This window comes from Heterodontus francisci, chromosome 45 (assembly GCF_036365525.1).
Source record: "Heterodontus francisci isolate sHetFra1 chromosome 45, sHetFra1.hap1, whole genome shotgun sequence".
Classification (NCBI taxonomy): domain Eukaryota; kingdom Metazoa; phylum Chordata; class Chondrichthyes; order Heterodontiformes; family Heterodontidae; genus Heterodontus; species Heterodontus francisci.
Window position 1 is genome coordinate 7,011,463 of NC_090415.1, and position 144,179 is coordinate 7,155,641.

Consider the following 144,179-nt stretch of genomic DNA (forward strand, 5'->3'; position numbering starts at 1 on the left):
GACAGGGAGGGAAGGACAGATGGAGGGATAGAGGGATAGCGAGATAGACAGCAATAGAAGGAGAGAGAGGGAGTGACAGAGAGACAAAGAGAGAGGGAGAGACAGAGAGAGAAACAGAGGCAAAGGCAGTTGGAGAGACAGAGAGAGAGAGAAGCAGAGATGGACGGCGAGAGAGGGAGTGACAAAGAGGGAAAGACAGATGGAAAGACAGAGAGAGAGAGACAGAGAAAGAAGGAGAGAGAGGGAGAGACAGGAAGGGAAAGACAGATCGAGGGACAGAGTGAGAGACAGAGAGAGAAGGAGAGAGATGGAGTGACGGAGGGAAGGACAGATGGAGGGATAGAGAGAGAAACAGAGAGAGAAGAACAGAGAGGGAGTGACAGAGGGAATGACAGATGGAGAGACAGAGAGAGAGAGGCAGAGGTGGACGGAGAGAGAGGGAGTGACAGGGAGGGAAAGACAGATGGAGGAACAGAGAGAGAGACAGAGATGGAAGGAGAGAGAGGGAGTGACAGGGAGGTAAAGACAGATGGAAAGACAGAGAGAGAGAGACGGAGATAGAAGGAGAGAGAGGGAGAGACAGAGAGGGAAAGGCAGATGGAGAGACAGAGAGAGAGAGAGGCAGAGATGGAAGGAGAGAGAGGGAGAGACAGAGAAGGAAAGACAGAAGGAGGGACATAGAGAGAGACAGAGATAGAAGGAGAGATAGAGTGTGTCAGGGAGGGAAAAACAGATGGGGAGACAGAGAGAGAGAGAGAGATAGAAGGAGAGAGAGGGAGAGACAGGGAGGGAAGGACCGACGGAGGGATCGAGAGAGAGAGACAGAGATGGAAGGAGAGAAAGGGAGTGATCGGGAGGGAAAGACAGATGGAGAGACAGAGAGAAAGAGAGAGATAGAAGGAGAGAGAATGGAGAGACAGAGAGGGAAAGACAGATGGAGAGACAAAGTGAGAGACAGAGAGAGAAGGAGAGAGATGGAGTGACAGGGAGGGAAGGACAGATGGAGGGATAGAGAGAGAGACAGAGATAGAAGGAGAGAGAGGGAGAGATAGAGGGAAAGACAGATGGAGGGACAGAGAGAGAGACAGAGAGAGAGGGAGAGACAGAGAGAAGGAGAAAGGGAGTGACAGAGAGGCAAAGACAGATGGAGGGACAGAGAGACAGACAGAGATAGAAGGAGAGAAATGGAGAAACAGACAGGGAAAGACTGATGGAGGGACAGAGAGAGAGACAGAGAGAAGCAGAGACAGAGATAGAAGGACAGAGACAGAGAGAGAGACAGAGTGAAGCAGATAGAAGAACAGAGACAGAGAGGGAAAGACAAATGGAGGAACAGAGAGAGAGACAGAGAGAGAGAGACAGAGATAGACGGACAGGGAGGGCAGGACAGATGGAGGGACAGACAGAGAGACAGAGATAGAAGGAGAGAAATGGAGAAACAGACAGGGAAAGACTGATGGAGGGACAGAGAGAGAGACAGAGTGAAGCAGAGACAGAGATAGAAGGACAGAGACAGAGAGGGAAAGACAAATGGAGGAACAGAGAGAGAGACAGAGAGAGAGAGACAGAGATAGACGGACAGGGAGGGCAGGACAGATGGAGGGACAGACAGAGAGACAGTGATAGAAGGAGAGAAATGGAGAAACAGACAGGGAAAGACTGATGGAGGGACAGAGAGAGAGACAGAGTGAAGCAGATAGAAGGACAGAGACAGAGAGGGAAAGACAAATGGAGGAACAGAGAGAGAGACTGAGAGAGAGAGACAGAGATAGAAGGACAGGGAGGGCAGGACAGATGGAGGGACAGACAGAGAGACAGAGATAGAAGGAGAGAAATGGAGAAACAGACAGGGAAAGACTGATGGAGGGACAGAGAGAGAGACAGAGTGAAGCAGATAGAAGGACAGAGACAGAGAGGGAAAGACAAATGGAGGAACAGAGAGAGAGACTGAGAGAGAGAGACAGAGATAGAAGGACAGGGAGGGCAGGACAGATGGAGGGACAGACAGAGAGACAGAGAGAGAGAGACAGAGATAGAAGGAGAGAGAGGGAAGGACAGATGGAGGGACAGAGTGAGGGACAGAGAGAGAAGGAGAGAGATGGAGTGACAGGGATGGTCGGATAGATGGAGGGATAGAGCGACAGAGACAGAGATAGAAGGACAGAGAGGGAGAGACAGAGAGGGAGGCAGAGACAGGGAGAGAAGGAGAGAGAGGGAGAGACAGAAAGGGAAAGGCTGTTGGAGAGACAGAGAGAGCGAGACAGAGGGAGAGGCAGAGACAGAGATAGAAGGAGAGAGAGGGAGTGTCAGGGGGTGGGGAAGGCAGATGAAGAGACAGAGAGAGAGAGACAGAGAGAGAAGGAGAGAGAGGGAGCGACAAGGAGGGAAAGACAGATGGAGAGACAGAGATCGAGACAAAGAGAGAAGGAGAGAGATGGAGTGACAGGGAGGGAAGGATAGATGGAGGGATAGAACGAGAGAGAGAGATAGAAGGAGAGAGAGGGAGTGACAGGGAGGGAAAGACAGATGGAGGGACAGAGTGAGAGACAGAGAGAGAAGGAGAGAGATGGAGTGACAGGGAGGGAAGGACAGATGGAGGGATAGAGAGAGAGTGGCAGAGATAGAAGGAGAGAGAGGGAGTGATCCGGGGGAGACTGATGGAGAGATGGAGAGAGAGAGAGAGAAAGAGAGAGAAGGAAAGAGTGGGAGCGACATAGATCGAAAGAGAGATGGAGTGACAGAGATGGACGGAGAGAGAGCGAGTGACAGGGAGGGAAAGACAGATGGAGAGACAGAGAGAGATAGGAGAGAGAGGGAAAGACAGATGGAGATTCAGAGATAGAAGGAGAGAGAGGGAGTGACAGAGAGGGAAAGACAGAGAAAGAAGGAGAGAGTGGGACAGAGAGGGAGGGTTAAAGAAAGAAGGAAAAATGTTTGAAACCATTGCTATCCTGGGAGTGAGGGAGGAAGGGAGAGATGGTGTCATAGAGACACAGACAGAGTTATGGACAGAGGCAGAGAAAGAGAGGGAGAGAGGGAGAGAGAGAGAGATAGAATTAGAGAGAGACGGTGACAGGGAGGGAATGACAGATGGAGGGACAGAGAGAGAGAAGGAGAGAGAGGGAGAGACAGAGAGAAGGAGAGAGGGAGTGACAGAGAGGGAAAGACAGATGGAGGGACAGTGAGAGAGACAGAGATACAGAGTGAGGGAAAGGCAGAGATGGTGTGAGAGAGACACAGTAGAGTCATGGACAGAGGCACAGAGAGAGAGAGAGTAACAGAGAGAGAGACAGACAGACTGAAAGAGAGAAAGAGAGAGATAGAGACACAGAGAGAGAAACAGAGAGAGAGGGAGCGGCAGTGAGAGAGAGAGAGACAGAGACAATGATAGCGAAAGACAACGAGAGCGAGAGATGGGGAGAGAGAGATAGAGGGGGAGAGAGAGATAGAGGGGGTAAAGAGAGATAGAGGGGGTATAGAGAGATAGACGTGGAGAGAGAGAGAGGGGGGGAGAGAGAGAGAGAGGGGGGAGAGAGAGAGAGGGGGGGAGAGAGAGAGAGAGGGAGAGAGAGAGAGAGGGAGAGAGAGGGAGTGTGAGGGGGAGAGGGAGATAGAGGGGTGAGACAGATAGAGGGGGGAGAGTGAGATAGAGGGGAGAGAGTGAGATAGAGGGGGGAGAATGAGATAGAGGGGGGGAGAATGAGATAGAGGGGGAGAGTGAGATAGAGGGGGAGAGTGAGATAGAGGGGGTGTGTGAGATAGAGGGGGTGTGTGAGATAGAGGGGGTGTGTGAGATAGAGGGGAAGAGGGAGATAGAGGGGAAGAGGGAGATAGAGGGGAAGAGGGAGATAGAGGGGGTGTGTGAGATAGAGGGGGTGTGTGAGATAGAGGGGGAGAGTGAGAGAGGGGAAGAGTGAGAGAGGGGAAGAGTGAGAGAGGGGAAGAGTGAGATCGAGGGGAAGAGTGAGATCGAGGGGATGTGTGAGCGGGGGAGAGAGAGCGGAGAGGGAGAGAGAGCGGGAGATAGAGGGGGATTGGGAGATAGAGGGGGAGAGGGAGATAGAGGGTGGAGACGGAGATAGAGGGGGAGAGATGGATGGGGTAGAGGGTGGTGAACCTGTGGAATTCTCTACCGCAGAAGGCAGTGGAGGCCAAGTCATTAAATATATTCATGGAGGAGAGAGATATATTTCTAAATGTCAAAGGGATCAAGGGGTATGGGGAGAAAGTGGGAACAGGGTACTGAATTAGACCATCGGTCATGATCTTTATTGAATGACGGAGCAGGCCCAAAGGGCCGAATGGCCTACTCCTGCTCCTATTTTCTATGTTTCTATGAGAGAGGAGGATTGACAGAGGGAGAGAGAGGGAGAGGAGAAACAGAGAGACAAGGAGAGATAGAGATGGAGCGAGGTGACCCTGATATTCTCTCTCTCTCTCTCCCACACACATCCAGACACACACAGACACATACATAAAGGGACAGACACACACACACACACACACACAGACAGAGACACACACACACACACACACACACACAGACACACACAGACAGATTTTACAATCCACACTGATGTCAGTAAAAATGACCAACAGAACCTCAGTAACAATCCCCAGTGTCTGCCCAGTCCTGTAGAGAGACAGAGAGAGAGAGATAGGGCAGTGACAGAGAAAGACAGTGAAAGAGGGCGGCACAGTGGCGCAGTGGTTAGCACCGCAGCCTCACAGCTCCAGGGACCTGGGTTCAATTCTGGGTCCTGCCTGTGTGGAGTTTGCAAGTTCTCCCTGTGTCTGCGTGGGTTTTCTCCGGGTGCTCCGGTTTCGTCCCACAAGCCAAAAGACTTGCAGGTTGGTAGGTAAATTGGCCATTATAAATTGTCACTAGTATAGGTAGGTGGTCGGGAAATACAGGGGACAGGTGGGGATGTTTGGTAGGAATATGGGATGAGTGTAGGATGAGTATAAATGGGTGGTTGATGGTCGGCACAGACTCGGTGGGCCGAAGGGCCTGTTTCAGTGCTGTATATCTAATCTAAAACAGCTTGTAGGAGAAACTTTACATTTCTTTGTGTTCCACAGATTTTATTAAAAGTTGAAAGGGACTGGACACTGGAAAAGCTGTCAACACACAACAACAACACTGAGAGACTTTAGATGTGAGGGAAGGGGAGACACACTTTAAAATCCACACTGATGTCAGTAAAAATCCCCAAACACAACCTCAGTAACAATCCCCATTATCTGCCCAGTCCTGTATTGTGGGTATATGTCAAATATGTTCACACAAAGACAAACAGGGTGGGACTCCCAAATCTAGAGCCCCTTGGATGTCAAGGATCAAACCGGGTACGATAAGGCACAAGAGGGAAGCTGATGTCAGATACCGAGAGCTCAATACAACAGAAAGCTGAGATGAGTGTAGAAAGTACAAGGGTGAAATTAAAAATCAAATTAGGAGAGCAAAGAAATGGCCGGAAAATAATATTACCATTAAATCAAAGAAATCACAAAGATGTTTTATAAATACATGAAGAGCAAGAGGATAAATAAGGATAGAGTATTAGGGACCAAAAAGGGAATGTGTGTATGGAGGTGGGAGATGTGGGCATGGTTCTTAATGAATACTTTGTCTCCCTCTTTATAAAAGAGGGGGAACGATGCAGATATTGTAGTTAAAGAGGAGGAGTGTGAAATATTGGATGGGATAAACAGAGTGAGAGGGAAATATTAAGGTGTTTGGCAACTTTCAAAGTGGATAAATGGTCAGGCCTGGATGCATTGGAACCAGTTCAGAGAAGGTTCACTCGGCTGATTCCTGGGATGAAGGGGTTGTCTTATGAGGAATGGTTGAACAGGTTGGGCCTATACTCATTGGAGTTTAGAAGAATGAGAGGTGATCTTATTGAAACATACTAAATACTTAAAGGGATAGACAGGTTAGATGCAGGTAAGATGTCTCCTTTGGTTCGGGAGTCGAGAACCAGGGGACACAATTTCAAAATCAGGGGGAAGCCACTGAGGTCAGAGATGGGGAGAAATGTCTTTGCTCAGAGGGTTGTGAATCTTTGGAATTCTCTACTCCAGTGGGATGTGGAAACTCAGTCTGGGAAAAAGGCATTGAAGTGGATGATCAGCCATGATCGTATTGAATGGCAGAGCAGGCTCGATGGGCTGAATGGCCTACTCCTGTTCCTATGTTCCCAAGCTGCTGAAATAGTTTCTCCCAAACTACCCCATCAGTTCCCCTTAATATCTCAACATCTTTGAACAAATCACCTTGATCCTCCTAAATTCCAGGCAATAAATCCCTAGTTTGTGTAATATCACCTCGTAATTTAACCCTTGGAGTCCAGTTATCATTCTGGTAAATCTACACTGCACTCAAATGGACATGGACCCCCCAAAGTCTCTTTCAACCTCCAGTGTTTCTATCTTTTCACCATTTATAAAGTACTCTGTTCTGGACTTTTTTACTGACATTGAAATCTAACTACCACAGTTTTGCCCATTTATTTAAGATATTAATATCTCTTTGTAATTTGATGCTTCCAGCTACACTGCTTACAATGCTGCCTATTTTTGTGTCATTGGTAAACTTGGGTATGTTGCATTCTACCACATCATCTTAAATCATTAATAAATACAGCAAAACTGAGACACACACGGGCTTTGCACTAGTAGACAGGAGTGAATCATTCCAATCTCGAGGCTTTTTAACTCCAGATTTATGTTTTTTTAAAGAAAAAATAGAATTCAAATTCACAACAGCCCTGTGTGGGATTTGAACTCCTGCTTTTTCAATCATCAGCTCAGGCCTTCAAATTAAAACCCATAAAAAGAGATTCATTTTCCTACTGCTGTTGTCTGACGGTCTCAGGTTTTGTATATTGTTCCCTTCGCCTCTTCTTCCATGTGTTTGAAGACTTTGAAGTTTGTCAGACATTGGTAAACTACCTCATGTGGTGTTGTGTAAATACCTTCAATTCTGTGGATCTGCAAGGGACACAATTCAAATTCTCACCTTATTGCATCAACTAAAACCTGCAGGTCCATTCAAACAACTCTATTTCCTGTCTCTGCAAAGACAGCTCACACTTCCACAATGCAGGAATGTCTGAATGGAAACAGCTTTTGACACATTTCCAAACATGTTTGCTAACACTTTTCAGGATGAAGCTAAATTCAACTTAGAGATTGCAAGCCCCAAATTGAATCTTTTAGATGTAAAAAGTGACACAAATGAAATCCCAGATCTCTCTGTCCCTGCACCCATTTTAACATTGTACCATTTAGTTTATATCGCTTCTCCTCAGCCTTCCTTCCAAAATGCATCATTTGACATTTCTCAGCATTGAAGTTAACCTGCTATGTGTCTGACCATTTCACCAGACTGCCTCTATCCTCCTGAAGTCTACTCCTATTCCCTTGGTGGTGTAATGTTGAAGTTATGCCCTGTAAACCCAAGTCCAAGTCATTAATATATATCAAAAAGATCAGTGATCCTAATCCAAACCCCTGGGGAATACCACTGTACCACAATGTACACTGTATACAGTCAGTACAAAAGCAGGGAGGTTATGCTGAACATTTATAAAGCTCTAGTTAGGCCCCAACTGGAGAACTGTGTCCAGTTCTGGTCACCAGACTTTAGGAAGGATGTGAGGTTCCTTGAGAGGGTGCAGAGATTTACCAGAATGGTTTCAGAGATGGGGGATTTTAGCTACAAGGTTCGGTTGGAAAAGCTGGGTTTGATCTCCTGAGAACAAAGGAGATTGAGGGGAGATTGAATAGAAGTGTATAAGATTATGTCAGTCAAAGATACCGCCCTCCAGTCTGAAACAACCATTCACCAGTACTCTCTGTGTCCTGTCCCTTAGCCAATGTTGTATCCACTCTGTCCCTGTCCCGTTCATTCCATCAGCATTCCTTTCGTGAACTAGTCAGTTATGAGGCAGCATTCTGACCTCCCATTGAGGAAATTGTTCCCAGAGCACAGAAAAACACACACAGACAGGCAATGACCATCTGTAACAAGAGAGAATCCAACCACCTCCCCATGGCATTCAAAGCATTATCCCATCGCTGAATCCCCCAGCATCAACATCCTAGGGAGACATTGACCAGGAACTGAGCTGAAGTAATCACATCAGTACTGTGGCTACAAGTGACTCACCCCCCTGACTCCCCAAAGCCTTTCAACCACCTACAAGACACAAGTCAGGTGTGTGATGGTATCTCTCCACTTGTCTGGATGTGTGTAACATCTACAACACTCCAGAGGCTCGACACCATCCAGGACAAAGCACTCCACCTGATTGGTACCCCATCCACCACTTTAAACTTTGATCAGATCACCCCTTACCCTTCTAAATTCCAGGGATACAGAGTAAAGCTCCGTCTACACTGTCCCTTCAAATGCTGCCAAGCTATTAGTTAGCTATTGAGTAAATCTCTGTCTTCTCTGTTCTATAAAACACTCCCAGGGAAGGTACAGTGTGGGGTTAGATACAGAGTAAAGCTGCCTCTATATATGCCTCTCTTTCTGCTCCTCCATCCAGATGGAGAGAGTAACAGTGAGAAAGACAGGGATAGATATAGAGAGGGAAGAACAGGGAGAGGGAAGGATAGCAATGGGGAGATTACCAGAGAGAAAGAGGACGAGATTGGGATGGAGAGTGTCGGTCAGTGTTCCCGCAAAGCTGTGTGCAGCATCCTGGAAGGTATGACACAGTGAGAGATTGAAATTAAGAGGGTACAGAGGGGGATAGAGAGAGAAATAAACAAGGAGAAGGTAGCAGAGAGGGGAACTAGTGATTGAGTGAGTAAGAGAGAGGGGAAGACGGAGATGGAGAGAGATTACCATTAAGAGTAGCTCTCCACTTCTCTCTCCATGCATATCTCCCCCTTTCTCACTGTTACCCTCTCTCCATCTATATTTCTCCCTCTCTCCTGGTGTTTCACACTCTCCACCTATTTCTTGTACCTCTATGTACACAGGATTACATCAAACTATGATAACATTTGTCATTTGCACTTTTGATCTAACCTAACAACATGACTGTCTCCAACATTCTCTCTGTGTCTGTGAACAGTGGGACCTTGGAGTGAATGTTCACTGATTCCTGAGGCTGACAGGACAGGTGGATAAGCTGGTTAGGAAGGGATAAGGGAGACTTTCATTTCCCGACCAGCGGAAATGATCTCTCAGTGTCCACCCTATCCAGTCCCTTTAGAATCTGATATGTTTCAATGAGATCACCTCTCATTCTTCTAAACTCCAGAGAATACAGGTCCTATTTACTCAGCCTCTCATCATAGGACAATGGCAGAGAAGCTAAACAAATACTCTCTGTCTGTCTTTATGTTCTCTCTCATGCTCTGTAATCTTCCTTGAATCATTGAACACTGCAGTTTGTGGATCATTTCACTGTTTGCTGTTGAGCTGATGAAATTGTTTGATTGGCAGTGATAATATTTTTGGACCATTGTATTGAGTCCAATGGGTTGCAACTAGGATTACTGGGTGATTTCTCTCTGCAACTTTTAATCTTTAATCAAGCTTTTCTGGGCATTAACCTGCAATCTGTTTTTATATGTCTGACTCCACTCATTCTCCCAGGGATAAAGTTACTTTTGTCTGGTTGTGCACCCAATTAAATGACTGTTTGACATGGCGAGACTTTCTTTACTGTGAACGTGTGCTGATGTCTCTCTCTCTCTCTCACACACACACACACTATCTGCCTCTCTCTCTACCCAAAAATATCCCGGACTTTCCCTCTCTCTCTGACGGACACTCTATCTCTCATTCATTTTTCACACTTTCTGTACACCCTGTGTCTGCTCTTTTCCTCTAATTTTTCATTTTCCTTCCCACTCTCTCTCGCCATCTCTCTCTCTCTCTCTTCTGCTCTGTTACTCTCTCCTCACCTTTATCTTTCCATTTATCAGTTTCCTCACTCTCAAACTCTACCTCTCCCTCACTCTCCACCTTCCTTTCTCTTGGATCTCTCTTCACATCTCTCTATCACTCTGTCTCCATCTCTGTCCAATTGAGGAGATTCTCCCTCCATTTCTCACCATCTCTTGCTCTCTCACTCTCTCCCTCTCACCTATTTTCTCTCAGTCTCTCCATCTCTCTATCACTCTGTCTCCATCTCAGTCCAATTGAGGAGATTCTCCCTCCATTTCTCACCATCTCTTGCTCTCTCACTCTCTCCCTCTCACCTATTTTCTCTCAGTCTCTCCATCTTTCTATCACTCTCTCTCCATCTCTGTCCAATTGAGGAGATTCTCCCTCCATTTCTCTTGCTCTCTCACTCTCTCCCTCTCACCTATTTTCTCTCAGTCTCTCCATCACTCTCTCTCCATCTCTGTCCAATTGAGGAGATTCTCCCTACATTTCTCACCATCTCTTGCTCTCTCACTCTCTCCCTCTCACCTATTTTCTCTCAGTCTCTCCATCTCTCTATCACTCTCTCTCCATCTCTGTCCAATTGAGGAGATTCTCCCTCCATTTCTCACCATCTCTTGCTCTCTCACTCTCTCCCTCTCACCTATTTTCTCTCAGTCTCTCCATCACTCTCTCTCCATCTCTGTCCAATTGAGGAGATTCTCCCTCCATTTCTCACCATCTCTTGCTCTCTCACTCTCTCCCTCTCACCTATTTTCTCTCAGTCTCTCCATCTCTCTATCACTCTGTCTCCATCTCTGTCCAATTGAGGAGATTCTCCCTCCATTTCTCACCATCTCTTGCTCTCTCCCACTCACCTATTTTCTCTCAGTCTCTCCATCTCTCTATCACTCTCTCTCCATCTCTGTCCAATTGAGGAGATTCTCCCTCCATTTCTCTCCATCTCTTGCTCTCTCACTCTCTCCCTCTCACCTATTTTCTCTCGGTCTCTCCATCTCTCTATGATTCTTTCAAGCTCAGTTCTTCCTCTCTCTCTCCCCATCACTCTCTCTTTTCTATTTACCTCTCTTTTACTTGCTCTCCAACTCTCTTGCTCTTTCTGTCCATGTTGGGTCCCTTTAAGAGTTTGGGACAGTTCTGGTGGTGCAGGGTCCCTTTAAGAGTCTGGTGCTGACTCCCCCTCGCCCACCCCAGGGGCGGGGTTACAAGCCGCCCAAACCGCGGCTGCGCGGAGACAAGAGGCAGCTTTTGACCCCTTGACCTCCAGACACGTGGGGCGAGGCAGCCAATGAGACCTCACTGACGCCCTGGCGGGAGGGAGGTGTCATCAGCCGCCATGTTTGCGTGACGTCACCCGCCGGCCGCTTATTTCCGCAAACAGCAGCTGAAAGGAAAAGGAGAAGCGGCTTCAGCTGTCGATCTCAATGGAGGAAAGTTGAACGTCTGAGCCAGGGGGAGAATATAAAAAAGCGGCATTTAACGCTCTTGTGGGGATGCGCATGTGCGGAGCATCCTCCCAGAGTGCAGCGCGGCCTGTACCGCAGAAAGGGGCCTTTCCAACCCGCGGGGCATTGTGGGAGCCGCAGGACGCCATTGCCCCCTCATTAACTCAGTCAAAATTAACTCATTCCCTCTCAGCTCTCTCTCCCTCCTTTTCATATTGCAGGCTGAAATGGGGCTTTGTTGGCATCCATCACACCATCCCGGGTGTGATCAGATACTCTGTCCCTTCGTAAACGATTTCCCGTCCCTCCATCAGCTTGTGATTGTTATTGGCTTTTCTCCTCCTGAAATGGTTGCTGAATTTGTTGGTCTTTTTCTCCTGGCTTCATAACTAACCCCCTCTCCCTCTGTCTCTCTCCTCGTGTCAGAGATAGCAGGAGGGAGAGATAGAGAGAGGAAGACAGAGAACAACCCCAGCTTCTCCAATCTATCCACGCAACTCAAGTCCCTCATCCTGGAACCTTGCTCGTGAATCTTTTCTGCATCCTCTCTAATGCCTCCCCATCCTTCCTAAAGTACGGTGTCCAGAATTGGACACAATACTAGATGAGGATGAAGCAGTGTTTTATAAAGCTTCATCATAACCTCCTTGCTTTTATACTCTCAGCCTCCAGTTACAAAGCCTAGGATCCCATATGCCTTTTAATCACTTTCTTAACTAGCTCTGCCACCTTCAATTTGTGCACAGACATCCCCAGGTCTCTCTGTTCCTGCACCCACTTCCTTCTGTTCTTAGGTTCCCGTGACAGAGAGGGACAGAAGGACAGGGAGGTCCAGAAATAATGAGGGGGAGAGAGAGCAAACAAACAGAAAACACATATGGGAACACCACCACCTGCAAGTTTCCCTTCCAGTCTCACACCATCCTGACTTGGAACTATATCACCGTTCCTTCACTGTCACTAGGTCAAAATCCTGGATCTCACTTCCTAACAGCACTGTGGGTGTACCTACCCCACATGGACTGCTGCGGTTCAAGAAGGTTCAACGGCAATTGGTGATGGGCAATAAAATGCTGGCATAGCCAGTAATGAACACATCCAACAAATGAATAAAAAATAATAACAATTTGGCACCAAGTCACTAAAGGAGATATTGAACTGGACACAAGAACACAAGACGTAGGAGCAGGAGTAGGCCATTCAGCCCCTCGAGCCTGCCCTGCCATTCAATAAGATCATGACTGATCTGTCCCAACACTCAACTCCTCTTTCAGGCCTGCTCTGCAGAACCCTCGACTCCCTGAGAGGGTTGAGAACAAATATTTTCCCACAAAGACAAACAGGGTGAGACTCCCAAATCTAGAGCCCCTTAGATAGCAAGAATCAAACCAGGTAGAATAAGGCACAAAAGGGAAGCTTATGCCAGATACCGAGAGCTCAATACCACAGAAAGCCGAGAGGAGTGAAGAAAGTGCAGGGGTGAAATTAAAAAGAAAATTAGGAAAGCAAAAAGATAGTTGGAAAATAATATTACCAAGTAAAATCAAGGAAAGCACAAAGATGTTTTATAAATACATGAAGAGCAAGAGGATAACTAAGGATAGAGTATTAGGGACCAAAAAGGGAATGTGTGTATGGAGGTGGGAGATGTGGGCATGGTTCTTAATGAATACTTTGTATCCGTCTTTATAAAAGAGGGGGAACTATGCAGACATTGTAGTTAAAGAGGAGGAGTGTGAAATATTGGATGGGATAAACAGAGTGAGAGGGAAATATTAAGGTGTTTAGCATCTTTGAAAGTGAATAAATGGTCAGGCCTGGATGCATTGGAATCAGTTCAGAGAAGGTTCACTCGGCTGATTCCTGGGATGAAGGGGTTATCTTATGAGGAATAGTTGAACAGGTTGGGCCTATACTCATTGGAGTTTAGAAGAATGAGAGGTGATCTTATTGAAACATACAAGATTCTGAGGGGACTTGACAGGGCGGAAGTTGGGAGGATGTTTCCCTTGTGGAGGAGTCTTGAACTAGGGGGCACCGTTTAAAAATAAAGGGTCTGCCATTTAAGACTGAGCTAAGGAAGACTTCTTTCTCCCAGAGGTTGGTTCGGCTTTGGAATTCTCTTCCCCAGAGAGCAGTGGAGGTTGGGTCAATGAATTTACAAGGGAGTCAAGGGTTATGGGGGGCAGGCAGGAAAATGGAGTTAAAGTCACTATCAGATCAATCATGATCATATTGACTGACAGAACAGGCTCAAGAGGGTGAATGGCCTACTCCTGCTCCTATTTCTTCGGATCTAGTGTATAAATTGGAGGGTTTGCTCTCCACTTTTTAAACCATTTTTATAGCAGAGACAGGTCCATGTGTAATATAAACAGAGACAGGGTCTAGTGCAGACCTAACTAGTGCATTGATAACTGAGACTAGTGTAAAAGGTATCAAGGATACAGAATTCTAAATATACATTCAGGGGAAGTATTTTAGGTCAGTACGTAGCAAGGTCAACAAGAGATGGGTCAGTTTGACACTTAGTTTTAGGGAATGAAGCTGGGCCGGTGGAAGGTGATTTAGAAAAGGTGGACTGGAAAACGCTACTTGAAGGTAAATCAGTGTCAGAGCAGTGAGATTGAATCATTTCATCCTGGAGGATTTATTATTCCAGAGTTATTTTTTATTTTCAGAGAAATTCAAATTCACAAGAGCCCAATGTGGGATTTGAACTCCGGCTTTTTCAGTCATTACCTCAGGCTTTCAGATTACAAACTGTAAAAGACATTCACCTTCCTCCTGTTGTGACCTGACTGTCTCAGCTTTTGTGTATTGTCTCCAATCTTGTTCTTTCATGTGTCTGAAGACTTTGATGTTATTCAGACATTGGTAAACCACTTCATTCTCTCAGGTCATCGGGCTTAAATACCTTCAGGGACACAATCCACAATCTAATTCACACCCTATTCAAGCAACCAAAATCTTCAACTCCATTCAGACACCCCGATATCCTGTCCCTGCACAGATAACTGACAGTTCCACAATGCAGAAATGTCTGAATGAGAAACCACATTTACCTGACACAATCCAAGCTCCAAATTGAATCATTAAGATATCGAAAATACCACAGAAATGTGACTTGTTCCTTGTAACAGTGAGACTGAAACATTTCAGGGTACTATCCAACCAAGAAGGATTCCGAGAAAAGTCAGGATCAGGATTGAAAGAGAGAGAGTAAAAAGGGGGGAGTGAGAGAGGGGGTGGAGAGAGAGAGAGAGAGAGACACTGTCAGCTCCTGGATGGGGAAGGATTCTCTGTTCCTTCACCCATTTTAACATTGTACCATTTAGTTTAGACAGAGAGACATAGTCTGACAGGGTGACTGACAGAGAAAGAAGGACATTTAACATCGGATATTGGAAGAGGAGGATGCAATTTAACCCCACAACTCTGTTCCTGCATTCAATGAGATCTTGGCTGATCTGTGATCAAACTTACACCATATATCCTGCCTTTGCCCCTTATCTCTTAATACCTTTGGTTAACAAGAATCTATCAATCACAGGTTTAAAAATTAACCAATAAGCCAGCATGAAATTTCCACAAACAGTATCATGAGGGTGTGATGGCTCCCACAGTGGAATAGCTTGCTGAATATTTAAAATAGAGCCAGAGAGAGAGAGACAGAGATAGGAGAGAGAGGGAGAGACAGAGAGGGAAAGACAGATGGAGGAACAGAGAGAGAGACAGAGATGGAAGGAGAGAGAGGGTGGGCAAGACAGATGGAGGGACAGAGAGAGAGAGATACAGGGATAGAAGGAGAGAGAGGGAGAGACAGAGAGGGAAAGACAGATGGAGGGATAGAGAGAGAGAGATACAGGGATAGGAGGAGAGAGAGGGAGAGGCAGAGAGGGAAAGACAGATGGAGAGAGAGAGAGAGAGAGAGTGCCAGAGATGGAAGGAGAGAGAGGGAGAGACAGGGAGGGAAGGACAGATGGAGGGATAGAGAGAGAAGGAGAGAGATGGAGTGACAGGGAGGGAAGGACAGATGGAGGGATAGAGACAGAGAGAGGCAGAGACAGAGAGAAAAGGAGAGAGTGGGAGAGACACAGAGGGAAAGGCAGTTGGAGAGACAGAGAGATAGACAGAGAGAGAAGGAGAGAGAGGGAGTGTCTGGGAGGACAGAACTGGACACAATACTAGTTGAGGATGAAGCAGTGTTTTATAAAGCTTCATCATAACCTCCTTGCTTTTATACTCTAAGCCTCTATTTACAAAGCCTAGGATCCCAAATGCCTTTTAACCACTTTCTCAACTAGCTCTGCCACCTTCAATTTGTGCACAGACATCCCCAGGTCTCTCTGTTCCTGCACCCACTTCCTTCTGTTCTTAGGTTCTCATAACACAGAGGGACAGGAGGACAGGGAGGTCTAGAAAGAAGGAGGGGGAGAGAGAGCAAACAAACAGGAAACACGTATGGGAACACCACCACCTGCAAGTTTCCCTTAAGTCACAAACCATCCTGACTTGGAACTATATCGCTGCTCCTTCACTGTGACTGGGTCAAAATCCTGGATCTCCCTTCCTAACAGCACTGTGGGTGTACCTACCCCACATGGACTGCAGCGGTTCAAGAAGGAGGCTCAACACCACCTTCTCAAGGGCAATTGTGAATGGGCAATAAATGCTGTCCTGGCCACTAACACACACATCCAACAAATGAATCAAGAAAATAAAAATTTGACACCGAGTCACTTCAGGAGATATTAGACCAGATGACCAAAAACTTGGTCAGAGGTTGGTTTGAGGGAGAATCCTCAAAGAGGAAAGAGAGTTAGTGAGATGGAGAGGTTTGGGAAAGGAATTCCAGAGTTAGGGCCTTGGCAGCTTGAAGGCACGGCCACCAGTGGTGGAACGATTCAAATTGGGGATGTTCAAGAGGCCAGAATTAGAGGATGGCAGATATTGGTGGATTGTGGAGCTGGAGGAGATTGCAGAGATAGGGAGGGGTTATTTGTGGAAGACAATTCCAAAATTCCACCATCCTTTGTGTGTAGAAGTGTTAATAAATTTCACCCTTGAAAGGGTCTTCGACTAATGTTCGATTTTTCGACTGTGCCCCTAGTCAGAGACTCCTCCAACCAGTGAGAAGAGTTTCTCTCTATCTACCCCATCAGTTTCCAGTATTGTCTTGTAAACTTTAATCAATTCACCCAGCACAGTGGCGCAGTGGTTAGCACCGCAGCCTCACAGCTCCAGCGACCCGGGTTCAATTCTGGGTACTGCCTGTGTGGAGTTTGCAAGTTCTCCCTGTGTCTGCGTGGGTTTCCTCCGGGTGCTCCGGTTTCCTTCCACATGCCAAAGACTTGCAGGTTGATCGGTAAATTGGCCATTAGCAATTGCCCCTAGTATAGGTAGGTGGTAGGGAAATATGGGGACAGGTGGGGATGCGGTAGGAATATGGAATTAGTGTAGGATTAGTAGAAATGGGTGGTTGATGGTCGGCACAGACCCGGTGGGCCGAAGGGCCTGTTTCAGTGCTGAATCTCTAAATTAAACTAAACTAAACACCCCTGACACTTCAAAATTCCAGGGATACAGAGTAAAGCTCCGTCTGAACTGTCCCTTCAAATGCTGCCAAGCCAAGTACAGAATGGAGTTATCTACAGAGCAAATCTCTGTCCTCTCTGTTCTATAAAACACTCGCAGGACAGGTACAGTGTGGGGTTAGATACCGAGTAAAGCTGCCTCTGTATATGCCTCTCTTTCTCCTCCTCCATCCAGATGGAGAGAGTAACAGTGAGAAAGACAGGGATAGATATAGAGAGGGAATAACAGAGAGAGGGAAGGATCGCAATGGGGAGAGATTACCAGAGAGGAAGAGATTGGGATGGAGAGTGTCGGTCAGTGTCCCTGCAAAGCTGTGTGCAGCAGCCTGGAAGGTGCCACGCAGGTCCTGTTCCCTGATAAATAACACACGTCTTCGAAGATTCTTAAAAATTTAAAGGGACTGCACGTGGGACAAAAAAAACTTGCCGTGCACAACAACTAAATTTTCTGGGAACATTGGAGCCAGCTGTAGCTCAGTGGGTAATAATCCTGCCTCTGAGTTATACGTTTGTGGGTTCAGGTCTGAACACAAAATCTAGACTGATGTCACCCAACAGAAAATCAGAACAGACCAGCGAGACACAGAAAAGGAAACTTGTGTTGAATTTGTGAGCCTCGCTTTCTGTAATGTTTTAGTGTTTGGTCAGAATGTTGACCCGGTCAAATTTTGCCCCTGTGGCATGAGAGTTATCTGAATAGAGATTATAACATCTTATTACAACATGAAGGTACCGTGCGCACTGAGTATAACAACATTTGCAGCGTCCCATCATGTAAAATACTTTACTGGGTGCGGGATCAGGGTTTGATATTTCCAAAACACTGAGGGAAACTCGAACTTTTAATCAGCCCTGGGAGGAAAGTAAACCTGGAGACTTTCAAACAGTAATCAATGTCAGATTTGATCAATTATTAGGGATTCATCAATTTAGTATACAAAGCAGACAGAATGTGCCGTTAAAGAGCGGGATATGGGTTTCCTACCAGCCTGCAGAAGGAAGTGCACCCTCTGCAGTTGTGGTATCACCAAAAGCAGCCAAATTAAAATAGCAAATTGATGTATGTGGAGTTTTACTGAGGTTCTGAGAGAGGAGAGAGAAACAGGCATAGACACAGACAGCCAGACACACACCCACACACAGAGAACCACACACACAGAGAAACACACATGCACACAGAGAAACACACACACAGAACCACACACACACACAGACCGACATGCACAGACACACAGAGACCGACATGCACAGACACACACACAAACAGACTGCCCAAGGGACAGAGAGTGACAGAAGAATATTTCAATTTCTATAATATTTCAATTTCAGTTTCTATAAGATCCCCCCTCATTCTTCTGAATTCCAATGAATATAATCCCAATCTACTCAGTCTCTCCTCATAAGCCAACCCCCTCAACTCTGGAATCAACCTAGTGAACCTCCTCTGCACCCTCTCCAGTGCCAGTACATCCTTTCTCAAGTAAGGAGACCAAAACTGCACACAGTACTCCAGGTGCGGCCTCACCAGTACCTTATACAGCTGCAACATAACCTCTCTGCTTTTAAACTCAATCCCTTTAGCAATGAAGGACAAAATTCCATTTGCCTTCCTAATTACTTGCTGTACCTGCAGACCAACCTTTTGCGATTCATGCACAAGGACACCCAGGTCCCTCTGCATAGCAGCATGCTGCAACTTTTTACCATTCAAGTAATAATCCTTTTTACTGTTACTCCTACCGAAATGAATAACTTCACATTTATTAACATTGTATTCCATCTGCCAGACCTTTGCCCACTCACTCAATGTATCTATGTTCCTCTGCAAAGTTTCACAGTCATCTGCACACTTTGCTCTGCCACTCATCTTAGTGTCATCTGCAAACTTTAACAGCCTACACGTGGTCCCCAACTCCAAATCATCGATATAAATTGTAAATAATTGGGGTCCCAACACCGATCCCTGAGGCACACCACTAGTGACTGATTGCCAACCAGAAGAGCACTCATTTATCCCCACTCTCTGCTTCCTGTTAGTCAACCAGAGAGGGAAAGGCAGTTGGAGAGACAGAGAGAGAGAGAGACGCAGAGATGGAAGGAGAGAGATGGAGTGACAGGGAGGGAAAGACAGATGGAGGGACAGAGTGAGAGACAGAGAGAGGAGAGAGATGGAGTGACAGGGAGGGAAGGACAGATGGAGGGACAGAGAGGGAGAGACAGAGATCGAAGGAGAGAGAGGGAGTGACAGGGAGGGAAAGACAGATGGAGGGACAGAGAGGGAGAGACAGAGATCGAAGGAGAGACAGGGAGTGATAGGGAGGGAAAGACAGATGGAGGGACAGAGAGGGAGAGACAGAGATCGAAGGAGAGAGAGGGAGTGACAGGGAGGGAAAGACAGATGGAGGGACAGAGAGAGAGAGAGACAGAGATAGAAGGAGAGAGAGGGGGAGTGACAGGGAGGGAAAGACAGATGGAGGGACAGAGTGAGAGACAGAGAGAAAAGGAGAGAGATTCAGTGACATAGATGGAAGGACAGATGGAGGGATAGAGAGAGGGACACAGAGATACAAGGTCAGAGAGGGAGTGACAGAGCGGGAAAGACAGATGGAGGGTCAGGGAGAGAGAGACAGAGAGAGAAGGAGAGAGAGGGAGTGACACGGAGGGAAAGACAGATGGAAAGAGAGAGAGAGATAGACAGAGATAGAAGGAGAGAGAGGGAGAGACAGCAAGGGAAAGACAGATGGAGGGACGGAGAGAGAGACAGAGAGAGAAGGAGAGAGAGGGAGTGTCAGGGAGGGAAAGACAGATGGAGGGACAGAGAGAGAGAGACAGAGAGAGAAGGAGAGAGATGGAATGACAGGGAGTGAAGGACAGATGGAGGGATAGAGAGAGAGACAGAGACAGAGATAGAAGGAGAGAATGGAGTTACATAGAGGGAAGGACAGATGGAGGGATAAAGAGAGAGACATAGAGAGAAGGAGAGAGAGGGAGAGACAGAGAGGGAAAGACTGATGGAGAGACAGAGAGAGAGAGACAGAGATAGAAGGAGAGAGAGGGAGAGACAGAGAGGGAAAGACTGATGGAGAGACAGAGAGAGAGAGAGAGAAAGAAGGAGAGAGAGGGAGAGACAGAGAGGGAAAGGCAGTTGGAGAGACAGAGAGACAGGCAGAGATGGAAGGAGAGAGAGGGTGTGACAGGGAGGGAAAGACAGATGGAAAGAGAGAGAGAGAGAGAGACAGAGGTAGAAGGAGAGAGAGGGAGAGACAGAGAGGGAAAGACAGATGGAGGGACAGAGAGAGAGAGGGACAGAGAAAGAAGGAGAGAGAGGGAGAGACAGAGAGGGAAAGGCAGTTGGAGAGACAGAGAGAGAGGCAGAGATGGAAGGAGAGAGAGGGAGAGACAGAGAGGGAAAGACAGATGGAAAGAGAGAGAGAGACAGCGTGGGAAAGACACATGGAGGGGCAGAGAGTGAGACAGAGAGAGAAGGAGAGAGAGGGAATAACGGAGTGAAGGACAGATGGAGGGACAGAGAGAGAGACAGAGAGAGAGGCAGAGACAGAGATAGAAGGAGAGAATGGAGTGACATAGAGGGAAGGACAGATGGAGGGATAAAGAGAGAGACATAGAGAGAAGGAGAGAGAGGGAGAGACAGACAGGGAAAGACAGATGGAGGGACAGAGAGAGAGACAGAGAAAGAAGGAGAGAGAGGGAGAGACAGAGAGGGAAAGGCAGTTGGAGAGACAGAGAGAGAGGCAGAGATGAAAGAAGAGAGAGGGTGTGACAGGGAGGGAAAGACAGATGGAAAGAGAGAGAGAGAGAGAGACAGAGGTAGAAGGAGAGAGAGGGAGAGACAGAGAGGGAAAGACAGATGGAGGGACAGAGAGAGAGAGAGACAGAGAAAGAAGGAGAGAGAGGGAGAGACAGAGAGGGAAAGGCAGTTGGAAAGAGAGAGAGAGAGAGACAGCGTGGGAAAGACACATGGAGGGGCAGAGAGTGAGACAGAGAGAGAAGGAGAGAGAGGGAGTGTCAGGGAGGGAAAGACAGATGGAGGGACAGAGAGAGAGAGAGAGACAGGGAGAGAGATGGAGTGACAGGGACTGAAGGAAAGATGGAGGGATAGAGAGAGAGACAGAGAGAGGCAGAGACAGAGATCAAAGGAGAGAGATCGAGTGACGGGGAGTGAGGTGGGGGGTAGACAGATGTAGGGACAGAGAGAGAGAGGCAGAGATGGAAGGAGAGACAGGGAGTGACAGAGAGAGAAAGGCAGATGGAGGGATAGAGAGAGAGACAGAGAGAGAGAGACAGAGACCGAGATAGAAGGAGAGAGATGGAGTGACGGTGTGGGGGAGGGGGGTGGGTAGTCAGCTTGCTGACTATTTAAAATGGAGGCTATTCCTTCTGGATCATCAAAAGTGTCCGCCTGGGCCCCAACTTCATCTCCATTTCTCCCCCTCCCGATGTTTTCTTTCTCTCCATCCATATCTCAAATAAGTTTGTGTGCACAGCAGTGAAGGATTACATCAAATTAATATATCTTACATTATCCTCTTCATCCACCTCAACAATCTCTCTCTCTCCAAGTTTGTCCCTCTCTACAGCTCTCTCTATGCCTTCATATCGAACCCTCCCTCCCTCTGTCTCTCTCCTAGTGTCAGTGATAGCAGAGAGAGAGACAGAGATAGAAGAAGAGAGAGGGAGTGACAGAAAGGGAAAGACAGATGGAGGGACAGAGAGAGAGACAGAGAGAGAGGCAGAGAGAGAGGCAGAGAGAGAGGCAGAGAGAGAGGCAGAGAGAGAGATAGAAGGAGAGAGAGGGAGTGACTGGGGGGCGGGGGGGAGACAGCTGGAGGGACAGAGAGAGAGAGAGAGAAGGAGAGAGAGGGACAGACAGAGAGAAGGAGAGAGGGAGTGACAGAGAGGGCAAGAGAAATGGAGGAACAGAGAGAGAAACAGAGATAGAAGGAAAGAGAGGGAGTGACAGAGAGGGAAAGACAGATGGAGGGACAGAGGGAGAGACAGAGAGAGAGGCAGAGACAGAGAGAGAAGGAGAGAGAGGGAGATACCGAGAGGGAAAGACTGATAGAGAGACAGAGAGAGAGACAGAGATAGAAGGAGAGAGAGGGAGAGGCAGAGAGGGAAAGTCAGATGGAGGGACAGAGAGAGAGACAGAGAGACAGGCAGAGACAGAGATAGACGGAGAAAGACGGAGAGACAGAGAGGGAAAGACAGCTGGAGGGACAGAGAGAGAGACAGAGAGAGAGGCAGAGAGAGAGATAGAAGGAGAGGGAGGGAGTAAGGGGTGGGTGAGGACAGATGGAGAGACAGAGAGAGAGAGAAGGAGAGACAGAGAGGGAAAGACAGATGGTGAGACAGACAGAGAGAGAGGCAGAGTTGGAAGGAGAGAGATGGAGTGACAGGGAGGTCGGACAGATGGAGGGATAGAGAGAGAGACAGAGAAAGAAGGAGAGAGAGGGAGTGACAGAGAGGGAAAGACAGATGGAGGACAGCGAGAGAGAGAGGCAGTGATACAGATAGAAGGAGAGAGAGGGAGTGTCAGGGAGGGAAAGACAGATGTAGGGACAGAGAGACAGAGAGACAGAGATAGAAGGAGAGAGAGGGAGTGTCAGGGAGGGAAAGACAGATGGAGGGACAGAGAGATAGAGAGACAGAGATAGAAGCAGAGAGAGGGAGTGACAGGGAGGGAAAGACAGATGGAGAGACAGAGATCTCTCCCGATGTTTCTGTCTCCATACCTAGCTCTTAAATGTTTGTGAAGGATTACATCAAATTAATTTCTCTTACATTCTCCCTTTCAATCGACCCCGCAATCTCTCTCTCTCCAACCTTGTCCCTCTCCACAACACTCTCTCTGTCTGCATATCTAACCCTCTCTCCCTCTGTCTCTCTCCTCGTGTCAGAGATAGCAGGAGGGAGAGACAGAGAGAGGAAGACAGAGAGAGAATGTTGAAGGAACTGTACTCTATTCCTAAGCTGTGCTGAAGCTGCTCTGGGAGTGTTTGATGGGCTACATTAATCGGCCATGTACAGTCCTGTATCAGGCTGTGAAGAAGCACAGTTTGCTCAGTGTACAACGGGTCAAAGGGGACGATTCACTCCTGTCTGCTACTGGGAAGAGAGACTGACCTTAACATCAAGGCAGCGTTTGACCGAGTGTGACATCGAGGAGTCCGAGTAAAACTGAAGTCAGTGGGAATCTGCTGGTTGGACTCATACCGAGCACAAAGGAAGATGGTTGTGGTTGTTGGAGGTCAATCATCGTAGTCTCAGGACATCACTGCAGGAGTTCCTCAGGTTAGTGTCCTCGGCCCATCCATCTTCAGCTGCTTCCTCAATGACCTGCCCTCCATCGTAAGGTCAGAAGTAGGGATGTTCACTGTTGATTGCACAGTGTTCAGTTCCATTCGCACCTCCTCAGATAATGAAATCCCAGCAGGAAGTGCTGGAAATACTGAGCAGGTCAGGCAGCATCTGTGGAGAGAGAAACAGAGTTAGTGATTCAGCTCGATGCTTTCCAGATTTCCAGCATCCACAGTATTTTGCCTCAGATAATGAAGCAATCCAGAGCCACATGCACCGAGACCCGGACAACATTCAGGTTTGGGCCGACCAGTGACAAGTAACACTCACGTCACACAAGTGCCAGACAATGACCATCTGCATCAAGAGAGAATCCAACCACCTCCCCTTGGCATTCAAGGCATTATCCCATCGCTGAATCCCCCAGCGTCAACATCCTGGGGAAACATTGACATCAAACTTAACTGAAGGAAACAAATCAATAGTTTCTTCACCATCTCTCTGGGACAGAGAGACACAGATAAAGAATGTGAGTAAGCTTTGACAGAACCTCAGTAAATTGTTCCAACCATTGTTAATGATAGAAATCAAGGATTATATTAGAGCAAAGGAAGAGGCAGAGAATGTTAGCCCCTTTATAACTATATCCTTTAGTTTAGATTGCCTCTCCTCCTTCTTCCTACCTGTGGAGGTGGGAGATGTGGGCATGGTTCTTAATGAATTCTCTGTGTCCGTCTTTACAAAAGAGTGGGAACGATACAGAGATTGTAGTTAAAGAGGAGGAGTGTGAAATATTGGATGGGATAAACAGAGTGAGAGGGGAAATATGAAGGTGTTTGGCAGCTTTGAAAGTGGATAAATGGTCAGGCCTGGATGCATTGGAATCAGTTCAGAGAAGGTTCACTCGGCTGATTCCTGGGATGAAGGGGTTATCTTTGAGGAATGGTGGAACAGGTTGGGCCTATACTCATTGGAGTTCAGAAGAATGAGAGGTGATCTTATTGAAACATACAAGATTCTGAGGGGACTTTACAGGGCGGATGCTGGGAGGATGTTCCCCTTGTGGGGAAGTCTAGAACTAGGGAGCAGGTACACTGTGGGGATTGATACAGAGTAAAGCTGCCTCTGTATATGCCTCTCTTTCTCCTCCTCCATCCAGATGGAGAGAGTAACAGTGAGAAAGAACAGGGATAGATATGGAGAATAAGAGAGAGAGGGAAGGATTGCAATGGGGAGAGAGTACCAGAGAGAAAGAGGAAGAGATTGGGATGGAGAGTGTTGGTCAATGTTCCTGCAAATCTGCGTGCAGCAGCCTCAAAGGTCCCACGCAGATCCTGTTCCACAATAAATAGCACACGTCTTCAAAGATTCTTCAAAGATTTCAAGGGACAGCTCACGTTAAAAAAACTGGGCACGCACAACATCTAAATTTTCACGGGAACATTGGAGCCAACTGCGGAATACATGTTTCTTACCAGCCTGCATAAGGAAGTGCAACCTCTGCAGATGCGGTGAAACCAAAAGCAGCTGACTTCAAATGGCAAACTGATGTATGTGGAGCTTTACAAAGGGTCTGAGAGAGGAGAGAGAAACAGACATAGACACACACACACAGAAACACACACACAGACAGAAACACACACACAGACAGAAACACACACACAGACAGAAACACACACACAAACACACACACACACACAGAAACACACACAGAAACACACAGACACAGAAACACACAGACACAGAAACACACACACAGAAACACACAGACACAGAAACACACACACAGAAACACACACACAGAAACACACACACAGAAACACACACACAGAAACACACACACACACACACAGAAACACACACACATAGACAGAAACACACACACACAGACAGAAACACACACACACAGAAACACACACACAGAAACAGAGTGACTCAGGGACAGAGAGCGAAAGAAGAATATTTCAATTTTCAAAAGGCATTTGATGAGATCAACCTTCGATTTAAAAATGACAATTGATTTTGCATCAATGTTTGCGTGCAGAAGACACGTTCCAAACTACTACCACCTTTAGCCTGGAGTGGCGGATTTTTACTCAGAGGGTTGTGAATCTTTGGAATTCTCTACCCCAGTGGGCTGTGGAAGCTCAGTCTGGGAAAAAGGCATTGAAGTGGATGATCAGCCATGATCGTATTGAATGGCGGAGCAGGCTCGATGGGCTGAATGGCCTACTCCTGTTCCTATGTTCCCAAGCTGCTGAAATAGTTTCTCCCAAACTACCCCATCAGTTCCCCTTAATATCTCTACATCTTGGAACAAATTACCTTGATCCTCCTAAATTCCAGGCAATAAATCCCTAGTTTGTGCAATATCACCTCGTAATTTAACCCTTGGAGTCCAGTTATCATTCTGGTAAATCTACACTGCACTCAAATGGACATGGACCCCCCAAAGTCTCTTTCAACCTCCAGTGTTTCTAGCTTTACACCATTTATAAAGTACTCTGTTCTAGTCTTTTTTTGCTGACATTGAAATCTAACGACCACAGTTTTGTCCATTTATTTAAGATATTAATATCTCTTTGCAACGTTCTGCTTCCAGCTACACTGCTTACAATGCTGCCTATTTTTGTGCCATTGGTAAACTTGGGTATGTTGCATTCTACCTCATCATCTTAAATCATTAATAAATACAGCAAAACTGAGACACACACAGGCTTTGCACTAGTAGACAGGAGTGAATCATTTCAACCTAGAGGCTTTTTAACTCCAGATTTATGTTTTTTGAAAGAAAATATAGAATTCAAATTCACAACAGCCCTGTGTGGGATTTGAACTCCTGCTTTTTCAATCATCAGCTCAGGCCTTCAAATTAAAACCCATAAAAAGAGATTCATTTTCCTACTGCTGTTTTCTGACTGACTGAGGTTTTGTATATTGTTCCCTTCTCCTCTTCTTCCATGTGTTTGAAGTCTTTGAAGTTTGTCAGACATTGGTAAACTACTTCATGTGGTGTTGTGTAAATACCTTCAATTCTGTGTATCTGGAAGGGACACAATTCAAATTCTCACCTTATTGCATCAACTAAAACCTGCAGGTCCATTCAAACAACTCTATTTCCTGTCTCTGCAAAGACAGCTCACACTTCCACAATGCAGGAATGTCTGAATGGAAACAGCTTTTGACACATTTCCCAACATGTTTGCTAACACTTTTCAGGATGAAGCTCAATTCAACTTAGAGATTGCAAGCCCCAAATTGAATCTTTTAGATGTAAAAAGTGACACAAATGAAATCCCAGTTCTCTCTGTCCCTGCACCCATTTTAACATTGTACCATTTAGTTTATATCGCTTCTCCTCAGTCTTCCTTCCAAAATGCATCATTTGACATTTCTCAGCATTGAAGTTAACCTGCTATGTGTCTGACCATTTCACCAGACTGCCTCTATCCTCCTGAAGTCTACTCCTATTCCCTTCACTGTTTATTACATTGCAAATGGCACAATGTTGAAGTTATTCCCTGTAAACCCAAGTCTAAGTCATTCATATATCAATAAGATCAGTGGTCCTAATCAAAACCCCTTGGGAATACCACAATTTACACTGTATACAGTGAGTACAAAAGCCGAGAGGGTGTGCTGAACATTTATAAAGCTCTGGTCAGGTAACAGAGAGGGAGAGACTGGGATTCAGAGGGTAACGGAGAGGGAGAGACTGGGACTCAGAGGGTAACAGAGAGGGAGAGACTGGGATTCAGAGGGTAACGGAGAGGGAGAGACTGGGATTCAGAGGGTAACAGAGAGGGAGAGACTGGGATTCAGAGGGTAAGAGAGAGGGAGAGACTGGGATTCAGAGGGTAACAGAGAGGGAGAGACTGGGACTCAGAGGGTAACAGAGAGGGAGAGACTGGGACTCAGAGGGTAACAGAGAGGGAGAGACTGGGATTCAGAGGGTAACGGAGAGGGAGAGACTGGGATTCAGACGGTAACGGAGAGGGAGAGACTGGGACTCAGAGGGTAACAGAGAGGGAGAGTCTGGGATTCAGAGGGTAAGAGAGAGGGAGAGTCTGGGATTCACAGGGTAACAGAGAGGGAGAGTCTGGGATTCAGAGGGAAACATAGAGGGAGAGACTGGGATTCAGAGGGTAACAGAGAGGGAGACTGGGATTCAGAGGGTAACAGAGAGGGAGAGTCTGGGATTCAGAGGGAAACAGAGAGGGAGAGACTGGGATTCAGATGGTAACAGAGAGGGAGAGTCTGGGATTCAGAGGGAAACAGAGAGGGAGAGACTGGGATTCAGATGGTAACAGAGAGGGAGAGTCTGGGATTCACAGGGTAACAGAGAGGGAGAGACTGGGATTCAGAGGGTAACAGAGAGGGAGAGTCTGGGACTCAGAGGGTAAGAGAGAGGGAGAGACTGGGATTCACAGGGCAACAGAGAGGGAGAGTCTGGGATTCAGAGGGAAACATGGAGGGAGAGACTGGGATTCAGAGAGTAACAGAGGGGGAGAGAATGGGATTCAGAAGGTAACGGAGAGGGAGAGACTGGGATTCAGAGGGTAAAGGTGACGGAGAGACTGGGATTCAGAGGGTAACAGAGAGGGAGAGACTGGGATTCAGAGGGTAACAGAGAGGGAGAGACTGATATTCAGAGTGTAACAGAGAGGGAGAGTCTGGGATTCAGAGGGTAACAGAGAGGGAGAGACTGGGATTCAGAGGGTAACAGAGAGGGAGAGACTGGGATTCAGAGGGTAACAGAGAGGGAGAGACTGGAATTCAGAGAGTAACAGAGGGAAAAATAGAGTTGGCGAGGGCAACATAGAAATTTTAAGGCACTGAAAGCGGCCACTTGGCCCATTCTCTCTGTGCCAGCCGAAAAACGATCAACCTATTCTCATCCCACCTTCCAGCATTTGGTCCGAGCACTGCAGCTTACCGCACTTGAGGTGCCTATCCAGACTCCTTCTGAATGAGTTGAGGGTCTCTGCCTCAACTACCCTTTCAGGCAGTGAGTTCCAGACCATCGCGACCCTCTGGGTGAAAAAGATTTTCCTCAACTCCCCTCTAATTTTTCGACCAATCACTTTAAATCTATGCCCCCTCGTCACTGACCTTTCTGCTATGGTTCTCTGCCCTTCACCTCCACTCTATCCAGGACCCTCAATATTTTGTACATTTCAATCAGATCTCCCCTCAGCCTTCTCTGTTCCAAGGACAACAACCCCTGCCTATCCTCATAGCTACAATTCTCCAGTCCTGGCAACATCCTAGAAAATGGGAGAGAGACAAAGTCCCGTGTTCATAACACATGGATAAAGAGGTTAATCATCTGAGCTGTAACTCTGAGACAGAGACAGAGAGGGAGGGAGAGAGGGAGAAAGAGAGAGAGAGGGGGAGGGGGAGGGAGAGAGGGAGGGAGAGATGGTGTGGGGGAGACACAAACTGAGACGTGGACAGAGGCAGTGAAAGAGAGAGAGAGGCAGAGAGAGAGAGGCAGAGAGAGAGAGAGGCAGAGAGAGAGAGGCAGAGAGAGAGAGGCAGAGAGAGAGATAGAGAGAGACAGAGAGAGAGGGAGCGATGGTGTGAGGGAGGCACAAATTGAGACATGGACAGAGGTTGAGAAAGAGAGAGAGGGAGAGATAGAGAGAGAGAGCTGGGGGAGAGACAGATAGAGAGTGAGAGAGGCACAGAGAGAGAAGGAGACACAGAGAGGCAGACATAGAGAGGCAGACAGAGAGCTAGAGAGAGACAGAGAGAGAGGGAGAGATGGTGTGAGGGAGGCACAAATTGAGACATGGACAGAGGTAGAGAGAGAGAGGGAGCGATAGAGCGAGAGAGAGAAAAAGACAGAGAGGGAGAGATAGCGAGAGAGAGACGGGGGTAAGACAGATAGCGAGGTACAGAGGCAGTGTGAGAGAGGCAGATTAGAAGGTAGCAAATGGAACCCCACTATTTACAAAATGAAGGAGAGAGAAAATGGGGAACTAAAGACCTGTTCGTCTAACATCAGTCATAGGGAAAATGTTCGAATCTATAATAAAGGATGTGATAACAGGACACTTAAAGAGAGATTGCAGGGGGTGGGGGGAGAGAGAAATGGGGGGAGAGAGAAATGGGGGGGAGTGAGATGGGGGAGAGTGCGTGAGTGAGACGGAGCAAAGGAGAGAGATACTAGGTTAGGTGGGACAATAAGCTGTGAGGAGAACACAAATAGATTACAAAGAGAGATGGTTTGGGATAGACAGCGATAAATGTCCCAGTGTTGTGGTAACATAAAATGGCCACTGAAAATGAACCTAAAATGGCTGACTGATGTGTGTGGATTTCCACAGATGAGAGGAGAGAGAGAGAGACAGACAGACAGACAGAAAGAGAGACAAAGAGGGAGACAGAGACCAAGATACAGAGAGTGATAGCAGGATATTTGTCGTAGGACAGAGGAAGAGGAGGAGGCCATTTGGCCCCTCAACCCTGTTCTGTCATTCAATGAGCTCATGGCTGATGTGTGATCTAACTCCATGTACCTATCTTTGTCCCTTAATACCTTTGGTTAACAAGAATCTATCAAACTCAGATTTAAAAATTAACAAGTGTCTCAGCATCAATTGCTGATTGTGGAAGAGAGTTTCAAACTGATACCACACCTGGTGTGTTGAAGTGTTTCTTCATTTCACTCCTGAAAGGTTTTTAGACGAGGTTTATATTTTTAGACTATGCCCCCATGTTCTAGACTCTGCAGCCAGTGGGAATTGTTACTCTCTGTCCACCCTATCAGTTTCCCTTATTATCTTGAAAACAATCATCAAATCACACCTGAGCCTTCAAAATTCCAGGGATACAGAGTAAATCTCCAGCTACACTGTCCCATTAAATATTCCCAAGCCAAGCACAATGTTGGGTTTGACACAGAGTAAATTTCCCTCTGCGCTGTCCCATCACACACTCCCAGGGCAGGAACATCATGGGGTGGATACAGAGTGAATCTCACTCTACACTGTCCGATAGAGACAGAGAGAGAGAGAGACAGAAAAAGAGAAACAGAGAGACATGGACTGACAGGGTGACTAAAAGAGATAGAAGGATACTTCACAGGGGATATTGGAAGAGGAAGATGCAATTCAACCACACAGCCCTGTTCCGGCATCAAATGAGATCTTGGCTGAGCTGTGATGTAACTTACACCATATATCCTGCCTTTGCCCCTTATCTCTTAATACCTTTGGTTAACAAGAATCTATCATTCTCAGATTTAAAAATTTACAAGTGTCTCAGCATCAATTGCTGATTGTGGAAGAGAGTTTCAAACTGATACCACACCTGGTGTGTTGAAGTGTTTCTTCATTTCACTCCTGAAAGGTTTTGAGACTACGTTTCGATTTTTAGACTCGGTCCACAAGTTCCTGACTCCGCAGCCAGTGGGAATAGTTACTCTCTGTCTACCCTATCAGAGTCTCCTTGTCTGAACTGCCCCATCGAACAATCTCAGAGAAGGTACAGCACGGATTAGATACAGAGTACAGTTCAGTTTAAACATTCCCTGGAGTGTCGGATTAACCCGGGTCACTCACTGTGCCCGGCTCAGCCTCAAGACTCACCTGCCTCAGTCACTGAGACGCTCCTGTATCACTTGCCTTAATGTAAGCAGATGCCGGGTTTGGGAGCAGGACAGGCACACGGGATTAGGACGACTGCTCATGTGGAGGATAAGCATCAGTAATCCCTCAGAGAATCAGAACAGACCAGCGAGACTCAGAAAAGGAAACTTGTGTTGAATTTGTGAGTCTTGCATTGTGGAATACTTTAGTATTTGGTGAGAATGTTGAACCAGTGACATTTTGCCCCAGTGGGATGAATAGACACTATATGACTTTATTACAACAGTAAGGTACCGTGTGTACTGTAAATATGGACTGAAATAACAATGTAACTGATCAATTTTCAGCTGAATACTATGACTACAGTTATACCTGCTATCCTGTTATATATGTGCTGCTATACCTGCTATATGTGAGAATGTACATACGACACGATGGGATGAAGTCAAAGTGGCCACTCTTTATATTTTAAGACTATCCCAAGTTCCTGACTCCGCAGCCAGTGGGAATATTTACTCTCAGTCCACCCTATCAGTTTCCCTTATTATTTTGTAAACCTTCATCAAATCACCCCAGAACCTTCAAAATTCCAGGGATACAGAGTAAATCTCCAGCTACACTGTCCCATTAAATATTCCCAAGCCAAGCACAATGTTGGGTTTGACACAGAGTAAATTTCCCTCTACACTGTCCCATCACACACTCCCAGGGCAGGAACATCATGGGGTGGATACAGAGTGAATCTCACTCCACACTGTCCGATAGAGACAGAGAGAGAGAGAAACAGAGAGACATATACTGACAGGGTGACTGTCAGAGAAAGAAGGATATTTAACAGGGGATATTGGAAGAGGAGGATGCAATTTAACACCAAAACTCTGTTCCTGCATTCAATGAGATCATGGCTGATCTGTGATCAAACTTACACCATATATCCTGCCTTTGCCCCTTATCTCTTTAACCTTTGGTTAACAAGATTCTATCAATCACAGGTTTAAAAATTAACCAATAAGCCAGCATGAAATTTCCACAAACAGTCTCATGAGGGTGTGATGGCTCCCACAGTGGAATAGCTTGCTGAATATTTAAAATAGAGACAGAGAGAGAGACAGAGATAGGAGAAAGAGGGAGAGACAGAGAGGGAAAGACAGATGGAGGAACATAGAGAGAGACAGAGATGGAAGGAGAGAGAGGGAGGGCAAGACAGATGGAGGGACAGAGAGAGAGAGATACAGGGATAGAAGGAGAGAGGGGGCAAGACAGAGAGGGAAAGACAGATGGTGGGATAGAGAGAGAGAGATACAGGGATAGAAGGAGAGAGAGGGAGAGGCAGAGAGGGAAAGACAGATGGAGGGATAGAGAGAGAAGGAGAGAGATGGAGTGACAGGGAGGGAAGGACAGATGGAGGGATAGAGACAGAGAGAGGCAGAGACAGAGAGAAAAGGAGAGAGTGGGAGAGACAAAGAGGGAAAGGCAGTTGGAGAGACAGAGAGATAGACAGAGAGAGAAGGAGAGAGAGGGAGTGACAGGGAGGGAAGGACAGATGGAAAGACAGAGAGTGAGAGACAGAGAGAGAAGGAGAGAGAGGGAGTGCCTGGGAGGAAAAGACAGATGGAGGGACAGAGTGAGAGACAGAGAGAGAAGGAGAGAGAGGGAGTGACAGGGAGGGAATGACAGATCGAGGGACAGAGTGAGAGACAGAGAGAGAAGGAGAGAGAGGGAGTGACGGAGGGAAGGACAGATGGAGGGATAGAGAGAGAAACAGAGAGAGAAAGACAGAGAGGGAGTGACAGAGAGGGAAAGGCAGTTGGAGAGACAGAGAGAGAGAGGCAGAGGTGGAAGGAGAGAGAGGGAGTCACAGGGAGGGAAAGACAGATGGAGGAACAGAGAGAGAGACAGAGAGTGAAGGAGAGAGATGGAATGACGGAGGGAAGGACAGATGGAGGGATAGAGAGAGAAACAGAGAGAGAAAGACAGAGAGGGAGTGACAGAGAGGGAAAGACAGTTGGAGAGACAGAGAGAGAGAGGCAGAGGTGGAAGGAGAGAGAGAGAGTGATGGGTGGGGAGACTGATGGAGAGACAGAGAGAGAGAGAGACAGAGAGAGAAGGAGAGAGTGGGAGTGACAGAGATGGAAAGACAGATGGAGAGACAGAGAGAGAAAGAGGCAGAGATGGGAGAAGAGAGAGGGAGCGACAGAGAGATTTCATAAAAATCTCTCAAACTCAGATTTAAAAATTAACAAGTGTCTCAGCATCAATTGCTGATTGTGGAAGAGAGTTTCAAACTGATACCACACCTGGTGTGTTGAAGTGTTTCTTCATTTCACTCCTGAAAGGTTTTTAGACTAGGTTTATATTTTTAGACTATGCCCCCATGTTCTAGACTCTGCAGCCAGTGGGAATTATTACTCTCTGTCCACCCTATCAGTTTCCCTTATTATCTTGAAAACAATCATCAAATCACACCTGAGCCTTCAAAATTCCAGGGATACACAGTAAATCTCCAGCTACACTGTCCCATTAAACATTCCCAAGCCAAGCACAATGTTGGGTTTGACACAGAGTAAATTTCCCTCTACACTGTCCCATCACACACTCCCAGGGCAGGAACATCATGGGGTGGATACAGAGTGAATCTCACTCTACACTGTCCGATAGAGACAGAGAGAGAGAGAGAGACAGAAAAAGAGAAACAGAGAGACATAGACTGACAGGGTGACTAAAAGAGATGGAAGGATACTTCACAGGGGATACTGGAAGAGGAAGATGCAATTCAACCCCACAACCCTGTTCCGGCATCCAATGTGATCTTGGCTGATCTGTGATGTAACTTACACCATATATCCTGCCTTTGCCCCTTATCTCTTAATACCTTTGGTTAACAAGAATCTATCAATCACAGACAGATTTAAAAATTAACCAATAAGCCAGCAAGAAATTTGCAGAACCAATGTCATGAGGGTATGATGGCTCCCACAGTGGAATAGCATGCTGGATGTTTAAAATGGAGGCTGTTCCTTCTGGATCATCAAACGTACCTGCCTGGGCCGCAACTTCATCTACATTTCCCCCTCTCCCGATGTTTTTTTATCTCCATATCTATCTCTTATATGTTTGTGTACACAGCAGTGAAGGATTACATCAAATTAATATATCTTACATTATCCTTTTCATCCACCGCAACGACCTCTCTCTCTCCAACTTAGTCCCTCTCTACAGCACTCTCTCTGCCTTCATATCTAACCCTCTCTCCCTCTGTCTCTCTCCTAATGTCAGAGATCGCAGGAGGGAGAGACAGCGAGAGAATGTTGAATGAACTGTACTCTGTTCCTAAGCTGTGCTGAACCTGCTCTGGGAGTGTTTGATGGGCTACATTAATCGGCCGTGTACAGTCCTGTATCAGGCTGTGAAGAAGCACAGCTTGTTCAGTATACAACGGGTCAAAGGGAACGATTCACTCCTGTCTGCTACTGGGAAGAGAGACTGACCTTAACATCAAGGCAGCGTTTGACCGAGTGTGACATCGAGGAGCCTGAGTAAAACTGAAGTCAGTGGGAATCCGCTGGTTGGAGTCATACAGAGCACAAAGGAAGATGGTTGTGGTTGTTGGAGGTCAATCATCTCAGTCCCAGGACATCACTGCAGGAGTTTATCAGGGTAGTGTCCAAGGCTCAACCATCTTCAGCTGAGATCCCAGGAGAGAATGCTGGAAATACTGAGCAGGTCAAGCAGCATCTGTGGAGAGAGAAACAGAGTTCGTGATTCAGCTCGATGCTTTCCAGATTTCCAACATCCACAGTATTTTGCCTCAGATAATGAAGCAATCCAGAGCCACATGCACCAAGACCCAGACAACATTCAGGTTTGGGCCGACAAGTGGGAAGTAACATTCACGTCACACAAGTGCCAGGCAATGACCATCTGCAACATGAGAGAATCCAAACACCTCCCCTTGGCATTCAAAGCATTATCCCATCGCTGAATCCCCCAGCGTCAACATCCTGGGCAAACATTGACATCAAACTTAACTGAACGAAACACATCAATAGTTTCTTCACCCAGTGGCTGGTGGATGTCTGGAACTCACTGCCTGAAAGGATTAGTATAAAATGGGTGGTTGATGGCCGGCACAGACTGGGCGGGCCGAAGGGCCTGTATAAGTGCTGTATCTCTCTATGACTCTAAAGGATGGTAGAGGCAGAAACCCTCATCACATTTAAAACAATCTCTTGGCTATTCACTTCTCCATGTTTAAAATAGGTAAGGAATAACTCTCCTCGTCTGCACTGCCCCATCGAACAATCTCAGAGAAGGTACAGCACGGGTTAGATACAGAGTAAAGCTCAGTTTAAACTGTCCCTGGAGTGTCGGATTAACCCGGGTCACTCACTGTCCCCGGCTCAGCCTCAAGACTCACCTGCCTCAGTCACTGAGACGCTCCTGTATCACTTGCCTTAATGTAAGCGGATGCCGGGTTTGGGAGCAGGACAGGCACACGGGATTAGGACGACTGCTCATGTGGAGGATAAGCATCAGTAATCCCTCAGAGAATCAGAACAGACCTGCGAGACTCAGAAAAGGAAACTTGTGTTGAATTTGAGAGTCTTGCATTGTGGAATGCTTTAGTATTTGGTGAGAATGTTGAGCCAGTGACATTTTGCCCCAGTGGGATGAATAGACACTATATGACTTTATCACAACAGTAAGGTACCGTGTGTACTGTAAATATGGACTGAAATAACAATGTAACTGATCAATTTTCAGCTGAATTTTATGACTACAGTTATACCTGCTATCCTGTTATATATGTGCTGCTATACCTGCTATATGTGAGAATGTACATACGACACGATGGGATGAAGTCAAAGTGGCCACTCTTTATATTTTTAGACTATGCCCCAAGTTCCTGACTTCACAGCCAGTGGGAATATTTACTCTCAGTCCACCCTATCAGTTTCCCTTGTTATTTTGTAAACCTTTATCAATTCACCCCATAACCTTCCGGGTGAAAAATCTTTTCCTCAAATCCCCTCTAAACCTCCTGCCCCTTACCTTCAATCTATGCCCCCTGGTTATTGCCCTCCGATAAGGGAAAAAGTTTCTTCCTATCTAACCTATCAATGCCCCTCATAATTTTGTACACCTCAATCAGGTCCCTCCTCAGCCTTCTCTGCTCTAAGGAAAACAACTCCAGCCTTTTCAGTCTGTCTTCATAGCTGAAATGCTCCAGCCCACGCAACATCCTGGTGAATCTCCTCTGCATCCTCTCCAGTGCAATCACATCCTTCCTATAGTGTGGTGCCCAGAACTGTACACAGTGCTCCAGCTGTGGCCTAACCAGTGTTTTATACAGCTCCATCATAACCTCCCTGTTCTTATATTCTATGCCTCAACTAATAAAGGCAAGTATCCCATATACCTTCCTAACCACCTTGTCTTCCTGCGCTGCAGCCTTCAGTGATCTATGGACAAGTACACCAAGATCCCTCTGACACTCTGTACTTCCTATGATCCTACCATTCATTGGATATTCCCTAGCCTTGTTAGTCCTTCCAAAATTCTATGTAACCTAACCTATGTATAATCTTTAATCTTGCAGTGCATGTGTAATGTTTAATTTCTGAAAGCCAGACAGAGTAAAGCTTAACGGACTCCAAAAAACTCCAGACTTTTGGCATTTATTACCTTATCGGGTCAAATCTGTCATTAAGTTGGACTCGACTTGTGAATAATTCTTTTTAAATTGTTTTTCCGACAGTACGAGTGTAAATCGATTTGCAGCATCCCATCATATAATATACACTCCTGTCTATATTGTCTGAATACAGACATAAAATAGCCACAAATTTTGCTATTTATTTCGGGGCAGACAGGTGAAGTGTTTATTTTGTCTGTGATTTAACTCAGCCCCCAATGATAACCAACATGGTGGGAGAGAGTGATAGACAGAGAGAGAGGAACAGAGGTAGAGTAACAGAGAGATAGGGAGAGATAGAAATGGAGAGAGAACAGAGAGATAGTGAGGGATAGAGACAGAAGCAGAGAGATAGAAAGTGCCAGGAGACCCTGAGACACTTTAGAAGCAGGGGGACGGGGAGACAGGCTGTGTGGAGACCCTGGGGTAACGTTACAGATAGACAGGGTAGATGTAGGTAAGATGTTTCTCCTGGTTGGGGAGTCGAGAACCAGGGGACACAATTTCAAAATAAGGGGGAAGCCTCTTGGGACAGAGATGAGGAGAAATGTCATTACTCAGAGGGTTGTGAATCTTAGGAATTCTCTATCCCAGAGGGCTGTGGAAGCTCAGTCATTGAGTATGTTTAAAGCAGAGATTGACAGATTGCTGAATTCCAATGACATAAAGGGATATGAGGATAGTCTGGGAAAAACACATTGAAGTGGATGATCAGCCATGATAGTATTGAATGGCGGAGCAGGCTCGATGGGCTGAATGGCCTACTCCTGTTCCGATATTCCAAAGCTGCCGAAATAGTTTCTCACAAACTACCCCATCAGTTCCCCTTAATATCTCAACAACTTTGATCAAATCACCTTGATCCTCCTAAATCCCAGGGAATAAATCCCCAGTTTGTGTAATATCACCTCGTAATTTAACCCTTGGAGTCCAGTTATCATTCTGGTAAATCTACACTGCACTCAAATGGACACAAACTCCTCAAGTCTCTTTGAACCTCCAGTGTTTCTATCTTTTCACCATTTATAAAGTACTCTGTTCTAGTCTTTTTTTGCTGACATTGAAATCGAACTACCACAGATTTGCCCATTTATTTAAGATATTAATATCTCTTTGTAATTTGATGCTTCCAGCTACACTGCTTACAATGCTGCCTATTTTTGTGTCATTGGCAAACTTGGGTATGTTGCATTCTACCACATCATCTTAAATCGTTAATAAATACAGCAAAACTGAGACACACACGGGCTTTGCACTAGTAGACAGGAGTGAATCATTCCATCCTCAATCTATTTTAATTCCAGATTTATGTTTTTGTTTCGTAAAAAGAGAATTCAAATTCACAACAGCCCTGTGTGGGATTTCAACTCCTACTTTTTCAATCATCAGCTCAGGCCTTCAAATTAAAACCCATAAAAAGAGATTCATTTTCCTCCTGCTGTTGTCTGACTGACTGAGGTTTTGTATATTGTTCCCTTCTCCTCTTCTTCCATGTGTTTGAAGTCTTTGAAGTTTGTCAGACATTGGTAAACTACTTCATGTGGTGTTCTGTAAATACCTTAAATTCTGTGTATCTGCAAGGGACACAATTCAAATTCTCACCTTATTGCATCAACTAAAACCTGCAGGTCCATTCAAACAACTCTATTTCCTGTCTCTGCAAAGACAGCTCACACTTCCACAATGCAGGAATGTCTGAATGGAAACAGCTTTTGACACATTTCCCAACACGTTTGCTGACACTTTTCAGGATGAAGCTCAATTCAACTGACAAGACTCGAAGCCCCAAATTGAATCTTTCAGATATAAAAACTGACGCAGATCTCTCCAGATTCCCGATCTCTCTGAACCAGCACCCATTTTAACATTGTACTATTTAGTTTATATCGCTTCTCCTCAGCCTTCCTTCCTAAATGCATCATTTGACATTTCTCAGCATTGAAGTTAACCTGCCATGTGTCTGACCATTTCACCAGACTGCCTCTATCCTCCTGAACCCCACACTGTACCTGCCCTGACAGTGTTTTATAGAACAGAGAAGACAGAGATTTACTACTACTATTCCCTTCTCTGTTTATTACATTGCAGATGGTGTAATGTTGAAGTTATGCCCTGTAAACCCAAGTCCAAGTCATTAATATATATCAAAAAGATCAGTGGTCCTAATCCAAACCCCTGGTGAATACCACTGTACCACAATGTACACTGTATACAGTCAGTACAAAAGCAGGGAGGTTATGCTGAACATTTATAAAGCTCTATTTCGGCCCCAACTGGAGAATTGTGTCCAGTTCTGGTCACCACACTTTAGGAAGGATGTGAGGTTCCTTGAGAGGGTGCAGAGATTTACCAGAATGGTTTCAGAGATGGGGGATTTTAGCTACAAGGTTAGGTTGGAAAAGCTGGGTTTGATCTCCTTAGAACAAAGTAGATAGAGGGGAGATTGAATAGAAGTGTATAAGATTATGTCAGTCAAAGAGACCACCCTCCGGTCTGAAACAACCATTCACCACTACTCTCTGTGTCCTGTCCCTTAGCCAATGTTGTATCCACTCTGTCCCTGTCCCGTTCATTCCATCAGCATTCCTTTCGTGAACTGGTCAGTGATGAGGCAGCATTATGACCTCCCATTGAGGAAATTGGTCCCAGAGCACAGAAAAACACACACAGACAGGCACTGACCATCTGTAACAAGAGAGAATCCAACCATCTCCCCATGGCATTCAAAGCATTATCCCATCGCTGAATCCCCCAGCATCAACATCCTAGGGAGACATTGACCAGGAACTGAGCTGAAGTAATCACATCAGTACTGTGGCTACAAGTGACTCACCCCCCTGACTCCCCAAAGCCTTTCAACCACCTACAAGACACAAGTCAGGTGTGTGATGGTATCTCTCCACTTGCCTGGATGAGTGTAACATCTACAACACTCCAGAGGCTCGACACCATCCAGGACAAAGCAGTCCACCTGATTGGTACCCCATCCACCACTTTAAACTTTGATCAGATCACCCCTTACCCTTCTAAATTCCAGGGATACAGAGTAAAGCTCCGTCTACACTGTCCCATCAAATGCTGCCAAGCTATTAGTTAGCTATTGAGTAAATCTCTGTCTTCTCTGTTCTATAAAACACTCCCAGGGAAGGTACAGAGTGGGGTTAGATACAGAGTAAAGCTGCCTCTATATATGCCTCGCTTTCTCCTCCTCCATCCAGATGGAGAGAGTAACAGTGAGAAAGACAGGGATAGATATAGAGAGGGAAGAACAGGGAGAGGGAAGGATAGCAATGGGGAGAGATTACCAGAGAGAAAGAGGACGAGATCGGGATGGAGAGTGTCGGTCAGCATTCCCGCAAAGCTGTGTGCAGCATCCTGGAAGGTATGACACAGTGAGAGATTGAAATTAAGAGGGTACAGAGAGAGAAATAAACAAGGAGAGAGTAGCAGAGAGGGGAACTAGTGATTGATTGAGTGAGTAAGAGAGAGGGGAAGACGGAGATGGAGAGAGATTACCAGTAAGAGTAGCTCTCCACTTCTCTCTCCATGCATATCTCTCCCTTTCTCACTGTTACCCTCTCTCCATCTATATTCCTCCCTCTCTCCTGGTGTTTCACACTCTACACCTATTTCTTGTACCTCTATGTACACAGGATTACATCAAACTATGAGAACATTTGTCATTTGCACTTTTGATCTAACCTAACAACATGACTGTCTCCAACATTATCTCTGTGTCTGTGAACAGCGGGACCTTGGAGTGAATGTTCACTGATTCCTGAGGCTGACAGGACAGGTGGATAAGCTGGTTAGGAAGGGATAAGGGAGACTTTCATTTCCCGACCAGCGGAAATAATCTCTCAGTATCCACCCTATCCAGTCCCTTTAGAATCTGATATGTTTCAATGAGATCACCTCTCATTCTTCTAAACTGCAGAGAATACAGGTCCTATTTACTCAGCCTCTCATCATCGGACAATGGCAGAGAAGCTAAACAAATACTCTCTGTCTGTCTTTATGTTCTCTCTCATGCTCTGTAATCTTCCTTGAATCATTGAACACTGCAGTTTGTGGATCATTTCACTGTTTGCTGTTGAGCTGATGAAATTGTTTGATTGGCAGTGATAATATTTTTGGACCATTGTATTGAGTCCAATGGGTTGCAACTAGGATTACTGGGTGATTTCTCTCTGCAACTTTTAATCTTTAATCAAGCTTATCTGGGCATTAACCTGCAATCTGTTTTTATATGTCTGACTCCACTCATTCTCCCGAGGATAAAGTTACTTTTGTCTGGTTGTGCACCCAATTAAATGACTGTTTGACATGGCGAGACTTTCTTTACTGTGAACGTGTGCTGATGTCTCTCTCTCTCTCTCACACACACACACTATCTGCCTCTCTCTCTGCCCACATATATCCCGGACTTTACCTCTCTCTCTGACGGACACTCTATCTCTCATTCATTTTTCACACTTTCTGTACACCCTGTGTCTGCTCTTTTCCTCGAATTTCTCATTTTCCATCCCACTCTCTCTCTCCATCTCTCTCTCTCTCTCTTCTGCTCTGTTACTCTCTCCTCACCTTTATCTTTCCATTTATCTGTTTCCTCACCCTCAAACTCTACCTCTCCCTCACTCTCCACCTTCCTTTCTCTTTGATCTCTCTTCACATCTCTCCATCACTCTCTCTCCATCTCTGTCCAATTGAGGAGATTCTCCCTCCATTTCTCACCATCTCTTGCTCTCTCACTCTCTCCCTCTCACCTATTTTCTCTCAGTCTCTCCATCACTCTCTCTCCATCTCTGTCCAATTGAGGAGATTCTCCCTCCATTTCTCACCATCTCTTGCTCTCTCACTCTCTCCCTCTCACCTATTTTCTCTCAGTCTCTCCATCTCTCTATCACTCTCTCTCCATCTCTGTCCAATTGAGGAGATTCTCCCTCCATTTCTCACCATCTCTTGCTCTCTCACTCTCTCCCTCTCACCTATTTTCTCTCAGTCTCTCCATCACTCTCTCTCCATCTCTGTCCAATTGAGGAGATTCTCCCTCCATTTCTCACCATCTCTTGCTCTCTCACTCTCTCCCTCTCATCTATTTTCTCTCAGTCTCTCCATCTCTCTATCACTCTCTCTCCATCTCTGTCCAATTGAGGAGATTCTCCCTCCATTTCTCACCATCTCTTGCTCTCTCACTCTCTCCCTCTCACCTATTTTCTCTCAGTCTCTCCATCACTCTCTCTCCATCTCTGTCCAATTGAGGAGATTCTCCCTCCATTTCTCACCATCTCTTGCTCTCTCACTCTCTCCCTCTCATCTATTTTCTCTCAGTCTCTCCATCTCTCTATCACTCTCTCTCCATCTCTGTCCAATTGAGGAGATTCTCCCTCCATTTCTCACCATCTCTTGCTCTCTCACTCTCTCCCTCTCATCTATTTTCTCTCAGTCTCTCCATCTCTCTATCACTCTCTCTCCATCTCTGTCCAATTGAGGAGATTCTCCCTCCATTTCTCACCATCTCTTGCTCTCTCACTCTCTCCCTCTCACCTATTTTCTCTCAGTCTCTCCATCACTCTCTCTCCATCTCTGTCCAATTGAGGAGATTCTCCCTCCATTTCTCACCATCTCTTGCTCTCTCACTCTCTCCCTCTCATCTATTTTCTCTCAGTCTCTCCATCTCTCTATCACTCTCTCTCCATCTCTGTCCAATTGAGGAGATTCTCCCTCCATTTCTCTTGCTCTCTCACTCTCTCCCTCTCACCTATTTTCTCTCAGTCTCTCCATCTCTCTATCACTCTCTCTCCATCTCTGTCCAATTGAGGAGATTCTCCCTCCATTTCTCACCATCTCTTGCTCTCTCACTCTCTCCCTCTCACCTATTTTCTCTCAGTCTCTCCATCACTCTCTCTCCATCTCTGTCCAATTGAGGAGATTCTCCCTCCATTTCTCACCATCTCTTGCTCTCTCACTCTCTCCCTCTCATCTATTTTCTCTCAGTCTCTCCATCTCTCTATCACTCTCTCTCCATCTCTGTCCAATTGAGGAGATTCTCCCTCCATTTCTCACCATCTCTTGCTCTCTCGCTCTCTCCCTCTCACCTATTTTCTCTCGGTCTCTCCATCTCTCTATCACTCTCTCTCCATCTCTGTCCAATTGAGGAGATTCTCCCTCCATTTCTCTTGCTCTCTCACTCTCTCCCTCTCACCTATTTTCTCTCGGACTCTCCATCTCTCTATGATTCTTTCAAGCTCAGTTCTTCCTCTCTCTCTCCCCATAACTCTCTCTTTTCTATTTCCCTCTATTTTACTTGCTCTCCAACTCTCTTGCTCTTTCTGTCCATGTTGGGTCCCTTTAAGAGTTTGGGACAGTTCTGGTGGTGCAGGGTCCCTTTAAGAGTCTGGTGCTGACCCCCTCCCCCACCCCAGGGGCGGGGTTACAAGTCGCCTAAACCGCGGCTGCGCGGAGGCAAGAGGCAGCTTTTGACCCCTTGACCTACAGACACGTGGGGCGAGGCAGCCAATGAGACCTCACTGACGCCCTGGCGGGAGGGAGGTGTCATCAGCCGCCATGTTTGCGTGACGTCTCCCGCCGGCCGCTTATTTCCGCAAACAGCAGCTGAAAGGAAAAGGAGAAGCGGCTTCAGCTGTCGATCTCAATGGAGGAAAGTTGAACGTCTGAGCCGGGGGACAATATAAAAAAGCGGCGGTTAACGCTCTTGTGGAGATGCGCATGTGCGGAGCATCCTCCCAGAGTGCAGCGCGGCCTGTACCGCAGAAAGGGGCCTTTCCCACCCGCGGGGCATTGTGGGAACCGCAGGACGCCATTGCCCCCTCATTAACTCAGTCAAAATTAACTCATTCCCTCTCAGCTCTCTCTCCCTCCTTTTCATATTGCAGGCTGAAATGGGGCTTTGTTGGCATCCATTACACCATCCCGGGTGTGATCAGATACTCTGTCCCTTCGTAAACGATTTCCCGTCCCTCCATCAGCTTGTGATTGTTATTGGCTTTTCTCCTACTGAAATGGTTGCTGAATTTGTTGGTCTTTTTCTCCTGGCTTCAGAGCTAACCCTCTCTCCCTCTGTCTCTCTCCTCGTGTCAGAGATAGCAGGAGGGAGAGATAGAGAGGAAGACAGAGAACAACCCCAGCTTCTCCAATCTATCCACGCAACTCAAGTCCCTCATCCTGGAACCTTGCTCGTGAATCTTTTCTGCATCCTCTCTAATGCCTCCACATCCTACCTAAAGCACGGTGTCCAGAATTGGACACAATACTAGATGAGGATGAAGCAGTGTTTTATAAAGCTTCATAACCTCCTTGCTTTTATACTCTAAGCCTCTATTTACAAAGCCTAGGATCCCATACGCCTTTTAACCACTTTCTCAACTAGCTCTGCCACCATCAATTTGTGCACAGACATCCCCAGGTCTCTCTGTTCCTGCACCCACTTCCTTCTGTTCTCAAGTTCCCATGACAGAGAGGGACAGGAGGACAGGGAGGTCTAGAAATAATGAGGGGGAGAGAGAGCAAACAAACAGGAAACACATATGGGAACACCACCACCTGCAAGTTTCCCTTCCAGTCTCACACCATCCTGACTTGGAACTATATCACCATTCCTTCACTGTCACGAGGTCAAAATCCTGGATCACACTTCCTAACAGCACTGTGGGTGTACCTACCCCACATGGACTGCAGCGGTTCAAGAAGCTTCAACGGCAATTGGTGATGGGCAATAAAATGCTGGCATAGCCAGTAATGCACACATCCAACAAATGAATAAAAAATAATAACAATTTGGCACCAAGTCACTAAAGGAGATATTGAACTGGACACAAGAACACAAGAAGTAGGAGCAGGAGTAGGCCATTCAGCCCCTCGAGCCTGCCCTGCCATTCAATAAGATCATGACTGATCTGTCCCAACACTCAACTCCTCTTTCAGGCCTGCTCTGCAGAACCCTCGACTCCCTGAGAGGGTTGAGAACAAATATTTTCCCACAAAGACAAACAGGGTGAGACTCCCAAATCTGGAGCCCCTTAGATAGCAAGAATCAAACCAGGTAGAATAAGGCACAAAAGGGAAGCTTACGCCAGATACCGAGAGCTCAATAACACAGAAAGCCGAGAGGAGTGAAGAAAGTGCAGGGGTGAAATTAAAAATCAAATTAGGAAAGCAAAAAGATAGTCAGAAAATAATATTACCAAGTAAAATCAAGGAAAGCACAAAGATGTTTTATAAATACATGAAGAGCAAGAGGAGAACTAAGGATAGAGTATTCGGGACCAAAAAGGGAATGTGTGTATGGAGGTGGGAGATGTGGGCACGGTTCTTAATGAATACTTTGTATCCGTCTTTATAAAAGAGGGGGAACTATGCAGACATTGTAGTTAAAGAGGAGGAGTGTGAAATATTGGATGGGATAAACACGGTGAGAGGGAAATATTAAGGTGTTTAGCATCTTTGAAAGTGAATAAATGGTCAGGCCTGGATGCATTGGAATCAGTTCAGAGAAGGCTCACTCGGCTGATTCCTGGGATGAAGGGGTTATCTTATGAGGAATAGTTGAACAGGTTGGGCCTATACTCATTGGAGTTCAGAAGAATGAGAGGTGATCTTATTGAAACATACAAGATTCTGAGGGGACTTGACAGGGCGGATGTTGGGAGGATGTTTCCCTTGTGGAGGAGTCTTGAACTAGGGGGCACCGTTTAAAAATAAAGGGTCTGCCATTTAAGACTGAGCTAAGGAAGACTTCTTTCTCCCAGAGGTTGGTTAGGCTTTGGAATTCTCTTCCCCAGAGAGCAGTGGAGGTTGGGTCAATGAATTTACAAGGGAGTCAAGGGTTATGGGGGGCAGGCAGGAAAATGGAGTTAAAGTCACTATCAGATCAATCATGATCATATTGACTGACAGAACAGGCTCAAGAGGCTGAATGGCCTACTCCTGCTCCTATTTCTTCGGATCTAGTGTATAAATTGGAGGGTTTGCTCTCCACTTTTTAAACCATTTTTATAGCAGAGACAGGTCCATGTGTAATATAAACAGAGACAGGGTCTAGTGCAGACCTAACTAGTGCATTGATAACTGAGACTAGTGTAAAAGGTATCAAGGATACAGAATTCTAAATATACATTCAGGGGAAGTTTTTTCGGCCAGTACGTAGCAAGGTCAACAAGAGATGGGTCAGTTTGACACTTAGTTTTAGGGAATGAAGCTGGGCCGGTGGAAGGTGATTTAGAAAAGGTGGACTGGAAAACGCTACTTGAAGGTAAATCAGTGTCAGAGCAGTGAGATTGAATCATTTCATCCTGGAGGATTTATTATTCCAGAGTTATTTTTTATTTTCAGAGAAATTCAAATTGACAAGAGCCCAATGTGGGATTTGAACTCCGACTTTTTCAGTCATTAGCTCAGGCTTTCAGATTACAAACTGTAAAAGACATTCACCTTCCTCCTGTTGTGACCTGACTGTCTCAGCTTTTGTGTATTGTCCCCAATCTTGTTCTTTCATGTGTCTGAAGACTTTGATGTTATTCAGACATTGGTAAACCACTTCATTCTCTCAGGTCATCGGCTCAAATACCTTCAGGGACACAATCCACAATCTAATTCACACCCTATTCAAGCAACCAAAATCTTCAACTCCATTCAGACACCCCGATATCCTGTCCTTGCACAGATAACTGACAGTTCCACAATGCAGAAATGTCTGAATGAGAAACCACATTTACCTGACACAATCCAAGCTCCAAATTGAATCATTAAGATATCGAAAATACCACAGAAATGTGACTTGTTCCTTGTAACAGTGAGACTGAAACATTTCAGGGTACTATTCAACCAAGAAGGATTCCGAGAAAAGTCAGGATCAGGATTGAAAGAGAAAGAGAGAGAGGAAAAAGCGGGGAGTGAGAGAGGGGGTAGAGAGAGAGAGAGAGAGAGAGAGAGACACGGTCAGCTCCTGGATGGGGAAGGATTCTCTGTTCCTTCACCCATTTTAACATTGTACCATTTAGTTTAGACAGAGAGACATAGACTGACAGGGTGACTGACAGAGAAAGAAGGATATTTAACATCGGATATTGGATGTAATTTAACCCCACAACCCTGTTCCGGCATTCAATGAGATCAGGGCTGATCTGTGATCTATCTTACACCATATATCCTGCCTTTGCCCCTTATCTCTTACTATCTTTGCTTAACAAGAATCTATCAATCACAGGTTTAAAAATTAACCAATAATCCAGCATGAAATTTCCACAAACAATATCATGAGGGTGTGATGGCTCCTACAGTGGAATAGCTCACTGGATGTTTAAAATGGAGGCTATTTCCTCTGGATCATCAAAAGTATCTGCCTGGGCCCCAACTTCATCTACATTTCCCCCTCTCCCGATGTTTTTTTCTCTCCATATCTATCTCTTATATGTTTGTGTACACAGCAGTGAAGGATTACATCAAATTAATATATCTTACATTATCCTTTTCATCCACCTCAACAATCTCTCTCTCTCTCCAACTTTGTCCCTCTCTACAGCCCTCTCTCTGCCTTCATAACTAACCCTGCCTCCCTCTGTCTCTCTCCTAATGTCAGAGATAGCAGGAGGGAGAGACAGAGAGAGAATGTTGAAGGAACTGTACTCTGTTCCTAAGCTGTGCTGAACCTGCTCTGGGAGTGTTTGATGGGCTACATTAATCGGCCGTGTACAGTCCTGTATCAGGCTGTGAAGAAGCACAGCTTGTTCAGTGTACAACGGGTCAAAGGGAACGATTCACTCCTGTCTGCTACTGGGAAGAGAGACTGACCTGAACATCAAAGCAGCGTTTGACCCAGTGTGACATCGAGGAGCCCGAGTAAAACTGAAGTCAGTGGGAATCGGGGGAAATCTCTCCACTGGTTGGAATCATACCGAGCACAAAGGAAGATGGTTTTGGTTGTTGGAAGTCAATCATCTCAGTCCCAGGCCTTCACTGCAGGAGTTTATCAGGGTAGTGTCCTCAGCCCAGCCATCTTCAACTGAGATCCCAGCAGAAAGTGCTTTAAATACTGAGCAGGTCAAGCAGCATCTGTGGAGAGAGAAACAGAGTTAGTGATTCAGCTCGATGCTTTCCAGATTTCCAGCATTCACAGTATTTTGCCTCAGATAATGAAGCAATCCAGAGCCACAGACCCAGACAACATTCAGGTTTGGGCCGACCAGTGGCAAGTAACATTCACGTCACACAAGTGCCAGGCAATGACCATCTGCAACAAGAGAGAATCCAACCAACTCCCCTTGGCATTCAAAGCATTATCCCATCACTGAATCCCCCAGCGTCAACATCCTGGGGAAACATTGACATCAAACTAAACTGAGCGAAACACATCAATAGTTTCTTCACCCAGTGGCTGGTGGGTGTCTGGAACTCACTGCCTGAAAGGATGGTAGAGGCAGAAACCCTCATCACATTTTAAACAATCTCTTGGATATTCACTTCTCCATGTTTAAAATGGGTAAGGAATAACTCTCCTCGTCTACACTGCCTCATCGCACACTCTCAGAGAAGGTACAGCATATCTTCGATACAGAGTAAAGCTCCGTTTAAACATTCCCTGGAGTGTCGGATTAACCCGGCTGTGCCCGGCTCAGCCTCAAGACTCACCTGCCTCAGTCACTGAGACGCTCCTGTATCACTTGCCTTAATGTAAGTAGATGCTGGGTTTGGGAGCGGGACAGGCACACAGGATTAGGACGACTGCTCATGTGGAGGATAAGCATCAGTAATCCCTCAGAGAATCAGAACAGACCAGCGAGACTCAGAAAAGGAAACTTGTGTTGAATTTGAGAGTCTTGCATTGTGGAATGCTTTAGTATTTGGTGAGAATGTTGAACCAGTGACATTTTGCCCCAGTGGGATGAATAGACACTATATGACTTGATTACAACAGTAAGGTACCGTGTGTACTGTAAATATGGACTGAAATAACAATGTAACTGATCAATTTTCAGCTGAATTTTATGACTACAGTTATACCTGCTATCCTGTGAGAATGTACATAAGACACGATGGGATGAAGTCAAAGTGGCCACTGTTGAATTTGCTCGCTTGATCTTTGTGGGAACACAAGGGTTAAGTAAGTTAAAAATATCAAATGGTCAATTCGCTTGTTTAAGTAATCACTGAACAGAAATGGGTCTGGAATGTCCTATGTGCTGCATTCCTACTCCTACATCTACTCTGTCAGGACCCCTCATGATTTTGAACACCTCTATCAAATCTCATCTCAAGTTTCTCTTCTCTATGGAGAACAACACCAGTTTCTCCAATCTATCCAGGTAACTGAAGTCCCTCATCCCTGGAACCTTGCTCGTGAGTCTTTTCTGCATCCTCTCTAAAGCCCCCACATCCTTCCGAAAGTACGGTGTCCAGAATTGGACACAATACTAGTTGAGGATGAAGCAGTGTTTTATAAAGCTTCATCATAACCTCCTTGCTTTTATACTCTAAGCCTCTATTTACAAAGCCTAGGATCCCATATGCCTTTTAATCACTTTCTCAACTAGCTCTGCCACCTTCAATTTGTGCACACACATCCCCAGGTCTCTCTGTTCCTGCACCCACTTCCTTCTGTTCTTCGGTTCTCATAACACAGAGGGACAGGAGGACAGGGAGGTCTAGAAAGAAGGAGGGGGAGAGAGAGCAAACAAACAGGAAACACGTATGGGAACACCACCACCTGCAAGTTTCCCTTAAGTCACACACCATCCTGACTTGGAACTATATCGCTGCTCCTTCACTGTGACTGGGTCAAAATCCTGGATCTCCCTTCCTAACAGCACTGTGGGTGTACCTACCCCACATGGACTGCAGCGGTTCAAGAAGGAGGCTCAACACCACCTTCTCAAGGGCAATTGTGAATGGGCAATAAATGCTGTCCTGGCCACTAACGCACACATCCAACAAATGAATCAAGAAAATAAAAATTTGACACTGAGTCACTTCAGGAGATATTAGACCAGATGACCAAAAACTTGGTCAGAGGTTGGTTTGAGGGAGAATCCTCAAAGAGGAAAGAGAGTTAGTGAGACGGTGAGGTTTGGGAAAGGAATTCCAGAGTTAGGGCCTTGGCAGCTTGAAGGCACGGCCACCAATGGTGGAACGATTCAAATTGGGGATGTTCAAGAGGCCAGAATTAGAGGATGGCAGATATTGGTGGATTGTGGAGCTGGAGGTGATTGCAGAGATAGGGAGGGGTCATTTGTGGAAGACAATTCCAAAATTCCACCATCCTTTGTGTGTAGAAGTGTTAATAAATTTCACCCTTGAAAGGGTCTTCGACTAATGTTCGATTTTTCGACTGTGCCCCTAGTCAGAGACTCCTCCAACCAGTGAGAAGAGTTTCTCTCTATCTACCCCATCAGTTTCCAGTATTGTCTTGTAAACTTTGATCAATTCACCCAGCACAGTGGCGCAGTGGTTAGCACCGCAGCCTCACAGCTCCAGCGACCCGGGTTCAATTCTGGGTACTGCCTGTGTGGAGTTTGCAAGTTCTCCCTGTGTCTGCGTGGGTTTCCTCCGGGTGCTCCGGTTTCCTCCCACATGCCAAAGACTTGCAGGTTGATCGGTAAATTGGCCATTAGCAATTGCCCCTTGTATAGTTAGGTGGTGGGGAAATATGGGGACAGGTGGGGATGTGGTAGGAATATGGAATTAGTGTAGGATTAGTATTAATGGGTGGTTGATGGTCGGCACAGACTCGGTGGGCCGAAGGGCCTGCTTCAGTGCTGAATCTCTAAACTAAACTAAACACCCCTTACACTTCAAAATTCCAGGGATACAGAGTAAAGCTCCGTCTAAACTGTCCCTTCAAATGCTGCCAAGCCAAGTACAGAATGGAGTTATCTACAGAGCAAATCTCTGTCCTCTCTGTTCTATAAAACACTCGCAGGACAGGTACAGTGTGGGGTTAGATACCGAGTAAAGCTGCCTCTATATATGCCTCTCTTTCTCCTCCTCCATCCAGATGGAGAGAGTAACAGTGAGAAAGACAGGGATAGATATAGAGAGAGAATAACAGACAGAGGGAAGGATAGCAATGGGGAGAGATTACCAGAGAGGAAGAGATTGGGATGGAGAGTGTCGGTCAGTGTTCCTGCAAAGCTGTGTGCAGCAGCCTGGAAGGTACCACGCAGGTCCTGTTCCGTGATAAATAACACACGTCTTCGAAGATTCTTAAAAATATAAAGGGACTGCACGTGGGACAAAAAAAACTTGCCGTGCACAACAACTAAATTTTCTGGGAACATTGGAGCCAGCTGTAGCTCAGTGGGTAATAATCCTGCCTCTGAGTTATACGTTTGTGGGTTCAGGTCTGAACACAAAATCTAGACTGATGTCACCCAACAGAAAATTAGAACAGACCAGCGAGACACAGAAAAGGAAACTTGTGTTGAATTTGTGAGCCTCGCTTTCTGTAATGTTTTAGTGTTTGGTCAGAATGTTGACCCAGTGAAATTTTGCCCCTGTGGCATGAGAGTTATCTGAATAGAGATTATAACATCTTATTACAACATGAAGGTACCGTGCGCACTGAGTATAACAACATTTGCAGCGTCCCATCATGTAAAATACTTTACTGGGTGTGGGATCAGGGTTTGATATTTCCAAAACACTGAGGGAAACTCGAACTTTTAATCAGCCCTGGGAGGAAAGTAAACCTGGAGACTTTCAAACAGTAATCAATGTCAGATTTGATCAATTATTAGGGATTAATCAATTTAGTATACAAAGCAGACAGAATGTGCCGTTAAAGAGCGGGATATGGGTTTCCTACCAGCCTGCAGAAGGAAGTGCACCCTCTGCAGTTGTGGTATCACCAAAAGCAGCCAAATTAAAATAGCAAATTGATGTATGTGGAGTTTTACTGAGGTTCTGAGAGAGGAGAGAGAAACAGGCATAGACACAGACAGCCAGACACACACCCACACACAGAGAAACACACATGCACACAGAGAACCACACACACAGAGAACCACACACACACACAGAGAACCACACACACAGAGAACCACACATGCACACAGAGAAACACACACACAGAACCACACACACACACAGACCGACATGCACAGACACACAGAGACCGACATGCACAGACACACACACAAACAGACTGCCCAAGGGACAGAGAGTGACAGAAGAATATTTCAATTTCTATAATATTTCAATTTCAGTTTCTATAAGATCCCCCCTCATTCTTCTGAACTCCAATGAATATAATCCCAATCTACTCAGTCTCTCCTCATAAGCCAACCCCCTCAACTCTGGAATCAACCTAGTGAACCTCCTCTGCACCCTCTCCAGTGCCAGTACATCCTTTCTCAAGTAAGGAGACCAAAACTGCACACAGTACTCCAGGTGCGGCCTCACCAGTACCTTATACAGCTGCAACATAACCTCTCTGCTTTTAAACTCAATCCCTTTAGCAATGAAGGACAAAATTCCATTTGCCTTCCTAATTACTTGCTGTACCTGCAGACCAACCTTTTGCGATTCATGCACAAGGACACCCAGGTCCCTCTGCATAGCAGCATGCTGCAACTTTTTACCATTCAAGTAATAATCCTTTTTACTGTTACTCCTACCGAAATGAATAACTTCACATTTATTAACATTGTATTCCATCTGCCAGACCTTTGCCCACTCACTCAATGTATCTATGTTCCTCTGCAAAGTTTCACAGTCATCTGCACACTTTGATCTGCCACTCATCTTAGTGTCATCTGCAAACTTTAACAACCTACACGTGGTCCCCAACTCCAAATCATCGATATAAATTGTAAATAATTGTGGTCCCAACACCGATCCCTGAGGCACACCACTAGTGACTGATTGCCAGCTAGAATAGCACTCATTTATCCCCACTCTCTGCTTCCTGTTAGTCAACCAGAGAGGGAAAGGCAGTTGGAGAGACAGAGAGAGAGAGAGACGCAGAGATGGAAGGAGAGAGATGGAGTGACAGGGAGGGAAAGACAGATGGAGAGACAGAGAGAGAGAGAGACGCAGAGATGGAAGGAGAGAGATGCAGTGACAGGGAGGGAAAGACAGATGGAAAGACAGCGAGAGAGACAGAGATAGAAGGAGAGAGAGGGAGTGACAGGGAGGGAAAGACAGATGGAAAGACTGAGAGAGAGAGAGGCAGAGATGGAATTAGAGAGAGGGAGGGATAGGGAGGGAAAGACAGATGGAGAGACAGAGAGAGAGAGAGATAGAAGGAGAGAGAGGGAGAGACAGAGAGGGAAAGACAGATGGAGGGACAGAGGGAGTGGCAGAGACAGAGATAGAAAGAGAGAGAGGGAGAGTTAGGGAGGGAAAGACAGATGGAGGGACAAAGTGAGAGACAGAGAGAGCAGGAGAGAGATGGAGTGACAGGGAGGGAAAGACAGATGGAGGGACAGAGAGGGGGAAGAGAGATAGAGGGGGAGAGAGAGAGATTGAGGGGGAGAGAGAGAGATAGAGCGGGGAGAGAGAGATAGAGTGGGGAGAGAGAGATAGAGGGGTAGAGAGAGATAGTGGGGGGAGAGAGAGATAATGGTGGGAGAGAGAGATAGAGGGGGGAGAGAGAGAGAGAGGTGGGGAGAGAGAGATAGAGAGGGCAGAGAGAGATGGAGGGGGGAGAGAGAGCTGGAGGGGGGAGAGAGAGCTGGAGGGGGGAGAGAGAGCTGGACGGGGGAGAGAGAGATAGACGGGTTAGAGAGAGATAGAGGGGTTAGAGAGAGATAGAGGGGGGAGAGAGAGATAGAGCTCGGAGAGAGAGATACAGCTCGGAGAGAGAGATAGTGGGGGGAGAGAGAGATAGTGGGGGGAGAGAGAGACAGTGGGGGGAGAGAGAGACAGTGGGGGGAGAGAGAAACAGGGGGCAGAGAGCGATAGAGAGTTGAGAGAGACAGAGGGGGTAGAGAGAGATAGAGGGGGGAGAGGGAGATAGAGGGGGGATAGGGAGATAGAGTGGGGAGAGGGAGATAGAGGTTGAGAGGGAGATAGAGGGGGGAGAGGGAGATAGAGGGGGGATAGGGAGATAGAGGGGGGATAGGGAGATAGAGTGGGGAGAGGGACATAGAGGGGAAGAGGGAGATAGAGGGGGAGAGGGAGATAGAGGGGGAGAGGGAGATAGAGGGGGTTGAGGGAGATAGAGGGGGTTGAGGGAGATAGAGGGGGTTGAGGGAGATAGAGGGGGTTGAGGGAGATAGAGGGGGTTGAGGGAGATAGAGGTGAAGAGGGAGATAGAGGTGAAGAGGGAGATAGAGGGGGAGATAACAAACTTGGAGGAGATGTAAACAGTGTTGATGACATCAATCGACTACAACAGGACATCGATAGGTGAGCAGAATGGGCAGACAAGTGGCAGAAGGAATTTAATACAGGGAAATGTGAGATGGGCAGAAAGGATAGGGAGAGGGAATACAGACATAATGGCCCAGTTCTAGGGAGTGTGCAGGGACAGAGAGACCTGGGGATACATGTACATACATCTTTGAAGGTGGCAGGACATATTGAGAAAGTAGTCAGCAAAGCATATGGGATCTTGGGCTTCATAAATAGAGATTTTGAGTACAAAAGCATGAAGGTTATGCTGTATGTTTATAAACCTCTGGTTAGGCCACGACCAGAACACTGCATCCAATTCTGGTGACCACACTTTAGGAAGGATGTGAGAGTCCTTTGTAGGGAGCAGAGGGGATGGTGGATCCAGGGATGGGGGATTTTAGCAAAGTGGACTGGAAACAGCTACTTGAAGGTCAATCAGTGTCAGAGCAGTGACAGTTACTGAGGGTTGATATCAAATATGTTCACACAAAGACAAACAGGGTGGTACTCCCAAATCTAGAGCCCCTTGGATGTCAAGGATCAAACCGGGTACGATAAGGCACAAGAGGGAAGCTGATGTCAGATACCGAGAGCTCAATACAACAGAAAGCTGAGAGGAGTGTAGAAAGTACAAGGGTGAAATTAAAAAGCAAATTAGGAGAGCAAAGAAATGGCCGGAAAATAATATTACCATTAAAAGCAAAGAAATCACAAAGATGTTTTATAAATAAATGAAGAGCAAGAGGATAAATAAGGATAGAGTATTAGGGACCAAAAAGGGAATGTGTGTGTGGAGGTGGGAGATGTGGGCATGGTTCTTAATGAATACTTTGTCTCCCTCTTTATAAACGAGGGGGAACGATGCAGATATTGTAGTTAAAGAGGAGGAGTGTGAAATATTGGAGGGATAAACAGAGTGAGAGGGAAATATTAAGGTGTTTGGCAACTTTGAAAGTGGATAAATGGTCAGGCCTGGATGCATTGGAACCAGTTCAGAGAAGGTTCACTCGGCTGATTCCTGGGATGAAGAGGTTGTCTTATGAGGAATGGTTGAACAGGTTGGGCCTATACTCATTGGACTTTAGAAGAATGAGAGGTGATCTTATTGAAACATACTAAATACTTAAAGGGATAGACAGGTTAGATGCAGGTAAGATGTCTCCTTTGGTTCGGGAGTCTAGAACCAGGGGACACAATTTCAAAATCAGGGGGAAGCCACTGAGGTCAGAGATGGGGAGAAATGTCTTTGCTCAGAGGGTTGTGAATCTTTGGAATTCTCTGCTCCAGTGGGCTGTGGAAGCTCAGTCTGGGAAAAAGACATTGAAGTGGATGATCAGCCATGATCGTATTGAATGGCAGAGCAGGCTCGATGGGCTGAATGGCCTACTCCTGTTCCTATGTTCCCAAGCTGCTGAAATAGTTTCTCCCAAACTATGCCATCAGTTCCCCTTAATATCTCTACATCTTTGAACAAATCACCTTGATCCTCCTAAATTCCAGGCAATAAATCCCCAGTTTGTGTCATATCACCTCGTAATTTAACCCTTGGAGTCCAGTTATCATTCTGGTAAATCTACACTGCACTCAAATGGACATGGACCCCCCAAAGTCTCTTTGAACCTCCAGTGTTTCTATCTTTTCACCATTTATAAAGTACTCTGTTCTAGTCTTTTCTTGCTGACATTGAAATCTAACTACCACAGTTTTGCCCATTTATTTAAGATATTAATATCTCTTTGTAATTTGATGCTTCCAGCTACACTGCTTACAATGCTGCCTATTTTTGTGTCATTGGTAAACTTGGGTATGTTGCATTCTACCACATCATCTTAAATCATTAATAAATACAGCAAAACTGAGACACACACGGGCTTTGCACTAGTAGACAGGAGTGAATCATTCCAACCAAGAGGCTTTTTAATTCCAGATTTATGTTTTTTGAAAGAAAAAATAGAATTCAAATTCACAACTGCCCTGTGTGGGATTTGAACTCCTGCTTTTTCAATCATCAGATCAGGCCTTCAAATTAAAACCCATAAAAAGAGATTCATTTTCCTACTGCTGTTGTCTGACGGTCTCAGGTTTTGTATATTGTTCCCTTCGCCTCTTCTTGCATGTGTTTGAAGTCTTTGAAGTTTGTCAGACATTGGTAAACTACTTCATGTGGTGTTGTGTAAATACCTTCAATTCTGTGTATCTGCAAGGGACACAATTCAAATTCTCACCTTATTGCATCAACTAAAACCTGCAGGTCCATTCAAACAACTCTATTTCCTGTCTCTGCAAAGACAGCTCACACTTCCACAATGCAGGAATGTCTGAATGGAAACAGCTTTTGACACATTTCCAAACATGTTTGCTAACACATTTCAGGATGAAGCTAAATTCAATTTAGAGATTGCAAGCCCCAAATTGAATCTTTTAGATGTAAAAAGTGACACAAATGAAATTCCAGTTCTCTCTGTCCCTGCACCCATTTTAACATTGTACCATTTAGTTTATATCGCTTCTCCTCAGCCTTCCTTCCAAAATGCATCATTTTACATTTCTCAGCATTGAAGTGAACCTGCTATGTGTCTGACCATTTCACCAGACTGCCTCTATCCTCCTGAAGTCTACTCCTATTCCCTTCACTGTTTATTACATTGCAAATGGCACAATGTTGAAGTTATTCCCTGTATACCCAAGTCTAAGTCATTCATATATCAATAAGATCAGTGGTCCTAATCAAAACCCCTGGGGAATACCACAATTTACACTGTATACAGTGAGTACAAAAGCCGAGAGGGTGCGCTGAACATTTATAAAGCTCTGGTCAGGTAACAGAGAGGGAGAGACTGGGATTCAGAGGGTAACGGAGAGGGAGAGACTGGGATTCAGAGGGTAACAGAGAGGGAGAGACTGGGATTCAGAGGGTAACGGAGAGGGAGAGACTGGGGTCTCAGAGGGTAACATAGAGGGAGAGACTGGGATTCAGAGGGTAACAGAGAGGGAGAGACTGGGATTCAGAGGGTAAGAGAGAGGGAGAGACTGGGATTCAGAGGGTAACGGAGAGGGAGAGACTGGGATTCAGAGGGTAACGGAGAGGGAGAGACTGGGATTCAGAGGGTAAGAGAGAGGGAGAGACTGGGATTCAGAGGGTAACGGAGAGGGAGAGACTGGGACTCAGAGGGTAACATAGAGGGAGAGACTGGGATTCAGAGGGTAACATAAAGGGAGAGACTGGGACTCAGAGGGTAAGAGAGAGGGAGAGAGTGGGACTCAGAGGGTAACGGAGAGGAAGAGACTGGGATTCAGAGGGTAACAGAGAGGGAGAGACTGGGACTCAGAGGGCAAGAGAGAGGGAGAGACTGGGATTCAGAGGGTAACGGAGAGGGAGAGTCTGGGATTCAGAGGGTAACGGAGAGGGAGAGACTGGGATTCAGAGGGTAACGGAGAGGGAGAGACTGGGATTCAGAGGGTAACGGAGAGGGAGAGACTGGGATTCAGAGGGTAACAGAGAGGGAGAGACTGGGATTCAGATGGTAACAGAGAGGGAGAGACTGGGATTCAGAGGGTAACGGAGAGGGAGAGACTGGGATTCAGAGGGTAACGGAGAGGGAGAGACTGGGATTCAGAGGGTAACTGAGAGGGAGAGACAGGGATTCAGAGGGTAACAGAGAGGGAGAGACTGGGACTCAGAGGGTAACGGAGAGGGAGAGACTGGGATTCAGAGGGTAAGAGAGAGGGAGAGTCTGGGATTCAGAGGGTAACAGAGAGAGAGAGACTGGGATTCAGAGGGTAACAGAGAGGGAGAGACTGGGATTCAGAGGGTAACAGAGAGGGAGAGACTGGGATTCAGAGGGTAACAGAGAGGGAGAGACTGGGACTCAGAGGGTAAGAGAGAGGGAGAGACTGGGACTCAGAGGGTAAGAGAGAGGGAGAGACTGGGATTCAGAGAGTAACAGAGAGGGAGAGACTGGGATTCAGAGAGTAACAGAGGGAAAAATAGAGTTGGTGAGGGCAACATAGAAATTTTAAGGCACAGAAAGCGGCCACTTGGCCCATCCTCTCTGTGCCAGCCGAAAAACGATCAACCTATTCTAATCCCACCTTCCAGCATTTGGTCCGAGCACTGCAGCTTACCGCACCTGAGGTGCCTATCCAGACTCCTTCTGACTGAGTTGAGGGTCTCTGCCTCAACTACCCTTTCAGGCAGTGAGTTCCAGACCATCGCGACCCTCTGGGTGAAAAAGATTTTCCTCAATTCACCTCTAATTTTTCTACCAATCACTTTAAATCTATGCCCCCTCGTCACTGACCTTTCTGCTATGGTTCTCTGCCCTTCACCTCCACTCTATCCAGGACCCTCAACATTTTGTACATTTCAATCAGATCTCCCCTCAGCCTTCTCTGTTCCAAGGACAACAACCCCTGCCTATCCTCATAGCTACAATTCTCCAGTCCTGGCAACATCCTAGAAAATGGGAGAGAGACAAAGTCCCGTGTTCATAACACATGGATAAAGAGGTTAATCATCTGAGCTGTAACTCTGAGACAGAGACAGAGAGGGAGGGAGAGATGGAGAAAGAGAGAGAGAGAGGGAGAGAGAAGGGAGGGAGAGAGGGAGGGAGAGAGGGAGGGAGAGATGGTGTGGGGGAGACACAAACTGAGACGTGGACAGAAGCAGCGAAAGAGAGAGAGGGAGAGACAGAGAGAGAGAGACAGAGAGAGAGAGGCAGAGAGAGAGAGGCAGAGAGAGAGAGAGGCAGAGAGAGGGAAGCAGAGAGAAGGAGGCAGAGAGAGGGAGAGAGAGACAGAGAGAGAGGGAGCGATGGTGTGAGGGAGGCACAAATTGAGACATGGACAGAGGTTGAGAAAGAGAGAGAGGGAGAGACACAGAGAGAGAGCTGGGGGAGAGACAGATAGAGAGTGAGAGAGGCACAGAGAGAGAAGGAGACACAGAGAGGCAGACATAGAGAGGCAGACAGAGAGCTAGAGAGAGACAGAGAGAGAGGGAGAGATGGTGTGAGGGAGGCACAAATTGAGACGTGGACAGAGGTAGAGAGAGAGAGGGAGAGATAGAGCGAGAGAGAGGGGGGAAAGACAGATAGCGAGGGACAGAGGCAGTGTGAGAGAGGCAGAGTGAGAGAGGCAGATTAGAAGGTAGCAAATGTAACCCCACTATTTACAAAAGGAAGGAGAGAGAAAATGGGGAACTAAAGACCTGTTCGTCTAACATCAGTCATAGGGAAAATGTTCGAATCTGTAAGAAAGGATGTGATAACAGGACACTTAAAGAGAGATTGCGGGGGGTGGGGGGAGAGAGAAATGGGGGGAGAGAGAAATGGGGGGGGAGAGAGAGGGGGGAGAGTGCGTGAGTGAGACGGAGCAAAGGAGAGAGATACTAGGTTAGGTGGGACAATAAGCTGTGAGCAGAACACAAATAGACTACAAAGAGAGATGGTTTGGGATAGACAGCGATAAATGTCCCAGTGTTGTGGTAACATAAAATGGCCACTGAAAATGAACCTAAAATGGCTGACTGATGTGTGTGGATTTCCACAGATGAGAGGAGAGAGAGAGAGACAGACAGACAGACAGAAAGAGAGACAAAGAGGGAGACAGAGACCAAGACACAGAGAGTGATAGCAGGATATTTGTCGTAGGACAGAGGAAGAGGAGGAGGCCATTTGGCCCCTCAACCCTGTTCTGTCATTCAATGAGCTCATAGCTGATGTGTGATCTAACTCCATGTACCTATCTTTGTCCCTTAATACCTTTGGTTAACAAAAATCTATCAAACTCAGATTTAAAAATTAACAAGTGTCTCAGCATCAATTGCTGATTGTGGAAGAGAGTTTCAAACTGATACCACACCTGGTGTGTTGAAGTGTTTCTTCATTTCACTCCTGAAAGGTTTTTAGACGAGGTTTATATTTTTAGACTATGCCCCCATGTTCTAGACTCTGCAGCCAGTGGGAATTGTTACTCTCTGTCCACCCTATCAGTTTCCCTTATTATCTTGAAAACAATCATCAAATCACACCTGAGCCTTCAAAATTCCAGGGATACAGAGTAAATCTCCAGCTACACTGTCCCATTAAATATTCCCAAGCCAAACACAATGTTGGGTTTGACACAGAGTAAATTTCCCTCTACACTGTCCCATCACACACTCCCAGGGCAGGAACATCATGGGGTGGATACAGAGTGAATCTCACTCTACACTGTCTGATAGAGACAGAGAGAGAGACAGAAAGAGAGAAACAGAGAGACATGGACTGACAGGGTGACTAAAAGAGATAGAAGGATACTTCACAGGGGATATTGGAAGAGGAAGATGCAATTCAACCACACAGCCCTGTTCCGGCATCAAATGAGATCTTGGCTGATCTGTGATGTAACTTACACCATATATCCTGCCTTTGCCCCTTATCTCTTAATACCTTTGGTTAACAAGAATCTATCAATCACAGATTTAAAAAGTAACCAATATGCCAGCAAGAAATTTGCGCAACCAATATCATGAGGGTGCGATGGCTCCCACAGTGGAATAGCTTGCTGGATGTTTAAAATGGAGACTGTTCCTTCTGGATCATCAAACGTATCTGTCTGGGCCCCAACTTCAACTACATTTCCCCATCTCCCGATGTTTTTTTCTCTCCATATCTAACTCTTATATGTTTGTGTACACAGCAGTGAAGGATTACATCAAATTAATATATCTTACATTATCCTTTTCATCCACCTCAACAATCTCTCTCTCTCCAATTTTGTCCCTCTCTACAGCCCTCTCTCTGCCTTCATATCTAACCCTCTCTCCCTCTGTCTCTCTCCTAATGTCAGAGATAGCAGGAGGGAGAGACAGAGAGAGAATGTTGAAGGAACTGTACTCTGTTCCTAAGCTGTGCTGAACCTGCTCTGGGAGTGTTTGATGGGCTACATTAATCGGCCGTGTACAGTCCTGTATCAGGCTGTGAAAAAGCACAGCTTGTTCAGTGTACAACGGGTCAAAGGGAACGATTCACTCCTGTCTGCTACTGGGAAGAGAGACTGACCTTAACATCAAGGCAGCGTTTGACCGAGTGTGACATCGAGGAACCCGAGTAAAACTGAAGTCAGTGGGAATCCGCTGGTTGGACTCATACCGAGCACAAAGGAAGATGGTTGTGGTTGTTGGAGGTCAATCATCTCAGTCCCAGGACATCACTGCAGGAGTTCCTCAGGGTAGTGTCCGAGGCTCAACCATCTTCAGCTGAGATCCCAGGAGAGAATGCTGGAAATACTGAGCAGGTCAAGCAGCATCTGTGGAGAGAGAAACAGAGTTAGTGATTCAGCTCGATGCTTTCCAGATTTCCAGCATCCACAGTATTTTGCCTCAGATAATGAAGCAATCCAGAGCCACATGCACCAAGACCCGGACAACATTCAGGTTTGGGCCGACCAGTGACAAGTAACATTCACGTCACACAAGTGCCAGGCAATGACCATCTGCAACAAGAGAGAATCCAACCACCTCCCCTTGGCATTCAAAGCATTATCCCATCGCTGAATCCCCCAGCGTCAACATCCTGGGCAAACATTGACATCAAACTTAACAGAACGAAACAAATCAATAGTTTCTTCACCCAGTGGCTGGTGGATGTCTGGAACTCACTGCCTGAAAGGATTAGTATAAAATGGGTGGTTGATGGCCGGCACAGACTGTGCGGGCCGAAGGGCCTGTATAAGTGCTGTATCTCTCTATGACTCTAAAGGATGGCAGAGGCAGAAACCCTCATCACATTTAAAACAATCTCTTGGATATTCACTTCTCTATATTTAAAATGGGTAAGGAATAATTCTCCTCGTCTACACTGCCCCATCAAATACTCTCAGAGAAGGTACAGCACGGATTAGATACAGAGTACAGTTCAGTTTAAACTGTCCCTGGAGTGTCGGATTAACCCGGGTCACTCACTGTGCCCGGCTCAGCCTCAAGACTCACCTGCCTCAGTCACTGAGACGCTCCTGTATCACTTGCCTTAAAGTAAGCGGATGCCAGGTTTGGGAGCAGGACAGGCACACGGGATTAGGACGACTGCTCATGTGGAGGATAAGCATCAGTAATCCCTCAGAGAATCAGAACAGACCAGCGAGACTCAGAAAAGGAAACTTGTGTTGAATTTGTGAGTCTTGCATTGTGGAATGCTTTAGTATTTGGTGAGAATGTTGAACCAGTGACATTTTGCCCCAGTGGGATGAATAGACACTATATGACTTGATTACAACAGTAAGGTACCGTGTGTACTGTAAATATGGACTGAAATAACAATGTAACTGATCAATTTTCAGCTGAATACTATGACTACAGTTCTACCTGCTATCCTGTTATATATGTGCTGCTATACCTGCTATATGTGAGAATGTACATACGACACGATGGGATGAAGTCAAAGTGGCCACTCTTTATATTTTTAGACTATGCCCCAAATTCCTGACTCCGCAGCCAGTGGGAATATTTACTCTCAGTCCACCCTATCAGTTTCCCTTATTATTTTATAAACTTTCATCAAATCACCCCATAACCTTCTAAATTCCAGGGATACAGAGTAAATCTCCAGCTACACTGTCCCATTAAATATTCCCAAGCCAAGCACAATGTTGGGTTTGACACAGAGTAAATTTCCCTCTACACTGTCCCATCACACACTCCCAGGGCAGGAACATCATGGGGTGGATACAGAGTGAATCTCACTCTACACTGTCCGATAGAGACAGAGAGAGAGACAGAAAGAGAGAAACAGAGAGACATCGACTGACAGGGTGACTGACAGAGAAAGAAGGATATTTAACCGGGGATATTGGAAGAGGAGGATGCAATTTAACTCCACAACTCTGTTCCTGCATTCAATGAGATCATGGCTGATCTGTGATCAAACTTACTCCATATATCCTGCCTTTGCCCCTTATCTCTTAATACCTTTGGTTAACAAGAATCTATCAATCACAGGTTTAAAAATTAACCAATAAGCCAGCATGAAATTTCCACAAACAGTATCATGAGGGTGTGATGGCTCCCACAGTGGAATAGCTTGCTGAATATTTAAAATAGAGACAGAGAGAGAGACAGAAATAGGAGAGAGAGGGAGAGACAGAGAGGGAAAGACAGATGGAGGAACATAGAGAGAGACAGAGATGGAAGGAGAGAGAGGGAGGGCAAGACAGATGGAGGGACAGAGAGAGAGAGATACAGGGATAGAAGGAGACAGAGGGAGAGACAGAGAGGGAAAGACAGATAGTGGGATAGAGAGAGAGAGATACAGGGATAGAAGGAGACAGAGGGAGAGACAGGGAGGGAAAGACAGATAGTGGGATAGAGAGAGAGAGATACAGGGATAGAAGGAGAGAGAGGGAGAGGCAGAGAGGGAAAGACAGATACAGAGAGAGAGAGAGAGAGTGGCAGAGATGGAAGGAGAGAAAGGGAGAGACTGGGAGGGAAGGACAGATGGAGGGACAGAGAGGGAAGGAGAGAGATGGAGTGACAGGGAGGGAAGGACAGATGGAGGGATAGAGACAGAGAGAGGCAGAGACAGAGAGAGTAGAAGAGAGAGGGAGAGACAGGGAGGGAAAGACAGATGGAGGGACAGAGAGAGACACAGAGACGGAAGGAGAGGGAGGGAGAGACAGAGAGGGAAAGACAGATGGAGGGAAACAGTGAGAGACAGAGAGAGAAGGAGAGAGATGGAGTGACAGGGAGGGAAGGTCAGATGGAGGGATAGAGAGAGAGAGAGGGAGAGAGAGGGAGTGACGGGGGTGGCAAGACAGATGGAGGGACAGAGAGAGAGAGAAGGAGAGAGAGGGAGAGACAGAGAGAAGGAGAGAGGGAGTGACAGAGAGGGAAAGACCGATGGAGGTACAGAGAGTGAGACAGAAAGAGTGGCAGAGACAGAGAGAGAAGGAGAGAGAGGGAGTGTCAGAGAGGGAAAGACATATTTGCAGACAGAGATAGAAGGAAGGAGAGGCAGCGACAGAGAGGGAAAGACAGATGGAGGGACAAAGTGAGAGATGGAGAGAGAAGGAGAGAGATGGAGTGACAGGGAGGGAAGGTCAGATGGAGGGATAGAGAGAGAGAGAAGGAGAGAGAGGGAGAGAAAGAGAGAAGGAGAGAGGGAGTGACAGAGAGGGAAAGACCGATGGAGGGACAGAGAGAGAGACAGAGAGAGAAGGCGAGAGAGGGTGTGGCAGAGAGGGGAAGACAGATGGAAGGACAGAGTGAGAGATAAAAAGGAGAGAGATGGAGTGACAGGGAGGGAAGGACAGATGGAGGGATAAAGAGAGGCAGAGACAGAGAGAGAAGGAGAGAATGGGAGAGACAGAGAGGGAAAGGCAGTTGGAGAGACAGAGAGTGAGAGAGGCAGCGATGGAAGGAGAGAGAGGGAGTGACAGGAAGGGAAAGACTGATGGAAAGACAGAGAGCGAGAGAGACAGAGATAGAAGGAGAGTGTGGAGAGAAAGAGAGGGAAAGACAGATGGAGGGAAAGACAGAGAGAGACAGGGAGAGAGATGGAGCTACAGGGAGGGAAGGACAGATGGAGGGACAGACAGAGAGAGACAGGGAGAGAGATGGAGTTACAGGGAGGGAAGGACAGATGGAGGGACAGAGAGAGAGACAGAGAGAGAGGCAGAGAGAGAAGGAGAGAGAGGGAGAGACAGAGAGGGAAAGACAGATGGAGGGACAGAGAGAGAGAGACAGAGAGAGAGACAGAGAGAGAAGGAGACAGATGGAGAGACAGAGAGGGAAAGGCAGATGGAGAGGCAGAGATAGAAGGAGAGAGAGGGAGAGACAGAGAAGGAAAGACAGATGGAGGGACAGAGAGAGAGACAGAGAGAGGGCGGGAGTGACAGAGATAGAAGGAGTGAGACGGAGAGACAGAGAGGGAAAGACAGATGGAGGGACAGAGAGAGAGACAGAGAGAGTGGCAGAGACAGAGAGAGAAGGAGAGAGAGGGAGTGTTAGGAAGGGAAAGCCAGATGGAGGGACAAAGTGAGAGACAGAGAGAGGAGAGAGATGTAGTGACAGGGAGGGAAGGAAAGATGGAGGGACAGAGAGAGCGAGACAGAGATCGAAGGAGAGAGGAGGAGTGACAGAGAGGGAAAGACAGATGAAGGGACAGAGTGAAAGACAGAGAGAGTGTCAGAGACAGAGATAGTTGGAGAGAGAGGGAGTGACAGAGAGGGAAAGACAAATGAAGGGAAAGAGCGAGTGGCAGAGAGAGTGGCAGAGACAGAGAGAGCTGGAGCGAGAGGAAGTGATGGGGGGCGGAAGACAGATGGAGGGACAGAGTGAGAGAGGAGAGAGAGGGAGAGATAGAGAGAAGGAGAGAGGGAGTGACAGAGAGGGAAAGACCGATGGAGTGACAGAGAGAGAGACAGAGAGAAGGAGAGAGATGGAGTGACAGGGAGGGAAGGGCAGATGGAGGGATAGAGAGAGACAAAGAGAGAGAGAGAAGGAGAGAGTGGGAGAGACAGAGAGGGAAAGGCAGTTGGAGAGACAGAGAGAGAGGCAACGATGGAAGGAGAGAGAGGGAGTGACAGAGAGGGAAAGACAGATGGAGCGACAGGCAGAGAAAGACAGGGAGAGAGATGGAGTTACAGGGAGGGAAGGACAGATGGAGGGATAGAGAGAGAGAGACAGAGATAGGAGAGTGAGGGAGTGACAGAGATGGAAAGACAGACAGAGGGACAGACAGAGAGACAGAGACAGAGATAGAAGGAGAGAGAGGGAGTGACGGGGGGGAAAGACAGATGGAGGGACAGAGAGAGAGACAGAGATAGAAGGAGAGACAGGGAGTGACAGAGAGTGAAAGACAGATGGAGGGACAGAGATCGAAGGAGAGTGTGGGAGAGACAGAGGAGGAAAGACAGATGGAGGGACAGAGAGGGAGACAGAGAGAGTGGCAGAGACAGAGAGAGAAGGAGAGAGAGGGAGTGTCAGGAAGGGAAAGCCAGATGGAGGGACAAAGTGAGAGACAGAGAGAGCAGGAGAGAGATGGAGTGGCAGGGAGGGAAGGAAAGATGGAGGGACAGAGAGAGAGACAGAGAGAGTGGCAGAGACAGAGATAGTTGGAGAGAGAGGGAGTGACAGAGAGGGAAAGACAGATGGAGGGACAGAGAGAGAGACAGAGAGAGAGACAGAGAGAGAGACAGAGAGAGTGGGAGAGATGGTGTAAGGGAGGCACAAATGGAGTAATGGAAAGAGACAGAGAGAGAGAGAGGTAGGCAGAGACAGAGAATGAGAGAGATGTGGAGAGAGCCATGGACAGAGGGTGAGAAAGAGAGATAGGGAGAGACAAAGTAAAAGAAGGAGAGAGAGAGAGAGAGAGAGAGAGATGGAGAGGCAGAGAGAGGGAGAGACAGAGAGAGAAAGCAGATACAGAGAGGGAGAGGGAGAGACAGAGAGGAAGAGGGAGATACAGAGAGAGAGGGAGAGACAGAGTGAGTGGAAGAGATGGTGTAAGGGAGGCACAAATGGAGTCATGGAAAGAGACAGAGAGAGAGAGAGAGAGATGTAAACAGAGTCATGGACAGAGGGTGAGAAAGAGAGATAGGGCGAGAAAAAGTCAAAGAAGGAGAGAGAGAGAGATGGCGAGGCAGAGAGAGGGAGAGACAGAGAGAGGGAGGGCGAGATGGTGTGAGAGAGACAGAGGCATGGACAGAGGCAGAGAGAGAGAGAGGGAGAGACACTGAGAGACAGAGAGAGCCAGAGAGAGAGAAAGAAACAGAGAGGGAGGGAGAGAGAGACAGAGAGGGAGAGACTGGGATTCAGAGGGTAACAAAGAGGGAGAGACTGGGATTCAGAGTGTAACAGAGAGGGAGAGAATGGGATTCAGAGGGTAACAGAGAGGGAGAGACTGGGATTCAGAGGGTAACGGAGAGGGAGAGACTGTGATTCAGAGGGTAACGGAGAGGGAGAGACTGTGATTCAGAGGGTAACGGAGAGGGAGAGACTGTGATTCAGAGGGTAACGGAGAGGGAGAGACTGGGATTCAGAAGGTAACAGAGGGAGAAGTAGAGATGAAGATTGAAGATGGGAGAAAGACAAAGTCCAGTGTTTGTAACACATGGATAAAGAGGAACAGAGAGGTGAGACAGGGCTTGAGAGAGTAAAAGACAGAGGAAGGAGAGATAGAGATGGAGAGATTACCAGGAACATAAATCTCCACAGTCTCTTCATGCTGATCACTCCTTTTCTCTGGATGTGGCAGGATTGCAGAGCTTAGATCTGATCCGTTGGTTATGGGATCGCTTAGCTCTGTCTATCGCATGCTGCTTACGCAGTTTGGCACGCAGATAGTCCTGGGTTGTAGCTTCACCAGGTAGACACCTCATTTTGAGGTATGCCTGGTGCTGCTCCTGGCATGCCCTCCTGCACACTTCACTGAACCGGGGTTGGTCTCCTGGCTTGATGGTAATGGTAGAGTGGGGGATATGCCGGGCCATGAGGTTACAGATTGTGTTTCTTTCTGTCTGTCTGTCTATCTCTCGTTCCCTCCTCTCTCAGAACATCAGTCAGCCATTTTAGGTTTGTTCACGGTGGCCATTTTATGTTACAGCAGCACTGGGACATTTATTTCAGAGACTGACTCCTCACTAATGCAAGGTTAGTGCTTTAACCGTGACAGAGAAACGGGCCCTGGGGTTCAGTTGAATGTAGCTTCTCATCCCGAAAAGTGTGAGCAAACGTGTTTTTCAAATCAATTCCGCAACAACCTCAACAGGAGGAAAAACACCAACAAATGCAACAACAACCTCAACATGAGAAAAAACACCAACAAATGCAACAACAACCTCAACATGAGAAAAAAAACACCAACAAATGCAACAACAACCTCAACAGGAGGAAAAACACCAACAAATGCAACAACAACCTCAACATGAGAAAAAACACCAACAAATGCAACAACCACCTCAACAGGAGAAAAAAACACCAACAAATGCAACAACAACCTCAACATGAGAAAAAACACCAACAAATGCAACAACCACCTCAACAGGAGAAAAAACACCAACAAATGCAACAACAACCTCAACAGGAGAAAAAAACACCAACAAATGCAACATTTCAGCAGGAAAAGAACAGCTTCCCGAGGACTAAAAAAACCTAACAAATACAACAACTTCAGTCGGAGAAAAGCCACTAACAAATTCAACATCATCAGAAGGGGAAAACACACCGATAAATAGGGCAGTGGCACAAGCTGTTGGAGGGACAGGAAATGGTTTACGAAGGGACAGAGTATCTGATCACACCCGGGATGGTGGAATTGAGTATTTATTAAATGGTAAGAGATTAGAAAGCGTAGATGTACAAAGCGACCTGGGTGTCCCCGTCAATAAGTCACTGAAAACTAACATGCAGGTGCAGAATGCAATTCAGAAGGCTAATGGGATGTTAGTCTTTATCACAAGAGGATTTGAGTACAGGAGTAGTGAAGTCTTGCTTCAATCACATAGAACCTTGGTTAGACCACACCTGGAGTACTGTGTGCAGTTTTGGTCCCCTTACCTTCGGAAGGATATTATTGCCAGAGAGGGAGTGCAATGAAGGTTCACCAGACTTGTTCCCGGGATGACGGGACTGTCCTATGGTGAGAGATTGGGGAAACTGAGACACAGAGAGAGAGATAGAGACAGGGAGAGGCAGAGAGACAGAGGCAGAGAGAGAGAAATGGTGTGAGAGAGACACAAACAGAGTCATGGACAGAGAGAGAGAGGAGCGACAGAGAGAGAGAGCAACAGACAGAGAGACACAAAGAGAGAGAGAAACAGAGAGAGAGAGACAGGAAGAGGTAGAGAGAGAGAGGGAGCAATATTTTTGCTCAGAGGGTTGTGAATCTTTGGAATACTCTACTCCAGTGGGCTGTGGAAGCTCAGTCTGGGAAAAAGGCATTGAAGTGGATGATCAGCCATGATCGTATTGAATGGCGGAACAGGCTCGATGGGCTGAATGGCCTACTCCTGTTCCTATGTTCCCAAGCTGCTGAAATAGTTTCTCCCAAACTATGCCATCAGTTCCCCTTAATATCTCTACATCTTTGAACAAATTACCTTGATCCTCCTAAATTCCAGGCAATAAATCCCTAGTTTGTGTAATATCACCTCGTAATTTAACCCTTGGAGTCCAGTTATCATTCTGGTAAATCTACACTGCACTCAAATGGACATGGACCCCCCAAAGTCTCTTTCAAACTCCAGTGTTTCTATCTTTTCACCATTTATAAAGTACTCTGTTCTGGTCTTTTTTACTGACATTGAAATCTAACTACCACAGTTTTACCCATTTATTTAAGATATTAATACCTCTTTGTAATTTGATGCTTCCAGCTACACTGCTTACAATGCTGCCTATTTTTGTGTCATTGGTAAACTTGGGTATGTTGCATTCTGCCACATCATCTTAAATCATTAATAAATACAGCAAAACTGAGACACACACGGGCTTTGCACTCGTAGACAGGAGTGAATCATTCCAACCAAGAGGATTTTTAACTCCAGACTTACGTATTTTTAAAGAAAAAATAGAATTCAAATTCACAACAGCCCTGTGTGGGATTTGAACTCCTGCTTTTTCAATCATCAGCTCAGGCCTTCAAATTAAAACCCATAAAAAGAGATTCATTTTCCTACTGCTGATGTCTGACTGACTGAGGTTTTGTATATTGTTCCCTTCGCCTCTTCTTCCATGTGTTTGAAGTCTTTGAAGTTTGTCAGACATTGGTAAACTACTTCATGTGGTGTTGTGTAAATACCTTCAATTCTGTGTATCTGGAAGGGACACAATTCAAATTCTCACCTTATTGCATCAACTAAAACCTGCAGGTCCATTCAAACAACTCTATTTCCTGTCTCTGCAAAGACAGTTCACACTTCCACAATGCAGGAATGTCTGAATGGAAACAGCCTTTGACACATTTCCCAACATGTTTGCTAACACTTTTCAGGATGAAGCTCAATTCAACTTAGAGATTTCAACCCCCAAATTGAATCTTTCAGATTTAAAAAGTGACACAAATGAAATCCCAGTTCTCTCTGTCCCTGCACCCATTTTAACATTGGACCATTTAGTTTATATCGCTTCTCCTCAGCCTTCCTTCCAAAATGCATCATTTGACATTTCTCAGCATTGAAGTTAACCTGCTATGTGTCTGACCATTTCACCAGACTGCCTCTATCCTCCTGAAGTCTACTCCTATTCCCTTCACTGTTTATTACATTGCAAATGGCACAATGTTGAAGTTATGCCCTGTAAACCCAAGTCTAAGTCATTCATATATCAATAAGATCAGTGGTCCTAATCAAAACCCCTGGGGAATACCACAATTTACACTGTATACAGTGAGTACAAAAGCCGAGAGGGTGTGCTGAACATTTATAAAGCTCTGGTCAGGTAACAGAGAGGGAGAGACTGGGATTCAGAGGGTAACGGAGAGGGAGAGACTGGGACTCAGAGGGTAAGAGAGAGGGAGAGTCTGGGATTCAGAGTGTAACAGAGAGGGAGAGACTGGGATTCACAGGGTAACAGAGAGGGTGTGTCTGGGTTTCAAAGGGAAACAGAGAGGGAGAGACTGGGATTCAAAGGGTAACAGAGAGGGAGAGACTGGGATTCAGAGGTTAACAGAGAGGGAGAGACTGGGATTCAGAGGTTAACAGAGAGGGAGAGACTGGAATTCAGAGAGTAACAGAGAGGGAGAGACTGGGATTCAGAGAGTAACAGAGGGAAAAATAGAGTTGGCGAGGGCAACATAGAAATTTTAAGGCACAGAAAGTGGCCACTTGGCCCATTCTCTCTGTGCCAGCCGAAAAACGATCAACCTATTCTCATCCCACCTTCCAGCATTTGGTCCGAGCACTGCAGTTTACCGCACTTGAGGTGCCTATCCAGACTCCTTCTGAATGAGTTGAGGGTCTCTGCCTCAACTACCCTTTCAGGCAGTGAGTTCCAGACCATCGCGACTCTCTGGGTGAAAAAGATTTTCCTCAACTCCCCTCTAATTTTTCGACCAATCACTTTAAATCTATGCCCCCTCGTCACTGACCTTTCTGCTATGGTTCTCTGCCCTTCACCTCCACTCCAACCAGGACCCTCAAAATTTTGTACATTTCAATCAGATCTCCCCTCAGCCTTCTCTGTTCCAAGGACAACAACCCCTGCCTATCCTCATAGCTTCAATTCTCCAGTCCTGGCAACATCCTAGAAAATGGGAGAGAGACAAAGTCCCGTGTTCATAACACATGGATAAAGAGGTTAATCATCTGAGCTGTAACTCTGAGACAGAGACAGAGAGGGAGAAAGAGAGAGAGAGAGGGTGAGAGAGAGGGAGGGAGTGAGGGAGGGAGAGATGGTGTGGGGGAGACACAAACTGAGACGTGGACAGAGGCAGCGAGAGAGAGAGAGGGAGAGATAGAGAGGGAGAGGCAGAAGAGAGAGAGGCAGAGAGAGAGAGAGGCAGAGAGAGAGATAGAGAGAGACAGAGAGAGAGGGAGCGATGGTGTGAGGGAGGCAAAAATTGAGACATGGACAAAGGTTGAGAAAGAGAGAGAGGGAGAGACAGAGAGAGAGAGCTGGGGGAGAGACAGATAGAGAGTGAGAGAGGCACAGAGAGAGAAGGAGACACAGAGAGGCAAACATAGAGAGGCAGACAGAGAGCTAGAGAGAGACAGAGAGAGAGGGAGAGATGGTGTGAGGGAGGCACAAATTGAGACATGGACAGAGATAGAGAGAGAGAGGAAGCGATAGAGCGAGAGAGAGAAAAAGACAGAGAGGGAGAGATTGCGAGAGAGAGAGGGGGGTAAGACAGATAGCGAGGGACAGAGGCAGTGTGAGAGAGGCAGAGTGAGAGAGGCAGATTAGAAGGTAGCAAATGTAACCCCACTATTTACAAAAGGAAGGAGAGAGAAAATGGGGAACTAAAGACCTGTTCGTCTAACATCAGTCATAGGGAAAATGCTCGAATCTATAATAAAGGATGTGATAACAGGACACTTAAAGAGAGATTGCAGGGGGTGGGGGGAGAGAGAAATGGGGGGAGAGAGAAATGGGGGGGGGAGAGAGATGGGGGAGAGTGTGTGAGTGAGACGGAGCAAAGGAGAGAGATACTAGGTTAGGTGGGACAATAAGCTGTGAGGAGAACACAAATAGACTACAAAGAGAGATGGTTTGGGATAGACAGCGATAAATGTCCCAGTGTTGTGGTAACATAAAATGGCCACTGAAAATGAACCTAAAATGGCTGACTGATGTGTGTGGATTGCCACAGATGAGAGGAGAGAGAGAGAGACATACTGACAGACAGACAGAAAGAGAGACAAAGAGGGAGACAGAGACCAAGACACAGAGAGTGATCGCAGGATATTTGTCGTAGGACAGAGGAAGAGGAGGAGGCCATTTGGCCCCTCAACCCTCTTCTGTCATTCAATGAGCTCATGGCTGATGTGTGATCTAACTCCATGTACCTATCTTTGTCCCTGAATACCTTTGGTTAACAAAAATCTATCAAACTCAGATTTAAAAATTAACAAGTGTCTCAGCATCAATTGCTGATTGTGGAAGAGAGTTTCAAACTGATACCACACCTGGTGTGTTGAAGTGTTTCTTCATTTCACTCCTGAAAGGTTTTTAGACTAGGTTTATATTTTTAGACTATGCCCCCATGTTCTAGACTCTGCAGCCAGTGGGAATTGTTACTCTCTGTCCACCCTATCAGTTTCCCTTATTATCTTGAAAACAATCATCAAATCACACCTGAGCCTTCAAAATTCCAGGGATACAGAGTAAATCTCCAGCTACACTGTCCCATTAAATATTCCCAAGCCAAGCACAATGTTGGGTTTGACACAGAGTAAATTTCCCTCTACACTGTCCCATCACACACTCCCAGGGCAGGAACATCATGGGGTGGATACAGAGTGAATCTCACTCTACACTGTCCGATAGAGACAGAGAGAGAGAGAGAGACAGAAAAAGAGAAACAGAGAGACATGGACTGACAGGGTGACTGACAGAGAAAGAAGGATACTTCACAGGGGATATTGGAAGAGGAAGATGCAATTCAACCGCACAGCCCTGTTCCGGCATCAAATGAGATCTTGGCTGATCTGTGATGTAACTTACACCATATATCCTGCCTTTGCCCCATATCTCTTAATACCTTTGGTTAACAAGAATCTATCAATCACAGATTTAAAAATTAACCAATAAACCAGCATGAAATTTGTACAACCAATATCATTGTGCGGGTATTTCTGTGTGTGTGTGTGTGTGTGTGTGTCTATGTCTGTTTGGGTGTGATGGCTCCCACAGTGGAATAGCTTGCTGGATGTTTAAAATGGAGGCTATTCCTTCTGGATCATCAAAAGTATCTGCCTGGGCCCCAACTTTGTCTGCATTTCCCCCTCTCCCGATGTTTTTTTTCTCTCCATATCTATCTCTTATATGTTTGTGTACACAGCAGTGAAGGATTACATCAAATTAATATATCTTACATTATCCTTTTCATCCACCTCAACAACCTCTCTCTTTCCAGCTTTGTCCCTCTCCAGAGCCCTCTCTCTGCCTTCATATCTAACCCTCTCTCCCTCTGTCTCTCTCCTAATGTCAGAGATAGCAGGAGGGAGAGACAGAGAGAGAATGTTGAAGGAACTGTACTCTGTTCCTAAGCTGTGCTGAACCTGCTCTGGGAGTGTTTGATGGGCTACATTAATGGGCCGTGTACAGTCCTGTATCAGGCTGTGAAGAAGCACAGCTTGTTCAGTATACAACGGGTCAAAGGGAACGATTCACTCCTGTCTGCTACTGGGAAGAGAGACTGACCTTAACATCAAGGCAGCGTTTGACCGAGTGTGACATCGAGGAGGCGGAGTAAAACTGAAGTCAGTAGGAATCGGGGGAAATCTCTCCACTGGTTGGAATCATACCGAGCACAAAGGAAGATGGTTTTGGTTGTTGGAAGTCAATCATCTCAGTCCCAGGCCTTCACTGCAGGAGTTTATCAGGGTAGTGTCCTCAGCCCAGCCATCTTCAGCTGAGATCCCAGCAGAAAGTGCTTTAAATACTGAGCAGGTCAGGCAGCATCTGTGGAGAGAGAAACAGAGTTAGTGATTCAGCTCGATGCTTTCCAGATTTCCAGCATCCACAGTATTTTGCCTCAGATAATGAAGCAATCCAGAGCCACATGCACCAAGACCCGGACAACATTCAGGTTTGGGCCGACCAGTGACAAGTAACATTCACGTCACACAAGTGCCAGACAATGACCATCTGCAACAAGAGAGAATCCAACCACCTCCCCTTGGCATTCAAAGCATTATCCCATCACTGAATCCCCCAGCGTCAACATCCTGGGGAAACATTGACATCAAGCTTAACTGAACGAAACACATCAATAGTTTCTTCACCCAGTGGCTGGTGGGTGTCTGGAACTCACTGCCTGAAAGGGTGGTAGAGGCAGAAACCCTCATCACATTTAAAACAATCTCTTGGATATTCACTTCTCTATATTTAAAATGGGTAAGGAATAACTCTCCTCGTCTGCACTGCCCCATCGAACACTCTCAGAGAAGGTACAGCATGGCTCAGATACAGAGTAAAGCTCCGTTTAAACTGTCCCTGGAGTGTCGGATTAACCCGGGTCACTCACTGTGCCCGGCTCAGCCTCAAGACTCACCTGCCTCAGTCACTGAGACGCTCCTGTATCACTTGCCTTAATGTAAGCGGATGCTGGGTTTGGGAGCAGGACAGGCACACGGGATTAGGACGACTGCTCATGTGGAGGATAAACATCAGTAATCCCTCAGAGAATCAGAACAGACCAGCGAGACTCAGAAAAGGAAACTTGTGTTGAATTTGTGAGTCTTGCATTGTGGAATGCTTTAGTATTTGGTGAGAATGTTGAGCCAGTGACATTTTGCCCCAGTGGGATGAATAGACACTATATGACTTGATTACAACAGTCAGGTACCGTGTGTACTGTAAATATGGACTGAAATAACAATGTAACTGATCAATTTTCAGCTGAATACTATGACTACAGTTCTACCTGCTATCCTGTTATATATGTGCTGCTATACCTGCTATATGTGAGAATGTACATACGACACGATGGGATGAAGTCAAAGTGGCCACTCTTTATATTTTCAGACTATGCCCCAAGTTCCTGACTCCGCAGCCAGTGGGAATATTTACTCTCAGTCCACCCTATCAGTTTCCCTTATTATTTTGTAAACCTTCATCAAATCACCCCAGAACCTTCTAAATTCCAGGGATACAGAGTAAAGCTCCAGCTACACTGTCCCATTAAACATTTCCAAGCCAAGCACAATGTTGGGTTTGACACAGAGTAAATTTCCCTCTACGCTGTCCCATCACACACTCCCAGGGCAGGAACATCATGGGGTGGATACAGAGTGAATCTCACTCTACACTGTCCGATAGAGACAGACAGAGAGAAACAGAGAAACATGGACTGACAGGGTGACTGACAGAGAAAGAAGGATATTTAACAGGGGATATTGGAAGAGGAGGATGTAATTTAATTCCACAACTCTGTTCCTGCATTCAATGAGATCATGGCTGATCTGTGATCAATCTTACACCATATATCCTGCCTTTGCCCCTTATCTCTTTAACCTTTGGTTAACAAGATTCTATCAATCACAGGTTTAAAAATTAACCAATAAGCCAGCATGAAATTTCCACAAACAGTATCATGAGGGTGTGATGGCTCCCACAGTGGAATAGCTTGCTGAATATTTAAAATTGAGACAGAGAGAGAGAGAGACAGAGATAGGAGAGATAGGGAGAGACAGAGAGGGAAAGACAGATGGAGGAACAGAGTGACAGAGATGGAAGGAGAGAGAGGGAGAGACAGGGAGGGAAAGACAGATGGAGGGATAGAGAGAGAGAGATACAGTGATAGAAGGAGAGAGAGGGAGAGGCAGAGAGGGAAAGACAGATGGAGAGAGAGAGAGAGAGAGTGGCAGAGATGGAAGGAGAGAGAGGGAGAGACAGGGAGGGACGGACAGATGGAGGGATAGAGAGAGATGGAGTGACAGGGAGGGAAGGACAGATGGAGGGATAGAGACAGAGAGAGGCAGAGACAGAGAGAAAAGGAGAGAGTGGGAGATACACAGAGGGAAAGGCAGTTGGAAAGACAACGAGTGAGAGACAGAGAGAGAGAAGGAGAGAGAGGGAGTGTCTGGGAGGAAAAGACAGATGGAGGGACAGAGTGAGAGACAGAGAGAGAAGGAGAGAGAGGGAGTGACAGGGAGGGAAAGACAGATCGAGGGACAGAGTGAGAGACAGAGAGAGAAGGAGAGAGATGGAGTGACGGAGGGAAGGACAGATGGAGGGATAGAGAGAGAAACAGAGAGAGAAAGACAGAGAGGGAGTGACAGAGAGGGAAAGACAGATGGAGAGAGAGAGAGAGAGAGGCAGAGGTGGAAGGAGAGAGAGGGAGTGACAGAGAGGGAAAGACAGATGGAGGGACAGGGAGAGAGACAGAGAGAGAGGCAGAGACAGAGAGAGTAGAAGAGAGAGGGAGTGACAGGGAGGGAAAGACAGATGGAAAGACAGAGAGAGACACAGAGACAGAAGGAGAGAGAGGGAGAGACAGAGAGGGAAAGACAGATGGATGGACAGAGAGAGAGACAGAGAGAGAGAGAGTAGAAGAGAGAGGGAGTGTCAGGGAGGGAAAGACAGATGGAGGGATAGAGGGATAGAGAGAGAGACAGAGAGAGATGGAGAGAGAGGGTGTGACAGAGACACAGAGAGAGAGGCAGAGACGGAGAGAGAAGGGGAGAGTGGGAGAGAAACAGAGGCAAAGGCAGTTGGAGAGACAGAGAGAGAGAAGCAGAGATCGAAGGAGAGAGAGGGAGTGACAAGGAGGGAAAGACAGATGGAAAGACAGAGAGAGGGAGAGACAGAGAAAGAAGGAGAGAGAGGGAGAGACAGAGAGGGAAAGACAGATGGAGGAACAGAGAGAGAGACAGAAATGGAGGAGAGAGAGGGAGGGAAAGGGAGGGAAAGACAGATGGAGAGACAGAGAGAAAGAGAGAGATAGAAGGAGAGAGAGGGAGAGACAGGGAGGGAAGGACCGACGGAGGGATCGAGAGAGAGAGACAGAGATAGAAGGAGAGAGAGGGAGAGGCAGAGAGGGAAAGACAGATGGAGAGACATAGAGAGAGAGGCAGAGATGGAAGGAGAGAAAAGGAGTGATAAGGAGGGAAAGACAGATGGAGAGACAGAGAGAAAGAGAGAGAGAGGAGAGACAGGGAGGGAAGGACAGATGGAGGGATAGAGGGATAGAGAGAGAGACAGCAATAGAAGGAGAGAGAGGGAGTGACAGAGAGACAAAGAGAGAGGGAGAGACAGAGAGAGAAGGAGGGAGTGGGAGAGAAACAGAGGCAAAGGCAGTTGGAGAGACAGAGAGAGAGAGAAGCAGAAATGGAAGGAGAGAGAGGGAGTGACAAGGAGGGAAAGACTAATGGAAAGACAGAGAGAGAGACAGGGAGAGAAGGAGAGAGTGGGAGTGTCAGGGAGGGAAAGACAGATGGAGGAACAGAGACAGAGAGACAGAGATAGAAGGAGAGAGATGGAGAGACAGGGAGGGAAGGACAGATGGAGGGATAGAGGGATAGAGAGAGCAACAGAGATAGAAGGACAGAGAGGGAGTGTCAGGGAGGGAAAGACAGATGGAGGGACAGAGAGAGAGACAGAAATAGAAGGAGAGAGATGGAGAGACAGGGAGGGATAGAGGGATAGCGAGATAGACAGCAATAGAAGGAGAGAGAGAGAGTGACAGAGAGACAAAGAGAGAGGGAGAGACAGAGAGAGAAGGAGGGAGTGGGAGAGAAACAGAGGCAAAGGCAGTTGGAGAGACAGAGAGAGAGAGAAGCAGAGATGGACGGCGAGAGAGGGAGTGACAAGGAAGGAAAGACAGATGGAAAGACAGAGAGAGAGAGACAGAGAAAGAAGGAGAGAGAGGGAGAGACAGGAAGGGAAAGACAGATCGAGGGACAGAGTGAGAGACAGAGAGAGAAGAACAGAGAGGGAGTGACAGAGGGAATGACAGATGGAGAGACAGAGAGAGAGGCAGAGGTGGACGGAGAGAGAGGGAGTGACAGGGAGGGAAAGACAGATGGAGGAACAGAGAGAGAGACAGAGATGGAAGGAGAGAGAGGGAGTGACAGGGAGGGAAAGACAGATGGAAAGACAGAGAGAGAGAGACGGAGATAGAAGGAGAGAGAGGGAGAGACAGAGAGGGAAAGGCAGATGGAGAGACAGAGAGAGAGAGGCAGAGATGGAAGGAGAGAGAGGGAGAGACAGAGAAGGAAAGACAGAAGGAGGGACATAGAGAGAGACAGAGATAGAAGGAGAGAGAGAGTGTGTCAGGGAGGGAAAGACAGATGGAGAGACAGAGAGAGAGAGAGAGATAGAAGGAGAGAGAGGGAGAGACAGGGAGGGAAGGACCGACGGAGGGATCGAGAGAGAGAGACAGAGATAGAAGGAGAGAGAGGGAGAGGCAGAGAGGGAAAGACAGATGGAGAGACAGAGAGAGAGAGGCAGAGATGGAAGGAGAGAAAGGGAGAGACAGAGAGGGAAAGACAGATGGAGAGACAAAGTGAGAGACAGAGAGAGAAGGAGAGAGAGGGAGAGATAGAGGGAAAGACAGATGGAGGGACAGAGAGAGAGACAGAGAGAGAGGGAGAGACAGAGAGTAGGAGAAAGGGAGTGACAGAGAGGGAAAGACAGATGGAGGGACAGAGAGAGAGACAGAGATAGAAGGAGCGAAATGGAGAAACAGAGGGAAAGACTGATGGAGGGACTGAGAGAGAGACAGAGAGAAGCAGAGACAGAGATAGAAGAACAGAGACAGAGATGGAAAGACAAATGGAGGGACAGAGAGAGAGACAGATATAGGAGAGAAATGGAGAAACAGACAGGGAAAGACTGATGGAGGGACAGAGAGAGAGACAGAGTGAAGCAGATAGAAGGACAGAGACAGAGGGGGAAAGACAAATGGAGGAACAGAGAGAGAGACAGAGAGAGAGAGACAGAGATAGAAGGACAGGGAGGGCAAGACAGATGGAGGGACAGACAGAGAGACAGTGATAGAAGGAGAGAAATGGAGAAACAGACAGGGAAAAACTGATGGAGGGACAGAGAGAGAGACAGAGTGAAGCAGATAGAAGGACAGAGACAGAGAGGGAAAGACAAATGGAGGAACAGAGAGAGAGACTGAGAGAGAGAGACAGAGATAGAAGGACAGGGAGGGCAGGACAGATGGAGGGACAGACAGAGAGAGAGAGACAGAGATAGAAGGAGAGAGAGGGAAGGACAGATGGAGGGACAGAGTGAGGGACAGAGAGAGAAGGAGAGAGATGGAGTGACAGGGAGTGACAGGGAGGGTCGGATAGATGGAGGGATAGAGCGACAGAGACAGAGATAGAAGGACAGAGAGGGAGAGACAGAGAGGGAGGCAGAGACAGGGAAAGAAGGAGAGAGAGGGAGAGACAGAAAGGGAAAGGCTGTTGGAGAGACAGAGAGAGCGAGACAGAGTGAGACGCAGAGACAGAGATAGAAGGCGAGAGAGGAAGTGACAGGGAGGGAAGGACAGATGGAGGGATAGAACGAGAGAGAGAGATAGAAGGAGAGAGAGGGAATGACAAGGAGGGAAAGACAGATGGAAAGAGAGAGAGACAGAGATGGAAGGAGAGAGATGGTGAGACAGTGAGGGAAAGACAGATGGAGGGATAGAGGGATAGCGAGATAGACAGCAATAGAAGGAGAGAGAGGGAGTGACAGAGAGAGAAGGAGGGAGTGGGAGAGAAACAGAGGCAAAGGCAGTTGGAGAGACAGAGAGAGAGAGAAGCAGAGATGTACGGCGAGAGAGGGAGTGACAAGGAGGGAAAGACAGATGGAAAGACAGAGAGAGAGAGACAGAGAAAGAAGGAGAGAGAGGGAGGGACAGGAAGGGAACGACAGATCGAGGGACAGAGTGAGAGACAGAGAGAGAAGAACAGAGAGGGAGTGACAGAGGGAATGACAGATGGAGAGACAGAGATAGAAGGAGAGAGAGGGAGGGACAGAGAGGGAAAGACAGATGGAGGGACAAAGTGAGAGACAGAGAGAGAAGGAGAGAGATGGAGTGACAGGGAGGGAAGGTCAGATGGAGGGATGGAGAGAGAGAGACGGAGAGAGAGGGAGTGACGGGGGGAAGACAGATGGAGGGACAGAGAGAGAGAGAAGGAGAGAGAGGGAGAGACAGAGAGAAGGAGAGAGGTAGTGACAGAGAGGGAAAGACCGATGGAGGGACAGACAGAGACACAGAAAGAGTGGCAGAGACAGAGAAAGGAGGAGAGATTGGGAGTGTCAGAGAGGGAAAGACAGATGGAGGGACAGACAGAGAGAGACAGGGAGAGAGATGGAGTTACGGGGAGGGAAGGACAGATGGAGGGATAGAGAGAGAGACAGAGAGAGAGGCAGAGAGAGAAGGAGAGAGAGGGAGAGACAGAGAGGGAAAGACAGAGAGGGAAAGACAGAGAGGGAAAGACAGATGGAGAGGCAGAGATCGAAGGAGAGAGAGACAGAGATAGGAGAGTGAGGGAGTGACAGAGAGGGAAAGGCAGATGGAGGGACAGAGAGAGAGACAGATAGAGAGGCAGAGAGAGAGAGACACACACAGATAGAAGGAGACAGACGGAGAGACAGAGAGAGAGGCAGAGACAGAGAGAGAAGGAGAGAGAGGGAGAGACAGAAAGGGAACGACAGATGGAGAGACAGACAGAGAAGGAGAGAGAGGGAGAGACAGAGAGAGAGGCAGAGACAGAGAGAGAAGGAGAGAGAGGGAGGGACCGAAAGGGAAAGACAGATGGAGAGACAGAGAGAGAGATACACACAGATAGAAGGAGAGAGAGGGAGAGACAGAGAGGAAAAGGCAGATGGAGGGGCAGAGAGAGAGAAATTAAGAGAGAGAGATAGAAGGAGAAAGACATAGAGACAGAGAGGGAAAGACAGAAGGAGGGACAGAGAGAGAGACAGAGAGAGTGGCAGAGACAGAGATAGAAGGAGAGAGAGGGAGTGTCAGGGGGAGAGGGTGGAGACGGAGATAGAGGGTGGAGACGGAGATAGAGGGGGGAGAGGGAGATAGAGGGGGGAGAGGGAGATAGGGTGGGAGAGGGAGATAGGGTGGGAGAGGGAGATAGGGTGGGAGAGGGAGATAGAGGTGGGAGAGGGAGATAGAGGTGGGAGAGGGAGATAGAGGGGGGAGAGGGAGATAGAGGGGGGAGAGGGAGATAGAGGGGGGAGAGGGAGTTAGAGTGGGAGAGGGAGATAGAGTGGGAGAGGGAGATAGAGGGGGAGAGGGAGATAGAGTGGGGTGAGGGAGAGAGAGCGGGAGCCGGAGATAGAGGGGGATTGGGAGATAGAGGGTGGAGACGGAGATAGAGGGGGAGAGATGGATGGGGTAGAGGGTGGTGAACCTGTGGAATTCTCTACCGCAGAAGGCAGTGGAGGCCAAGTCATTAAATATATTCATGGAGGAGAGAGATATATTTCTTAATGTCAAAGGGATCAAGGGGTATGGGGAGAAAGTGGGAACAGGGTACTGAATTAGACCATCGATCATGATTTTTATTGAATGATGGAGCAGGCCCAAAGGGCCGAATGGCCTGCTCCTGCTCCTATTTTCTATGTTTCTATGAGAGAGGCGGATTGACAGAGGGAGAGAGAAGAAGAAACAGAGAGAGAAGGAGAGATAGAGATGGAGCGAGGTGACCCTGATATTCTCTCTCTCTCACACACACACGTCCAGACACACACAGACACATACAGAAAGGGACAGACAGAGACACACAGACAGACACACACACACACACACACACACACACACACAGACAAATTTTACAATCCACACTGATTAGATTAGATTAGAGAAACAGCACTGAAACAGGCCCTTCGGCCCACCGAGTCTGTGCCGAACATCAACCACCCATTTATACTAATCTTACACTAATCCCATATTCCTACCAAACATCCCCACCTGTTCCTATATTTCCCTACCACCTACACTAGTGACAATTTATAATGGCCAATTTACCTATCAACCTGCAAGTCTTTTGGCTTGTGGGAGGAAACCGGAGCACCCGGAGAAAACCCACGCAGACACAGGGAGAACTTGCAAACTCCACACAGGCAGTACCAGGAATCGAACCCGGATCCCTGGAGCTGTGAGGCTGCGGTGCTAACCACTGCGCCACTGTGCCGCCCTCTGTCAGTAAAAATGACCAACAGAACCTCAGTAACAATCCCCAGTGTCTGCCCAGTCCTGAGAGAGACAGAGAGAGAGATAGGGCAGTGACAGAGAAAGACAGTGAAAGAGGGAGGACAAAACAGCTTGTAGGAGAAACTTTACATTTATTTGTGTTCCACAGATTTTATTAAAAGTTGAAAGGGACTGGACACTGGAAAAGCTGTCAACACACAACAACAACACTGAGAGACTTTAGATGTGAGGGAAGGGGAGACACACTTTAAAATCCACACTGATGTCAGTAAAAATCCCCAAACACAACCTCAGTAACAATCCCCATTATCTGCCCAGTCCTGTATTGTGGGTATATGTCAAATATGTTCACACAAAGACAAACAGGGTGGTACTCCAAAATCTAGAGCTCCTTGGATGTCAAGGATCAAACCGGGTACGATAAGGCACAAGAGGGAAGCTTATGTCGGATACCAAGAGCTCAATACAACAGAAAGCTGAGAGGAGTGTAGAAAGTACAAGGGTGAAATTAAAAATCAAATTAGGAGAGCAAAGAAATGGCCGGAAAATAATATTACCATTGAATCAAAGAAATCACAAAGATGTTTTATAAATAAATGAAGAGCAAGAGGATAAATAAGGATAGAGTATTAGGGACCAAAAAGGGAATGTGTGTATGGAGGTGGGAGATGTGGGCATGGTTCTTAATGAATACTTTGTCTCCCTCTTTATAAAAGAGGGGGAACGATGCAGATATTGTAGTTAAAGAGGAGGAGTGTGAAATATTGGATGGGATAAACAGAGTGAGAGGGAAATATTAAGGTGTTTGGCAACTTTGAAAGTGGATAAATGGTCAGGCCTGGATGCATTGGAACCAGTTCAGAGAAGGTTCACTCGGCTGATTCCTGGGATGAAGGGGTTGTCTTATGAGGAATGGTTGAACAGGTTGGGCCTATACTCATTGGACTTTAGAAGAATGAGAGGTGATCTTATTGAAACATACTAAATACTTAAAGGGATAGACAGGTTAGATGCAGGTAAGATGTCTCCTTTGGTTCGGGGGTCTAGAACCAGGGGACACAATTTCAAAATCAGGGGGAAGCCACTGAGGTCAGAGATGGGGAGAAATGTCTTTGCTCAGAGGGTTGTGAATCTTTGGAATTCTCTACCCCAGTGGGCTGTGGAAGCTCAGTCTGGGAAAAAGGCATTGAAGTGGATGATCAGCCATGATCGTATTGAATGGCAGAGCAGGCTCGATGGGCTGAATGGCCTACTCCTGTTCCTATGTTCCCAAGCTGCTGAAATAGTTTCTCCCAAACTATGCCATCAGTTCCCCTTAATATCTCTACATCTTTGAACAAATCACCTTGATCCTCCTAAATTCCAGGCAATAAATCCCCAGTTTGTGTAATATCACCTCGTAATTTAACCCTTGGAGTCCAGTTATCATTCTGGTAAATCTACACTGCACTCAAATGGACATGGACCCCCCAAAGTCTCTTTGAACCTCCAGTGTTTCTATCTTTTCACCATTTATAAAGTACTCTGTTCTAGTCTTTTCTTGCTGACATTGAAATCTAACTACCACAGTTTTGCCCATTTATTTAAGATATTAATATCTCTTTGTAATTTGATGCTTCCAGCTACACTGCTTACAATGCTGCCTATTTTTGTGTCATTGGTAAACTTGGGTATATTGCATTCTACCACATCATCTTAAATCATTAATAAATACAGCAAAACTGAGACACACACGGGCTTTGCACTAGTAGACAGGAGTGAATCATTCCAACCAAGAGGCTTTTTAATTCCAGATTTATGTTTTTTGAAAGAAAAAATAGAATTCAAATTCACAACCGCCCTGTGTGGGATTTGAACTCCTGCTTTTTCAATCATCAGATCAGGCCTTCAAATTAAAACCCATAAAAAGAGATTCATTTTACTACTGCTGATGTCTGACTGTCTCAGGTTTTGTATATTGTTCCCTTCTCCTCTTCTTCCATGTGTTTGAAGTCTTTGAAGTTTGTCAGACATTGGTAAACTACTTCATGTGGTGTTGTGTAAATACCTTCAATTCTGTGTATCTGGAAGGGACACAATTCAAATTCTCACCTTATTGTATCAACCAAAACCTGCAGGTCCATTCAAACAACTCTATTTCCTGTCTCTGCAAAGACAGCTCACACTTCCACAATGCAGGAATGTCTGAATGGAAACAGCTTTTGACACATTTCCCAACACGTTTGCCAACACTTTTCAGGATGAAGCTCAATTCAACTGACAAGACTCGAAGCCCCAAATTGAATCTTTCAGATATAAAAACTGACGCAGATCTCTCCAGATTCCCGATCTCTCTGAACCAGCACCCATCTTAACATTGTACTATTTAGTTTATATCGCTTCTCCTCAGCCTTCCTTCCTAAATGCATCATTTGACATTTCTCAGCATTGAAGTTAACCTGCCATGTGTCTGACCATTTCCCCAGACTGCCTCTATCCTCCTGAACCCCACACTGTACCTGCCCTGACAGTGTTTTATAGAACAGAGAAGACAGAGATTTACTACTACTATTCCCTTCTCTGTTTATTACATTGCAGATGGTGTAATGTTGAAGTTATGCCCTGTAAAACCCAAGTCCAAGTCATTAACATATATCAAAAAGATCAGTGGTCCTAATCCAAACCCCTGGGGAATACCACTGTACCACAATGTACACTGTATACAGTCAGTACAAAAGCAGGGAGGTTATGCTGAACATTTATAAAGCTCTATTTCGGCCCCAACTGGAGAACTGTGTCCAGTTCTGGTCACCAGACTTTAGGAAGGATGTGAGGTTCCTTGAGAGGGTGCAGAGATTTACCAGAATGGTTTCAGAGATGGGGGATTTTAGCTACAAGGTTAGGTTGGAAAAGCTGGGTTTGGTCTCCTTAGAACAAAGTAGATAGAGGGGAGATTGAATAGAAGTGTATAAGATTATGTCAGTCAAAGATACCGCCCTCCAGTCTGAAGCAACCATTCACCACTACTCTCTGTGTCCTGTCCCTTAGCCAATGTTGTATCCACTCTGTCCCTGTCCCGTTCATTCCATCAGCATTCCTTTCGTGAACTAGTCAGTTATGAGGCAGCATTATGACCTCCCAATGAGGAAATTGGTCCCAGAGCACAGAAAAACAAACACAGACAGGCAATGACCATCTGTAACAAGAGAGAATCCAACCACCTCCCCATGGCATTCAAAGCATTATCCCATCGCTGAATCCCCCAGCATCAACATCCTAGGGAGACATTGACCAGGAACTGAGCTGAAGTAATCACATCAGTACTGTGGCTACAAGTGACTCACCCCCTGACTCCCCAAAGCCTTTCAACCACCTACAAGACACAGGTCAGGTGTGTGATGGTATCTCTCCACTTGCCTGGATGTGTGTAACATCTACAACACTCCAGAGGCTCGACACCATCCAGGACAAAGCAGTCCACCTGATTGGTACCCCATCCACCACTTTAAACTTTGATCAGATCACCCCTTACCCTTCTAAATTCCAGGGATACAGAGTAAAGCTCCGTCTACACTGTCCCATCAAATGCTGCCAAGCTATTAGTTAGCTATTGAGTAAATCTCTGTCTTCACTCTTCTAGAAAACACTCCCAGGGAAGGTACAGTGTGGGGTTAGATACAGAGTAAAGCTGCCTCTATATATGCCTCGCTTTCTCCTCCTCCATCCTGATGGAGAGAGTAACAGTGAGAAAGACAGGGATAGATATAGAGAGGGAAGAACAGGGAGAGGGAAGGATAGCAATGGGGAGAGATTACCAGAGAGAAAGAGGACGAGATTGGGATGGAGAGTGTCGGTCAGTGTACCCGCAAAGCTGTGTGCAGCATCCTGGAAGGTATGACACAGTGAGAGATTGAAATTAAGAGGGTACAGAGAGAGAAATGAACAAGGAGAGAGTAGCAGAGAGGGGAACTAGTGATTGATTGAGTGAGTAAGAGAGAGGGGAAGACGGAGATGGAGAGAGATTACCAGTAAGAGTAGCTCTCCACTTCTCTCTCCATGCATATCTCTCCCTTTCTCACTGTTACCCTCTCTCCATCTATATTCCTCCCTCTCTCCTGGTGTTTCACACTCTACACCTATTTCTTTTACCTCTGTGTACACAGAATTACATCAAACTATGATAACATTTGTCATTTGCACTTTTGATCTAACCTCACAACATGACTGTCTCCAACATTATCTCTGTGACTGTGAACAGCGGGACCTTGGAGTGAATGTTCACTGATTCCTGAGGCTGACAGGACAGGTGGATAAGCTGGTTAGGAAGGGATAAGGGAGACTTTCATTTCCCGACCAGTGGAAATAATCTCTCAGTGTCCACCCTATCCAGTCCCTTTAGAATCTGATATGTTTCAATGAGATCACCTCTCATTCTTCTAAACTCCAGAGAATACAGGTCCTCTTTACTCAGCCTCTCATCATAGGACAATGGCAGAGAAGCTAAACAAATACTCTCTGTCTGTCTTTATGTTCTCTCTCATGCTCTGTAATCTTCCTTGAATCATTGAACACTGCAGTTTGTGGATCATTTCACTGTTTGCTGTTGAGCTGATGAAATTGTTTGATTGGCAGTGATAATATTTTTGGACCATTGTATTGAGTCCAATGGGTTGCAACTAGGATTACTGGGTGATTTCTCTCTGCAACTTTTAATCTTTAATCAAGCTTATCTGGGCATTAACCTGCAATCTGTTTTTATATGTCTGACTCCACTCATTCTCCCGGGGATAAAGTTACTTTTGTCTGGTTGTGCACCCAATTAAATGACTGTTTGACATGGCGAGACTTTCTTTACTGTGAACGTGTGCTGATGTCTCTCTCTCTCTCTCTCACACACACACACTATCTGCCTCTCTCTCTACCCACAAATATCCCGGACTTTCCCTCTCTCTCTGACGGACACTCTATCTCTCATTCATTTTTCACACTTTCTGTACACCCGGTGTCTGCTCTTTCCCTCTAATTTCTCATTTTCCTTCCCACTCTCTCTCTCCATCTCTCTCTCTCTCTCTTCTGCTCTGTTACTCTCTCCTCACCTTTATCTTTCCATTTATCTGTTTCCTCACTCTCAAACTCTACCTCTCCCTCACTCTCCACCTTCCTTTCTCTTTGATCTCTCTTCACATCTCTCTATCACTCTCTCTCCATCTCTGTCCAATTGAGGAGATTCTCCCTCCATTTCTCACCATCTCTTGCTCTCTCACTCTCTCCCTCTCACCTATTTTCTCTCAGTCTCTCCATCTCTCTATCACTCTCTCTCCATCTCTGTCCAAATGAGGAGATTCTCCCTCCATTTCTCTCCATCTCTTGCTCTCTCACTCTCTCCCTCTCACCTATTTTCTCTCAGTCTCTCCATCTCTCTGTCACTCTCTCTCCATCTCTGTCCAATTGAGGAGATTCTCCCTCCATTTCTCACCATCTCTTGCTCTCTCACTCTCTCCCTCTCACCTATTTTCTCTCAGTCTCTCCATCTCTCCATGATTCTTTCAAGCTCAGTTCTTCCTCTCTCTCTCTCCCCATCACTCTCTCTTTTCTATTTCCCTCTTTTACTTGCTCTCCAACTCTCTTGCTCTTTCTGTCCATGTTGGGTCCCTTTAAGAGTTTGGGACAGTTCTGGTGGTGCAGGGTCCCTTTAAGAGTCTGGTGCTGACCCCCCCTCCCCCACCCCAGGGGCGGGGTTACAAGTCGCCCAAAGCGCGGCTGCGCGGAGGCAAGAGGCAGCTTTTGACCCCTTGACCTCCAGACACGTGGGGCGAGGCAGCCAATGAGACCTCACTGACGCCCTGGCGGGAGGGGGGTGTCATCAGCCGCCATGTTTGCGCGACGTCACCCGCCGGCCGCTTATTTCCGCAAACAGCAGCTGAAAGGAAAAGGAGAAGCGGCTTCAGCTGTCGATCTCAATGGAGGAAAGTTGAACGTCTGAGCCGGGGGACAATATAAAAAAGCGGCGGTTCACGCTCTTGTGGGGATGCGCATGTGCGAAGCATCCTCCCAGAGTGCAGCGCGGCCTGTACCGCAGATAGGGGCCGTTCCCACCCGCGGGGCATTGTGGGAGCCGCAGGACGCCATTGCCCCCTCATTAACTCAGTCAAAATTAACTCATTCCCTCTCAGCTCTCTCTCCCTCCTTTTCATATTGCAGGCTGAAATGGGGCTTTGTTGGCATCCATTACACCATCCCGGGTGTGATCAGATGCTCTGTCCCTTCGTAAATGATTTCCCGTCCCTCCAACAGCTTGTGATTAGATTAGATTAGATTAGAGATACAGCACTGAAACAGGCCCTTCGGCCCACCGAGTCTGTGCCGAACATCAACCACCCATTTATACTAATCCTACACTAATCCCATATTCCTACCAAACATCCCCACCTGTCCCTATATTTCCCTACCACCTACCTATACTAGTGACACTTTATAATGGCCAATTTACCTATCAACCTGCAAGTCTTTTGGCTTGTGGGAGGAAACCGGAGCACCCGGAGAAAACCCACGCAGACACAGGGAGAACTTGCAAACTCCACACAGGCAGTACCCGGAATCGAACCCGGGTTCCTGGAGCTGTGAGGCTGCGGTGCTAACCACTGTGCCACTGTGCCGCCCTGTGCCACTGTGCCACTGTGCCCCCCGTTATTGGCTTTTCTCCTACTGAAATGGTTGCTGAATCTGTTGGTCTTTTTCTACTCGCTTCATAACTCTCTCCCAGTGTCAGAGATAGCAGGAGGGAGAGATAGAGAGAGGAAGAAAGATACAGAGAACAACACCAGTTTCTCCAATCTATCCACACAACTGAAGTCCCTCATCCTGGAACCTTGCTCGTGAATCTTTTCTGCATCCTCTCTAATGCCTCCACATCCTACCTAAAGCACGGTGTCCAGAATTGGACACAATACTAGATGAGGATGAAGCAGTGTTTTATAAAGCTTCATCATAACCTCCTTGCTTTTATACTCTAAGCCTCTATTTACAAAGCCTAGGATCCCATCTGCCTTTTAACCACTTTCTCAACTAGCTCTGCCACCATCAATTTGTGCACAGACATCCCCAGGTCTCTCTGTTCCTGCACCCACTTCCTTCTGTTCTTAGGTTCCCATGACAGAGAGAGACAGGAGGACAGGGAGGTCTAGAAATAATGAGGGGGAGAGAGAGCAAACAAACAGGAAACACATATGGGAACACCACCACCTGCAAGTTTCCATTCCAGTCTCACACCATCCTGACTTGGAACTATATCACCATTCCTTCACTGTCACTAGGTCAAAATCCTGGATCTCCCTTCCTAACAGCACTGTGGGTGTACCTCCCCCACATGGACTGCAGCAGTTCAAGAAGGTTCAACGGCAATTGGTGATGGGCAATAAAATGCTGGCATTGCCAGTAATGAACACATCCAACAAATGAATAAAAAATAATAACAATTTGGCACCAAGTCACTAAAGGAGATATTGAACTGGACACAAGAACACAAGAAGTAGGAGCAGGAGTAGGCCATTCAGCCCCACGAGCCTGCCCTGCCATTCAATAAGATCATGACTGATCTGTCCCAACACTCAACTCCTCTTTCAGGCCTGCTCTGCAGAACCCTCGACTCCCTGAGAGGGTTGAGAACAAATATTTTCCCACAAAGACAAACAGGGTGAGACTCCCAAATCTAGAGCCCCTTAGATAGCAAGAATCAAACCAGGTAGAATAAGGCACAAAAGGGAAGCTTATGCCAGATACTGAGAGCTCAATCCCACAGAAAGCTGAGAGGAGTGAAGAAAGTGCAGGGGTGAAATTAAAAATCAAATTAGGAAAGCAAAAAGATAGTCGGAAAATAATATTACCAAGTAAAATCAAGGAAAGCACAAAGATGTTTTATAAATACATGAAGAGCAAGAGGATAAATAAGGATAGAGTATTCGGGACCAAAAAGGGAATGTGTGTATGGAGGTGGGAGATGTGGGCATGGTTCTTAATGAATTCTCTGTGTCCGTCTTTATAAAAGAGGGGCAGACATTGTAGTTAAAGAGGAGGAGTGTGAAATATTGGATGGGATAAACAGGGTGCGAGGGAAATATTAAGGTGTTTAGCATCTTTGAAAGTGAATAAATGGTCAGGCCTGGATGCATTGGAATCAGTTCAGAGAAGGTTCACTAGGCTGAATCCTGGGATGAAGGGGTTATCTTATGAGGAATAGTTGAACAGGTTGGGCCTATACTCATTGGAGTTTAGAAGAATGAGAGGTGATCTTATTGAAACGTACAAGATTCTGAGGGGACTTGACAGGGCGGATGTTGGGAGGATGTTTCCCTTGTGGAGGAGTCTTGAACTAGGGGGCACCGTTGAAAAATAAAGGGTCTGCCATTAAAGACTGAGCTAAGGAAGACTTCTTTCTCCCAGAGGTTGGTTAGGCTTTGGAATTCTCTTCCCCAGAGAGCAGTGGAGGTTGGGTCAATGAATTTACAAGGGAGTCAAGGGTTATGGGGGGCAGGCAGGAAAATGGAGTTAAAGTCACTATCAGATCAATCATGATCATATTGACTGACAGAACAGGCTCAAGAGGCTGAATGGCCTACTCCTGCTCCTATTTCTTCGGATCTAGTGTATAAATTGGAGGGTTTGCTCTCCACTTTTTAAACCATTTTTATAGCAGAGACAGGTCCATGTGTAATATAAACAGAGACAGGGTCTAGTGCAGACCTAACTAGTGCATTGATAACTGAGACTAGTGTAAAAGGTATCAAGGATACAGAATTCTAAATATACATTCAGGGGAAGTTTTTTCGGCCAGTACGTAGCAAGGTCAACAAGAGATGGGTCAGTTTGACACTTAGTTTTAGGGAATGAAGCTGGGCCGGTGGAAGGCGATTTAGAAAAGGTGGACTGGAAAACGCTACTTGAAGGTAAATCAGTGTCAGAGCAGTGAGATTGAATCATTTCATCCTGGAGGATTTATTATTCCAGAGTTATTTTTTATTTTCAGAGAAATTCAAATTGACAAGAGCCCAATGTGGGATTTGAACTCCGACTTTTTCAGTCATTAGCTCAGGCTATCAGATTACAAACTGTAAAAGACATTCACCTTCCTCCTGTTGTGACCTGACTGTCTCAGCTTTTGTGTATTGTCTCCAATCTTATTCTTTCATGTGTCTGAAGACTTTGATGTTATTCAGACATTGGTAAACCACTTCATTCTCTCAGGACATCGGCTTAAATACCTTCAGGGACACAATCCACAATCTAATTCACACCCTATTCAAGCAACCAAAATCTTCAACTCCATTCAGACACCCCGATATCCTGTCCCTGCACAGGTAACTGACAGTTCCACAATGCAGGAATGTCCGAATGAGAAACCACATTTACCTGACACAATCCAAGCTCCAAATTGAATCATTAAGATATCGAAAATACCACAGAAATGTGACTTGTTCCTTGTAACAGTGAGACTGAAACATTTCAGGGTACTATTCAACCAAGAAGGATTCCGAGAAAAGTCAGGATCAGGATTGAAAGAGAAAGAGAGACAGTAAAAAGGGGGGAGTGAGAGAGGGGGTAGAGAGAGAGAGAGAGACTGTCAGCTCCTGGATGGGGAAGGATTCTCTGTTCCTTCACCCATTTTAACATTGTACCATTTAGTTTAGACAGAGAGACATGGACTGACAGGGTGACTGACAGAGAAAGAAGGATATTTAACATCGGATATTGGATGTAATTTAACCCCACAACCCTGTTCCGGCATTCAATGAGATCAGGGCTGATCTGTGATCTATCTTACACCATATATCCTGCCTTTGCCCCTTATCTCTTACTATCTTTGCTTAACAAGAATCTATCAATCACAGGTTTAAAAATTAACCAATAATCCAGCATGAAATTTCCACAAACAATATCATGAGGGTGTGATGGCTCCCACAGTGGAATAGCTTACTGGATGTTTAAAATGGAGGCTATTTCTTCTGGATCATCAAAAGTATCTGCCTGGGCCCCAACATCATCGACATTTCCCCCTCTCCTGACGTTTTTTTCTCTCCATATCTATCTCTTATATGTTTGTGTCCACAGCAGTGAAGGATTACATCAAATTGATATATCTTACATTATCCTTTTCATCCACCTCAACAACCTCTCTCTCTCCAAATTTGTCCCTCTCTACAGCCCTCTCTCTGCCTTCATATCTAACCCTCTCTCCCTCTGTCTCTCTCCTAATGTCAGAGATAGCAGGAGGGAGAGACAGAGAGAGAATGTTGAAGGAACTGTACTCTGTTCCTAAGCTGTGCTGAACCTGCTCTGGGAGTGTTTGATGGGCTACATTAATCGGCCGTGTACAGTCCTGTATCAGGCTGTGAAGAAACACAGCTTGTTCAGTGTACACCGGGTCAAAGGGAACGATTCACTCCTGTCTGCTACTGGGAAGAGAGACTGACCTTAACATCAAAGCAGTGCTTGACCGAGTGTGACATCGAGGAGCCTGATGGACAGACAGAGGGACAGAGAGAGAGAGACAGAGACAGAAGGAGAGAGAGGGAGAGACAGAGAGGGAAAGACAGATGGAGAGACAGAGATAGAAGGAGAGAGATGGAGAGACAGAGAGAGATACAGAGATAGAAGGAGAGAGAGGGAGTGTCAGGGAGGCAAGGACAGATGGAGAGACAGAGATAGAAGGAGAGAGAGGGAGAGACAGAGAAGGAAAGACAGATCTAGGGATAGAGAGAGACAGAGATAGAAGGAGAGAGAGTGAGAGACAGAGAGGGAAAGACAGATGGAGGGACAGAGAGAGAGACAGAGATAGAAGGAGAGAGAGGGAGAGACAGAGAAGGAAAGACAGATTTAGGGACAGAGAGAGACAGAGATAGAAGGAGAGAGAGTGAGAGACAGAGAGGGAAAGACAGATGGAGCGACAGAGAGAGAGACAGAGAGAGAAGGAGAGAGAGTGAGAGACAGAGAGGGAAAGACAGATGGAGGGACAGAGAGAGAGAGAGAGGCAGAGATGGAAGGAGAGAGAGGGAGAAACAGACAGAGAAAGACAGATGGAGGGACAGAGAGAGAGACAGAGAGAGAGGCAGAGATAGAAGGGGATGGAGGGAGTGACAGGGAGGAAAAGACAGATGGAGAGACAGAGAGAGAGGCAGTGATAGAGATAGAAGGAGAGAGAGGGGGTGACAGGGGGTGGGGAAGATAGATGGAGAGACAGTGAGAGAGAGACAGAGAGAGAAGGAGAGAGAGTGAGAGACAGAGAGGGAACAACAGATGGAGGGACAGAGAGAGAGACAGAGAGGGAGAGAGACAGAGAGAGAGGCAATGATAGAAGGAGAGAGCTGGAGTGACAGGGAGGGAAGGACAGATTGAGGGATAGAGAGAGAGAGACAGAGATAGAAGGAGAGAGAGGGATTGACAGAGAGGGAAAGACAGATGGAGGGACAGAGAGAGAGACAGAGAGAGAGGTAGAGACAGAGAGCGAAGGAGAGATTGGGCGAGACAGAGAGGGAAAGGCAGTTGGAGAGACAGAGAGAGAGAGAGAGGCAGAGATGGAAGGAGAGAGAGGGAGTGACAGGGAGGGAAAGACAGATGGAGGGACAAAGAGAGAGAGAGGCAGAGATGGAAGGAGAGAGAGGGAGAAACAGACAGGGAAAGACAGATGGAGGGACAGAGAGAGAGAGACAGAGAGAGAGGCATAGATAGAAGGGGAGAGAGGGAGTGACAGGGAGGGAAAGGCAGAAGAGGGACAGAGAGAGAAGGAGAGAGACGGTGTGACAGGGAGGGAAGGACAGATGGAGAGACAGAGAGAGAGAGGCAGAGTGGGAAGGAGCGAGATGGAGAGGCAGGGAGTTAAGGACAGATGGAGGGATAGAGAGAGTGTGACAGAGACAGAAAGAGAGAGAGCGTGTGATGGGGTGACTGACGGAGAGACAGAGTGAGAAAGACAGAGAGAGAAGGAGAGTGTGGGAGAGACAGAGAGGGAGAGACAGATGGAGAGACAGAGAGAGAGAGGCAGAGATGGAAGGAGAGAGAGGGAGTGACAGGGAGGGAAAGTCAGATGGAGGGACAGAGAAAGAGAGACAGAGAGAGAAGGAGAGACAGGGAGTGACAGGGAGGGAAGGACAGATTGAGGGATAGAGAGAGAGAGACAGAGATAGAAGGAGAGAGAGGAAGAGACGGAGAGGGAAAGACAGATGGAGGGACAGAGAGAGAGACAGAGAGAGAAGGAGGGAGAGGGAGTGTCAGGGAGGGAAAGAGAGGGAGAGACAGGTAGAGAGATGGAGTGACATGGAGGGAAGGACAGATGGTGGGATAGAGAGAGAGGAACAGAGATAGGAGAGAGATGGAATGATGGGGGTGGGGGTGGGAAGACAGATGCAGGGACAGAGAGAGAGGCAGAGATGGAAGGAGAGAGAGGGATTGATAGGGAGGGAAGGACAGATGGAGAGACAGAGAGATAGAGACAGAGATAGAAGGAGAGAGAGGGAGAGACAGAGAGGGAAAGACAGATGGAGTGACAGAGAGCGAGACAGAGAGAGAGGCAGAGACAGAGATAGAAGGAGAGAGACGGAGAGACAGAGAGGGAAGGAGAGAGATGGAATTTAGAGGGTAACAGAGAGGGAGAGACTGGGATTCAGAGGGTAACAGAGAGGGAGAGACTGGAATTCAGAGGGTAACAGAGAGGGAAAGACTGGGATTCAGAGGGTAACAGAGAGGGAGAGACTGGAATTCAGAGGGTAACAGAGAGGGAGAGACTGGGATTCAGAGGGTAACAGAGAGGGAGAGACTGGAATTCAGAGGGTAACAGAGAGGGAGAGACTGGAATTCAGAGGGTAACAGAGAGGGAGAGACTGGAATTCAGAGGGTGACAGAGAGGGAGAGACTGGAATTCAGAGGGAAACAGAGAGGGAGAGACTGGAATTCAGAGGGTAACAGAGAGGGAGAGACAGGGATTCAGAGGGTAACAGAGAGGGAGAGACTGAGATTCAGAGGGTAACAGAGGGTAAAATAGAGTTGGCGAGGGCAACATAGAAATTTTAAGGCACAGAAAGCGGCCACTTCACCCATTCTCTCTGTGCCAGCCGAAAAACGATCAACCTATTCTCATCCCACCTTCCAGCATTTGGTCCGAGCACTGCAGCTTACCGCACTTGAGGTGCCTATGCAGACTCCTTCTGAATGAGTTGAGGGTCTCTGCCTCAACTACCCTTTCAGGCAGTGAGTTCCAGACCATTGCGACCCTCTGGGTGAAAAAGATTTTCCTCAACTCCCCTCTAATTTTTCTACCAATCACTTTAAATCTATGCCCCCTCGTCACTGACCTTTCTGCTATGGTTCTCTGCCCTTCACCTCCACTCTATCCAGGACCCTCAAAATTTTGTACATTTCAATCAGATCTCCCCTCAGCCTTCTCTGTTCCAAGGACAACAACCCCTGCCTATCCTCATAGCTACAATTCTCCAGTCCTGGCAACATCCTAGAAAATGGGAGAGAGACAAAGTCCCGTGTTCATAACACATGGATAAAGAGGTTAATCATCTGAGCTGTAACTCTGAGACAGAGACAGAGAGGGAGAAAGAGAGAGAGAGAGGCAGAGAGAGAGATAGAGAGACACAGAGAGAGAGGGAGCGATGGTGTGAGGGAGGCACAAATTGAGACATGGACAGAGGTTGCGAAAGAGAGAGAGGGAGAGATAGAGAGAGAGAGCTGGGGGAGAGACAGATAGAGAGTGAGAGAGGCACAGAGAGAGAAGGAGACACAGAGAGGCAGACATAGAGAGGCAGACAGAGAGCTAGAGAGAGACAGAGAGAGAGGGAGAGATGGTGTGAGGGAGGCACAAATTGAGACATGGACAGAGGTAGAGAGAGAGAGGGAGAGATAGAGCGAGAGAGAGGGGGGAAAGACAGATAGCGAGGTACAGAGGCAGTGTGAGAGAGGCAGAGTGAGAGAGGCAGATTAGAAGGTAGCAAATGTAACCCCACTATTTACAAAAGGAAGGAGAGAGAAAATGGGGAACTGAAGACATGTTCGTCTAACATCAGTCATTGGGAAAATGGTTGAATCTATAATAAAGGATGTGATAACAGGATACTTAAAGAGAGATTGCGGGGGGAGGGGGGGGGAAAGAGAGAAATGGGGTGAGAGAGAAATGGGGGGGGAGAGAGAGGGGGGAGAGTGTGTGAGTGAGACGGAGCAAAGGAGAGAGATACTAGGTTAGGTGGGACAATAAGCTGTGAGGAGAACACAAATAGACTACAAAGAGAGATGGTTTGGGATAGACAGCGATAAATGTCCCAGTGTTGTGGTAACATAAAATGGCCACTGAAAATGAACCTAAAATGGCTGACTGATGTGTGTGGATTTCCACAGATGAGAGGAGAGAGAGAGAGACAGACAGACAGACAGAAAGAGAGACAAAGAGGGAGACAGAGACCAAGACACAGAGAGTGAGAGCAGGATATTTGTCGTAGGAAAGAGGAAGAGGAGGAGGCCATTTAGCCCCTCAACCCTGTTCTGTCATTCAATGAGCTCATGGCTGATGTGTGATCTAACTCCATGTACCTATCTTTGCCCCTTAATGCCTTTGGTTAACAAAAATCTATCAAACTCAGATTTAAAAATTAACAAGTGTCTCAGCATCAATTGCTGATTGTGGAAGAGAGTTTCAAACTGATACCACACCTGGTGTGTTGAAGTGTTTCTTCATTTCACCCCTGAAAGGTTTTTAGACGAGGTTTATATTTTTAGACTATGCCCCCATGTTCTAGACTCTGCAGCCAGTGGGAATTGTTACTCTCTGTCCACCCTATCAGTTTCCCTTATTATCTTGAAAACAATCATCAAATCACACCTGAGCCTTCAAAATTCCAGGGATACAGAGTAAATCTCCAGCTACACTGTCCCATTAAATATTCCCAAGCCAAGCACTATGTTGGGTTTGACACAGAGTAAATTTCCCTCTACACTGTCCCATCACACACTCCCAGGGCAGGAACATCATGGGGTGGATACAGAGTGAATCTCACTCTACACTGTCTGATAGAGACAGAGAGAGAGACAGAAAAAGAGAAACAGAGAGACATGGACTGACAGGGTGACTAAAAGAGATAGAAGGATACTTCACAGGGGATATTGGAAGAGGAAGATGCAATTCCACCACACAATCCTGTTCCGGCATCAAATGAGATCTTGGCTGATCTGTGATGTAACTTACACCATATATCCTGCCTTTGCCCCTTATCTCTTAATACCTTTGGTTAACAAGAATCTATCAATCACAGATTTAAAAATTAACCAAAATGCCAGCAAGAAATTTGCACAACCATTATCATGAGGGTGTGATGGCTCCCACAGTGGAATAGCTTGCTGGATGTTTAAAATGGAGACTGTTCCTTCAGGATCATCAAACGTATCTGCCTGGGCCCCAACTTCATCTACATTTCCCCATCTCCCGATGTTTTTTTCTCTCCATATCTATCTCTTATATGTTTGTGTACACAGCAGTGAAGGATTACATCAAATTAATATATCTTACATTATCCTTTTCATCCACCTCAACAATCTCTCTCTCTCCAACTTAGTCCCTCTCTACAGCACTCTCTCTGCCTTCATATCTAACCCTCTCTCCCTCTGTCTCTCTCCTAATGTCAGAGATAGCAGGAGGGAGAGACAGAGAGAGAATGTTGAAGGAACTGTACTCTGTTCCTAAGCTGTGCTGAACCTGCTCTGGGAGTGTTTGATGGGCTACATTAATCGGCCGTGTACAGTCCTGTATCAGACTGTGAAAAAGCACAGCTTGTTCAGTGTACAACGGGTCAAAGGGAACGATTCACTCCTGTCTGCTACTGGGAAGAGAGACTGACCTTAACATCAAGGCAGCGTTTGACCGAGTGTGACATCGAGGAGCCCGTGTAAAACTGAAGTCAGTGGGAATCGGGGGAAATCTCTCCACTGGTTGGAATCATACCGAGCACAAAGGAAGATGGTTTTGGTTGTTGGAAGTCAATCATCTCAGTCCCAGGACATCACTGCAGGAGTTTATCAGGGTAGTGTCCTCAGCCCAGCCATCTTCAACTGAGATCCCAGCAGAAAGTGCTTTAAATACTGAGCAGGTCAAGCAGCATCTGTGGAGAGAGAAACAGAGTTAGTGATTCAGCTCGATGCTTTCCAGATTTCCAGCATCCACAGTATTTTGCCTCAGATAATGAAGCAATCCAGAGCCACATGCACCAAGACCCGGACAACATTCAGGTTTGGGCCGACCAGTGACAAGTAACATTCACGTCACACAAGTGCCAGGCAATGACCATCTGCAACAAGAGAGAATCCAACCACCTCCCCTTGGCATTCAAAGCATTATCCCATCGCTGAATCCCCCAGCGTCAACATCCTGGGGAAACATTGACATCAAACTGAACTGAACGAAACACATCAATAGTTTCTTCACCCAGTGGCTGGTGGGTGTCTGGAACTCACTGCCTGAAAAGATTAGTATAAAATGGGTGGTTGATGGCCGGCACCGACTGGGCGGGCCGAAGGGCCTGTATAAGTGCTGTATCTCTCTATGACTCTAAAGGATGGTAGAGGCAGAAACCCTCATCACATTTAAAACAATCTCTTGGATATTCACTTCTCCATGTTTAAAATGGGTAAGGAATAACTCTCCTCGTCTGCACTGCCCCATCGAACACTCTCAGAGAAGGTACAGCACGGATTAGATACAGAGTAAAGCTCCGTTTAAACTGTCCCTGGAGTGTCGGATTAACCCGGGTCACTCACTGTCCCCGGCTCAGCCTCAAGACTCACCTGCCTCAGTCACTGAGACGCTCCTGTATCACTTGCCTTAACATAAGCGGATGCCGGGTTTGGGAGCAGGACAGGCACACGGGATTAGGACGACTGCTCATGTGGAGGATAAGCATCAGTAATCCCTCAGAGAATCAGAACAGACCAGCGAGACTCAGAAAAGGAAACTTGTGTTGAATTTGTGAGTCTTGCATTGTGGAATGCTTTAGTATTTGGTGAGAATGTTGAGCCAGTGACATTTTGCCCCAGTGGGATGAATAGACACTATATGACTTGATTACAACAGTAAGGTACCGTGTGTACTGTAAATATGGACTGAAATAACAATGTAACTGATCAATTTTCAGCTGAATACTATGACTACAGTTCTACCTGCTATCCTGTTATATATGTGCTGCTATACCTGCTATATGTGAGAATGTACATACGACACGATGGGATGACGTCAAAGTGGCCACTCTTTATATTTTCAGACTATGCCCCAAATTCCTGACTCCGCAGCCAGTGGGAATATTTACTCTCAGTCCACCCTATCAGTTTCCCTTATTATTTTATAAACTTTCATCAAATCACCCCATAACCTTCTAAATTCCAGGGATACAGAGTAAATCTCCAGCTACACTGTCCCATTAAATATTCCCAAGCCAAGCACAATGTTGGGTTTGACAGAGTAAATTTCCCTCTATGCTGTCACATCACACACTCCCAGGGCAGGAACATCATGGGGTGGATACAGAGTGAATCTCACTCTACACTGTCTGATAGAGACAAAGAGAGAGACAGAAAGAGAGAAACAGAGAGACATGGACTGACAGGGTGACTGACAGAGAAAGAAGGATATTTAACAGGAGATATTGGAAGAGGAGGATGCAATTTAACCCCACAACTCTGTTCCTGCATTCAATGAGATCTTGGCTGATCTGTGATCAAACTTACACCATATATCCTGCCTTTGCCCCTTATCTCTTAATACCTTTGGTTAACAAGAATCTATCAATCACAGGTTTAAAAATTAACCAATAAGCCAGCATGAAATTTCCACAAACAGTATCATGAGGGTGTGATGGCTCCCACAGTGGAATAGCTTGCTGAATATTTAAAATTGAGACAGAGAGAGAGAGACAGAGATAGGAGAGAGAGGGAGAGACAGAGAGGGAAAGACAGATGGAGGAACAGAGAGAGTGACAGAGATGGAAGGAGAGAGAGGGAGAGACAGGGAGGGAAAGACAGATGGAGGGATAGAGAGAGAGAGATACAGTGATAGAAGGAGAGAGAGGGAGAGGCAGAGAGGGAAAGACAGATGGAGAGAGAGAGAGAGAGAGTGGCAGAGATGGAAGGAGAGAGAGGGAGAGACAGGGAGGGACGGACAGATGGAGGGATAGAGAGAGAAGGAGAGAGATGGAGTGACAGGGAGGGAAGGACAGATGGAGGGATAGAGACAGAGAGAGGCAGAAACAGAGAGAAAAGGAGAGAGTGGGAGATACACAGAGGGAAAGGCAGTTGGAAAGACAGCGAGTGAGAGACAGAGAGAGAAGGAGAGAGAGGGAGTGTCTGGGAGGAAAAGACAGATGGAGGGACAGAGTGAGACAGAGAGAGAAGGAGAGAGAGGGAGTGACAGGGAGGGAAAGACAGATCGAGGGACAGAGTGAGAGACAGAGAGAGAAGGAGAGAGATGGAGTGACGGAGGGAAGGACAGATGGAGGGATAGAGAGAGAAACAGAGAGAGAAAGACAGAGAGGGAGTGACAGAGAGGGAAAGACAGATGGAGAGAGAGAGAGAGAGAGAGAGGCAGAGGTGGAAGGAGAGAGAGGGAGAGACAGGGAGGGAAAGACAGATGGAGGGACAGAAAGAGACACAGAGACAGAAGGAGAGAGAGGGAGAGACAGAGAGGGAAAGACAGATGGATGGACAGAGAGAGAGACAGAGAGAGAGAGAGTAGAAGAGAGAGGGAGTGTCAGGGAGGGAAAGACAGATGGAGGGATAGAGGGATAGAGAGAGAGACAGAGATAGATGGAGAGAGAGGGTGTGACAGAGACACAGAGAGAGAGGCAGAGACGGAGAGAGAAGGAGAGAGTGGGAGAGAAACAGAGGCAAAGGCAGTTGGAGAGACAGAGAGAGAGAAGCAGAGATCGAAGGAGAGAGAGGGAGTGACAAGGAGGGAAAGACAGATGGAGGAACAGAGAGAGAGACAGAAATGGAGGAGAGAGAGGGAGGGAAAGGGAGGGAAAGACAGATGGAGAGACAGAGTGAAAGAGAGAGATAGAAGGAGAGAGAGGGAGAGACAGGGAGGGAAGGACCGACGGAGGGATCGAGAGAGAGAGACAGAGATAGAAGGAGAGAGAGGGAGAGGCAGAGAGGGAAAGACAGATGGAGAGACAGAGAGAGAGAGGCAGAGATGGAAGGAGAGAAAGGGAGTGATAGGGAGGGAAAGACAGATGGAGAGACAGAGAGAAAGAGAGAGAGAGAAGGAGAGACAGGGAGGGAAGGACAGATGGAGGGATAGAGGGATAGAGAGAGAGACAGCAATAGAAGGAGAGAGAGGGAGTGACAGAGAGACAAAGAGAGAGGGAGAGACAGAGAGAGAAGGAGGGAGTGGGAGAGAAACAGAGGCAAAGGCAGTTGGAGAGACAGAGAGAGAGAGAAGCAGAAATGGAAGGAGAGAGAGGGAGTGACAAGGAGGGAAAGACTAATGGAAAGACAGAGAGAGAGACAGAGAGAGAAGGAGAGAGTGGGAGTGTCAGGGAGGGAAAGACAGATGGAGGGACAGAGACAGAGAGACAGAGATAGAAGGAGAGAGATGGAGAGACAGGGAGGGAAGGACAGATGGAGGGAGAGAGGGATAGAGAGAGCAACAGAGATAGAAGGACAGAGAGGGAGTGTCAGGGAGGGAAAGACAGATGGAGAGACAGAGAGACAGAGAGACAGAGATAGAAGGAGAGAGAGGGAGTGACAGAGAGGGAAAGACAGATGGAGGGACAGAGAGAGAGACAGAAATAGAAGGAGAGAGATGGAGAGACGGGAGGGAAGGACAGATGGAGGGATAGAGGGATAGAGAGATAGACAGCAATAGAAGGAGAGAGAGGGAGCGACAGAGAAGGAAAGACAGATGGAGGGAAAGAGAGAGAGACAGAGATGGAAGGAGAGAGATGGTGAGACAGGGAGGGAAGGACAGATGGAGGGATAGAGGGATAGCGAGATAGACAGCAATAGAAGGAGAGAGAGGGAGTGACAGAGAGACAAAGAGAGAGGGAGAGGGAGAGAGAGAAGGAGGGAGTGGGAGAGAAACAGAGGCAAAGGCAGTTGGAGAGACAGAGAGAGAGAGGCAGAGATGGAAGGAGAGAGAGGGAGAGACAGAGAAGGAAAGACAGAAGGAGGGACATAGAGAGAGACAGAGATAGAAGGAGAGAGAGAGTGTGTCAGGGAGGGAAAGACAGATGGAGAGACAGAGAGAAAGAGTGAGATAGAAGGAGAGAGAGGGAGAGACAGGGAGGGAAGGACCGACGGAGGGATCGAGAGAGAGAGACAGAGATAGAAGGAGAGAGAGGGAGAGGCAGAGAGGGAAAGACAGATGGAGAGACAGAGAGAGAGAGGCAGAGATGGAAGGAGAGAAAGGGAGAGACAGAGAGGGAAAGACAGATGGAGAGACAAAGTGAGAGACAGAGAGAGAAGGAGAGAGAGGGAGAGATAGAGGGAAAGACAGATGGAGGGACAGAGAGAGAGACAGAGATAGAAGGAGAGAAATGGAGAAACAGAGAGGGAAAGACTGATGGAGGGACAGAGAGAGAGACAGAGAGAAGCAGAGACAGAGATAGAAGAACAGAGACAGAGATGGAAAGACAAATGGAGGGACAGAGAGAGAGACAGATATAGGAGAGAAATGGAGAAACAGATAGGGAAAGACTGATGGAGGGACAGAGAGAGAGACAGAGTGAAGCAGATAGAAGGACAGAGACAGAGGGGGAAAGACAAATGGAGGAACAGAGAGAGAGACAGAGAGAGAGAGACAGAGCTAGAAGGACAGGGAGGGCAGGACAGATGGAGGGACAGACAGAGAGACAGAGATAGAAGGAGAGAAATGGAGAAACAGACAGGGAAAAACTGATGGAGGGACAGAGAGAGAGAGACAGAGTGAAGCAGATAGAAGGACAGAGACAGAGAGGGAAAGACAAATGGAGGAACAGAGAGAGAGACTGAGAGAGAGAGACAGAGATAGAAGGACAGGGAGGGCAGGACAGATGGAGGGACAGACATAGAGACAGAGAGAGAGAGACAGAGATAGAAGGAGAGAGAGGGAAGGACAGATGGAGGGACAGAGTGAGGGACAGAGAGAGAAGGAGAGAGATGGACTGACAGGGAGGGTCGGATAGATGGAGGGATAGAGCGACAGAGACAGAGATAGAAGGACAGAGAGGGAGAGACAGAGAGGGAGGCAGAGACAGGGAGAGAAGGAGAGAAGGAGAGAGAGGGAGAGACAGAAAGGGAAAGGCTGTTGGAGAGACAGAGAGAGCGAGACAGAGTGAGACGCAGAGACAGAGATAGAAGGCGAGAGAGGAAGTGACAGGGAGGGAAGGACAGATGGAGGGATAGAGAGAGAGACAAAGAGAGAAGGAGAGAGATGGAGTGACAGGGAGGGAAGGATAGATGGAGGGATAGAACGAGAGAGAGAGATAGAAGGAGAGAGAGGGAGTGACAAGGAGGGAAAGACAGATGGAAAGAGAGAGAGACAGAGATGGAAGGAGAGAGATGGTGAGACAGGGAGGGAAAGACAGATGGAGGGATAGAGGGATAGCGAGATAGACAGCAATAGAAGGAGAGAGAGGGAGTGACAGAGTGAGAAGGAGGGAGTGGGAGAGAAACAGAGGCAAAGGCAGTTGGAGAGACAGAGAGAGAGAGAAGCAGAGATGTACGGCGAGAGAGGGAGTGACAAGGAGGGAAAGACAGATGGAAAGACAGAGAGAGAGAGAGGGAGAGACAGAAAGGGAACGACAGATGGAGAGACAGAGAGAGAAGGAGAGAGAGGGAGAGACAGAGAGAGAGGCAGAGACAGAGAGAGAAGGAGAGAGAGGGAGGGACCGAAAGGGAAAGACAGATGGAGAGACAGAGAGAGAGATACACACAGATAGAAGGAGAGAGAGGGAGAGACAGAGAGGGAAAGGCAGATGGAGGGGCAGAGAGAGAGAAATTAAGAGAGAGAGATAGAAGAAGAAAGACATAGAGACAGAGAGGGAAAGACAGAGGGAGGGACAGAGAGAGAGACAGAGAGAGTGGCAGAGACAGAGATAGAAGGAGAGAGAGGGAGTGTCAGGAGGAGGGGGAGAGGGAGATAGAGGGGGGAGAGACAGATAGAGGGAGAGAGACAGATAGAGGGAGAGAGACAGATAGATAGAGGGGGAGACAGACAGAGGGGGAGACAGACAGATAGAGGGGGAGAGGGAGATAGAGGGGCAGAGGGAGATAGAGGGGCAGAGAGAGATAGAGGGGCAGAGAGAGATAGAGGGGGAGAGGGAGAGAGAGGGGGGGAGAGGGAGAGAGTGAGATAGAGGGCGAGAGACAGATCGATGGGGAGAGTGAGATAGAGGGGGAGAGGGAGATAGAGGGGGAGAGGGAGATAGAGGGTGGAGACGGAGATAGAGGGGGAGAGATGGATGGGGTAGAGGGTGGTGAACCTGTGGAATTCTCTACCGCAGAAGGCAGTGGAGGCCAAGTCATTAAATATATTCATGGAGGAGAAAGATATATTTCTTAATGTCAAAGGGATCAAGGGGTATGGGGAGAAAGTGGGAACAGGGTACTGAATTAGACCATCGGTCATGATCTTTATTGAATGACGGAGCAGGCCCAAAGGGCCGAATGGCCTGCTCCTGCTCCTATTTTCTATGTTTCTATGAGAGGTGGATTGAGAGAGGGAGAGATAGAGAGAGAAGGAGAAACAGAGAGAGGAGAGATAGAGATGGAGCGAGGTGACCCTGATATTCTCTCTCTCTCACACACACATCCAAACACACACAGACACATACATAAAGGGACAGACACACACACACACACACAGACACACACACACACACACACATCCAGACACACACAGACACATACATAAAGGGACAGACACACACACACAGACACACACAGACAGACAGACACACAGAGACACACACACACAGACACACAGACACACACACAGACACACACAGACACACACACAGACAGATGTTACAATCCACGCTGATGTCAGTAAAAATGACCAACAGAACCTCAGTAACAATCCCCAGTGTCTGCCCAGTCCTTTGTCTCCCTCTTTATAAAAGAGGGGGAACGATGCAGATATTGTAGTTAAAGAGGAGGAGTGTGAAATATTGGATGGGATAAACAGAGTGAGAGGGAAATATTAAGGTGTTTGGCAACTTTGAAAGTGGATAAATGGTCAGGCCTGGATGCATTGGAACCAGTTCAGAGAAGGTTCACTCGGCTGATTCATGGGATGAAGGGGTTGTCTTATGAGGAATGGTTGAACAGGTTGGGCCTATACACATTGGACTTTAGAAGAATGAGAGGTGATCTTATTGAAACATACTAAATACTTAAAGGGACAGACAGGTTAGATGCAGGTAAGATGTCTCCTTTGGTTCGGGAGTCTAGAACCAGGGGACACAATTTCAAAATAAGGGGGAAGCCACTTAGGTCAGAGATGGGGAGAAATGTATTTGCTCAGAGGGTTGTGAATCTTTGGAATTCTCTACCCCAGTGGGCTGTGGAAGCTCAGTCTGGGAAAAAGGCATTGAAGTGGATGATCAGCCATGATCGTATTGAATGGCAGAGCAGGCTCGATGGGCTGAATGGCCTACTCCTGTTCCTATGTTCCCAAGCTGCTGAAATAGTTTCTCCCAAACTACCCCATCAGTTCCCCTTAATATCTCAACATCTTTGAACAAATCACCTTGATCCTCCTAAATTCCAGGCAATAAATCCCTAGTTTGTGCAATATCACCTCGTAATTTAACCCTTGGAGTCCAGTTATCATTCTGGTAAATCTACACTGCACTCAAATGGACATGGACCCCCCAAAGTCTCTTTGAACCTCCAGTGTTTCTATCTTCTCACCATTTACAAAGTACTCTGTTCTGGTCTTTTTTACTGACATTGAAATCTAACTACCACAGTTTTGCCCATTTATTTAAGATATTAATATCTCTTTGTAATTTGATGCTTCCAGCTACACTGCTTACAATGCTGCCTATTTTTGTGTCATTGGTAAACTTGGGTATGTTGCATTCTACCACATCATCTTAAATCATTAATAAATACAGCAAAACTGAGACACACACGGGCTTTGCACTAGTAGACAGGAGTGAATCATTCCAACCAAGAGGATTTTTAACTCCAGATTTATGATTTTTAAAGAAAAAATAGAATTCAAATTCACAACAGCCCAGTGTGGGATTTGAACTCCTGCTTTTTCAATCATCAGCTCAGGCCTTCAAATTAAAACCCATAAAAAGAGATTCATTTTCCTACTGCTGATGTCTGACTGACTGAGGTTTTGTATATTGTTCCCTTCGCCTCTTCTTCCATGTGTTTGAAGTCTTTGAAGTTTGTCAGACATTGGTAAACTACTTCATGTGGTGTTTTGTAAATACCTTCAATTCTGTGTATCTGGAAGGGACACAATTCAAATTCTCACCTTATTGCATCAACTAAAACCTGCAGGTCCAATCAAACAACTCTATTTCCTGTCTCTGCAAAGACAGCTCACACTTCCACAATGCAGGAATGTCTGAATGGAAACAGCTTTTGACACATTTCCAAACATGTTTGCCAACACTTTTCAGGATAAAGCTAAATTCAACTTAGAGATTGCAAGCCCCAAATTGAATCTTTTAGATGTAAAAAGTGACACAAATGAAATCCCAGATCTCTCTGTCCCTGCACCCATTTTAACATTGTACCATTTAGTTTATATCGCTTCTCCTCAGCCTTCCTTCCAAAATGCATCATTTGACATTTCTCAGCATTGAAGTTAACCTGCTATGTGTCTGACCATTTCACCAGACTGCCTCTATCCTCCTGAAGTCTACTCCTATTCCCTTCACTGTTTATTACATTGCAAATGGCACAATGTTGAAGTTATTCCCTGTATACCCCAGTCTAAGTCATTCATATATCAATAAGATCAGTGGTCCTAATCAAAACCCCTGGGGAATACCACAATTTACACTGTATACAGTGAGTACAAAAGCCGAGAGGGTGTGCTGAACATTTATAAAGCTCTGGTCAGGTAACAGAGAGGGAGAGACTGGGATTCAGAGGGTAACAGAGAGGGAGAGTCTGGGATTCAGAGGGAAACAGAGAGGGAGAGACTGGGATTCAGACGGTAACAGAGAGGGAGAGTCTGGGATTCACAGGGTAACAGAGAGGGAGAGTCTGGGACTCAGAGGGTAAGAGAGAGGGAGAGACTGGGATTCACAGGGTAACAGAGAGGGAGATTCTGGGATTCAGAGGGAAACATGGAGGGAGAGACTGGGATTCAGAGAGTAACAGAGGGGGAGAGAATGGGATTCAGAGGGTAACGGAGAGGGAGAGACTGGGATTCAGAGGGTAACAGAGAGGGAGAGACTGGGATTCAGAGGGTAACAGAGAGCGAGAGACTGGGATTCAGAGGGTAACAGAGAGGGAGAGACTGGAATTCAGAGGGTAACAGAGAGCGAGAGACTGGGATTCAGAGGGTAACAGAGAGGGAGAGACTGGAATTCAGAGGGTAACAGAGAGGGAGAGTCTGGGATTCAGAGGGTAACAGAGAGGGAGAGACTGGGATTCAGAGGGTAACAGAGAGGGAGAGACTGGGATTCAGAGAGTAACAGAGAGGGAGAGACTGGGATTCAGAGGGTAACAGAGGGAAAAATAGAGTTGGCGAGGGCAACATAGAAATTTTAAGGCACAGAAAGCGGCCACTTGGCCCATCCTCTCTGTGCCAGCCGAAAACGATCAACCTATTCTAATCCCACCTTCCAGCATTTGGTCTGAGCTCTGCAGCTTACCGCACTTGAGGTGCCGATCCAGACTCCTTCTGAATGAGTTGAGGGTCTCTGCCTCAACTACCCTTTCAGGCAGTGAGTTCCAGACCATCGCGACCCTCTGGGTGAAAAAGATTTTCCTCAACTCCCCTCTAATTTTTCTGCCAATCACTTTAAATCTATGCCCCCTCGTCACTGACCTTTCTGCTATGGTTCTCTGCCCTTCACCTCCACTCTATCCAGGACCCTCAACATTTTGTACATTTCAATCAGATCTCCCCTCGGCCTTCGCTTTTCCAAGGACAACAACCCCTGCCTATCCTCATAGCTACAATTCTCCAGTCCTGGCAACATCCTAGAAAATGGGAGAGAGACAAAGTCCCGTGTTCATAACACATGGATAAAGAGGTTAATCATCTGAGCTGTAACTCTGAGATAGAGAAAGAGAGAGAGAGGGAGGGAGAGAGGGAGGGAGAGAGTGAGGGAGAGAGGGAGGGAGAGAGGGAGTGAGAGAGGGAGTGAGAGAGGGAGGGAGAGAGGGAGGGAGAGAGGGAGGGAGAGAGGGAGGGAGAATGAGAGAGAGAGAGGGAGGGAGAGAGGGAGGGAGAGAGGGAGTGAGAGAGGGAGGGAGAGAGGGAGGGAGAGAGGGAGGGAGAGAGGGAGGGAGAGATAGTGTGGGGGAGACACAAACTGAGACGTGGACAGAGGCAGCGAGAGAGAGGGAGAGATAGAGAGGGAGAGGCTGAAGAGAGAGAGGCAGAGAGAGAGAGGCAGAGAGAGAGATAGAGAGAGACAGAGAGAGGGAGCGATGGTGTGAGGGAGGCACAAATTGAGACATGGACAGAGGTTGAGAAAGAGAGAGAGGGAGAGACAGAGAGAGAGAGCTGGGGGAGAGACAGATAGAGAGTGAGAGAGGCACAGAGAGAGAAGGAGACACAGTGAGGCAGACATAGAGAGGCAGACAGAGAGCTAGAGAGAGACAGAGAGAGAGGGAGAGATGGTGTGAGGGAGGCACAAATTGAGACATGGACAGAGGTAGAGAGAGAGAGGGAGAGATAGAGCGAGAGAGAGAAAAAGACAGAGAGGGATAGATAGCGAGAGAGAGAGGGGGTAAGACAGATAGCGAGGGACAGAGGCAGTGTGGGAGAGGCAGTGTGAGAGAGGCAGATTAGAAGGTAGCAAATGTAACCCCACTATTTACAAAAGGAAGGAGAGAGAAAATGGGGAACTAAAGACCTGTTCGTCTAACATCAGTCATTGGGAAAATGCTCGAATCTGTAATAAAGGATGTGATAACAGGACACTTAAAGAGAGATTGCGGGGGGGTGGGGGGGAGAGAGAGAAATGGGGGGAGAGAGAAATGGGGGGGAGAGAGAGGTGGGAGAGTGCGTGAGTGAGACGGAGCAAAGGAGAGAGATACTAGGTTAGGTGGGACAATAAGCTGTGAGGAGAACACAAATAGACGACAAAGAGAGATGGTTTGGGATAGACAGCGATAAATGTCCTAGTGTTGTGGTAACATAAAATGGCCACTGAAAATGAACCTAAAATGGTTGTGGAATATTGATTGTGGAATATATACTGCTGATTGTGGAATATTGTTTCAAACTGATACCACACCTGGTGTGTTGAAGTGTTTCTTCATTTCACTCCTGAAAGGTTTTTAGACGAGGTTTATATTTTTAGACTATGCCCCCATGTTCTAGACTCTGCAGCCAGTGGGAATTGTTACTCTCTGTCCACCCTATCAGTTTCCCTTATTATCTTGAAAACAATCATCAAATCACACCTGAGCCTTCAAAATTCCAGGGATACAGAGTAAATCTCCAGCTACACTGTCCCATTAAATATTCCCAAGCCAAGCACAATGTTGGGTTTGACACAGAGTAAATTTCCCTCTGCGCTGTCCCATCACACACTCCCAGGGCAGGAACATCATGGGGTGGATACAGAGTGAATCTCACTCTACACTGTCTGATAGAGACAGAGAGAGAGACAGAAAAAGAGAAACAGAGAGACATGGACTGACAGGGTGACTAAAAGAGATAGAAGGATACTTCACAGGGGATATTGGAAGAGGAAGATGCAATTCCACCACACAATCCTGTTCCGGCATCAAATGAGATCTTGGCTGATCTGTGATGTAACTTACACCATATATCCTGCCTTTGCCCCTTATCTCTTAATACCTTTGGTTAACAAGAATCTATCAATCACAGATTTAAAAATTAACCAAAATGCCAGCAAGAAATTTGCACAACCATTATCATGAGGGTGTGATGGCTCCCACAGTGGAATAGCTTGCTGGATGTTTAAAATGGAGACTGTTCCTTCAGGATCATCAAACGTATCTGCCTGGGCCCCAACTTCATCTACATTTCCCCATCTCCCGATGTTTTTTTCTCTCCATATCTATCTCTTATATGTTTGTGTACACAGCAGTGAAGGATTACATCAAATTAATATATCTTACATTATCCTTTTCATCCACCTCAACAATCTCTCTCTCTCCAATTTTGTCCCTCTCTACAGCCCTCTCTCTGCCTTCATATCTAACCCTCTCTCCCTCTGTCTCTCTCCTAATGTCAGAGATAGCAGGAGGGAGAGACAGAGAGAGAATGTTGAAGGAACTGTACTCTGTTCCTAAGCTGTGCTGAACCTGCTCTGGGAGTGTTTGATGGGCTACATTAATCGGCCGTGTACAGTCCTGTATCAGGCTGTGAAAAAGCACAGCTTGTTCAGTGTACAACGGGTCAAAGGGAATGATTCACTCCTGTCTGCTACTGGGAAGAGAGACTGACCTTAACAACAAGGCAGCGTTTGACCGAGTGTGACATCGAGGAACCCGAGTAAAACTGAAGTCAGTGGGAATCGGGGCAAATCTCTCCACTGGTTGGAATCATACCGAGCACAAAGGAAGATGGTTTTGGTTGTTGGAAGTCAATCATCTCAGTCCCAGGCCTTCACTGCAGGAGTTTATCAGGGTAGTGACCTCAGCCCAGCCATCTTCAGCTGAGATCCCAGCAGAAAGTGCTTTAAATACTGAGCAGGTCAGGCAGCATCTGTGGAGAGAGAAACAGAGGTAGTGATTCAGCTCGATGCTTTCCAGATTTCCAGCATCCACAGTATTTTGCCTCAGATAATGAAGCAATCCAGAGCCACATGCACCAAGACCCGGACAACATTCAGGTTTGGGCCGACCAGTGACAAGTAACATTCACGTCACACAAGTGCCAGACAATGACCATCTGCAACAAGAGAGAATCCAACCACCTCCCCTTGGCATTCAAAGCATTATCCCATCGCTGAATCCCCCAGCGTCAACATCCTGGGGAAACATTGACATCAAACTTAACAGAACGAAACACATCAATAGTTTCTTCACCCAGTGGCTGGTGGGTGTCTGGAACTCACAGCCTGAAAGGGTGGTAGAGGCAGAAACCCTCATCACATTTAAAACAATCTCTTGGATATTCACTTCTCCATGTTTAAAATGGGTAAGGAATAACTCTCCTCGTCTACACTGCCCCATCAAACACTCTCAGAGAAGGTACAGCATGGCTCAGATACAGAGTAAAGCTCCGTTTAAACATTCCCTGGAGTGTCGGATTAACCCGGCTGTGCCCGGCTCAGCCTCAAGACTCACCTGCCTCAGTCACTGAGACGCTCCTGTATCACTTGCCTTAATGTAAGTAGATGCTGGGTTTGGGAGCAGGACAGGCACACGGGATTAGGACGACTGCTCATGTGGAGGATAAGCATCAGTAATCCCTCAGAGAATCAGAACAGACCAGCGAGACTCAGAAAAGGAAACTTGTGTTGAATTTGTGAGTCTTGCATTGTGGAATGCTTTAGTATTTGGTGAGAATGTTGAGCCAGTGACATTTTGCCCCAGTGGGATGAATAGACACTATATGACTTTATTACAACAGTAAGGTACCGTGTGTACTGTAAATATGGACTGAAATAACAATGTAACTGATCAATTTTCAGCTGAATTTTATGACTACAGTTATACCTGCAATCCTGTCAGAATGTACATAAGACACGATGGGATGAAGTCAAAGTGACCACTGTTGAATTTGCTAGCTTGATCTTTGTGGGAACACAAGGGTTAAGTAAGTTAAAAATATTAAATGGTCAATTCGCTTGTTTAAGTAATCACTCAACAGAAATGGGTCTGGAATGTCCTATGTGCTGCATTCCTACTCCTACATCTACTCTGTCAGGACCCCTCATGATTTTGAACACCTCTATCAAATCTCATCTCAAGTTTCTCTTCTCCATGGAGAACAACACCAGTTTCTCCAATCTATCCAGGTAACTGAAGTCCCTCATCCCTGGAACCTTGCTCGTGAGTCTTTTCTGCATCCTCTCTAAAGCCCCCACATCCTTCCGAAAGTACGGTGTCCAGAATTGGACACAATACTAGTTGAGGATGAAGCAGTGTTTTATAAAGCTTCATCATAACCTCCTTGCTTTTATACTCTAAGCCTCTATTTACAAAGCCTAGCATCCCATATGCCTTTTAACCACTTTCTCAACTAGCTCTGCCACCTTCAATTTGTGCACAGACATCCCCAGGTCTCTCTGTTCCTGCACCCACTTCCTTCTGTTCTTCGGTTCTCATAACACAGAGGGACAGGAGGACAGGGAGGTCTAGAAAGAAGGAGGGGGAGAGAGAGCAAACAAACAGGAAACACGTATGGGAACACCACCACCTGCAAGTTTCCCTTAAGTCACACACCATCCTGACTTGGAACTATATCGCTGCTCCTTCACTGTGACTGGGTCAAAATCCTGGATCTCCCTTCCTAACAGCACTGTGGGTGTACCTACCCCACATGGACTGCAGCGGTTCAAGAAGGAGGCTCAACACCACCTTCTCAAGGGCAATTGTGAATGGGCAATAAATGCTGTCCTGGCCACTAACGCACACATCCAACAAATGAATCAAGAAAATAAAAATTTGACACCGAGTCACTTCAGGAGATATTAGACCAGATGACCAAAAACTTGGTCAGAGGTTGGTTTGAGGGAGAATCTTCAAAGAGGAAAGAGAGTTAGTGAGATGGAGAGGTTTGGGAAAGGAATTCCAGAGTTAGGGCCTTGGCAGCTTGAAGGCACGGCCACCAATGGTGGAACGATTCAAATTGGGGATGTTCAAGAGACCAGAATTAGAGGATGGCAGATATTGGTGGATTGTGGAGCTGGAGGAGATTGCAGAACTAGGGAGGGGTCATTTGTGGAAGACAATTCCAAAATTCCACCATCCTTTGTGTGTAGAAGTGTTAATAAATTTCACCCTTGAAAGGGTCTTCGACTAATGTTCGATTTTTCGACTGTGCCCCTCGTCCGAGACTCCTCCAACCAGTGAGAAGAGTTTCTCTCTATCTACCCCATCACTTTCCAGTATTGTCTTGTAAACTTTGATCAATTCACCCAGCACAGTGGCACAGTGGTTAGCACCGCAGCCTCACAGCTCCAGCGACCCGGGTTCAATTCTGGGTACTGCCTGTGTGGAGTTTGCAAGTTCTCCCTGTGTCTGCGTGGGTTTCCTCCGGGTGCTCTGGTTTCCTTGCACATGCCAAAGACTTGCAGGTTGATCGGTAAATTGGCCATTAGCAATTGCCCCTAGTATAGGTAGGTGGTAGGGAAATATGGGGACAGGTGGGGATGTGGTAGGAATATGGAATTAGTCTAGGATTAGTATTAATGGGTGGTTGATGGTCGGCACAGACTCGGTGGGCCGAAGGGCCTGTTTCAGTGCTGAATCTCTAAACTAAACTAAACTAAACACCCCTTACACTTCAAAATTCCAGGGATACAGAGTAAAGCTCCGTCTACACTGTCCCTTCAAATGCTGCCAAGCCAAGTACAGAATGGAGTTATCTACAGAGCAAATCTCTGTCCTCTCTGTTCTATAAAACACTCGCAGGACAGGTACAGTGTGGGGTTAGATACCGAGTAAAGCTGCCTCTATATCTGCCTCTCTTTCTCCTCCTCCATCTAGATGGAGAGAGTAACAGTGAGAAAGACAGGGATAGATATAGAGAGGGAATAACAGAGAGAGGGAAGGATAGCAATGGGGAGAGATTACCAGAGAGGAAGAGATTGGGATGGAGAGTGTCGGTCAGTGTTCCTGCAAAGCTGTGTGCAGCAGCCTGGAAGGTACCACGCAGGTCCTGTTCCCTGATAAATAACACACGTCTTCGAAGATTCTTAAAAATTTAAAGGGACTGCACGTGGGACAAAAAAAACTTGCCGTGCACAACAACTAAATTTTCTGGGAACATTGGAGCCAGCTGTAGCTCAGTGGGTAATAATCCTGCCTCTGAGTTATACGTTTGTGGGTTCAGGTCTGTACACAAAATCTAGGCTGATGTCACCCAACAGAAAATCAGGACAGACCAGCGAGACACAGAAAAGGAAACTTGTGTTGAATTTGTGAGCCTCGCTTTCTGTAATGTTTTAGTGTTTGGTCAGAATGTTGACCCAGTGAAATTTTGCCCCTGTGGCATGAGAGTTATCTGAATAGAGATTATAACATCTTATTACAACATGAAGGTACCGTGCGCACTGAGTATAACAACATTTGCAGCGTCCCATCATGTAAAATACTTTACTGGGTGTGGGATCAGGGTTTGATATTTCCAAAACACTGAGGGAAACTCGAACTTTTAATCAGCCCTGGGAGGAAAGTAAACCTGGAGACTTTCAAACAGTAATCAATGTCAGATTTGATCAATTATTAGGGATTCATCAATTTAGGAAACAAAGCAGACAGAATATGCCGTTAAAGAGCGGGATATGGGTTTCCTACCAGCCTGCAGAAGGAAGTGCACCCTCTGCAGTTGTGGTATCACCAAAAGCAGCCAAATTAAAATAGCAAATTGATGTATGTGGAGTTTTACTGAGGTTCTGAGAGAGGAGAGAGAAACAGGCATAGACACAGACAGACACACACACCCACACACAGAGAAACACACATGCACACAGAGAAACACACACACAGAACCACACACACACAGAGACCGACATGCACAGACACACAGAGACCGACATGCACAGACACACACACAAACAGACTGCCCAAGGGACAGAGAGTGACAGAAGAATATTTCAATTTCTATAATATTTCAATTTCAGTTTCTATAAGATCCCCCCTCATTCTTCTGAATTCCAATGAATATAATCCCAATCTACTCAGTCTCTCCTCATAAGCCAACCCCCTCAACTCTGGAATCAACCTAGTGAACCTCCTCTGCACCCTCTCCAGTGCCAGTACATCCTTTCTCAAGTAAGGAGACCAAAACTGCACACAGTACTCCAGGTGCGGCCTCACCAGTACCTTATACAGCTGCAACATAACCTCTCTGCTTTTAAACTCAATCCCTTTAGCAATGAAGGACAAAATTCCATTTGCCTTCCTAATTACTTGCTGTACCTGCAGACCAACCTTTTGCGATTCATGCACAAGGACACCCAGGTCCCTCTGCATAGCAGCATGCTGCAACTTTATACCATTCAAGTAATAATCCTTTTTACTGTTACTCCTACCGAAATGAATAACTTCACATTTATTAACATTGTATTCCATCTGCCAGACCTTTGCCCACTCACTCAATGTATCTATGTTCCTCTGCAAAGTTTCACAGTCATCTGCACACTTTGCTCTGCCACTCATCTTAGTGTCATCTGCAAACTTTAACACCCTACACATGGTCCCCAACTCCAAATCATCGATATAAATTGTAAATAATTGGGGTCCCAACACCGATCCCTGAGGCACACCACTAGTGACTGATTGTCAACCAGAAGAGCACTCATTTATCCCCACTCTCTGCTTCCTGTTAGTCAACCAGAGAGGGAAAGGCAGTTGGAGAGACAGAGAGGGAGAGAGACGCAGAGATGGAAGGAGGGAGATGGAGTGACAGGGAGGGAAAGACAGATGGAGGGACAGAGTGAGAGACAGAGAGAGGAGAGAGATGGAGTGACAGGGAGGGAAGGACAGATGGAGAGACAGAGAGTGAGAGACTGAGATAGAAGGAGAGAGAGGGAGTGACAGGGAGGGAAAGACAGATGGAAAGACTGAGAGAGAGAGAGGCAGAGATGGAAGGAGGGAGAGTGAGACAGAGAGGGAAAGAAAGATGGAAAGACAGAGAGAGAGGCAGAGATGGAAGGAGAGAGAGGGAGTGTCTGGGAGGGAAAGACTGACAGAGGGACAGAGAGAGAGACAGAGAGAGAAGGAGAGAGAGGGGGAGTGACATAGATGGAAGGACAGATGGAGTGATAGAGAGAGGGAAACAGAGATACAAGGTCAGAGAGGGATAGACAGAGAGGGAAAGACAGATGGAGAGACAGAGAGAAAGAGACAGAGAGAGAGGGAGAGACAGAGAGGGAAAGACAGATGGAGGGACAGGGAGAGAGACAGAGATAGAAGGAGAGAGATGGAGAGACAGCGAGGGAAAGATGGAGGGACGGAGAGAGAGAGAGAGATAGAGGGGGAGACGGAGATAGAGGGGGAGACGGAGATAGAGGGGGGAGAGGGAGAGAGAGCGGAGAGGGAGAGAGAGCGGGAGATAGAGGGGGGAGAGGGAGAGAGAGCGGAGAGGGAGAGAGAGCGGGAGATAGACTGAGAGAGAGAGAGGCAGAGATGGAAGGAGGGAGAGTGAGACAGAGAGGGAAAGAAAGATGGAAAGACAGAGAGAGAGGCAGAGATGGAAGGAGAGAGAGGGAGTGTCTGGGAGGGAAAGACTGACAGAGGGACAGAGAGAGAGACAGAGAGAGAAGGAGAGAGAGGGGGAGTGACATAGATGGAAGGACAGATGGAGTGATAGAGAGAGGGAAACAGAGATACAAGGTCAGAGAGGGATAGACAGAGAGGGAAAGACAGATGGAGAGACAGAGAGAAAGAGACAGAGAGAGAGGGAGAGACAGAGAGGGAAAGACAGATGGAGGGACAGGGAGAGAGACAGAGATAGAAGGAGAGAGATGGAGAGACAGCGAGGGAAAGATGGAGGGACGGAGAGAGAGAGAGAGATAGAGGGGGAGACGGAGATAGAGGGGGAGACGGAGATAGAGGGGGAGACGGAGATAGAGGGGGAGACGGAGATAGAGGGGGGAGAGGGAGAGAGAGCGGAGAGGGAGAGAGAGCGGGAGATAGAGGGGGATTGGGAGATAGAGGGGGAGAGGGAGATAGAGGGTGGAGACGGAGATAGAGGGGGAGAGATGGATGGGGTAGAGGGTGGTGAACCTGTGGAATTCTCTACCGCAGAAGGCAGTGGAGGCCAAGTCATTAAATATATTCATGGAGGAGAGAGATATATTTCTAAATGTCAAAGGGATCAAGGGGTATGGGGAGAAAGTGGGAACAGGGTACTGAATTAGACCATCGATCATGATCTTTATTGAATGACGGAGCAGGCCCAAAGGGCCGAATGGCCTACTCCTGCTCCTATTTTCTATGTTTCTATGAGAGAGGTGGATTGACAGAGGGAGAGAGAGGGAGAGGAGAAACAGAGAGACAAGGAGAGATAGAGATGGAGCGAGGTGACCCTGATATTCTCTCTCTCTCTCTCACACACACATCCAGACACACACAGACACATACATAAAGGGACAGACACACACACACACACACACACAGACAGAGACACACACAGACACACAGACACACACAGACAGATTTTACAATCCACACTGATGTCAGTAAAAATGACCAACAGAACCTCAGTAACAATCCCCAGTGTCTGCCCAGTCCTGTAGAGAGACAGAGAGAGAGATAGGGCAGTGACAGAGAAAGACAGTGAAAGAGGGCGGCACAGTGGCGCAGTGGTTAGCACCGCAGCCTCACAGCTCCAGGGACCTGGGTTCAATTCTGGGTCCTGCCTGTGTGGAGTTTGCAAGTTCTCCCTGTGTCTGCGTGGGTTTTCTCCGGGTGCTCCGGTTTCGTCCCACAAGCCAAAAGACTTGCAGGTTGGTAGGTAAATTGGCCATTATAAATTGTCACTAGTATAGGTAGGTGGTCGGGAAATACAGGGGGCAGGTGGGGATGTTTGGTAGGAATATGGGATGAGTGTAGGATGAGTATAAATGGGTGGTTGATGGTCGGCACAGACTCGGTGGGCCGAAGGGCCTGTTTCAGTGCTGTATATCTAATCTAAAACAGCTTGTCGGAGAAACTTTACAGTTATTTGTGTTCCACAGATTTTATTAAAAGTTGAAAGGGACTGGACACTGGAAAAGCTGTCAACACACAACAACAACACTGAGAGACTTTAGATGTGAGGGAAGGGGAGACACACTTTAAAATCCACACTGATGTCAGTAAAAGTCCCCAAACACAACCTCAGTAACAATCCCCATTATCTGCCCAGTCCTGTATTGTGGGTATATGTCAAATATGTTCACACAAAGACAAACAGGGTGGTACTCCGAAATCTAGAGCCCCTTGGATGTCAAGGATCAAACCGGGTACGATAAGGCACAAGAGGGAAGCTGATGTCAGATACCGAGAGCTCAATACCACAGAAAGCTGAGAGGAGTGTAGAAAGTTCAATGGGGAAATTAAAAAGCAAATTAGGAGAGCAAAGAAATGGCCGGAAAATAATATTACCATTAAAAGCAAAGAAATCACAAAGATGTTTTATAAATACATTAACAGCAAGAGGATAAATAAGGATAGAGTATTAGGGACCAAAAAGGGAATGTGTGTATGGAGGTGGGAGATGTGGGCATGGTTCTTAATGAATACTTTGTCTCCCTCTTTATAAAAGAGGGGGAACGATGCAGATATTGTAGTTAAAGAGGAGGAGTGTGAAATATTGGATGGGATAAACAGAGTGAGAGGGAAATATTAAGGTGTTTGGCAACTTTGAAAGTGGATAAATGGTCAGGCCTGGATGCATTGGAACCAGTTCAGAGAAGGTTCACTCGGCTGATTCCTGGGATGAAGGGGTTGTCTTATGAGGAATGGTTGAACAGGTTGGGCCGATACTCATTGGACTTTAGAAGAATGAGAGGTGATCTTATTGAAACATACTAAATACTTAAAGGGATAGACAGGTTAGATGCAGGTAAGATGTCTCCTTTGGTTCGGGAGTCGAGAACCAGGGGACACAATTTCAAAATCAGGGGGAAGCCACTGAGGTCAGAGATGGGGAGAAATGTCTTTGCTCAGAGTGTTGTGAATCTTTGGAATTCTCCACTCCAGTGGGCTGTGGAAGCTCAGTCTGGGAAAAAGACATTGAAGTGGATGATCAGCCATGATCGTATTGAATGGCGGAACAGGCTCGATGGGCTGAATGGCCTACTCCTGTTCCTATGTTCCCAAGTTGCTGAAATAGTTTCTCCCAAACTACCCCATCAGTTCCCCTTAATATCTCAACATCTTTGAACAAATCACCTTGATCCTCCTAAATTCCAGGCAATAAATCCCTAGTTTGTGTAATATCACCTCGTAATTTAACCCTTGGAGTCCAGTTATCATTCTGGTAAATCTACACTGCACTCAAATGGACATGGACCCCCCAAAGTCTCTTTGAACCTCCAGTGTTTCTATCTTTACACCATTTATAAAGTACTCTGTTCTAGTCTTTTTTTGCTGACATGGAAATCTAACTGCCACAGTTTTGCCCATTTATTTAAGATATTAATATCTCTTTGTAATTTGATGCTTCCAGCTACACTGCTTACAATGCTGCCTATTTTTGTGTCATTGGTAAACTTGGGTATGTTGCATTCTACCACATCATCTTAAATCGTTAATAAATACAGCAAAACTGAGACACACACGGGCTTTGCACTAGTAGACAGGAGTGAATCATTCCAACCTAGAGGATTTTTAACTCCAGATTTATGTTTTTTGAAAGAAAAAATAGAATTCAAATTCACAACAGCCCTGTGTGGGATTTGAACTCCTACTTTTTCAATCATCAGCTCAGGCCTTCAAATTAAAACCCATAAAAAGAGATTCATTTTCCTACTGCTGTTGTCTGACGGTCTCAGGTTTTGTATATTGTTCCCTTCTCCTCTTCTTCCATGTGTTTGAAGTCTTTGAAGTTTGTCAGACATTGGTAAACTACTTCATGTGGTGTTGTGTAAATACCTTCAATTCTGTGGATCTGCAAGGGACACAATTCAAATTCTCACCTTATTGCATCAACTAAAACCTGCAGGTCCATTCAAACAACTCTATTTCCTGTCTCTGCAAAGACAGCTCACACTTCCACAATGCAGGAATGTCTGAATGGAAACAGCTTTTGACACATTTCCAAACATGTTTGCCAACACTTTTCAGGATGAAGCTAAATTCAACTTAGAGATTGCAAGCCCCAAATTGAATCTTTTAGATGTAAAAAGTGACACAAATGAAATCCCAGATCTCTCTGTCCCTGCACCCATTTTAACATTGTACCATTTAGTTTATATCGCTTCTCCTCAGCCTTCCTTCCAAAATGCATCATTTCACATTTCTCAGCATTGAAGTTAACCTGCTATGTGTCTGACCATTTCACCAGACTGCCTCTATCCTCCTGAAGTCTACTCCTATTCCCTTCACTGTTTATTACATTGCAAATGGCACAATGTTGAAGTTATGCCCTGTAAACCCAAGTCTAAGTCATTCATATATCAATAAGATCAGTGGTCCTAATCAAAACCCCTGGGGAATACCACAATTTACACTGGATACAGTGAGTACAAAAGCCGAGAGGGTGTGCTGAACATTTATAAAGCTCTGGTCAGGTAACAGAGAGGCAGAGACTGGGATTCAGAGGGTAACGGAAAGGGAGAGACTGGGACTCAGAGGGTAACAGAGAGGGAGAGACTGGGATTCAGAGGGTAACAGAGAGGGAGAGACTGCGATTCAGAGGGTAACAGAGAGGGAGAGACTGGGATTCAGAGGGTAAGGGAGAGGGAGAGACTGGGATTCAGAGGGTAACAGAGAGGGAGAGACTGGGATTCAGAGGGTAAGAGAGAGGGAGAGACTGGGATTCAGAGGGTAACGGAGAGGGAGAGACTGGGATTCAGAGGGTAACGGAGAGGGAGAGACTGGGACTCAGAGGGTAAGAGAGAGGGAGAGACTGGGACTCAGAGGGTAACAGAGAGGGAGAGACTGGGATTCAGAGGGTAACAGAGAGGGAGAGACTGGGATTCAGAGGGTAACAGAGAGGGAGAGACTGGGATTCAGAGGGTAAGGGAGAGGGAGAGACTGGGATTCAGAGGGTAACAGAGAGGGAGAGACTGGGATTCAGAGGGTAACAGAGAGGGAGAGACTGGGATTCAGAGGGTAACAGAGAGGGAGAGACTGGGATTCAGAGGGTAACAGAGAGGGAGAGACGGGGATTCAGAGGGTAACAGAGAGGGAGAGACTGGGATTCAGAGGGTAAGGGAGAGGGAGAGACTGGGATTCAGAGGGTAACAGAGAGGGAGAGACTGGGATTCAGAGGGTAAAAGAGAGGGAGAGACTGGGATTCAGAGGGTAACAGAGAGGGAGAGACTGGGATTCAGAGGGTAACAGAGAGGGAGAGACTGGGATTCAGAGGGTAAGGGAGAGGGAGAGACTGGGATTCAGAGGGTAACAGAGAGGGAGAGACTGGGATTCAGAGGGTAAGAGAGAGGGAGAGACTGGGATTCAGAGGGTAACGGAGAGGGAGAGACTGGGATTCAGAGGGTAACGGAGAGGGAGAGACTGGGACTCAGTGGGTAAGAGAGAGGGAGAGACTGGGACTCAGAGGGTAACGGAGAGGGAGAGACTGGGATTCAGAGGGTAACAGAGAGGGAGAGACTGGGACTCAGAGGGCAAGAGAGAGGGAGAGACTGGGACTCAGAGGGTAACGGAGAGGGAGAGTCTGGGATTCAGAGGGTAACGGAGAGGGAGAGACTGGGATTCAGAGGGTAAGAGAGAGGGAGAGACTGGGATTCAGAGGGTAACGGAGAGGGAGAGTCTGGGATTCAGAGGGTAACAGAGAGGGAGAGACTGGGACTCAGAGGGTAACAGAGAGGGAGAGACTGGGACTCAGAGGGTAAGAGAGAGGGAGAGACTGGGACTCAGAGGGTAAGAGAGAGGGAGAGTCTGGGATTCGCAGGGTAACAGAGAGGGAGAGACTGGGACTCAGAGGGTAACGGAGAGGGAGAGACTGGGACTCAGAGGGTAACGGAGAGGGAGAGACTGGGATTCAGAGGGTAACAGAGAGGGAGAGACTGGGATTCAGAGGGTAACGGAGAGGGAGAGACTGGGATTCAGAGGGTAATGGAGAGGGAGAGACTGGGATTCAGAGGGTAACAGAGAGGGAGAGACAGGGATTCAGAGGGTAACAGAGAGGGAGAGACTGGGACTCAGAGGGTAACGGAGAGGGAGAGACTGGGATTCAGAGGGTAACAGAGAGGGAGAGACTGGGATTCAGAGGGTAACAGAGAGGGAGAGACTGGGATTCAGAGGGGAACGGAGAGGGAGAGACTGGGATTCAGAGGGTAACAGAGAGGGAGAGACTGGGATTCAGAGGGTAACAGAGAGGGAGAGACTGGGACTCAGAGGGTAACAGAGAGGGAGAGACTGGGACTCAGAGGGTAAGAGAGAGGGAGAGACTGGGACTCAGAGGGTAAGAGAGAGGGAGAGTCTGGGATTCGCAGGGTAACAGAGAGGGAGAGACTGGGATTCAGAGAGTAACAGAGGGAAAAATAGAGTTGGCGAGGGCAACATAGAAATTTTAAGGCACAGAAAGCGGCCACTTCACCCATCCTCTCTGTGCCAGCCGAAAAACGATCAACCTATTCTAATCCCACCTTCCAGCATTTGGTCCGAGCACTGCAGCTTGCCGCACTTGAGGTGCCTATCCAGACTCCTTCTGAATGAGTTGAGGTTCTCTGTCTCAACTACGCTTTTAGGCAGTGAGTTCCAGACCATCGCGACCCTCTGGGTGAAAAAGATTTTCCTCAACTCCCCTCTAATTTTTCTACCAACCACTTTAAATCTATGCCCCCTCGTCACTGACCTTTCTGCTATGGTTCTCTGCCCTTCACCTCCACTCCATCCAGGACCCTCAACATTTTGTACATTTCAATCAGATCTCCCCTCAGCCTTCTCTGTTCCAAGGACAACAACCCCTGCCTATCCTCATAGCTACAATTCTCCAGTCCTGGCAACATCCTAGAAAATGGGAGAGAGACAAAGTCCCGTGTTCATAACACATGGATAAAGAGGTTAATCATCTGAGCTGTAACTCTGAGACAGAGACAGAGAGGGAGGGAGAGAGAGAGAGAGGGAGAGAGAGAGGGAGGGAGAGAGGGAGGGAGAGATGGTGTGGGGGAGACACAAACTGAGACGTGGACAGAAGCAGCGAGAGAGAGAGAGGGAGAGATAGAGAGGGAGAGGCAGAAGAGAGAGAGGCAGAGAGAGAGCGAGGAAGAGAGAAAGATAGAGAGAGACAGAGAGAGAGGGAGCGATGGTGTGAGGGAGGCACAAATTGAGACATGGACAGAGGTTGATAAAGAGTGAGAGGGAGAGACAGAGAGAGAGAGCTGGGGGAGAGACAGATAGAGAGTGAGAGAGGCACAGAGAGAGAAGGAGACACAGAGAGGCAGACATAGAGAGGCAGACAGAGAGCTAGAGAGAGACAGAGAGAGAGGGAGAGATGGTGTGAGGGAGGCACAAATTGAGACATGGACAGAGATGGAGAGAGAGGGAGCGATAGAGCGAGAGAGAGAAAAAGAGAGAGAGGGAGATATAGCGAGAGAGAGAGGGGGGTAAGACAGCTAGCGAGGGACAGAGGCAGTGTGAGAGAGGCAGATTAGAAGGTAGCAAATGTAACCCCACTATCTACAAAAGGAAGGAGAGAGAAAATGGGGAACTAAAGACCTGTTCGTCTAACATCAGTCATTGGGAAAATGCTCGAATCCATAATAAAGGATGTGATAACAGGACACTTAAAGAGAGATTGCAGGGGGTGGGGGGAGAGAGAAATGGGGGGGGAGAGAGAAATGGGGGGGGGGAGAGAGAGGGGGGAGAGTGTGTGAGTGAGACGGAGCAAAGGAGAGAGATACTAGGTTAGGTGGGACAATAAGCTGTGAGGAGAACACAAATAGACTACAAAGAGAGATGGTTTGGGATAGACAGCGATAAATGTCCCAGTGTTGTGGTAACATAAAATGGCCACTGAAAATGAACCTAAAATGGCTGACTGATGTGTGTGGATTTCCACAGATGAGAGGAGAGAGACAGACAGACAGACAGACAGACAGAAAGAGAGACAAAGAGGGAGACAGAGACCAAGACACAGAGAGTGATAGCAGGATATTGGGCGTAGGACAGAGGAAGAGGAGGAGGCCATTTGGCCCCTCAACCCTGTTCTGTCATTCAATGAGCTCATGGCTGATGTGTGATCTAACTCCATGTACCTATCTTTGCCCCTTAATACCTTTGGTTAACAAAAATCTCTCAAACTCAGATTTAAAAATTAACAAGTGTCTCAGCATCAATTGCTGATTGTGTAAGAGAGTTTCAAACTGATACCACACCTGGTGTGTTGAAGTGTTTCTTCATTTCACTCCTGAAAGGTTTTTAGACTAGGTTTATATTTTTAGACTATGCCCCCATGTTCTAGACTCTGCAGCCAGTGGGAATTGTTACTCTCTGTCTACCCTATCAGTTTCCCTTATTATCTTGAAAACAATCATCAAATCACACCTGAGAATTCAAAATTCCATGGATACAGAGTAAATCTCCAGCTACACTGTCCCATTAAATATTCCCAAGCCAAGCACAATGTTGGGTTTGACACAGAGTAAATTTCCCTCTGCACTGTCCCATCACACACTCCCAGGGCAGGAACATCATGGGGTGGATACAGAGTGAATCTCACTCTACACTGTCTGATAGAGACTGAGAGAGAGAGAGACAGAAAGAGAGAAACAGAGAGACATGGACTGACAGGGTGACTAAAAGAGATGGAAGGATACTTCACAGGGATATTGGAAGAGGAAGATGCAATTCAACCACACAGCCCTGTTCCAGCATCCAATGTGATCTTGGCTGATCTGTGATGTAACTTACACCATATATCCTGCCTTTGCCCCTTATCTCTTAATACCTTTGGTTAACAGGAATCTATCAATCACAGATTTAAAAATTAACCAATAAACCAGCATGAAATTTGCACAACCAATATCATTGTGTGGGTGTTTGTGTGTGTTTGTGTGTGTGTGTCTATGTCTGTTTGGATGTGATCGCTCCCACAGTGGAATAGCTTGCTGGATGTTTAAAATGGAGGCTATTCCTTCTGGATCATCAAAAGTATCCGCCTGGGCCCCAACTTCATCTACATTTCCCCCTCTCCCGATGTTTTTTTCTCTCCATACCTATCTCTTATATGTTTGTGTCCACAGCAGTGAAGGATTACATCAAATTAATATATCTTACATTATCCTTTTCATCCACCTCAACAACCTCTCTCTCTCCAAATTTGTCCCTCTCTGCAGCACTCTCTCTGCCTTCATATCTAACCCTCTCTCCCTCTGTCTCTCTCCTAATGTCAGAGATCGCAGGAGGGAGAGACAGAGAGAGAATGTTGAAGGAACTGTACTCTGTTCCTAAGCTGTGCTGAACCTGCTCTGGGAGTGTTTGATGGGCTACATTAATCGGCCATGTACAGTCCTGTATCAGGCTGTGAAGAAGCACAGCTTGTTCAGTGTACAACGGGTCAAAGGGAACGATTCACTCCTGTCTGCTACTGGGAAGAGAGACTGACCTTAACATCAAGGCAGCGTTTGACCGAGTGTGACATCGAGGAGTCCGAGTAAAACTGAAGTCAGTGGGAATCGGGGGAAATCTCTCCACTGGTTGGAATCATACCGAGCACAAAGGAAGATGGTTTTGGTTGTTGGAAGTCAATCATCTCAGTCCCAGGACATCACTGCAGGAGTTTATCAGGGTAGTGTCCTCAGCCCAACCATCTTCAGCTGAGATCCCAGCAGAAAGTGCTTTAAATACTGAGCAGGTCAGGCAGCATCTGTGGAGAGAGAAACAGAGTTAGTGATTCAGCTCGATGCTTTCCAGATTTCCAGCATCCACAGTATTTTGCTTCAGATAATGAAGCAATCCAGAGCCACATGCACCGAGACCCAGACAACATTCAGGTTTGGGCCGACCAGTGACAAGTAACATTCACGTCACACAAGTGCCAGGCAATGACCATCTGCAACATGAGAGAATCCAACCACCTCCCCTTGGCATTCAAATCATTATCCCATTGCTGAATCACCCAGCGTCAACATCCTGGGGAAACATTGACATCAAACTGAATTGAACGAAACACATCAATAGTTTCTTCACCCAGTGGCTGGTGGGTGTCTGGAACTCACTGCCTGAAAGGGTGGTCGAGGCAGAAACCCTCATCACATTTAAAACAATCTCTTGGATATTCACTTCTCCATGTTTAAAATGGGTAAGGAATAACTCTGCTCCTCAACACTGCCCCATCGAACACTCTCAGAGAAGGTACAGCACGGATTAGATACAGAGTACAGTTCAGTTTAAACTGTCCCTGGAGTGTCGGATTAACCCGGCTGTGCCCGGCTCAGCCTCAAGACTCACCTGCCTCAGTCACTGAGACGCTCCTGTATCACTTGCCTTAATATAAGTGGATGCCGGGTTTGGGAGCAGGACAGGCACACGGGATTAGGACGACTGCTCATGTGGAGGATAAGCATCAGTAATCCCTCAGAGAATCAGAACAGACCAGCGAGACTCAGAAAAGGAAACTTGTGTTGAATTTGTGAGTCTTGCATTGTGGAATGCTTTAGTATTTGGTGAGAATGTTGAACCAGTGACATTTTGCCTCAGTGGGATGAATAGACACTATATGACTTGATTACAACAGTAAGGTACCGTGTGTACTGTAAATATGGACTGAAATAACAATATAACTGATCAATTTTCAGCTGAATTTTATGACTACAGTTATACCTGCAATCCTGTCAGAATGTACATAAGACACGATGGGATGAAGTCAAAGTGGCCACTGTTGAATTTGCTCGCTTGATCTTTGTGGGAACACAAGGGTTAAGTAAGTTAAAAATATTAAATGGTCAATTCGCTTGTTTAAGTAATCACTCAACAGAAATGGGTCTGGAATGTCCTATGTGCTGCATTCCGACTCCTACATCTACTCTGTCAGGATCCCTCATGATTTTGAACACCTCTATCAAATCTCATCTCAAGTTTCTCTTCTCGATGGAGAACACCACCAGTTTCTCCAATCTATCCAGGTAGCTGAAGTCCCTCATCCCGGGAACCTTGCTCGTGAGTCTTTTCTGCATCCTCTCTAAAGCCCCCACATCCTTCCGAAAGTACGGTGTCCAGAATTGGACACAATACTAGTTGAGGATGAAGCAGTGTTTTATAAAGCTTCATCATAACCTCCTTGCTTTTATACTCTAAGCCTCTATTTACAAAGCCTAGGATCCCATATGCCTTTTAACCACTTTCTCAACTAGCTCTGCCACCTTCAATTTGTGCACAGACATCCCCAGGTCTCTCTGTTCCTGCACCCACTTCCTTCTGTTCTTCGGTTCTCATAACACAGAGGGACAGGAGGACAGGGAGGTCTGGAAAGAAGGAGGGGGAGAGAGAGCAAACAAACAGGAAACACGTATGGGAACACCACCACCTGCAAGTTTCCCTTAAGTCACACACCATCCTGACTTGGAACTATATCGCTGCTCCTTCACTGTGACTGGGTCAAAATCCTGGATCTCCCTTCCTAACAGCACTGTGGGTGTACCTACCCCACATGGACTGCAGCGGTTCAAGAAGGAGGCTCAACACCACCTTCTCAAGGGCAATTGTGAATGGGCAATAAATGCTGTCCTGGCCACTAACGCACACATCCAACAAATGAATCAAGAAAATAAAAATTTGACACCGAGTCACTTCAGGAGATATTAGACCAGATGACCAAAAACTTGGTCAGAGGTTGGTTTGAGGGAGAATCTTCAAAGAGGAAAGAGAGTTAGTGAGATGGAGAGGTTTGGGAAAGGAATTCCAGAGTTAGGGCCTTGGCAGCTTGAAGGCACGGCCACCAATGCTGGAACGATTCAAATTGGGGATGTTCAAGAGGCCAGAATTAGTAAAAATTTGTAAAAATTTACAAGTGTCTCAGCATCAATTGCTGATTGTGGAAGAGAGTTCCAAACTGATACCACACCTGGTGTGTTGAAGTGTTTCTTCATTTCACTCCTGAATGGTTTTGAGACGACATTTAGATTTTTAGACTCGGCCCACAAGTTCCTGTCTCCGCAGCCAGTGGGAATAGTTACTCTCTGTCTACCCTATCAGAGTCTCCTTGTCTGCACTGCCCCATCGAACAATCTCAGAGAAGGTACAGCACGGATTAGATACAGAGCACAGTTCAGTTTAAACATTCCCTGGAGTGTCGGATTAACCCGGGTCACTCACTGTGCCCGGCTCAGCCTCAAGACTCACCTGCCTCAGTCACTGAGACGCTCCTGTATCACTTGCCTTAATGTAAGTGGATGCCGGGTTTGGGAGCAGGACAGGCAGACGGGATTAGGACGACTGCTCATGTGGAGGATAAGCATCAGTAATCCCTCAGAGAATCAGAACAGACCAGCGAGACTCAGAAAAGGAAACTTGTGTTGAATTTGTGAGACTTGCATTGTGGAATGCTTTAGTATTTGGTGAGAATGTTGAGCCAGTGACATTTTGCCCCAGTGGGATGAATAGACACTATATGACTTGATTACAACAGTAAGGTACCGTGTGTACTGTAAATATGGACTGAAATAACAATGTAACTGATCAATTTTCAGCTGAATACTATGACTACAGTTATACCTGCTATCCTGTTATATATGTGCTGCTATACCTGCTATATGTGAGAATGTACATACGACACGATGGGATGAAGTCAAAGTGGCCACTCTTTATATTTTCAGACTATCCCAAGTTCCTGACTCCGCAGCCAGTGGGAATATTTACTCTCAGTCCACCCTATCAGTTTCCCTTATTATTTTGTAAACCTTCATCAAATCACCCAATAACCTTCTAAATTCCAGGGATACACAGTAAATCTCCAGCTGCACTGTCCCATTAAATATTCCCAAGCCAAGCACAATGTTGGGTTTGACACAGAGTAAATTTCCCTCTACGCTGTCACATCACACACTCCCAGGGCAGGAACATCATGGGGTGGATACAGAGTGAATCTCACTCTACACTGTCTGATAGAGACAGAGAGAGAGACAGAAAGAGAGAAACAGAGAGACATCGACTAACAGGGTGACTGACAGAGAAAGAAGGATATTTAACAGGGGATATTGGAAGAGGAGGATGCAATTTAACCCCACAACTCTTTTCCGGCATTCAATGAGATCATGGCTGATCTGTGATCAAACTTACACCATATATCCTGCCTTTGCCCCTTATCTCTTAATACATTTGGTTAACAAGAATCTATCAATCACAGGTTTAAAAATTAACCAATAAGCCAGCATGAAATTTGTACAAACAATATCATGAGGGTGTGATGGTTCCCACAGTGGAATAGCTGGCTGAATATTTAAAATGGAGGCTATTCCTTCTGGATCATCAAAAGTGTCTGCCTGGGCCCCAACTTCATCTGCATTCCTCCCTCTCCCAATGTTTTTTTTCGCTCCATACCGATCTCAAATATGTTTGTGTACACAGCAGTGAAGGATTAAATCATTTTAATATATCTTACATTATCCTCTTCATCCAACTCAACAATCTCTCTCTCTCTCCAAGTTTGTCCCTCTCCACAGCCCTCTCTATGCCTTCATATCTAACCCTCCGTCCCTCTGTCTCTCTCCTAGTGTCAGTGATAGCAGAGAGAGAGACAGAGATAGAAGGAGAGGGAGGGAGTGACAGAGAGGGAAAGACAGATGGAGGGACAGAGAGAGAGAGAAGGAGAGATTGGGAGAGATAGAGAGGGAAAGGCAGTTGGAGAGACAGAGAGAGAGAGAGGCAGAGATGGAAGGAGATAGAGGGAGAGACAGGGAGGGAAATACAGATGGAAAGACAGAGAGAGAGACAGAGAGAGAAGGAGAGAGAGGGAGTGTCAGGGAGGGAAAGACTAATGGAGGGACAGAGAGAGAGAGACAGGGAGAGAGATGGAGTGACAGGCAGGGAAGGACAGATGGAGGGATAGAGAGAGAGAGACAGAGATAGAAGGAGAGAGAGGGAGTGACTGGAGGGAAAGACAGATGGAGAGAGTGAGAGAGAGGGACAGAGATAGAAGGAGACTGAGGGAGAGACAGAGAAGGAACGACCGATGGAAAGACTGAGAGAGAGAGAGAGATAAGGAAACAGAGGAAGAGACAGAGAGGGAAAGACAGATGGAGGGACAGAGAGAGAGAGAGGCAGAGATTAGAATTAGAATTAGAACATTACAGCGCAGTACAGGCCCTTCGGCCCTCGATGTTGCAGAGATGGAAGGAGAGAGATGGAGAAACAGACAGGGAAAGACAGATGGAGGGACAGAGAGAGAGAGAGAGAGAGAGACAGAGAGACAGAGAGAGAGGCAGAGATAGAAGGGGAGAGAGGGAGTGACAGGGAGGGAAAGACAGATGGAGAGACAGAGAGAGAGAGACAGAGACAGAGATAGAAGGAGAGAGAGGGAGAAACAGACAGGGAAAGACAGATGGAGGGACAGAGAGAGAGAGAGACAGAGAGAGAGAGACAGAGAGAGAAGGAGGGAGAGTGAGAGACAGAGATGGAAAGACAGATGGAGGGACAGAGAGAGAGAGAGACAGAGACAGAGATAGAAGGAGTGAGAGGGAGTGACAGAGAGGGAAAGACAGATGGAGAGACAGAGATAGAGGAGAGAGAGATAGGAGAGAGATGGAGAGACTGAGAAGGAAAGACAGATGGAGGGACATAGAAAGAGACAGAGATAGAAGGAGAGAGTGGGAGAGACAGGGAAGGAAGGACAGACAGAGGGACAGAGAGAGAGAGAGAGAGAGACAGAGATAGAAGGAGAGAGAGGGAGAGACAGAGAGGGAAAGACAGATGGAGAGACAGAGAGAGAGAGACAGAGATAGAAGGACAGAGAAGGGAGTGACAGAGAGGGAAAGACAGATGGAGGGACAGAGTGAGAGACACGGAGGAGAGAGATGGAGTGACAGTGAGGGAAGGACAGATGGAGAGAGAGAGAGAGAGGCAGAGATGGAAGGAGAGAGATGGAGTGACAGGGAGGGAAGAACAGATGGAGGGATAGAAAGAGAGAGACAAATAGAAGGAGAGAGGGAGTGACATAAAGGGAAAGACAGATGGAGGAACAAAGAGAGAAACAGAGAGAGAGGCAGAGAGAGAAAGAGAAGGAGAGAGAGGGAGAGACAGAGAAGGAGAGAGAGGGAGAGACAGAGAAGGAGAGACAGATGGAGAGACAGAGAGAGAGAGACAGAGATAGAAGGACAGAGAAGGGAGTGACAGAGAGGGAAAGACAGATGGAGGGACAGAGTGAGAGACAGAGAGGAGAGAGATGGAGTGACAGGGAGGGAACAACAGATGGAGGGATAGAAAGAGAGAGACAAATAGAAGGAGAGAGGGAGTGACAGAAAGGGAAAGACAGATGGAGGGACAGAGAGAGAGACAGAGAGAGAGGCAGAGACAGAGAGAGAAGGAGAGATTGGGAGAGACAGAGAGGGAAAGGCAGTTGGAGAGACAGAGAGAGAGAGAGGCAGAGATGGAAGGAGAGAGAGGGTGTGACAGGGAGGGAAAGACAGATGGAAAGACAGAGATAGAGGGAGAGACAGAGAGAGCGAATGGCAGAGATGGAAGGAGAGAGAGGGAGAGACAGGGATGGAAATACAGATGGAAAGACAGAGAGACAGACTGAGAGAGAAGCAGAGAGAGGGAGTGTCAGGGAGGGAAAGACAAATGGAGGGACAGACAGAGGGAGGGAAAGACAGATGGAGTGACTGAGATAGAGAGAGGCAGAGATGGACGGAGAGAGAGGGAGTGGCAGGGAGAGAAAGACAGATGGAAAGACAGAGAGAGAGAAAGGGAGAGAAGGAGAGAGATGGAGTGACAGAGAGGGAAGGATAGATGGAGGGATAGAGAGCGAGAGACATAGATAGAAGGAGAGAGAGGGAGTGACGTGGTGGGGTTGGGGGGGTATACAGATGGAGGGACCGAGAGAGAGAGAAGGAGAGAGAGGCAGAGACAGAGAGAAGGAGAGAGGGATTGGCAGAGAGGGAAAGACATTTGGAGGAACAGAGAGCGAGACAGCGATAGAAGGAGAGAGAGGGAGTAACCGAGAGGGAAAGACAGATGGAGGGACAGAGAGAGAAGGAGAGAGAGGGAGAGACAGAGAGAGAGGCAGAGACAGAGAGAGAAGGAGAGAGAGAGGGAGAGACAGAAAGGGAAAGACAGATGGAGAGACAGAGAGAGAGACACACACAGAGATAGAAGGAGAGAGAGGGAGAGACAGAGAGGAAAAGGCAGATGGAGGGGCAGAGAGAGAGAGATTAAGACAGAGAGATAGAAGGAGAAAGACATAGAGACAGAGAACGAAAGACAGAAGGAGGGACAGAGAGAAGACAGAGAGAGTGGCAGAGACAGAGATAGAAGGAGAGAGAGGGTGTGTCAGGAGGAAGGGGAGAGGGAGGTAGAGGGGGAGAGACAGATAGAGGGAGAGAGACAGATAGAGGGAGAGAGACAGACAGAGAGGCAGAGACAGAGAGAGAAGGAGAGAGAGGGAGAGACAGAGAGAGAGGCAGAGACAGAGAGAGAAGGAGAGAGAGGGAGAGACAGAAAGGGAAAGACAGATGGAGAGACAGAGAGAGAGAGACACACAGATAGAAGGAGAGAGAGGGAGAGACAGAGAGGAAAAGGCAGATGGAGGGGCAGAGAGATTAAGACAGAGAGATAGAAGGAGAAAGACATAGAGACAGAGAACGAAAGACAGAAGGAGGGACAGAGAGGGAGACAGAGAGAGTGGCAGAGACAGAGATAGAAGGAGAGAGAGGGTGTGTCAGGAGGAAGGGGAGAGGGAGGTAGAGGGGGGAGAGACAGATAGAGGGAGACAGACAGATAGAGGGGGAGAGTGAGATAGAGGGTGAGAGGGAGATAGAGGGGGAGAGGGAGAAAGAGGGGGAGAGGGAGAAAGAGGGGGAGAGGGAGAAAGAGGGGGAGAGGGAGAAAGAGGGGGAGAGGGAGAAAGAGGGGGAGAGGGAGAGAGGGGGGAGAGACTGATCGAGGGAGAGAGTGAGATCGAGGGCGAGAGACAGATAGAGGGGGAGAGTGAGATAGAGGGGGAGAGTGAGATAGAGGGGGTGTGTGAGATAGAGGGGGAGAGTGAGATAGAGGGGAAGAGTGAGATAGAGGGGAAGAGTGAGATAGAGGGGAAGAGTGAGATAGAAGGTGTGTGTGAGATAGAGGGGGTGTGTGAGATAGAGGGGGTGTGTGAGAGAGAGGGGGTGTGTGAGAGAGAGGGGGAGAGAGAGATAGAGGGGGAGAGAGAGATAGAGGGTGAGAGAGAGATAGAGGGGGAGAGAGATAGAGGGGGAGAGAGAGATAGAGGGGGAGAGAGATAGAGGGTGAGAGAGAGATAGAGGGGGAGAGAGATAGAGGGGGAGAGAGATAGAGGGGGAGAGAGATAGAGGGGGAGAGAGATAGAGGGAGAGAGAGATAGAGGGAGAGAGTGAGATCGAGGGGATGTGTGAGATAGAGTGGGAGAGAGAGATAGAGCGGGAGAGGGAGATAGAGGGGGAGAGAGAGATAGAGGGTGAGAGAGAGATAGAGGGTGAGAGAGAGATAGAGGGTGAGAGAGAGATAGAGGGGGAGAGAGATAGAGGGAGAGAGTGAGATCGAGGGGATGTGTGAGATAGAGTGGGAGAGGGAGATAGAGTGGGAGAGGGAGATAGAGTGGGAGAGGGAGATAGAGGGGCAGAGGGAGATAGAGGGGGATAGGGAGATAGAGGGGGGAGAGGGAGATAGAGCGGGAGAGGGAGATAGAGGGGGAGAGGGAGATAGAAGGTGTGTGTGAGATAGAGGGGGTGTGTGAGAGAGAGGGGGAGAGAGAGATAGAGGGGGAGAGAGAGATAGAGGGGGAGAGAGAGATAGAGGGTGAGAGAGAGATAGAGGGTGAGAGAGAGATAGAGGGTGAGAGAGAGATAGAGGGTGAGAGAGAGATAGAGGGGGAGAGAGATAGAGGGGGAGAGAGATAGAGGGAGAGAGTGAGATCGAGGGGATGTGTGAGATAGAGTGGGAGAGGGAGATAGAGTGGGAGAGGGAGATAGAGGGGCAGAGGGAGATAGAGGGGGATAGGGAGATAGAGGGGGGAGAGGGAGATAGAGTGTGGGTGAGGGAGAGACAGCAGGAGAGGGAGATAGAGGGTGGAGACGGAGATAGAGGGGGGAGAGGGAGATAGAGGGGGGAGAGGGAGATAGAGGGGGGAGAGGGAGATAGAGGGGGGAGAGGGAGATAGAAGGGGAGAGGGAGATAGAGTGGGGTGAGGGAGATAGAGTGGGGTGAGGGAGATAGAGTGGGGTGAGGGAGATAGAGTGGGGTGAGGGAGATAGAGGGGGAGAGGGAGATCGAGTGGGGTGAGGGAGAGAGAGCGGGAGCCGGAGATAGAGGGGGATTGGGAGATAGAGGGTGGAGACGGAGATAGAGGGGGAGAGATGGATGGGGTAGAGGGTGGTGAACCTGTGGAATTCTCTACCGCAGAAGGCAGTGGAGGCCAAGTCATTAAATATATTCATGGAGGAGAGAGATATATTTCTAAATGTCAAAGGGATCAAGGGGTATGGGGAGAAAGTGGGAACAGGGTACTGAATTAGACCATCGATCATGATCTTTATTGAATGACGGAGCAGGCCCGAAGGGCCGAATGGCCTGCTCCTGCTCCTATTTTCTATGTTTCTATGAGAGAGGTGGATTGAGAGAGGGAGAGATAGAGAGAGGAGAAAGAGAAGGAGAGATAGAGATGGAGCGAGGTGACCCTGATATTCTCTCTCTCTCTCTCACACACATCCAGACACACACAGACACATACATAAAGGGACACACAGACAGACAGACACAGAGACAGATTTTACAATCCACACTGATGTCAGTAAAAATGACCAACAGAACCTCAGTAACAATCCCCAGTGTCTGCCCAGTCCTGAGAGAGACAGAGAGAGAGAGATAGGGCAGTGACAGAGAAAGACAGTGAAAGAGGTAGGACAAAACAGCTTGTAGGAGAAACTTTACATTTATTTGTGTTCCACAGATTTTATTAAAAGTTGAAAGGGACTGGACACTGGAAAAGCTGTCAACACACAACAACAACACTGAGAGAAAGAGAGAGAGAGAAGGAGAGAGAGGGATCGAGAGAGAGACAGAGAGAGATGGAGAGAGAGGGTGTGACAGAGACACAGAGAGAGAGGCAGAGACGGAGAGAGAAGGAGAGAGTGGGAGAGAAACAGAGGCAAAGGCAGTTGGAGAGACAGAGAGAGAGAAGCAGAGATCGAAGGAGAGAGAGGGAGTGACAAGGAGGGAAAGACAGATGGAAAGACAGAGAGAGGGAGAGACAGAGAAAGAAGGAGAGAGAGGGAGAGACAGAGAGGGAAAGACAGATGGAGGAACAGAGAGAGAGACAGAAATGGAGGAGAGAGAGGGAGGGAAAGGGAGGGAAAGACAGATGGAGAGACAGAGAGAAAGAGAGAGAAAGAAGGAGAGAGAGGGAGAGACAGGGAGGGAAGGACCGACGGAGGGATCGAGAGAGAGAGACAGAGATAGAAGGAGAGAGAGGGAGAGGCAGAGAGGGAAAGACAGATGGAGAGACAGAGAGAGAGAGGCAGAGATGGAAGGAGAGAAAGGGAGTGATCGGGAGGGAAAGACAGATGGAGAGACAGAGAGAAAGAGAGAGAGAGAAGGAGAGACAGGGAGGGAAGGACAGATGGAGGGATAGAGGGATAGAGAGAGAGACAGCAATAGAAGGAGAGAGAGGGAGTGACAGAGAGACAAAGAGAGAGGGAGAGACAGAGAGAGAAGGAGGGAGTGGGAGAGAAACAGAGGCAAAGGCAGTTGGAGAGACAGAGAGAGAGAAGCAGAAATGGAAGGAGAGAGAGGGAGTGACAAGGAGGGAAAGACTAATGGAAAGACAGAGAGAGAGACAGAGAGAGAAGGAGAGAGTGGGAATGTCAGGGAGGGAAAGACAGATGGAGGGACAGAAACAGAGAGACAGAGATAGAAGGAGAGAGATGGAGAGACAGGGAGGGAAGGACAGATGGAGGGATAGAGGGATAGAGAGAGCAACAGAGATAGAAGGACAGAGAGGGAGTGTCAGGGAGGGAAAGACAGATGGAGAGACAGAGAGACAGAGATAGAAGGAAAGAGAGGGAGTGACAGAGAGGGAAAGACAGATGGAGGGACAGAGAGAGAGACAGAAATAGAAGGAGAGAGATGGAGAGACAGGGAGGGAAAGACAGAAGGAGGGACATAGAGAGAGACAGAGATAGAAGGAGAGAGAGAGTGTGTCAGGGAGGGAAAGACAGATGGAGAGACAGAGAGAGAGAGAGAGATAGAAGGAGAGAGAGGGAGAGACAGGGAGGGAAGGACCGACGGAGGGATCGAGAGAGAGAGACAGAGATAGAAGGAGAGAGAGGGAGAGGCAGAGAGGGAAAGACAGATGGAGAGACAGAGAGAGAGAGGCAGAGATGGAAGGAGAGAAAGGGAGAGACAGAGAGGGAAAGACAGATGGAGAGACAAAGTGAGAGACAGAGAGAGAAGGAGAGAGAGGGAGAGATAGAGGGAAAGACAGATGGAGGGACAGAGAGAGAGACAGAGAGAGAGGGAGAGACAGAGAGTAGGAGAAAGGGAGTGACAGAGAGGGAAAGACAGATGGAGGGACAGAGAGAGAGACAGAGATAGAAGGAGAGAAATGGAGAAACAGAGAGGGAAAGACTGATGGAGGGACAGAGAGAGAGACAGAGAGAAGCAGAGACAGAGATAGAAGAACAGAGACAGAGATGGAAAGACAAATGGAGGGACAGAGAGAGAGACAGATATAGGAGAGAAATGGAGAAACAGACAGGGAAAGACTGATGGAGGGACAGAGAGAGAGACAGAGTGAAGCAGATAGAAGGACAGAGACAGAGGGGGAAAGACAAATGGAGGAACAGAGAGAGAGACAGAGAGAGAGAGACAGAGATAGAAGGACAGGGAGGGCAGGACAGATGGAGGGACAGACAGAGAGACAGTGATAGAAGGAGAGAAATGGAGAAACAGACAGGGAAAAACTGATGGAGGGACAGAGAGAGAGACAGAGTGAAGCAGATAGAAGGACAGAGACAGAGAGGGAAAGACAAATGGAGGAACAGAGAGAGAGACTGAGAGAGAGAGACAGAGATAGAAGGACAGGGAGGGCAGGACAGATGGAGGGACAGACAGAGAGACAGAGAGAGAGAGACAGAGATAGAAGGAGAGAGAGGGAAGGACAGATGGAGGGACAGAGTGAGGGACAGAGAGAGAAGGAGAGAGATGGAGTGACAGGGAGTGACAGGGAGGGTCGGATAGATGGAGGGATAGAGCGACAGAGACAGAGATAGAAGGACAGAGAGGGAGAGACAGAGAGGGAGGCAGAGACAGGGAGAGAAGGAGAGAGAGGGAGAGACAGAAAGGGAAAGGCTGTTGGAGAGACAGAGAGAGCGAGACAGAGTGAGACGCAGAGACAGAGATAGAAGGCGAGAGAGGAAGTGACAGGGAGGGAAGGACAGATGGAGGGATAGAGAGAGCGACAAAGAGAGAAGGAGAGAGATGGAGTGACAGGGAGGGAAGGATAGATGGAGGGATAGAACGAGAGAGAGAGATAGAAGGAGAGAGAGGGAATGACAAGGAGGGAAAGACAGATGGAAAGAGAGAGAGACAGAGATGGAAGGAGAGACAGGGAGGGAAAGACAGATGGAGGGATAGAGGGATAGCGAGATAGACAGCAATAGAAGGAGAGAGAGGGAGTGACAGAGAGAGAAGGAGGGAGTGGGAGAGAAACAGAGGCAAAGGCAGTTGGAGAGACAGAGAGAGAGAGAAGCAGAGATGTACGGCGAGAGAGGGAGTGACAAGGAGGGAAAGACAGTTGGAAAGACAGAGAGAGAGAGACAGAGAAAGAAGGAGAGAGAGGGAGAGACAGGAAGGGAAAGACAGATCGAGGGACAGAGTGAGAGACAGAGAGAGAAGAACAGAGAGGGAGTGACAGAGGGAATGACAGATGGAGAGACAGAGATAGAAGGAGAGGGAGGGACAGAGAGGGAAAGACAGATGGAGGGACAAAGTGAGAGACAGAGAGAGAAGGAGAGAGATGGAGTGACAGGGAGGGAAGGTCAGATGGAGGGATGGAGAGAGAGAGACGGAGAGAGAGGGAGTGACGGGGAGAAGACAGATGGAGGGACAGAGAGAGAGAGAAGGAGAGAGAGGGAGAGACAGAGAGAAGGAGAGAGGTAGTGACAGAGAGGGAAAGACCGATGGAGGGACAGACAGAGACACAGAAAGAGTGGCAGAGACAGAGAAAGAAGGAGAGATTGGGAGTGTCAGAGAGGGAAAGACAGATGGAGGGACAGACAGAGAGAGACAGGGAGAGAGATGGAGTTACGGGGAGGGAAGGACAAATGGAGGGCTAGAGAGAGAGACAGAGAGAGAGGCAGAGAGAGAAGGAGAGAGAGGGAGAGACAGAGAGGGAAAGACAGAGAGGGAAAGACAGAGAGGGAAAGACAGAGAGGGAAAGACAGATGGAGAGGCAGAGATCGAAGGAGAGAGAGACAGAGATAGGAGAGTGAGGGAGTGACAGAGAGGGAAAGGCAGATGGAGGGACAGAGAGAGAGACAGATAGAGAGTTAGAGAGAGAGAGACACACACAGATAGAAGGAGACAGACGGAGAGACAGAGAGAGAGGCAGAGACAGAGAGAGAAGGAGAGAGAGGGAGAGACAGAAAGGGAACAACAGATGGAGAGACAGAGAGAGAAGGAGAGAGAGGGAGAGACAGAGAGAGAGGCAGAGACAGAGAGAGAAGGAGAGAGAGGGAGGGACCGAAAGGGAAAGACAGATGGAGAGACAGAGAGAGAGATACACACAGATAGAAGGAGAGAGAGGGAGAGACAGAGAGGAAAAGGCAGATGGAGGGGCAGAGAGAGAGAAATTAAGAGAGAGAGATAGAAGGAGAAAGACACAGAGACAGAGAGGGAAAGACAGAAGGAGGGACAGAGAGAGAGAGACAGAGAGAGTGGCAGAGACAGAGATAGAAGGAGAGAGAGGGAGTGTCAGGAGGAGGGGGAGAGGGAGATAGAGGGGGGAGAGACAGATAGAGGGAGAGAGACAGATAGAGGGAGAGAGACAGATAGATAGAGGGGGAGACAGACAGAGGGGGAGACAGACAGAGGGGGAGACAGACAGATAGAGGGGGAGACAGACAGATAGAGGGGGAGAGGGAGATAGAGGGGCAGAGGGAGATAGAGGGGCAGAGGGAGATAGAGGGGGAGAGGGAGAGAGAGGGCGAGAGACAGATCGATGGGGAGAGTGAGATAGAGGGGGGATAGGGAGATAGAGGGCGAGAGACAGATCGATGGGGAGAGGGAGATAGAGGGGGAGAGGTAGATAGAGGGTGGAGATGGAGATAGAGAGGCAGAGATAGAAGGGGAGGGAGGGAGTCACAGGGAGGGAAAGACAGATGGAAAGACAGAGAGAGAGAGACAGAGAGAGAGGCAGAGATAGAATGAGAGAGAGGGAGTGTCAGGGAGGGAAAGGCAGATGGAAAGACAGAGAGAGAGAGACAGAGAGAGAGGCAGAGATTGAATGAGAGAGAGGGAGTGTCAGGGAGGGAAAGGCAGAAGAAGGGACAGAGAGAGAGAGACAGCGAGAGAAGGAGAGAGACGGTGTGACAGGGAGAGAAGGACAGATGGAGAGACAGAGAGAGAGAGACAGAGTGTGAAGGAGAGAGAGGGAGTGTCAGGGAGGAAAAGACAGATGGAGGGATAGAGAGAGTGCGACAGAGACAGAAAGAGAGAGAGCGTGTGACGGGGTGGGGGGGGGAGACAGATGGAGAGACAGAGAGAGAAAGACAGAGAGAGAAAGACAGAGAGAGAAGGAGAGAGTGGGAGAGACAGACAGGGAAAGACAGATGGAGGGACAGCGGGAGAGAGAGACAGAGATAGAAGGAGAGTGAGGGAGGGTCAGGGAGGGAAAGGCAGAACAAGGGACAGAGAGAGAGACAGAGAGAGAAGGAGAGAGACGGTGTGATAGGGAGAGAAGGACAGATGGAGAGACAGAGAGAGAGAGACAGAGTGAGAAGGAGAGAGAGGGAGTGTCAGGGAGGAAAAGACAGATGGAGGGATAGAGAGAGTGCGACAGAGACAGAAAGAGAGACAGCGTGTGACGGGGTTGGGGGGGGAGACAGATGGTGAGACAGAGAGAAGGACAGAGAGAGAAGGAGAGAGTGGGAGAGACAGACAGGGAAAGACAGATGGAGGGACAGAGGTAGAGAGACAGAGATAAAAGGAGAGAGAGGGAGTGACAGAGAGGGAAAGGCAGATGGAGAGACAGAGAGAGAGACAGAGAGAGAAGGAGAGAGACGGAGAGACAGAGAGGCAAAGACAGATGGAGGGACAGAGAGAGAGACAGAGACAGAGCGAGAAGGAGAGAGAGGGAGAGACAGAGAGGGAAAGACAGATGGAGGGACAGAGAGAGAGACAGAGACAGAGCGAGAAGGAGAGAGAGGGAGAGACAGAGAGGGAAAGACAGATGGAGGGTCAGAGAGAGAGACAGAGACAGAGCGAGAAGGAGAGAGAGGGAGAGACAGAGAGGGAAAGACAGATGGCGGGACAACCGAGAAAGACAGAGAGAGTGGCAGAGATAGAGATAGAAGTAGTGAGAGGGAGTGTCAGGAAGGGAAAGACAGATGGAGGGACAAAGTGAGAGACAGAGAGAGGCAGAGAGAGAGATAGAAGGAGATAGAGGGAGTGACAGGGGGTGGGCAAGATAAATGGTGTGACAGAGAGAGAGAGAGAGAGACAGAGAGGGAAGGAGAGAGAGGGAGAGACAGAGAAGGAACGACAGATGGAGGGACAGAGAGAGAGAGGCAGAGAGAGAGGCAGAGATAGAAGGGGAGAGAGGGAGTGACAGGGAGGGAAAGACAGATGGAGAGACAGAGAGAGAGAGACAGAGAGAGGCAGAGATAGAATGAGAGAGAGGGAGTGTCAGGGAGGGAAATACAGATGGAGGGACAGAGAGAGAGAGAGACAGAGAGAGAGACAAGAGATAGAAGGAGAGTGAGGGTGTGTCAGGGAGGAAAAGGCAGAAGGCGTCACAGTGGCGCAGTGGTTAGCACCGCAGCCTCACAGCTCCAGTGACCCGGGTTCAATTCTGGGTACTGCCTGTGTGGAGTTTGCAAGTTCTCCCTGTGTCTGCGTGGGTTTCCTCCGGGTGCTCCGGTTTCCTCCCACATGCCAAAGACTTGCAGGTTGATAGGTTAATTGGCCATTATAAATTGCCCCTTGTATAGGTAGGTGGTAGGGAAATATAGGGACAGGTAGGGATGTGGTAGGAATATAGAATTAGTGTTGGATTAGTATAAATGGGTGGTTGATGGTCGGCACAGACTCGGTGGGCCGAAGGGCCTGTTTCAGTGCCGTATCTCTAAACTAAACTAAGGGACAGAGAGAGAGAGACAGAGAGACAGAGAGAGAAGGAGAGAGATGGTGTGACAGGGAGAGAAAGACAGATGGAGAGACAGGGAGAGAGAGACAGCGAGAAGGAGAGAGATGGAGAGACAGGGAGGGAAAGACAGATGTAGGGATAGAGAGAGTGTGACAGAGACAGAGAGAGAGCGTGTGACGTGGGTGGGGGTGGCAGACAGATGGAGAGACAGAGAGAGAAAGAAGGAGAGAGTGGGAGAGACAGAGAGGGAAAGACAGATGGAGGGACAGAGAGAGAGAGAGAGAGAGAAGCAGAGAGTGGGAGACACAGAGAGGGAAAGACAGATGAAGAGACAGAGAGAGAGAGAGAGGCAGAGATGGAAGGAGAGAGAGGTAGAGACAGAGGGGGAAAGACAGATGGAGGCACAGGGAGAGAGAGACAGAGATAGGAGAGACAGGGAGTGACAGGGAGGGAAATACAGATGGAGGGACAGAGAGAGAGACAAAGATAGGAGAGAGAGGGAAAGACAGATGGAGGGACAAAGAGAGAGACAGAGAGAGATGGAGAGAGTGGGAGAGACACAGAGAGGGAAAGACAGATGGAGGGAGAGAGAGAGAGACAGAGAGAGGTGGAGAGAGTGGGAGAGACAGAGAGGGAAAGACAAATGGAGAGACAGAGAGAGAGACAGAGATCTCTCCTGATGTTTCTGTCTCCATACCTATCTCTTAAATGGTTATGCACACAGCAGTGAAGGATTACATCAAATAAATTTCTGTTACATTCTCCCTTTCAATCGACCCCACAATCTCTCTCTCTCCAACCTTGTCCCTCTCCACAACACTCTCTCTGTCTCCATATCTAACCCTCTCTCCCTCTGTCTCTCTCCTCGTGTCAGAGATAGCAGGAAGGAGAGACAGAGAGAGGAAGACAGAGAGAGAATGTTGAAGGAACTGTACTCTGTTCCTAAGCTGTGCTGAACCTGCTCTGGGAGTGTTTGATGGGCTACATTAATCGGCCGTGTACAGTCCTGTATCAGGCTGTGAAGAAGCACAGCTTGTTCAGTGTACAACGGGTCAAAGGGAACGATTCACTCCTGTCTGCTACTGGGAAAGCTTAACGTACTCCAAAAAACTCCAGACTTTTGGCATTTATTACCTTATCGGGCAGATCTGTCGTTAAGTTGGACTAGACTTGTGAATAATTCTTTTGAAGTTGTTTTTCCGGCATTACTAGTGTAAATCGATTTGCAGCATCCCATCATCTAATATACACTCCTGTCTATATTGTCTGAATACAAACATAAAATATCCACAGATTTTGCTATTTATTCCGGGGCAGACAGGTGAAGTGTTTATTTTGTCTGTGATTTAACTCGACCCCCAATGATAACCAACATGGTGGGAGAGAGTGATAGACAGAGAGAGAGGAACAGAGGTAGAGTAACAGAGGGAAAGGGAGAGATAGAAATGGAGAGAGAACAGAGAGATAGTGAGGGATAGAGACAGAAGCAGAGAGATAGAAAGTGCCAGGAGACCCTGAGACACTTTAGAAGCAGTGGGACGGGGAGACAGGCTGTGTGGGGACCCTGGGGGAACATTACAGATAGACAGGGTAGATGTAGGTAAGATGTTTCTCCTGGTTGGGGAGTCGAGAACCAGGGGACACAATTTCAAAATAAGGGGGAAGCCACTTGGGACAGAGATGAGGAGAAATGTCATTACTCAGAGGGTTGTGAATCTTAGGAATTCTCTATCCCAGAGGGCTGTGGAAGCTCAGTCATTGAGTATGTTTAAAGCAGAGATTGACAGATTGCTGAATACCAATGACATAAAGGGTATGAGGATAGTCTGGGAAAAACACATTGAAGTGGATGATCAGCCATGATAGTATTGAATGGCAGAGCAGGCTCGATGGGCTGAATGGCCTACTCCTGTTCCTATATTCCAAAGCTGCCGAAATAGTTTCTCTCAAACTACCCCATCAGTTCCCCTTAATATCTCAACATCTTTGAACAAATCACCTTGTTCCTCCTAAATTCCAGGCAATAAATCCCTAGTTTGTGTAATATCACCTCGTAATTTAACCCTTGGAGTCCAGTTATCATTCTGGTAAATCTACACTGCACTCAAATGGACATGGACCCCTCAAGTCTCTTTGGACCTCCAGTGTTTCTATCTTTTCACCATTTATAAAGTACTCTGTTCTAGTCTTTTTTGCTGACATGGAAATCTAACTACCACAGTTTTGCCCATTTATTTAAGATATTAATACCTCTTTGTAATTTGATGCTTCCAGCTACACTGCTTACAATGCTGCCTATTTTTGTGTCATTGGTAAACTTGGGTATGTTGCATTCTACCTCATCATCTTAAATCATTAATAAATACAGCAAAACTGAGACACACACGGGCTTTGCACTAGTAGACAGGAGTGAATCATTCCATCCTAGAGGCTTTTTAATTCCAGATTTATGTTTATTTTTAGAAAAAACAAAAT